Below are 122,602 nucleotides of genomic sequence, written 5' to 3'. Positions count from 1 at the left end.
GATCAGAAGGTCGGCGGTTTGAATCAGCACGATGGGGTGAGCTCCCGTTGCTTGGTCCCTGCTCCTGCCAACCTAGCAGTTTGAAAGCAAGTCAAAGTGCAAGTAGATAAATAGGTACCGCTCCGGCGGGAAGGTAAACGGCATTTCCATGCGCTGCTCTGGTTCGTCAGAAGCGGCTTAGTCATGCTGGCCACATGACCCAGAAGCGTACGCCAGCTCCCTCGGCCAATAAAGCGAGATGAGCACCACAACCCCAGAGTCAGTCACGACTAGACCTAATGATCAGGGGTCCCTTTACCTTTACTAAAAGCAGCTGGTAGAAGCAAGTGGCAGGACACATATAGGTCACAGAGATGTGACAGTTTGGGGGTGGGCTGGACAAATAGGGAACCCCCCCATGCCTCCTTCCCAACCTAGTATAGAAACTGGGGCTTAGGGGGGTCAGATGTTCTCTTATGTCTGCGTTATTAAATACTTAAGGCTTTATAAACTACTTCTTTTTTCAGAACAGTGAATGCATCACTTTTTAAAGCAGTGTTTTAAAGTAGTATTTTGAAAGCCAAATCATACTGCTGTTTGAGATGTAGTACAGTCGTACTTCTGAATTCCGAAGTCCGTTTGACCTCCGAAACATTCGGAAAAAGCTTAGGGCTTCATGTTGAGAAAGTGCTGTCTAATGTTGTAGAATGCAGACTACAATTTCCCAGGTACGTTGAACCCTGATGCCAGAGCCTCTGTACAATATAACTTCTGGTACCTCTTCTCACTTGCCTCTACCTCCTCCACCTTCTGAATCTGCTGAAAGAAACCGAGTGCTTGAAAACAGGCAAATACATTCAGAATATAGGAAAAGAGGTGGAAAGTTTGTTTTGAGGCATGCAAGCTTTCCAATTTTTGAAGTCTATTAAGCTCACAGAGAAGCTCTGGAATTTTCAGACACTGATTCTGATGGGGAGCTGGGTTTGCTATGCTTTCTACTTTCAAAGATGTATTATTTACTTGGATGGGCCAGGTTATAAAGAGAATAATATGGGTTTGAAATAGCTTTGCCATACAGTCACTATGAAAATTGTTGTGTATAACGAAGATACATTATTGAAGAGTTTATCCAATTATAGTGCTTGCAATGATGATTATTTTCTGAAATAAAAAAGAGTGTTTCTGGATAAGGTGCTGAGCATTTATGGCCGGAGCCCCACTATGGTGGTGTGATGCCAGATGTACCACTGCCACAACGTGAACCAGTACAACTGCTCAGATGTGCTGGTGGAAAGCTACACATCTGCTACCCCAGAGCAGATACCCAAACTGGGCAGAGTTAGAGGTATCTCAGGAGAGTAGAACCATCTCCTATGCAACAACCACCCAATGTAGAGGGGGAAACAATAAATTGCCACCTCCAACCTGCCCACAATCCCATGATGGCAGTCCAACAGGAAGTGGCATTTTAACAGAGCAGCACACTTTCATTCTTTAAATTGAAGCTGTATTATCACATATTAAGAGATGGTTTTTGCTTTTGAATGTTAAGGCAAATTAGTATTTTTAAATGGAATCGGTGTCTCCACAAGGATTCTGTTAAGGCAGCTGCCGCATGGCAGTTATGGGATGGAGAACCAACAGCCAGCTACAGAGCTGCAGGCAGCCATGTCCAGCTCTTTAAAATCAACGAGTGTGTTCTTTTCTGCCATTTGTGGAGTTGGGTTGGTGGAATCCAGATTGGAAGGGTTTGGAATAGGGCAGGTCAGTTTTGGAAGGGTGATCATTTTGATCATGGCTATTTCATCCAAGAGAGTGAAGTTAGTATTCTTCCATCTCCTCCAGCCGTTGTTAATTTGTCACCACAGGGGGTTGTAGTTGTGGAGGTATAGTTTGTTGAGGTTTCTGGTTATTTATGCCCCAAAGTATCTGAATTTGGCATGGCTGAGTTTTATCTTTCTGATGCTGGAAAATTCTTTTTGTATATGAGGTGGGGTGTTGAAACACATAGCCTTGGACTTTACATTTTACTGGTAAGCCGACACCATTCTGAATGTGTTGAGTGATTGCTGTGTTTGTGAGGTCTGGTGTTGTGACCATCAGGTCATCTGCAAAGAGCCCTGATTTATAGGTTTTGCCTTTTATTATCACTCTCTTGATGTCAGGGGCTGGCCGGATTCGGATTGCTAGGATGAATAGGAAGCGAGACAGTGGGCACCCTTGTTTTGTGCCTCTTTGTACTGCTATGGTATTAGAGTCCATATCATTGATCCTACATTTTGCTGAAGCTTGGGAACCAAGCCACAGTTCAGCAAGGGTGTCTGTCACCAGGGCGTCTTACCCATAGAGGCTAGTGGAGCGGGGTGCCAGGGCGCCAAGCTCTGGAGGGCGCCAGGGAAGAGGCGGAGGCTGAACGTGGCACCTCCTGGCATCAGGTCACCGCCCTCGCCCGCCTCCACCATGCTGCACCGAAGCAGCGCCGCGCCTGGAGCCTCCATCTGCCGTGGCCACCGTGGCACGAAGCGGCCACCTGAGCCGGGAGGCGCCGCATCTAACCACTGCCCTCCTCCTCCAGCCCCACTGGCAGTGCTGTCTTCCCTAAAAAACTCTGGGAAACTGGGGTGGGGGTGGGGGTGGAGGGAGCTTTGCACCACGGCTCCAGATATGCTTAAGACAGCCCTGTCTGTCACACAGTTCATAAGAAAAGTAGTAAAGTTTATTTTTAGAAGTTTGACTGGAGGAACATTACTGTTTGACACAGAAAAATCAGGACTTAAGTGCATCCATCATAAAAATAATTCCTAACTTATTAAAAAGCGTAACAATCATTTGAAGACACAAGTAGACAAACGAGATGCTAAACACATTATTTTAAATTGTATCAATGTCCATTTAAAAATTAATAGTAGGTCTGGGGGCAATTTTAATTGGGACTGCTGCAGGCAAGCAGGTAGGGGAGGTTTTATCCTACTGCCCTGCTGTGATCTGAAGAACCCATTCCACACCCTGCAGTTGCTGTTACCCTTGAAAGGGAAGTTAATTGTGCCTAACAGTGATTTTCAGAGGTTACCTTCATGAGAACATTAGAAGAGCTGTGCTGGATCAGGCCAAAGGCCGATCCAGTCCGGCATCCTGTTCTCACAGTGGCCAACCAGATGGGACTCAGGCAAGCAGAACATGAGAGCAACAGGGCACTCCCCACTGGTGATTCCTAGCAACTGCAATTAAGAGGCATACTGCCTCTGACAGAGGAGGTAGAACAAGGACATCTTGCCTAGTAGCCAACGAAAGCCTTGTCCTCCACAAATTTGAGCTTGACATCAATACCAGAAAATGTCCTAGAAAAGATAATTCAGCAGTCGGTCTGTGAGCGCTTAGAAAAGGATGCTGTGATTACTAAGACCCAGCATGGGTTTCTCAAAAACAAGTCATGCCAGATGACTCTCATATCTTTTTTCTTTTCTTACAGAGTTACAAGCATGGTAGATCAGGGGAATGCTGTGGACATAGTGTATCTTGATTTCAGTAAGGCTTTTGACAACATCCCTCATGATATTCTTGCGAGGCAGTTTGTAAAACGTGAGTTGAACAAGGTAACTGTTAGGTGGATTTGTAGCTGGTTGACTGGCCGAACCCAAAGACTGCTCATTAATGCTTCCTTGTCATCCTGGAAAAAAGCGACAAGTGGGGTTCTGTCTTGGGCCCGTCGTTGGTCAATGTCTTTATAAATGTGTTTGTTATCGCGTCTAGTTTGCCCATGAAATAAACAGATATTTAAGGCTTGGCAAAAGAATCATCAGAACTTTCTGCTGTTAAGGAGATCACAGATCCTCTGATGACAGAAGGTAATGGTCCACAGCACCTGAGATAACTCAGAAAGGCCTGTGAAGAGAGATGAAGTTGGAGAGTTTAGGGTGGAGCAGGATTCTTCTATGACAGCTGTTGCAGAGAGAAAAGGAGCAAGGTTCATAGGATACTAGTGGGCAGAAGTTAGAGGCAAAAGGATTGGGGCGGCTCTATCAAAAGCTCGGGCAACCCAGACACCCAGGGAGTCTTTTTCCTCCTCCTCCTAAAAGTAGCTACAGGCATTTTGGGAATAACAGTATGGAAGGGTTGGCAAGTTCACTCAAGGAAATTTCACACGTTTTGGACTCATCTCTTTCAAAGTAGAACTTACCTGAGGATGGAGTCCAGTTCTTGGGAATAAAACTCTATTGAAGACAAGAAATCCCACAGTGACGAAATGTATTCTTCATTCCTTTGGTGAGCCACAAATGTCATCCAACAATATAAATAATCTGAGGGAATAAATAGGTTGTCAGTCTAAGGGCTTGTCCGCCCTTCTGCTTGTCCTGTGTCTAGAAAGCATGGGTCCAAGTGGTTTCCGAGCACAGTTCAAAGTGGTGGTTCTGACCTTTAAAGTCCTAAACGGCCTCGGTCCAGTGCCGAGGGCCTTCTGGCGGTTCCCTCACTGTGAGAAGCCAAATTACAGGTAACCAGGCAGAGGGCCTTCTTGGTAGTGGCTCCCGCCCTCCCACCCAATGTCAAAGAGAAAAGTAACTACCAAACTTTTAGAAGACATCTGAAGGCAGCCCTGATTAAGGAAGCTTTTAATGTTTAATAGGTTATTGTATTTTAGTGTTTTGTTGGAAGCCGCCCAGAGTGGCTGGGGAAACCACAGAGTTGCAGGGTATAAATAAATTATTATTATTATTATTATTATTATTATTGTTGTTGTTGTTTTGCCTTTGTCCCACAACCCTCCCCCCGAAAACCACACTATATATTGCCAGTGGTGTAGCACTTGGGGGGAGGGCAAGCGAAGTCGTGGTCCTGCGCACACAATTTTGAGGGGGCACAAACCAGGCCCCTCCATGCAGGGATGCCTGTCGGGCCTGCCTGCTGCTGGAGGTCCCTGGGCTCCAGAGTCCAGCCTGGCCTCACCACCATGTCCCTGGCTCCCTTACTGAATGGCTCCCTGGCTAGCACTCACTCATTCCTCCCTTGGATGGTGAGTGGCCATGGGTGCAGGTGTAGGGAAGCAGGCAAGTGGTGATGTCAGCATGGCCCGGCCCAGTGTTCCTCTCCATGGGCATCGGTGGATTCGCTCGCCAAAGGCCACGTCAGCTGGCCGGGTCCCCCCCACTGCACAGGTGGGCAGGAGGCACAGCACAGCCCTGTTTGGTTCCGGTGGTGAGGACTGGGCCGGCGTGGCAGGCTCCATTCAACCTCTGTGCCCCACCCTATGCCTGAATGCCCCGGGCACCAGCAAATGATGCTACGCTGCTGTTTACTGTTGATGTCAACCCATGGAAAACCCGATCGCCCATAATTTTCCTTCTTGCAAAATGTCAGGCATGGAAAATACCCTTCTCCCCTGGTAGCATCAAAGGCAAGAAGAACAAGCAAGTTTGTATTTATGGTTTTTATTCAGTCGTCTGGGTGCAAGACAAAGAATCCATGTCTCCACACAAAGGAGACATTGCCTACTCTGAGTCCCTCCTCTTCCGTCCCCAACAACATCCTGAGTACCTATGGAAATTCCCAAGAGTTACACTCCTTTGCATTCTCTGTTCTTCTCCTTGGAGAAGGAGGTTCCCCCAGACTCTCCAGGAGGTCTCTGCTGGCTGCTCTCTCCCTCCCTCCACCTCCTCCTCTACCATCTCGTAACTGAGCAACTCTTCATTCAGCTGTAATTCAACCCTATCTCCTCCTCCACTTGAAACTGCTGGAGACAAGGAAGGCGAAACTTTCCACTCCCCCTCTTTTCCTGAGAGGAGCCAAGCAGACTGAGAGGACACTTCCCAGCCTTCCTGTTCAGTCCAGTCCCTGACACAAAAGTTATGGGGAAATGGGTTTGCCATACAAGACGTATTGTTTATCAACCCCCTGCCTAGTCTTATGTCCACCATCCATTTGCTAATTATAAATTAAGCTTTCAACCTACCAGCCAGCTGCATGATGTATATCCGGACTCCAAAATTAGCCAAGTCCCTGAGGCCTTTCTGATTGATCCTGTAATTATGATTGAATAATTTTGCAGCACGTATCTCCAGGGTCACATTTGGGTGTTCCTGCAAGAACTGCTTTATACGGCCACTACATTTACCACAAGGACTCCATGTTAGAAACCAAGTGACAGTGCATGGGGTGGTTGTCCGACGGTCTATCTCCTCGCAGGCATTTTCCAAAAAGTTGATTTCAGCATGTTGGGTGGGGTTGCTTGTACACCAGTTTCTCCAGTACCTGCGACTTTGTCCCCAGCGGATTTCATACAGGAGATAAGTACGCTCTGGTCGTCCTATAGGGGTGTAATTCCGCCAAAACACATCTGGTTCGAGTTGCCACCTTTAGGGCAAATGAGACAACAGACAGTCAACGTTTCATCACTCATCAATGTCCGAATCACATGAGGGCATGCATTTTCCGAACTAGTGTCTGGATGCACTAATGGACAATTAGCTGAAACTGGATCCTGGGAAGTCTGGTTCCTATGGCTGGGTGGTTCCCAGGTCTAGGAGTAGAGTAATGTGCCCGAACTGACTGGATTTGAATCCCCCCTAAATGGATTAGTATGCAGCCTGGGAGTGCTCCTTGATTCATTTCTGCCCTTGGAAGCCCAAGCAACTGTTAGTGACCAGAAGTGTCTTCTTCCACCTTTGGCTGCTATTCCAGCTACAACTGTTCCTGGACCAGGCTGGCCTGGCCACTGTGACTCATGCACTGGTAATCTCTAAATTGTCTTACTGTAATGTACTTAATCTACATAGGGCTTCCCTTAGGACTGATCCAGAAGCTGTCACTGGTGCAGGATGTTGCAGTGAGGTTACTCAGTGGAGTGACCTATTGCACAGATGATTACAATGACGATAATTTTATTATTTATACCTGCTATGTAACTCCTGACTAAAGAAACCCAATACCAGTCAGACACGACTCAGACTCTTGGAATAATGGCGTTCCCCTGAGGGAATCTCCACCCCCTCTGTCTCTCCCACCTCCTCATCTATCACTTGTACGGGTGCTGCTATGTGCCCTCTGCCTCTAAGCTCTTTGCTCTCCTACTTTCAAGGCTCACTGGATTCTGGGAGATGGAGGGTCTGGAATGCTTTCTAAAGACACTGTGTCCGTCAGTTGTTGCCCTCTTGGTGCTTCCTCCCCCCCCCCCATTATTTCCCAGCTTCCCACCTCATCTGCCTCTGAGCTGTGGCATCCCTCAAACCCCTGTTGTAATTCTGAACTGTCTTCTTCTCTGGAGGGGTCAGGCAGGGGAGGTCTCCACCATTCCTCCTCTGTCCACTCCCTGACACTGAAACAACTCAGAAGCAGAAAGGTAAAGAAATGCAATGAAAAGGCAAAAGTAAAAACTGACACAAAAAGGAACAGAACTACTGTACTGTACAGAAGTGGACATTTGCAAAGAGAAATATCTGATACTTCTAGTTACTGCATAATTTGTTTGAAGCTGGTTCTTAGTGCTTCTGTCTCCTCAATGTAGATTATTATTATTATTATTTGTTGCCCCAATGTAGATTATTATTATTATTATTATTATTGGTTGCCCCAGCCACTCTGGGCAGTTTCCAGCATATACAGAAACATAATACAGTGGTACCTCGGGTTACATACGCTTCAGGTTACATATGCTACAGGTTACAGACTCCACTAACCCAGAAATAGTACCTCGGGTTAAGAACTTTGCTTCAGGATGAGAACAGAAATTGTGCTCCGGCGGCGTGGCAGCAGCAGCAGGAGGAGGAGGCCCCATTAGCTAAAGTGGTGCTTCAGGTTAAGAATAGTTTCAGGTTAAGAATGGACCTCCAGAGTTAATTAAGTGCTTAACCTGAGGTACCACTATAAAACAATAAACATTAAAAACTTCCCTATGTCTTCTAAAGGTTGCATAGTTATTTATCTCCTTGACATCTGATGGGAGGGTTTCCCATAGGGTGAGCACCACTACCCAGAAGGCCCTCTGCCTGGTTCCCTGTAACCTCACTTCTCGCAGTGAGGGAACCACCAGAAGGCCCTCAGAGCTGGACCTCAGTGTCCGAGCTGAATGACTGAGTTGCTTTCTATGTTTCGAGTGCAATATACAAAATTGCCTTTCTTACCTATGGTTGTTGCCTCTGACCAATGGGCCTGTTGGAAGTAAATTACACAATTAAGCAACACAGCTTTTCAAACCTTCTAAAAAATTGTCACTTTAAAAATAATGGCTACAAGGCAATGCACAGTTATGCACACATATTGAAATCGATGACATTTAAGTATGTACAACCCCATTATGACAAGTTTTCTGTTTGACTTCCCTTTTCCTGTATGATTTGTACTGAATGTCGGAAGCCAAAGACCACACAGAGGGAATTTTGAAATGGCTATAAATCAGAATGTAGGGCAATACAGCTGCAAAACAGAAGACCCACAAAGCATTTCAAGGACTACAGAATGGTGCTGATGCTGTCATAGGTGACAACCAGCAAAAATACTTCTTATTGCACTAGGATCTGCTCATGGATTATATATACATGTAGACATACAGACAAACAATATATATTGACGAAGATGCATATATATGGGCTTGTCAACACTTCTCCTTGTCCCGTGTCTAGGAAGAATGGGTCCAAGTGGTTTGCTGTTTGCCCTGCGATTCAGCAGTAAAGACTGGGTTTCCCGAGGCGAAAGTGGCAAGATAAGTGGAAGTCTGATTGAGCCTTAAGCCAAACAGCTTTATCTGCAAGATCATACACATATATGCATACACAATGCAATTTACAGTATTCTGGTTAACGTAGGCAATATCTTCCTATTACAAATCTGACCAAACTACAGCGCCTCAGTCTCATGTGTGAAAATACCCTATGGACTGCCAGGATGTTAACATATAGCAGGCATGTCCAACCGGTAGATCACCTGTTGATCCTTGTCGATCACGGGATCCTTAGCGATCGCTGGACTACAAAACTCCTCCCCCCTCCCCACCCAAAGCTCAACAACTCTGGCCACTCCCCTCTAAAAAAAGCTAAAGAATTCCAATGACAATGGGTAGACCACTGTCAGTTTTTTATACTGGGAGTAGATCGCAATCTCGTGCTGCCATACAGTAAAGGTAAAGGACCCCTGGATGGTTAAGTCCTGTCAAAGGTGACTATGGGGTTGTGGTGCTCATCTCGTTTTTAGGCCGAGGGAGCCGGTGTTTGTCCACAGACAGCTTTCCGGGTCACGTGGCCAGCATGATTAAACCGCTTCTGGTGTAACGGAACACCGTAATGGAAGCCAGAATGCACGGAAAAGACATTTACCTTCCCGCCACAGAGGTACAAATTTATCTACTTGGACTGGTGTGCTTTCGAACTGCTAGGTTGGCAGGAGCTGGGACAGAGCAACAGGAGCTCACCCCATTGTAGTAGTAGTAGCAGCAGTAGCAGTAGCAGTAATAATAATAAATTTTTATTTATACCCTGCCCTTCCGAGTTCAAAAACCGGGCTCAGGGCGGCTAACAACAAATTTAAAACACTTATTGTAAAAGCAGCATAAAATACAGTATAAAAACATAAATAACAATAAAATTCAAAGTTCAGAAATCAATTTGGGGAAAATCCATCTAATAAGCATTAGATAACCACCAGGGCTATCTGGCTGAATTTGTCCTACTTGGGCCAACGAGGATTGTAGGGATTCGAACCACTGACCTTCCGATCTACAAGGCTAAGAGCATGTGCCATCCACAAGTAGTATGTTCATCACATGCTGTATTTCAGCTACTGAGGGACTGCAAAAATGATAACTGTGCAATGGGGGGGGGGTGGTAGGTGAGAATTCATTGAGAATTCATGACAATTCATGAGAAAAAAGCATGCCCTCATTGAATCCACCCACAGAACTGGAATTTTACCTCTTCTTGTCAGCAGCTGCTGATTCATCTTGCTGAGCTTCCTGCATCTGGACTTGTTGCTTCTTATATATGAAGCATTCTTTGTTTCACTTTCTATTCCCTAGAAAGGGCTCATGGTAACAAACGAAACTCCAGCATATATTTATTTATTTATTGGCTCATTTATTTAATAGCACATCCTTCAGCAGAAAGTCCCAGGGCAGGTTACAAAAGCACCGCAATTAAGGAGAAATACAAATTACATTCACACCATAAACAATGGCAAACAACAGCAATTCCTAATAATTCTCACATTTTTGCAATGCATTTCCCCCCAATAAATATTGCATCTGTGTACGATGTTCTCGCAGATATCTGCATTTTTTTTGCAGACTTTTGTGAAATATTTGCATTCCCCAAATATACCCATTGTGGGGTTGCTGCGCTTCAAAAACCATATGTTTCAAAGGACAAGCTGTGTTTTGGTCACCCAAGGGAGAACTAGATACATTCGCATTAAGACAGGAACTGAATTCTCCCTGCCATACAATAATCCCTTTCCAACTCCTCAACCCTTTACTGTCTCACAGTTTTTCCTTGTTGAACACTCTCCCCTCCACCCCACAAAGAGCACCCACTGATTCCACCCTCTCCCAGCTGACACTCAACTGTTAACCCTTTCAAAATCTCTTCACAGACCTGGGGCTGGGTCCACGTCCCCTTTCCCTCTAGGGTGGCCACCTGAAAAAGAGGACCCAGCTCTTTAGAAAAGATCTTGTAAATTTGGGCATTTGGTCCTTTGTTCCTTTCTTCCTGCCTAACCAAGTGATCCTTCTGTTCTTTGACCAACTCACAAACCAGCTTCAGGGATAAAGGCCTTGGGGCATTGCCACTCCCATGTGTGCAAGGCCTGAAGAGGTAATATCCGCCCTCCCTTCCCCACAGGTGGATGGGGTTCGTGGCACCGAGCGGGGCTCACCTGGGCGGGTGTCGCCCACCTGCTTGGGCTGGCCTTTGACCCACCCTCGGCCAGGGAGGACAATGGACAGCCGGCCGGGGGTGGACCTAAGGCCAAAAGAAAAGAGGCCGACTCCATTGTCCAAGCCTCTTTTGCTGTTCTTCCTTCCAGGATCACCCACCCTCCCTCCCTCAAATTAATAATTTATTGCCTCCATTAATTTCATCCTAGGTCAGCGGTCTTCAAGTTAATAAGTCTTTCCTTACAGGCTAATATTTTGCGTTCCAGGTCAGCGTGTTGTAAACAAAAATTGCCCTTTTCCCTTATGGGGTATCCAAGAGCCCATATAGAGTCCTTACATAGGTTCCCTATTGGTAGGAAGGAATAACAGAGGCCAACCAGAGAATATTGAGAAGCATAGCAGCTAATAAGCTTGATCTTTATTGATCTGTTGCAACAAGGTGCTCCCCTCACCCACAGGAGAGAGGAGGAACCCAGAAAAATGGTGCGCAAGGCCTTATAAAGACTTTTGAAATTGCCACACTGTAGACCAAGACCATCCCCAGAAACATCATACATTACTAGCTGCTTTGCTTCTCAATATTCTCTGGTTGGCCTCTGTTATTTTCTCCTACCAATAGGGAACCTATGTAAGGACTCTATATGGGCTCTTGGATACCCCATAAGGGAAAAGGGCATATTTTTATTTACAACACATACATCACAGAAGGGGAGTAACCCAAGACCACCCCTCAGATACATCATACCTACATCACAAAAAAGGCGGTCTAAACATAAATTTGAATGTTGTTTTTCTCCTGTCATTGTTTATCTCCTGTCTAGCAGGTTACTTGATTGGATTTCCTGGGGAGCCTGGCCAGTCTTTTGTAATGATAAATACTTAGTTCCTGGGCCATGTCACAGGCTCACACCCTATTCAAACACTGACATACCCATAAGACAGGATTTGTGAAGGAAAAGACAATGGGGAGGCTTTTCCATTTTCCTTTTGAAGGGGAATAGTTAGGGTTACCCCAAAAAGCCCTAAAACTGTTTGGGAATCCCCCCCCCCCAGCCAGGCCTGGCCTCAAGCATTAAAACTGCATTTCCTCTAAGACAAAAAGCATTAGCTAAGCACATTCCGCTCTGCTGTAACAAAGGTAGCTGAATAGAACGAGGTCGGTGGAAGGGCATGCTGTGTAAGTTTGCACTTTGCAGTCTTGTCTCACTGGACCTCATCCGCCTGCATATCCTCAGCCAGGCGGGCTGAGAGGGTTACCTGCCAAGGCCTGTGCCAAGTTTCCCACTTCCGAAGCGCAATAAAGTTGTGGCCAATTTGAACCCATACTCTGGTCTCTTGTCTCATCATTTGGTGTAAAGGTGTAGGCACCACAGACAGGGTTTAGCGCGTGTGCCCGCAATTTCCTCTTGCCCTGTGGAACACCCTCCCATCAGATGTCAAAGAAATAAACAACTATCTGATGTTTAGAAGGCATCTGAAGGCAGCCCTGTTTAGGGAAGTTTTTAATATCTGACGTTTTAATGTCTTTTTAATCTTTCGTTGGGAGCCACCTGCAGCTTGAAGAACAAGTCATTGTATGCTGAACATATCTGAGTTTTCAGGGGATGATGCCCCTGCCCTGTCTCCAGTAATGATTCCTCTCAAGACAATCCTGTTCTCTCTGTGTGGCGCTCCCTCCTTCTGCCACTTGGCAAAACCTTGGCAAGGGATTATAAAGCCAGGGGTTATTGCAGGGCGGAGTCATCCCTTTAGCTTCCCAGTTCTGACTGAGTGTGAGAGACCCTTTGCCAAACCATACAAGCTCTGCTCTTGATCCTGGGACTGGCCCTGGTCAGCACATTTGCCTTTCACGGGCCCTTGATTCACGATAATAGACTGATCTATGATGAAAAGGTAAGAGATTTTCAAAGGTATGTGTGAAAATACCCTATAGACTGCCAGGATGTTATCGTATACAGTGGTACCCCAGGTTAAGTACTTAATTCGTTCCGGAGGTCTGTTCTTAACCTGAAACTGTTCTTAACCTGAAGCACCACTTTAGCTAATGGGGCCTCCTGCTGCCGCCGCACCGCCGGAGCCCAATTTCTGTTCTTATCCTGAAGCAAAGTTCTTAACCTGAAGCACTATTTCTGGGTTAGCGGAGTCTGTAACCTGAAGCGTATGTAACCTGAAGCGTATGTAATCCGAAGCGTATGTAACCTGAGGTACCACTGTATGTTCATCACGTGCTGTATTTCAACTACTGAGGGACTGCAAAAGTGATAATTGTGCAATTTGTGTGTGTGTCTGTGTGTGTAGGCGAGAATTCATTGCATGATGAGAAAAAGGCGTGCCCTCACTGAATCCACCCACAGAACTGGAAGTTTACCTCAGAGCAACCTCTCACCACACCCAGATTTGACACAGAACTTCAGCGATGCATGACAGTTTGAGGACAGTTTGCGTGAGGGGATTTCCGTCCATCCTGCTCTCACAGTTGCCAAACGGGTGCCTGTGGTTAACCAGGGAGCAGGAGTCTAGCACAAGAGCCCTTTCCCCTCCTGTGATTTCCAGCAACTGGTATTCGGAAGCAATTTAGTGGCTCCAACTGTGGAGGGCAGAGCATAGCCATCGTGGTTATTGATTGATAGGCCTCCCTTCCCAGTCATTGCATGATGGATTCCCAGATTTCTTGATGGATCTCTGTGTGTGCATGTGCAAACCTGTTCCACTATGTGAGAGGGAGCATGAGGTGGGCACACCAGATTGGGCCATGGCACCTCCTTGGAGTCTTGGCCAATGGTGCCTGCAGCCCTGGAGTCAAGGATTAGGGTAGAATTCAATAAGAGAAGACCCAGTGAAATTAATGTACCTAAGTTAGTCATGTCCATAAGTTTGACTGGGTTTGCTCTGAGGAGGGCTAGCCTTGGAGTAATAGCAATTGCAAAGTGAGGGGGGTGGGTTGGAGGGGCAGAGCAGAGAATTTACCCTTCCTATAAGCAACACAGCCCCTAACTTCCTTCCAGGGGAGTACAAACCCACACAGAGCTATCTTCTTCCCCACCTCCTGAATGTGAGAACATGGGACACATAAAAACTGTCATTTCAGGACTCAGCTTCATCATCTTCCCTCAGTCTATACAGGTGTCTAGTAAGTCCCCCCCCCCGCCCCGATTTTGAGTTCACCAGTGACCCAGAGGGTGAAAACTTTGAGAGGGCCTTCTTGGTGGTGGCGCCCACCCTGTGGAACGCCCTCCCATCAGATGTCAAGGAAATAAACAACTATCTGACTTTTAGAAGACATTTGAAGGCAGCCGTGTTTAGGGAAGTTTTTAATGTTTGAAGTTTTATTCTATTTTTAGTGTTCTGTTGGGAGCCGCCCTGAGTGGATGGGAAACAGCGACAGATGGGCGGGGTATAAAAAATAAAATTATTATTATTATCTCATGGCAGATCTTCCAAATCCTCAGTTTGGTGTGTGCTGAGTGATGGTGGCTGCAAGCTCTTCACTCCAGCCATTTCTGGACACTAAGGATGAACAAAAGACCTACCCCACGTTACCAGAAATGTTGTGAGGCAGAAGGTCCAATGCTGTGGTAGCAAGCCCAATAAACCACACCAGGGTGGGGAAAAAATAAGAGGATTTACTCAGTTTGCAATAAGAGGCTACAGGGGAATCAAGTTCCAAATCCTGCACAGGTTTTGATGGTGTGTTTACACTCTTTATGCAGCTTAGTCACATTCTATGATTCTGCTGGCTATGAGCATTTAGTGTAAGAGATCCCTTTTTCTGAAGTGGCTGTCTTTCACTTCTTCCGTTTTGGCAGAGAATCCAGGCACTTCTGTTGGTAACTCATTCCATGCCACTTTCCTCCAGAATGGTGAGGTGATGCACTGTTGAGTTTGTCCTGCTATTGTCTGTTCCATAAACTGTTTAAACTAGCACTTTCCTGTTTTTCAGATATCAGCATTCAAATGACAAGTGTTCCTCCAATTCCCATGGCAGTGCACAGGGTGGATCGTTCCACCCACCCAACACCAATTTGGTGTGTGTGTCCCTTTGTATTATTGCAATACCTTATCCAGTGTCCAGCGCTTCCTGTCCTCTGCTTGTACCCACTGTTCGAGGAAAGCAAACCTGTGTTGAAGCTTTCTGCAGTGACAGAGTCTAGTCTATTTCATTAGCATAGCCAGGCCATCCAGAATCCAAAACAGGATTCTGAAGGAAAGGTAAAAATACGAATGGAATAACTTCCAGCACCAAGCTTCTTCTGAAACGAAAAAGATGTGCCATCCTGTCTGCCTTGAGGCAAGTCTCTGTCTCCTGTGATTTGTGGCAGTGCCTCTTCACTTGAGATTTCTGGGTTTCATTTTCTAAACGTAATTCCCACTAAATACCCAGGTGGATCTTATCACTAAAACAATCCTCAGATATTTCTGTCAGTTTGCATTTCTTAGTACAGAAAGTATTGATCTGATGTGTAGAGATCTTTCCTATTCTAATTAATTCAAGAGGTTTCTGGAAGCTTCTCTGTGTGAAAGAAACAAGCAGAAGGTTAATGATGTTTGGGTTATTCCTTCAGAGAGAAGCAGAGCACAGCTGGCTTAAACTGGTTCTCTGATCTCTTCTGTCAATGTCATGCTAACTATAAAAATAGGCTAGAGGAGCCTGGGTTTCACTTCCTCTTTCTATCTCTTTTCTTTCTGGTGTGGTGTTCTGTACATAGTATGCTTAGTGTTAAGGTTTAGACTTATTACAAGTTATTGTAAGTGTTATGTACTGAGTTGAATAGGATCCAAAATGCAGCAGTCGGATTGGTCCTAGAACAATGCAGCAGTATGATTGGTCGGCAGAAGCCACCCAATCCAGCTCCAGATAGAAGTGAATCCACAACCTGATTGGCCTACAGGAGAATTCCGGAATTAGCCAATCACGTGCAGCCCATTGTGTAAATAATGTATATAAAGCAGATACTTTGAGGGGACTTTCATTCCCTCCTCACCACTATGAGCTGAATAAAGAGCATGAAATCCACTCTCGACTCTGAGTATATTTCAGTAAATTTAAGTTAAGTGTTTAAGTTTTTACTCTGCTAACTATACGCTGGAATCTGCCCTGGATCAATATTGAGTGGAATTCCATGACAATTTCCAGCTCTACTGTTTAGTGCTTTTGTGATAAAAATAAGCAGTTCCGCCCCGCCTCCCAGCACCCCAAAAAAATGATACACAACGAGAACAGTCTTTTGTAACAATTTCTTTGTTCACACTGGGGTGTTTCAGCTACAATGGTTGATTGCCTCAGTGGTTATCTTCCTTTGTGGTTTCTGTGGAAAGAAACACAAGTTTATTTTTAAAGCATGCATACGTACATCAGTCTATGGTACAATACCTCAACTTTATATCAAGCATTTTAGTGGACTGGTGGTGCTTCTAGCAGGAAGCCTTTAACACTACCACTGAAAGCTGTAAGAAAAATTGCAATTGACTTTCTACACTACCAAGGCTTTAGAGCAGGGCTGAGGAACCTGTGTCCTGGACAGGAGACAGATCCATTTCTGGACTACAACTCCCATCATCCCTGACCTTCCGTCACGCTGTCTGGACTGATGGAAGTTGGAGTCCAACAACATCTGGACGGTCACAAGTTCCCCACCTCTGCATAGGCTGCAGTGCTCTGTCCATTCTAGGGGACAGAACATGGTGTTACACAAGGGGGTGTCCCCCTAAACACTGGAATTAATAAATGCTAGGATTTGGGGTTATTTGTGATCTGAGGGGAGAATATAAGCTGCAAAGGAATTCCTGGGTAGCATGGCCAAACTAGGGCAGTTACGAGAGCCATTGTGGGTCATTAACAAGACAATGGTACTTCCTGCTCTCAGGTGAGACACCAGAGACTGGAGATTTGGAAGGCTGCCAGGATAACTGCTCTGGGGGAGGGCAAGGGGCTTCTGGGAAGAAGAAAGGGTGGGCTCCATCTTGGCGAGAGAGAAGGAAGGACTGCCCGCAATGCTTTGGGCAATGCAGTAAGATCTGGACCCGCTCCATGCAGACCGAGGGTGTAAACAGGTGTGTGTGTTTGTGGGAAATCTATTACTTAAAGCACAACAGCCACCACTGTGTCTTCTACAGTGGTGCCCCACAAGACGAATGCCTCGCAAGACGGAAAACCCGCTAGACGAAAGGGTTTTCCGTTTTGGAGGTGCTTCGCAGGACAAATTTCTCTATGGGCTTGCTTCGCAAGACAAAAATGTCTTGCGATTCCTGGGGTTTTTTTTCCCGCTCCCCACCCCCTTTTTCTAAGGCACTAAGCTGCTAATAGCCTTTTAGCAGCTAATCTGCTAATCCCTTAAGCCTTTAATAGCCGCTAATAGCCGCTAAACCGCTAATAGCGCTAATCCGCTAATCCGCTAATGGGCTTGCTTCGCAAGACGAAAAAACTGCTAGACGAAGAGACTCACGGAATGGATTCTTTTCGTCTTGCGAGGCACCACTGTATTCTCAAAAGGGACACAGACCCTATGTAGGCACCTGAGATCCTATTATGCGCTCTTGCCACGGCTTGGCAGAGAGAGGGACAGGTGCCAGACTTTTGTAACAATAGTTATATGAGCGAGAAGGAGACATTCTTCCTCATCTTGCTTTCCTTTCCTAAAGCACTTGCAGGTTCTTGACAAGAGTGGCTCTGTTGTTGTTGTTTTCTTTGTAAAGGAGGCAAATGTATTTCCTGCCCTTTCCTTGTGCTTTTAAAAGTTATGATTCCATTATGTATTCGTGCTGTTGTTCTTAAAGATACAATGGAATTACAGTCATATCTCAGAAGTTGAATGGAATCCGTTCCGGAAGTCCGTTTGACTTCCGAAACCAAAGCGCAGCTTCTGATCGGCTGCAGGAAGCTCCTGCAGCTAATCGGAAGCTGTGGAAGCCCCGTCGGACGTTCGGGTTTCAAAAATAGGAGCCAAAACATTCGAGAACTAATCTGTTCAAAAACCAAGGTACGACTGTAATTAAAAGTTAAGTGCTCTTGAAAGGAGGAATGATGTAGTTCAAAGCAGCTGAGCACGCTAAGGTAAGGGGAACTAAGGGTGGGGGACAAGATGCAAAAATAACCCTCACCTCCCCTTTACAGATCACAGGACACTTTAAAGCAGCCTTCCCATACCTGATACTCTTCAGGTATTTTGGACTATAAGTTCCATTGAAATGAAATTTGAAGATAGCAATTTGGGGGGCTGGAGGGGAGGACTCCCATGTTATGGAGAGTTAAGTGCTAATGGAAGAATAAAAAATAAATAAACAGGGTGCTTGAATAGATCTGGTTCAACTTCACATCCCAGGTCCAAACCTCAGCATCTTCAGGTAGGGCTGGGAGAGAATCCTTGTCTGAAACCCTGGAAAGCGGCTACCAGTCCAGTGTAGACAATACAGAGCAAGATGGATCAATGGTCTGATTTGGTGATTTCCTGAGAAGCGACTCAAGCCATACAAACCAGCAAGTCACAAGAGCTGCTTTGTTCCATACCTGCGCTGCAGGGGGCATTATATTCGACAGCTGCATGGTCATCTGAGCGAGAGAGAAGAATTGCCTGTGAGATGTTACGTTCTCCTTTATTTCTATGCCACCTTGCAGCCCCAAATCCCAGTGCAATGAAATAAAACGTGCAGCAACGTTTCAGAGAGCAAAATATCAGTAACATATTGAAAGCAATAAAAAACAATCCCCCAAAATTAGAACACAAATAGGTCAAGGACCCCTGGACAGTTAAGTCCAGTCAAAGGCGACTACGGGGTTGTGGCGCTCATCTTGCTTTCAGGCCAAGGGAGCCGGCGTTTGTCCACAGACAGCTTTCTGGGTCATGTGGCCAGCAGGACCAAACCATTTATGCCGCAACGGAACACCGTGACGGAAACCAAAGCGCACGGAAACGTCATTTACCTTCCCGCCACAGTGGTACCTATTTATCTACTTGCACTTTGACGTGCTTTCGAACTGCTAGGTTGGCAGGAGCTGGGACCGAGCGACGGGAGCTCACCCCATCGTGGGGATTCGAACCGCCAACCTTCTGATCGGCAAGTCTTAGGCTCTGTGGTTTAACCCACAGTGCCTACTAATTACATTTCTTGCAATGTCCTGGAATGACACAACATTGGGAGCATGGTGGGAATTTAAAATGGAAGCTTAGAACCCAGCGATCTTGGGCTACTCAGAGCCCAGGGTAAATGTCAGCCGCAGTGGACCCTGTCAAGCTGTGGAGAGCCCTGGCAGCTGCCCATGGATGCCAAGTACTAGGCAAGAACAACTTTTTTTAAAAGAACACCCCAGAATCAGAGCAGCTGAGAGACTGAAGTGTCCTGGCAAAGTTCTGTGGGAGCAAAAAGACAGGGCTTGCGGAGTCATAATGCAGTTCCATATTAATGGGGAGTAACCAGTCAGATGCTTACCTGGGTGGTAATAATCATAGACTTTCACTATCGCTGGCTTAAGATCCAGCACGTCAATTTCCTGCTCCACAGAGAAAACATAGGTTTGAACAGTGCTGTCCAACTAAAGAGAAACAGAGTAGGGCAAAATATCAGATCTAGCTCTTGTAACCACTCCTACAGTCCACAACCCTATAATACATACCCGCTTTTACACATTCCTAGACTTCTGGAATGAAGTCTCTTCAGCCACCCCCTCCCAAGTACTCCTGATCCAAGTTTCATACCATAGTTCTCACCTGATCCAGGTAGATGCTGATCTTGTCGGGGTCAAATTCCACCTTCTTTACATTGGCTTTCCCTTCCAGCTGTCAGAATATAGAATAGCAGGACACAGTTAAGGAACATCTTGATTGTGATTTTTGTTTATACCAGCCTTGTGCTGCAGCCACTCATGAGAACTGTGCGTTCATGCAAAAGATGAGGTGTGGGCTGCTCGACCTATAGATTTGCATCTTTGCTTTAATACTAGGATGGCCAAATTGTGGCCTGTAGGTTGTTTCCACCCCATTACTTCCCTGGCTGGATCTTTTTGCTAGGCAGACCTGAGCCTCCATACATTCCACCTGGCAGAAACCCTTCTCTGTTCAAAGGAGGAGAATGCCCCAAGACCTTTGCGCCTGAGAGGGCTGCTTGCCATCAGAAATTGCACACTGTTTTTGGCCTAGACAGGACATAACAGAGCAATTTTGAGCAAGTGCCTCTCTATCTCATCTTGCACTGGAAAGGACGCCTAATGGGTTGTATAAGCAACACTTCAGACATGCATTCTCCTTTTTCTTTTGCCAGGGGAACATTTCAGATTCTTCAGTGGGTAGATGCTTCCAGCAAGCCAGATATGGTGCCAATCTGAGAGGATTTGAGGTAAATGGCTGTAATGGTTCTAGGGGTTGCTCGTGCGTAAGCAGGTGCCTATCTCCCCGGCTGGGTGCAAACACCTGGCTGGGTTGCCAAAGTGAACCTTTTCTGTCCGGACAGCCACTCACTCGTGGCTGACTCAATCGCTGGCAGAATCCGTGAGTGGGCGTTTCTTAAACTTCTTCCAGCAAAGAAGTTCTTTGACGCCTAGTCTCTGCGTACCCTCTAAGTGCGGAAGCCTTCTGCACAGGGAGGTCGTGGGCAACGGAGGACCTCTAGTCTCTCCGCTGGTCCCAGGCAAGGAGTCATGGGATCGCCTCGCCACTTCCCCCAGCTGCCCCCCTTCTCCCCTGGTGCTACGCTGATTCTCTTCCCCAGAAGATGGGCTGCTCCTCCCGATCCCTGGATGCTCTCTGGAATCCCTCTGGCTTTCGATCTCCCCCTCCAGTACTGATGGCTTTCGCTCTCCCCCTCCAGTTCCCTGACAATGGCCATAACTGGTTTTTCACAACAAGCCTAAAGCAGCATCTCCTAACAGATCATTAATGGTAAAGGGACCCCTGACCATTAGGTCCAGTCGTGGCCGACTTTGGGGTTGTGATGCTCAGCTCGCTTTATTGGCTAAGGGAGCCAGTGTACAGCTTCCAGGTCATGTGGCCAGCATGACTAAGCCGCTTCTGGCAAACCAGAGCAGCACATGGAAACACCGTTTACCTTCCCGCCAGAGCGGTACCTATTTATTTACTTGCGCTTTGAAGTGATTTTGAACTGCTAGGTTGGCAGGAGCAGGGACCGAGCAACGGGAGCTTTCCCCGTCAAGGGGAATCGAACCGCCAACCTTCTGATCAGCAAGTCCTAGGCTCTGTGGTTTAACCCACAGCGCCACCCGTGTCCCCTAACAGATCATTACAAGTGTACAATTTATATGGCCACTAACAAATGTTAGAAATTCATCTTGCATACACTGAGGAAGGGCAGAAGATGGAGGTTCAGAAGACTTTCTCACCTTCTTCACAGACTTCTTCAGCGGTATGAATCCTGATACCATGTTCACTTCTATCAGGGCCATGTTGCTTGTCTTCCGTTGACCTGTGTAGCTATCGGAGGAAACGAGTCAAGTTTCAGTAAAGAAAGCAACCCAGGGAGAGATGAGGCTCAATGGCTAGCATTTCTTAACAGCTTCCTAGGGGAGCTGGGTGCAATTCTTCATGCCACTTAAGCCTTACAGGCTGCTTCTCCCTGTGTTTATCTGAGCTCAGTAACCAACCGGGGTAAAATTCCATACCTCACTTGTAGTTGGATATCGAAAAATTTCCTGGAAACCTGGTTGCATTCCTTTGGCGACGTCTCCACACTCAAAGCAAAAACATTGGTCTGTTCAGGTGATTGGTTAAATCGAAGGGTAGTCTAGGGGAGAAAAAAAGAATGTTTTTATTCCCAGCTCCTGTTACCTTGTAGCAACAATATCAAGCAAGTACTGTACTACATTGTGCAGAAAAAGCTTTTCATCCTTGCAATCTTAAAAAGCACAGTGGACAGATCTAGGGGTGGTATATTTGCATAGAGCTGTGGTGCTTGCATGCACATGAAACATTCATATCATTCTTGCCAGTTTGCATTTCTTAGAACAGAAAGTATTGATCTGATGTGTAGAGATCTTTCCTATTCTAATTAATTCAAGAGGGTTCTGGAAGCTTCTCTGTGTGAAAGAAACAAGCAGAAGGCTCGTGATGTTTGGGTTATTCCTTCAGAGAAGCGGAGTACAGCTGCTTAAACTGGTTCTCTTATCTCTTTCTGAAAGGTAACATTGACTATAAAAGGAAGGCCAGAAGGAGCCTGGGTTTCACTTTCTTTTTTGATCTCTCTTCCTTCTGGTGTGGTGTTCTGTATATAGTGTTGAGTTTTGGTCTTATTATAAGTTATTGTAAGTTTACGTGAAGTCTGCTGCAACTGGATTTCTTATGGACAGTGCCAATCCTGGATGTATTGGATTTGTGACCATTGTGCTCATTCGCCTTCAGTGGCAGTAAAGCTCTGCTGGATGAAATACAATTGCCTCTGGTCTATTTTTGGGGGGTGGGAATCCCGCAACATGTTTAATTGTTTACGCTGCTAACTATACGTTGGAGTTCTGCTTTGGATCAATACCGAGTAGAATTTCAATGAAACACCTTTATTTTCATAGCTACTCATCCCCTGTGATTTCCATGAGATTACCTGCACATAAGCACAGCCGTCCCCCGACACCTCCACTTTGTATTGACCAGGAACCTCTGCAAGAGGCGCTTGTTGCAACACCAGCCGGTTCTGCTTGTCCACATGGAATTCGTGCTGGAAACCCCCACTGGATTTCACCAGGACCTTCACATCGCCTGTTTCACGATAGGTCAAGGCTGCGTACTTGGGCAAAGCCTGCAGGGCAACCACTGTGTCCTGGGGAAAGCAAACTGTCATCTTGGGTGTGGTAGGTGCAAGATTCTTCTTTAAAACCATCAGATAAATCACCCATTACTGGGAATTTTGGCAACATGTAGCAGTCATTCTCATGCATATGCAAGCGTAGCTGTTTGCAATGAATGAATGTGCAGGGAGATTATAAACAGGCACGGTTATTGATTATTTAGATAATCACGTTCACGTGCATATCTGCATGGAACAGTCCTGTGCTGAATTATGCAACATGCCTCACTTAAATATTTTATCCCCCTTTTCCACAGTGTTCCAAATGCTATCCTTCTTCATCATATTTTTATGGGTCTTCATTCCGCGCCATGATTTTGTGGCCCAGTTTGACACAAGGCATATAATAGTGTCATTTGCTGAAAGATTAAAATTTAACCAGTTCCCTTATTCATTTATTGCATCCCATGGCACTTTACTTTATGTGGTTCACTTAGTATCATGTTCAATAATTCCAACAAATAAACAAACATTTTAAAACAAAAATTGTCACCAATACCGATTGCATTAGCCGAGGCAAATTCAAGTCCTTCAATTTAATGTGACAAGCCTCCGCTGCCAGAATATATTTGTGTTATTCTCATGGAAACACCAAAATGTACTCGGCAAAGAAGAGTTCTCCTTGTCTGAGATGCCTCCCCTTTCTACAGAGGAAAGATCTTGCCTGTTACCTGTGTGGAAGAAAAGCCTCCGTATGGATTCTGTGCTTTGGTGAGGGAACGCACAATCTGGGAGGCATATTTGATTTCATCGGTGGACACCTCTGGTTTGGAGAGGTAACTCAAGAGAAAGTAGGCTGTTGTCTCTACATCTGAGAGGGATATGGCCCCATCTACAAAGGAGGAGGAAAGAATGAAGGAAAACATCGTTCAGTAACAGAACATAAAAGTAAGCCAGCTCTACGGCTCCATAATAACCCGAATCCTTCTCCATTATTCCTGAGAATCCAAAGACCCTGATAATTCTGGAGGGTTTATTTTCTTATTTCGCAGAGATTGAAAAAAGACATGAATTGACATATGTATAAGTTTAGACGGGAAAGGCAGCAAGTGAAGTGCTCAGAATATAGGAACTCAAGAGTGGCTTGTGAGAGCCATGCAGTTTAACTCAATCAGCTCAAACCTCTTTACAAGCTGAGCTTCTCAGATAGACTAGAGTGAAAAGGCTTGATTACCTATTTCCTCCCAAGGTAAGGGGAAGTAGCCTCACTAAGCCTGGCAGGACAGCTTGCTCTATGGTATTAACCCCTTCATGCATTAACTAGACTTGTTTATATGAGGCTGGTTATCCCATAGCACCTTCAGAGGATACGGCTAATATTCTGAATGGGGCATCGGAAAAGGAAGCCTCGAAACCAGGCTTGCAAAACAGCAACCTCCAGAACAAAGATTGTACTGAATGAAATAATTCCTCCTACCTGTTTTTTCAGCCTGTTCATCTAAGGTTGTTAGGAGCTGATGCCGTATCTCTGTGTCTCCAGCCAAAGTGAAGACATAAGCTAGCAAAGCCTTGGAATAGCTGTTCTCTGCAGAACTTAAGTTCTTCTTAAGGCAGGCTAAGGCGTTCTCTACCATGGTATCCTTTAAAACAATTTTTTTTTAAAAAAATAAAATGACTCAATTAGCTTGCAGCTTGGATATGATTTCATAATATCCTATATGAGGGGGCAGGCTTTATATTATATATATAGGTAAAAATAACTGTATATCCTAAAGACAGTCCCCGCTGATCTTCATTCCAAGGAATCTGACCTCTGGGCAAGTGCTTGAACCCCAGAAATCTCTTGCTGCATGGAGATTGGGGTGGCATGTATAAATATCTTTAAAGCACACTCAAAGCACATTCTTTTCCTTGAAGAAATCTGGGCAATTCTAACTCTATCCCTCAAAGGGTTAGAATTCCCAGCAACCCTTAACAAACTACGGGGCCCAGAATTCTTTGAGGTGGGAAATGTCCTTTGAATGTGCACACAGCCCATGTGTCTATTCCAGTAAACACGTCTATTCCTTGTTTATAAAGTTCATCCTTTGGATCCTGGGTTAACAAAGGACTAATGAGGAAGGCCCAGAGGGACTTACATTCTTGCCCAGTTCCAGCAGTGAGGCAGCAATGTAAGCTGTTAGTGAGAAGTCATCATCCACGCCGCCCTAAGAATGGAAGAGAGAAGTCAAGCCAGAGGACTATGAGAGCCATTTCCTCACAGTTTGGAAAACAATGATCAGGCCTTGAGTATATGACTATTTTAAGCATCACTTATAAGCACCAACATGATTCACTCTTGTCTGTGTGAAACTCCCACCTTAAATGTCAGGGAAGGTAATCGCAAGGTATCGCTCACGCCCCAAGGACGTTTATACAAGGGGTGGCCAAAACATTCCTTAGTCAGGAGGAATCGGTCATGCAGCACAGGAAGCAGGAGAGAGATCTTGTAAAACTACATTCATTATAATTTGTTTTCTTTCTGTTAATCAAGATTTTCTGACAAAGGCACCAAAACAAATTGGGCCTCGGTTGTTCATCAGCTACTGCTGTTTGCGTGGCGAGTTCCCGCCCCCCTCGGGAAATAAAGACACAAGACACCAGAGTTTAAGGTTAATGGGTCAAATTAGGCCACAACTTTATTGATTACAGGAATTGAGGGGTATTGGCTTAGGCATTAGTCCTATCAGCTAACCGGCTTCAGCCCGCTTGCATGAAGACCGGCAAGGGTTAACCACCAGTAGGGGGAGTCCTGCTGAGGCATGCCAACTAGGAGCTCCCCCTGGGGTCACCGCTCGGGGGGGTGCCGTTGGCCCACACCTCCATAGGCTTAGGACAAGGCCACGTTCCCCTGAATCCTTTACCGGACTACCCTTTGATCTGGGTAGTCCTTCCCCCCCTTATAATCTGCATAACAATACCCCTACCAATGCCTAAGAGCCAATGCTCAGGAAGTTGTGACGATTGCTACGAGGTAGGCGAAAACCAGTTGGCTGGTGCCAATTTGCCAAATGGAAAAATTCCTACCAGGCGCCTTGACGGCGACCAACCGCAGTCCATAGCAAGGTCGGAAAACCTAGCCTAACGGGTGGGTGGGGTGGGAAAACCCGGTCAGCTGTAGCACGGCAATCCAAAGAGGGCGGTCCTCGGCCGCGCTGGCCCTAAATAGGGCGGGCCACGCCCCCCAGTCTAGCCGATTGGCTGGCTGGGGGGAATGACGCGGCCGAGGATTCCCCTAGTATCGCGGGGAGGGGCTTGAAGCCTGCAACCCCACCTCCTCTCTAGTTCGGAAGTGGCTTTCACAGGAAGGAAATAGCAAGCTGCCTTCTTCTGCATCAGAGATTCTGCCTGACAGAGGGTGGGAGTGACCCTCAGCCTCCACTGCTGACCTTGTAAGGATGCTGAGAGAGGACAGGTAGCTCCCGTCTTGCACTTCTCAAGACAAAAGGCAACAGGAGCATTGCTAATGATTGCTCCTCTGGACCCCTTTATTAAGAGAGCACCAGCATGGTCTAACCTGGGGACAGATTTATGGGCTTATATCAGCTTCCTGTTTCAGGTGTACAGAGATTTTTACTCCAAGTAAAAAAGACACAGGTGGCTCTGTGGGTTAAACCACAGAGCCTAGGACTTGCCGATCAGAAAGTCGGCGGTTTGAATCCCCGCGACGGGGTGAGCTCCCATTGCTCGGTCCCAGCTCCTGCCAACCTAGCAGTTTGAAAGCACGAAGTGCAAGCAGATAAATAGGTACCGCTCCGGCGGGAAGGTAAACGGTGTTTCTGTGCGCTGCTCTGGTTCACCAGAAGCGGCTTAGTCATGCTGGCCACATGACCTGGAAGCTGTACGTCGGCTCCCTCGGCCAGTAAAGCGAGATGAGCACTGCAACCCCAGAGTCGTCCAAGACTGGACCTAATGGTCACGGGTCCCTTTACCTTTACCTAACAGCTTCCTGTTTCAGGTGTACAAAGATTTTTGCTCTAAGTTTCTGTGAATGGCTGGCGGTTCAAATCCCTGCGACTGGCTGAGCTCCCATTTCTCTGGCCCAGCTCCTGCCAACCTAGCAGTTCGAAAGCACACCAGTGCAAATAGATAAATAGGTACCACTGCGGCGGGAAGGTAAATGGCATTTCTGTGTGCTCTTGTTTCCATCACAGTGTTCCGTTGCGCCAGAAGTGGTTTAGTCATGCTGGCCACATGGCCCTGAAAGCTGTGGACAAACACCGGCTCCCTCGGCCTGAAAGTGAGATGAGTGCTACAACCCTATAGTCGCCTTTGACTGGACTTAACCGTCCTGGGGTCCTTGACCTTGACCTTTTACCTTTTTACCACAAATATCTGTCATGGCTTTAGCAGCATGTTCAAGATGCTTCATACACAGGGCATCAGAGGAATCCCTGAGCTAGCTTGTGCAATATGACCAGACCAAGCCAGGGCCATTAAGAAACAAATCAGGACCATTGAGAGCCATTGGCAATGCAAAAGAACTGACCCTCTCTTGCCCTGAGGTGTGAACAGAGACTGGGGGTTTGGAAGGTTGCTAGGGTAACTGGGTGTGAGGTGACAGGAAAAGAGTGTTCTGGGAAGAAGAAAGAGTGGGATCCATTTTGGGGAGGCTGGCTTGGGGAGATATCTTGGACTCCATGGCTGCACTGCTGTGGAGAACAAGCCCCTCTTGAAGTGACCATACTGTAAGATCTGGTCTCCTTCCATGCAGATGAAAAGTGGAAGTACGTGGATAAACCATATTTCTTAAAGCTACGGGACTCTTTGACACGTCTCAATTCTCCAAAGGATCACAGGCCCTGGAACCCCCTGTAAGTTTGCTACTGCTCAGCAGAGAGGAGGAACCAAACTTTTGTAACAGTATGATGCTGTTATCGTAATTCACAGTGCTCTTACCTTCAGGGCATTGTTGAAGAGCCTCCCCACACTTTCAAAGCAGCCGCTGGGAAGTTGGTGCTTCCCCAGCCAGCCTACAGCCTCCTGAATGTGCTTCTCATCAACAGAGATATAGGCATTTGCATGGCCCAAGGCCTTAACCACAAAAGCTGTCAGCCTGCAGACCCGGGAAGGGAGCGGAGCGGGAGAGAAAGTGGAGGAGGAGAATCAGCTCCAGTCTCAGACCCACTCAAAGCATCAGCCACAGCTTTGTCCAACTGGCACCAGCTCAGCTTACTCACCAGGTATTGCCTTCAGCATCGCTCTTCCCAAAGGCACTGTAGGAGCCATCGTCATGTTTGTAGAGGAGCTCACGTTGGTACCCTACAGAAAACAGGGAAGAATCAGTACTATCAGTTTGGGAATATGCAATTTAAGGAGGCTGGTTTGCTGGATGCAGTGAGTAGTAGTAGTAGTAGTAATAATAATAATAATATTTCTACCGCGCCCATTTTGCTGGGTTTCCCCAGCCACTCTGGGCAGCTCCCAACAGAATATTAAAAACACAACAAAACATCAAATATTAAAAACTTCCCTAAACAGGACTGCCTACAGACGCCTTCTAAAAGTCAGATAAAGTGGTACCTTGGTATTCAAGTGGCTTGGCTCCTGAATGAATTGGCTCCTGAACGTCGCAAACCTGGAAGTGAGTGTTCTGGTTTGCAAACTTTTTTCGAAAGCTGAATGTCCGACGCGGCTTCCGATTGAGTGAAAGAAGCTCCTTCAGCCAATCGGAAGCCATGCCTTGGCTTTTGAACCATTTTGGGAGACTCCTGGAACAGATTAAGTTTGAGAATCAAGGTACCACTGTAGTTGTTTATTTCCTTGACATCTGATGGGAGGGCGTTCCACAGGGCGGGTGCCACTACTGAGAAGGCCCTCTGCCTGGTTCCCTGTAACCTCACTTCTCACAGTGAGAAAACTGCCAGAAGGCACAGTAAACAAGGACAGGCACATAGGCCAGCATTCTAAACGCTACACCACAGTGGCTCTCATTTGTATCCTATCCTTGCAATTAACAGCTGGTGTACATGGGGCCTTTTCTAGAAAAATAGCACCGCTATTCCATCCCTTTGCTATCTGCACAGTCCATGCCAGCCCTCTCCTCATTTTTGTGACAGAGAAATGCTCTACTCACCACTCTTCATGTATTCTATTGCCTTCTCTTTGATCTCAGGAGTCACTTGGTTCGTTTTCTCCAGGTATTGGAGGACAAAGATGTTGGGAACAAATTTCACCATGTTCTGCTCACCACAGCCAAAGGGCATTTGAAGTAGCTGGTCTATGTTTTCTAGCGCAGCACCCATAATGTCTCCTGGATGTTGACAAAACGATGGAAGAAAACCTTGTGAGCACTTTCCCCAAACTCCTGAAGAGAATCTAGGAAAAATCTCCTCTCTGCTAGCAACCTGCCACCTAAAATTCAGAGAACTATGTCCAATAAAATCTGCTTAGATAAGCCCAGCATCTGCATGGCCAGACTTGTCAAGAAGTTCCCATGCACCCAAGGCCTTGTCAGCATCAACATGGGCATCTGATCTGGAATATCCTGTAAAGCATGTTTTTGCCTTGGAAGTTGTGTGGGGGACATTACTTTTGTTTAACGTGCATGTGGAGACAACAGGCTCTCCTCCAACACTATGCACTTTTATTTAAACATGTGGAGATTATGATCAAGACCCCGGGATTCCTGATTGTGCTGGCTCTCCTCTGACACTTAAAGGAATGTGCACAGGACAGAGCCTGCCCCCAGGCTGCTTCTCTCTCTTATCCATCTTTGTTCTGCGTGGTTTGAATATTGGTAATGGACTCTCATCTCTCATGTGGCCAGAGATGGGGCAGGAATGTGGGGGCAAATTTCCTCACCAATGCAGGAGACGGTAGCTCGGCCAGAGCCCTCCACAACAGCTTCAGGCAGCTTTAGAGAAACCTCATCGTGAACTGGGTCCCCTGAAAGGAGATGAAGAACAGGAATTAATGCAGTTGAAAACACTAACCAAGTGGTCATAATCTGCAGTTGGACTTGCACACAGTGAAGATGGGACTAGGAGCTTGTTAGCTCAGTGAGTCTGTTTTTAGCCGCTGTGTTCTCTCAACTGTTTTTCCTCCCCCTCTCCATCTCATCCCTACTCCCCTTGGCAAGCAGAGAGACAGAGTGTGAGTCTTGGGTCTCTTTTGCATCCCGCTACTGCCCTAGGGAAGAGACACGCCTCTGGGGCCCCATCACAAGCCAAGCTGCCCTGAGCAAGGGATGCAGCCTAAGCACACCTGAAGAGCAGAGGAAGGCATTGTGGGTCTCTTCTTCAAGGACGCCTTCTGGCTGTGGGAGGAAAAGAGAATGGGATGGTGAGTGGGGCTGCTCTCTCAGGGGAATAATCTCCTTCTACCTTCTCTGCCTTTCCCCTGCTCTGTGTAAGAGCTCTCGCAATTGCCAGGCCTTCCAACTGATCACAGCCCCTGGCTGACATCGCCTTAGACCTGGAAACAGGGAAGCGCTCAGAGTGAGCCAATGTTGGACATCAGGGGCTGAAGGCCACATAGACACTGACCTTGACCAGCAGGGATTTGACCACTGTGTCTGACCGGCCTCGCACAGGTGTGGTGGAGATCTTATTGCCACACAGCTCATGCGTCTCCTCTGCCTCGGCAGTGATTGAGAGATTGACGTGCCCTAGAGGAAGGCAAAATTGGCACAGACCCATGATGAGTGCCAGGAGCTCAGGGAGGGGAAGAGGCTGCTTGGGGGCCACAGCCCCAGTTCAGCCCCACATCTGCCAACATGTCCATTGTGCCTTCAGTCTGGAGAAGGATGTAAGGGACAGAGGTCGGAGCATAGGGGGTTCTTGAATGGAGATGGACCCCCAACCTCTCCTTTGTAGCCCAGTCCCCAAATCTGCCCTGATGCACAGCTGCCATTAGCAGAAATTGGGGAGGGATACCATGTGGGATGGGGAGGAAACAAACCCATAGCACATGCAGCAGGGGGCATTGTTATTATTTTCCATATTCCACTTAATGCCCAGTTGGCAGAAGAATCCGTTGGTTGATATTCCACTTAATGCCCAGTTGACAGAAGAATCCGTTGGTTCTGCCAAGTGTCCTCAGATGACAAGGTCTTTGGGGAAGAAAGAGAGGGACCCTTGGCAGCCTCAACACCGCAAGTCTCCTCCCACCCACTCAGGCGCCTCAACCTCACCCAGCTGGGTCGCCGTCACGTTCCAGGAGAAGGTGTGGGCCTCCTCAGCACAGAGGCAGGTGCTGAACTGGCAGGCCAGGCATGGCTTCACGTCCACCTCCTGCGACTCCAGCAGCTTCACTCTCACCTGGGAGATGCAGCAAAATGACCCTCGTGAAGCAGGCAGAGCAGCGAGTCCAAGGCAAGGGGCAAACATTCAGAGAAGAGGCACAGGAGGTGGGCCTATGCCAGAAGCAAGAGCCAGACCACATGCCTAGGGTGCACATTCCCACATTGGGAAGCTGAGTAGGGCGTAGACTGTGCCCAGTAAGACCTCGGTGAGTGGGGTCTCCTCATGCTTTTGGGGCACCATATTAGCATCTGTGAGGAATGCCACCCCAGATCAGACTGGCGAGATTTATTCACTCAACAAAGTTTACAGGAAGACCTCTAATCAAAAACCTTTGGGATTCGAGTGGGTGGCTTGGCTTTCTCACACAAACCCCTCATGGCTGTTGTTCTGTGAGCCCCTCATGAAGCTCTTCAGCTGGTGGCCTGGATTGCGGCTGTGGGGAAGAGGAAGGGGGCAGCAGATGGGCATCCCTAGGCCTTGGCAGCAGATCAGGCTGGGTGGCTTTCTGGCCTCTTCTGGCCTCTTGCAGCAATAAGGCTGTGTTGCATATGGGGCTGTGCACACACCACACATTTAAAGCACACTCAGGGGTTGCTGTGGGAGGAAAACTGCAGGTTCCCAGGACAGGGGGGCGAGGAGGGAATGTGCTCTATGGCCCTCTTCTGCCATGAAGGGGATGGGGCTGCCTTGCGCTTCCTGTTGTCCACACTTCTGTGGCACATCCAAAGTGGAGCTTCTGTTTCCTCACGCACAGCAAGGAATACAAGCTGTCCCCTCAACACTGAATGCAGAGTGGTGGGGGGAGGAGGGAAAAATTCTGACCTGTCCCTTGGGAGGGACAGGTGAGTGCAGGTGTAGGAAGGGCAAGGCCCTGGTGAAGTCCAGCCCCCCAGCCTCTATCTCTCTCTTGTGGGGTTCCTTCCACACCTTTCTTTCTGGATACACATATAAGGGAAACTTGTTTGCTTGTTCTCAATGGACACTAACCTGGATACATTCCTTCATGTAATTGAAGACAGTGGACTTTAGCAGCAAGGTCTCCCCACGGACCACAGAATACGGCAGGCTCATATCCACAAAAAACGGCTGGAAGACCCGGAACTTGGCTTGCTGGGCGAGTCCGAAGCCAATGTCAGCCACACAGAAGGCATCAGCGTTCCACTCCGTGATCGTGTCCGGAGCAGTGACGGGGTAAGTTGCTTTCCCCTCCTCGCTGAAGAACAGGAAGAGAGGTCACTCCCTCAGTGACAAGAAAATTGAGTCGTTCACTGCTAAGGCAAAACCAATATCACCAGAATATAAGTTTCTTTGGTCAGAGGAGCACACCTCCAAGTATGGGTTTAACCAAGCCTCTAGTTCTGTGCTAGGTCTCAATCAGAATAGAGGAATTTGGAGATGGCAGTATAGGAGTTTATACTCTCTGCCCCTGGTGTTTGTGAAAATGTTGTGGGCCTCAAGAAAAGAGAAACCTTCTTCAGGATATATTACAGAGAGGTCTGCACTCCTGCTGTTGGCCAACTCTGGGGTTGCGGAGCTCATCTCGCTTTATTGGCCGAGGGAGCCGGCGTAGAGCTTCCGGGTCATGTGGCCAGCATGACTAAGCCGCTTCTGGCGAACCAGAGCAGCGCATGGAAACGCCGTTTATCTTCCTGCTGGAGCGGTGCCTATTCATCTACTTGCACTTTGACAGGCTTCCGAACTGCTAGGTTGGCAGGAGCAGGGACTGAGCAATGGGAGCTCACCCCGTCACGGGGATTCAAACCGCCGACCTTCTGATCGGCAAGTCCTAGGCTCTGTGGTTTAACCCACAGCGCCACCCACGTCCCCCCCGCTGTTGGTACAAACTTGCAATCAGTGGGAAGAACAGAACAGTTGCCTATTTATGTGGAATTTTCCACTTTACTAGAGTCCCCCCCCCCGCCCCCTGTGCTCCCATAGAGCAAGTATATACTGCATGATAATGAGCAGTATAATGACACCATTCGAGCCCCACAAAATTACAAATGCTCATCTCTGGTTCGTAAGTGATATAACCATAAACTTCTGGCACTGGGCAGGCTTTCAGAGAAACATTAGAAAGATGCATTTTTGAAATTATTATATAAAACGCCAATGTACAATACAAAATACAGCCTTAAGATAATGCCAGCTGAGTGGAAGAAGAAGAAGAGCAAAATGTCAAATCGGAGCAAACATCAAGCCTCAGAAAACCCAAATAGATGTTTGTTGCACTTCAACTTTAAAGACCGAGTTTTTGGTGGGAAAAGCTCCAGAGCAACAAAACCAAACAAAGGCAAAGGCTTGTACAAGGAGCTTTAGATTGTGGGTCTGTGCCTGGGAAGCATGGAGCAAAAGGTGAGCGCTAAATGAGTGATGGCCAAGCAAGATACTTTCTGTTCCTACATGGCATTTGGTTCCCTCCCCAGCAGAGTTTTACTTACTTGACAGGGACCAGAGCCCAAACCCAAGTCTCTGGAAAGTACGTCCTGGGTTTGGCTTCCTCTGCTTTGCCGGGGACCGAAGAAAAAGCCTCAGGCACCGCTTCACTCCTGGAAGCAACATTAGGCGCACCCGGTGCCATGCCACCTACTCCTACTCCTTTGCAGAAATCAAAGAAGCAGAAATCAAAGACGGTCAAGCAGGAGAGAACGGGGAATGGAAACCCACCCCATCTTGGAATCTGAAGGTAATATAATAGGGCAATCATTTCCCATGATAAATATTTGCAAATTCCTCCCATAATTATTTCTGTTCACAGATTTTGCATGCTTGCGCTTCTGCAATGCTTCAAAAACCTATAAAAGGTAAAGGTACCCCTGCCCGTACGGGCCAGTCTTGACAGACTCTAGGGTTGTGCGCCCATCTCACTCAAAGAGGCCGGGGGCCAGCGCTGTCCGGAGACACTTCCGGGTCACGTGGCCAGCGTGACATCGCTGCTCTGGCGAGCCAGTGCCGCACACGAAAATGCCGTTTACCTTCCCACTGGTAAGCAGTCCCTATTTATCTACTTGCACCTGGGGGTGCTTTCGAACTGCTAGGTTGGCAGGCGCTGGGACCGAACAATGGGAGCGCACCCCGCCGCGGGGATTCGAACCGGCGACCTTTCAATCGGCAAGCCCTAGGCGCTGAGGCTTTTACCCACAGCGCCACCCGCGTCCCTCAAAAACCTATACAGCTCTTTAAAAGCATGATCTGTCTCCAGCCAAGGGTTCAATAAAAGGAAAGGTAGGTAAAAAGGATGAGTCTTGTTATATCCCACCCTGCCAAAGGGAGGCTCCAGTTGAGAAACTGTCAAATTATGATTGTGATTCTCACCTAAGCCATAGCGAACGGGTGTCATTCCTGGCAATCCACAGGACACTGGCTTCTTAATTTTGGTGTTGGTTATAACTTTCATATTTAATTGCTGTAAAAATCAAAGAGAAAAGTGAGGGATGGCATATGAGAGCAACATGAAATGAAAGAAAAATTCTATGAGGCAAGGTCATTTGAATCTCTGGCAGGGAAATCATTGCAAAATGCTCTGCGTTCCAATAATGGATGTGTACAAGGTTTGACCCACAATTCCACAGAAATGATTTGAGACTCACACGCTGCATATTACATTGTGTTACAACATTGATCTCTGCTCAGGTGTCAATCAAGGGAAATAGAGGAGGAGATGAGGTTTATGTGAAAGCTCATTTGGCTCTCATCAAGATCAGCTAGGCAATATTTTTGGCCCTGTTGGCTTCATATATTTGCCTGAAGGAAAACGATTTCTCTGAAGACTCTGAAATTGACATTTTTAGGTCACTACTTTATATTCCCATGTTACAAGAATGCACATATAGACCACAAAACAGAAGCCTATTTTAAGATTACAAAATGTAGCTCCAAATTTATAGGCACACACAGGCACACATTTCACAGAAACACACTGGTGTGTTATGCTTCCCACTTCATGTGCATTGTATCATGTCCCCCCCCCCCCTTGTTCTTTGTGGAACACAATTTTTTTATTTTTTTATTTGAATGGCCTATAGACCACTTTTCAGGCAAGCTGCCTCTCAAATCCATAAAGTCCAATAGGAAAGGCAGTTTAAAAATTAAAACATCCAATTCTATCCTGCGAACATACAAACCAACAAAATAGCTCATCTAGCTCTAAAACAGCCATCACCACAACAGCCACCACTGATAATCCAGATTAGCTTCCCAAATTCATGATAAAAAGGGTCATTAAGGCCCACTAAAAATGAGCAATGGGCCTTAATGCTTGCCTGATCTCACTTAGAAACATATTCCATAATTGTGGAGCCACTTCTGAAAAGGCCCTGTTGTGTGTGTCCATCAGCCTAATTATTTGCACAGATTGGCAACTCAAGAAATCTCCAAATAGGATCTTAAAGTATGGGCAGATTGTAACAGGTGCAGGCAGTCCTTAAGAGAACCTGGTCCTCAACCATTAATGGGTTTTAAGGTTATAACCAGGACTTTGAACTTGGCCTGGAAATGCCTTAGTGCAGGGGTCAGCAACCTTTTTCAGCTGTGGGCCGGTCCACCGTCCCTCAGACCATGTGGTGGGCCAGACTATATTTTGGGGGGGGAATGAACGAATTCCTATGCCCCACAAATAACCCAGAGATGCATTTTAAATAAAAGGACACATTCTGCTCATGTAAAAACACCAGGCAGGCCTCACAAATAACCCAGAGATACATTTTAAATAAAAGGACACATTCTACTCATGTAAAAACTCATGTAAAAACACGCTGATCCGTGGGCCGGATTGAGAAGACGATTGGGCCGCATCCGGCTCACGGGCCTTAGGTTGCCTACCCCTGCCTTAGTGGCACAATATTCAGCCACTCAGCCTTAACTAGTAGTCAGGCGGTTGCATTCTGCCATAGTTGAGATTTCTAAACCATCTTCAAAATAAGAGTGCACTGCACTTGTCTAGCCTGGAAGTCACTAGTGCTCTCCAAATAGGGTTACAGCTAGCATAACAGATGACGCTGCTAATAAGGCATCCCTGACCAACACCATCATATAAACCTTCCCAAGTAGCACCAACAGCACCTTAGTCTCGTCAAGATTAAGTTCCAGTTGTTTACTGAAATATACTCAGAGTCGCAAAGTGATTTCATGCTCTTTATTCAGCTCATAGTGGTGAGGAGGAATGAATGAATGTCCCCTCAAAGTATCTGCTTTATATACATTATTTAGAAAATGGGCTGCACATGATTGGCTAATTCCGGAATTCTACTGTAAGCCAATCAGGTTGTGGATTCACTTCTATCTGGAGCATGATTGGGTGGTTCCTGCCAACCAATCATACTGCTGCATTGTTCTAGGACCAATCAGACTGCTGCATCTTGGATCCTATTGTTCTAGGACCAATCAGACTGCTGCAGTTTGGATCCTATTCAACTCAGTACATAACATTTACGCTTTTCCAACCTTGTACAGTATCCAAACACTGATTCATAATTTCAACAGCCCTCCTGGGACAAGCAGGTGGAAACTGGGTTCCATCTACATATTAATGACACTTCAGCCCAAACCTCCAAATGACTTCTCATGTGGATACTGATAAGCTTGGGCAATAGAACAGAACCCCATGAAATCCCATTGGAATGGAAATCCCCCTACGCCATTTTCTGAGACCAATTCTCCAAGAAGAACTGGAGCTGCTGTAGACTGGACAAGTGGTCCAGAAGGATACCATGGTTGATAGTACTGAAAGCTGCTGAAAGATCCAAGAGAAGCAGGAAAAGTCCTTTTCAGTTCCAAAACTGAGTCTGAAGCCAGACTGGAAATAAGTCTTCAGGAGGACTTCTGAAGTCCACATCCCTGCCCAGGTCTGGCAGATTTCACTAGCCAAGAAGGGCAAGGATCAGCTGGTAGGCTTCATCCCTTCAAGGAAACTATCTACATTCTCAGCATGCACAAGCAGAAAGCATGAGAAACAACATGCTTTCAAGCAACATGACAAGATGATGCACTAGCCTCAACCATCTCCATCTCTGTTACAATTATATGGCATCCAGATTATATGACATACCTGCAAAATGCAAGCTTTAGAGAGTTCCTGACTCACTGAGTTCTTTTTGCTCCTCAGTTGTTGCTGCGCTGAGCTTATCTATAGATTGGTTTAGTGTGTCATCTGAATCTGGGCTCGTAGTTTAACAGTCCCAGAAAAACCATGAGCTGTAAATCACAGGACAAACCTTGGAAGCTCCTCCTTATTTAATGATCCTGGGAACCATCAGAATGTATGCCATTGACAACCCAAAACAAAGGAGGTTTCAGAGAAGACTGGGTTAGGAACAGATGGTACTCACTTTGAACAGGCTGTAGGCATCAGCCTGGGTTTGGAACCAGGGGGCCACAATGGACCGTTTTGTCTTTGAACGCTCCGAAGGTAGACAAGGATATGGCTCAAAGTCTTCCAGGTCAAAGTAAAACCCTCTGGAGCCAATCAGACTAGACTCAATATGTTGATACACCTGAAAGCAGAGATTTCTGGATTGAGTTTGAGCTGACCAGTTAACAAGTCCCACAGTTTATATGAACATTTTTTATCCCAAAATGCATAACCTTGAATTTCATTCCATCTTACTCCAGGTCACGCCCATTTAATTTCATTCTTGGGATTAAGATGTGGTATCTGCTGTGTTTATATTCATTCTGGTACCCCTATTAACTACAGAGGTACTTATCTCCACAAAATTGTATTTGAGTTGACAAGTGTTCTTCCTGTTCTATAATGTAGCCTGCCTCTTTTTTTAGGTCAATGGTAGAGGAGGAATAATACTGGAATTAGAATTATTATTATTTTTTTAAAAATGTAATTTTTATTAAATTTCTGTCTTACAATTTAAAAAACTCATTTAAACAATCTTAAAATATTAATGACTTCCCTTCTTCTCTTTCTATTGATCATTTTGCATATCATAAATCCCTGCATACTTTACAAAAACGAAACCATTTAGTATTCCATTATTGCATCCATCAAAACTTATCAGGCCTTATCAGAGGCAATAATAGTGGAATTGATTGAGCCTAAGTGGGAAGGTTGAGCTCCCTTACTTCCTCTGGGGTCAGTGTTGCATTTCCCTTCAGCGCGACGCTTTTGTCCACAGCACGGAGAGAGCACAGTGCACCAGGGGCAGCTTCGATTTGCAGGTTGACCTTTGCCCCTGGAAGTTCCTCTGTCTCAGAGAAGCCCAGAGTCACCTGTAGATGGAGACAGATTTTCAGATGGAAAACCTGAGCTGAAAAGCATTAATTTAGAACACCAAGGAAAGAAAAGATGCAGAGGGAAGACTACTATTTTTCTCCTCTCATTCACTCAGTTTTTATATAGAATCTAGATCAGCCTGGTGCTCTCCTTCCAGATGTTTTTGACTTCAGCTCACATCAGCCCCAGGCATTTGGAGGGCAGCAGGTTGCACTGACTGATCTAGATGATGTTTACTGTGAACACTGCATTCCTTTGCATTCCTGTTTCCCCACCATTGTCACGTCATCTAGGTTTTTTTTACTTTTACTTTAAAAAATTTTTCACCATAATTACAGTGCTATTTATTCAGCTGTGAAACACACTATTATTTCAGAGGGGTGATCTGTAACGTTGCTGGTGATTATGTGTTACCCTACGTCTTCAACTCCAGTGAAACCCAGCCTAACCACGGTCAACAGCATTACAGTCGCATCTTGGAAGTCAAATGGAATCCATTCCGGAAGTCTGTTCGACTTCCAAAACGTTCAAAAACCAAAGTGTGGCTTCTGATTGGCTGCAGGAAGCTCCTGCAGCCAATCGGAAGCCACAGAAGCCCCATTGGATGTTCGGCTTCCAAAAATAGTTCGCCAACCGGAACAGTCACTTTTGGGTTTGCGACGTTCGGGTGCCAAAACATTCAAGAACTAAGCTGTTGTAAACCAAGGTATGGCTGCACTTAATTTAGGAAGTGTGTGTGTGTGTGAAGTTAATATTTACAGAAATCCAGAGATTGTAAGTTTTACCATGTCTGGGAACCGAAGTGCGGAACAATCCTTGTTCATTTTGTCAGTGCTTAAAATACAGTGGTAACTCGGGTTACATATGCTTCAGGTTACAGACTCCGCTAACCCAGAAATAGTGCTTCAGGTTAAGAACTTTGCTTCAGGATGTGAACAGAAATTGTGCTCTGGCGGCGTGGCAGCAGTGGGAGGCCCCATTAGCTAAAGTGGTGCTTCAGGTTAAGAACAGTTTCAGGTTAAGTACGGACCTCTGGAACGAATTAAGTACTTAACCTGAGGTACCACTGTACATAAAGCAATGCTCCAGTGTACTGCAGGATTGTTCCACATACATTGCTTGCTTTATTTTTAAACACTGTATCTCACAGAACTCTGTGCATTTCCTACTTGGAATCCACCTTGCAAACACCACCCCAATGTATTCCTTTCCTTCTTTCTTACAGTGGCAAAGCAGTAGCTGGATGCTCAGAAAATGAGCTAACAATAGAGGCAACAGAAGCGGCCAATTGTTGGCCAGAATGGAGCAGGTCAAGGATAGGAGTGGAAGAGAAGAAGAAGAGAAGAGTTTGGATTTGATATCCCGCTTTATCACTACCCGAAGGCGTCTCAAAGCAGCTAACATTCTCCTTTCCCTTCCTCCCCCACAACAAACACTCTGTGAGGTGAGTGGGGCTGAGAGACTTCAGAGAAGTGTGACTGGCCCAAGGTCACCCAGCAGCTGCATGTGGAGGAGCGGAGACGCGAACCCCGTTCACCAGATTACGAGTTTACCGCTCTTAACCACTACACCACACTGGAGTAGACTGGAGAGAAGGTGGCGAAAGCTGAGTTTGTGGCTCCTGGGACTCTCCTGCTCTTTCCCCCATCTTACGCTGCTCTCTCCAGCCACAGGGATGGACAATGCTCAGGTCACGCTGAGCAGGACTAGCAAAGCACTACAGTATAGCCATGCCCCCCATGCTACACCACTGTACGTCACACACTATTTTAATGCTTGCCAGTGTGTGTGGGTGTGTGATTTAAACCATCCTAGTGAGAAAGCAAAATGGGTGCAAATATGGAGAGTGATGGCTCTATCATAGAACTTTCAGCCCATCTGCCTTGAGCCACACATATGCATAATATATATATATAAATTAAAAATTGTCCAGTGGCACCTTAGAGACCAATTAAGTTTGTCCTTGGTATCTGAAGAAGTGTGCATGCACATGAAAGCTTATACCAAGAACAAACTTAGTTTTTTTTAAAAAAAATTAAATATATTTCGACTGTGTCAGACCAACACGGCTACCTACCTAACAGATTGAGATTGAATCCTGACAAGACAGAAGTACTGTTTCTGGGGGACAGGAGGCGGGCAGGTGTGAAGAATTCCCTGGTCCTGAATGGGGTAACTGTGCCCCTGAAGGACCAGGTGCGCAGCCTGGGAGTCATTTTGGACTCACAGCTGTCCATGGAGGCACAGATTAAATCCGTGTCCAGGGCAGCTGTGTACCAGCTCCATCTGGTACGTAGGCTGAGACCCTATCTGCCCGCGGACTGCCTTGCCAGAGTGGTGCATGCTCTGGTTATCTCCCGCTTGGACTACTGCAAGGCGCTCTACGTGGGACTACCTTTGAAGGTGACCCGGAAACTACAACTAATCCAGAATGCAGCAGCCAGACTGGTGACTGGGAGCGGCCGCCAAGACCATATAACACCGGTCTTGAAAGACCTACATTGGCTCCCAGTACGTTTCCGAGCACAATTCAAAGTGTTGGTGCTGACCTTTAAAGCCCTAAACGGCCTCGGTCCAGTATACCTGAAGGAGCGTCTCCACCCCCATTGTTCTACCCGGACACTGAGGTCCAGCACTGAGGGCCTTCTGGCAGTTCCCTCACTGCGAGAAGCCAAGTTACAGGGAAGCAGGCAGAGGGCCTTCTCGGTAGTGGGGCCCTCCCTATGGAACGCCCTCCCACCAGATGTCAAAGAGAACAACAACTACCAGACTTTTAGAAGACATCTGAAGGCAGCCCTGTTTAGGGAAGCTTTTAATGTTTGATGTATCACAGTATTTTAATATTCTTTTGGAAGCCGCCCAGAGTGGCTGGGGAAACCCAGCCAGATGGGCGGGGTATAAATAATAAATTATTATTATTATTATTACCTGAATCTATATGCATAATATGTGCTCCCTTCTTGCCCTGTGCGCCACTTTTCTGTCCCAGGAACTCTATGTACTAACCTTGTGTTTGAAGCACTTCTCTATTCTGAAATTATCCACGTCAGCCGCCACTTCGCCATCCAGAAACACAGCGTACAGCAGAAGCCTGACTGTGGGTGCCAGGTCAGAGCTCGTAGACAAGGTGAGGGAGAAGGTTCCTTTCAGAGCTGGGTCAGGGGAAGGGGAGAATGGGGGGAAAGGAAAGAGAAGGAGAGCAACCATATCTTACAGCATGAGAAAAAACATCCCTGTGAATCTCACTTCTGCCAGATGGTGGTAAAGCTAAGAAAATCAAGGAGACCCACCCCAAACGCAGCCAGCCCACCTGCGCATTGCAGGAGTATTCCAACCCTCATGTCTTCAACCTAATAACTGGTTTATTGCCAAGAAGAAATTCCGTTCTGCACCATGTGGTGAGTTCTAAAATAAACCCGTTTCCATCTGTTTAGGTCCGCCTAGCAGTCCACTTTGGTAATTCACCTTACCTGAAGACACTGACTGTGGATCTGATAGTAAAGGTAAAGGGACCCCTGACCATTAGGTCCAGTCGCAAAACCAATATCACCAGAATATAAGTTTGTTTGGTCAGAGGAGGACACCTCCAAGTATGAGTTTAACCAAGCCTCTAGTTCTGTGCTAGGTCTCAATCAGAATAGGGGAATTTGGAGATGGCAGTATAGGAGTTTATACTCTCTGCCACTGGTGTTTGTGAAAATGTTGTGGGCCTCAAGAAAAGAGAAACCTTCTTCAGGATATATTACAGAGGGGTCTGCACTCCTGCTGTTGGTAAAGGTAAAGGTAAAGGTAAAGGGACCCCTGACCATTAGGTCCAGTCATGGCCAACTCTGGGGTTGCGGAGCTCATCTCGCTTTATTGGCACAGCTTCCGGGTCATGTGGCCAGCATGACTAAGCTGCTTCTGGCGAACCAGAGCAGCGCACAGAAACACCGTTTACCTTCCCGCCGGAGCGGTACCTATTTATCTACTTGCACTTTGACGTGCTTTTGAACTGCTAGGTTGGCAGGAGCAGGGATTCGAACCGCTGACCTTCTGATCGTCAAGTACTAGGCTCTGTGGTTTAACCCACAACTGTTTAAAAACAAAACCTTTAGAATGAGATCTTTGCCAAGTAAAAAACCTCAGGAATCGCTCCTAAGGTTTCATTCTGCTCAGCGTCAGGAAGTTATGTCTAGCACTGTACATGCTCTCCAAGCTGAGGTTGCACCCCTGCTTGTGTCGCTTCATTCACCAACTCTGCACCAAACCCCAACCCTCTCACCAAACCTACTGCCTCTTACACCTTGCCACACACACTTCCTCTCCTCACACAACCCCAAAACTACCCACCCCTCCTCTATACCTTGCAAAATCCACCCACCCCCTCTCCTGAGAACTTGCCAAACCACCCCTTCCTATTACCTTTAGAGCTGTTCCAGCGCCCCTGGAATGCCCACTTCTGTCTCCCGCCTCTGTTTCTCTTCTCATACTCCAAAGCTGCTAAGATCGCTCAGCAGCTTTCAGAAGGCTGTGATCACACTGCAGTTTGCAATGCCACCTATTGGAAGCCAAGCAAACTGCTGCGTGATGACAATCTTTCCTTTTTATGATATGTAAACACACACATACGGAGGGACAATTAAAATAGGGAGATTATTTGGGATTTTTCATGTCAGTTCAGATCTTCTGCTGTATAATTGTAATGGGCTAAAGAAGAAAGCAGAACATTAGGACTCAGTTCAGACATAAACTCTTAGGCACCATGTTTTGTGCTATTGTTTTATTAGATCTCATGCTGCTGGCAATGTTTGTTTCTGATATGATACCTTAATTTGAAATTTTATAGTATTTTTAGCATGGTGTTATTATTTTATTCTGCTGTTATCACAGGTTGCCTTGCAGATCTGAAATGGCCTGTTTGAAAGGTGGGTTTGAAATTGAATAATAACTGAAAGAAACACCAGACCAGGCAGATCAGGCGCACCAAGCATGTTCATCTTGATAACGCCTGGTGCTTCCCATGAGGCTTATTTGATGGAACAGTATAGTTCTCCCACTTACTCTCATCCTGGCCAACAGGAACGGTCTTCTGTCCACTGGAGACAATCTTCCCTTTGGACACAATCTGCAGGGAGACAATATGTTAGGCCAGGGACAAAAGCAAGAGCCCACCCCCACCTCTTTGGCACTAGAGATACAGAAAAAAGGGAGAGGGGAGTGAGACAGGGAAAGACTAGAGTCATGGATTTTGCTGTAGGAAGATCATAGGCTAGCAGTGAGATTTTGAGATATCTTGAGTTCTGAGGGAGAGAAAGACGTGGTCACAGTACAGATACCATGGGAGCTGCACGTCTGACATAGGCGTGAAAACACATTTATCTTATTCACACAATGCATTTTTAGAGAGAACACCTGAGGGCCAAATTGCTTGTAGCCCAGGAGATATGGGATCAGGATCTCCCAATTTTTTAAGAAGAGGAGGAGGAGGAGGAGAAGAGCACCAGATCTGAGAGGCAGGGAAAACTGATAAATATATATTTTCACCAATATGGCAAATGCAGCTGTGGAAGAAGAAAAATGCTAATTGGAAGAACGGTGCACTGATTGGGGAAACCTCTGTCCCGGGGCCTTAGTCCTGACACCCACCCTTTCCACACCATGAATGGCATTCATTCTATTTTATTGCTTTCAGAGCACACACAATGTTATTTCTGAAGCGCCTCTGCAGAGCTTAGATGGAAGTGAGGTGGTCCAGGAAGAAGTAAGAGAGTCGTAGCAAGACCCAGAGGACAGAAGACGAATGCTGACAGGAATCAACTGGGTCTGGAGGAGAGAACAGAGCTGACCTGGGATGCTCAAATGAGCTTTTTCCTCAGCAGCACCTCTGTGTCTGGCAAGCTCCCTGTTTCTTGTTATTGTGATTTTGAAACCCCTATATACTAGGTGTGCGTGCTAAGAGCAAAATGCCTTTGCTTCTGAAAAGCAATGGGCCTGTTCATATTATACTGATAACACTAATATCAGCCTTACAAGGTTTAAAAAAGTAACCACAACAAATACTCTTAGACAGGGGTCAGAAAGGTTTACCTCACCTGGGCCGGTTCACTCCTGCAGAGATCACTCTGGGGGCTGGATCACATCTGCGCAGATGTGATTTCCAGCACTGCGGAAGTTAGTCCCCGCTCTGCACTGCAGTGGTTTAGCACAGCACGCAGGGACTCGTCAAGGGGGTGGCTCGGTTCAAGGGCAGCTCGTGGGCTGTTTAAATGACCCCTGTGGGCTGCTTGTGACCCATGGGCAGCAGGTTGCCGACCCCTGCTCTTAGATCTCTCTTTTACCATTTAATTTAACCTCAGGTTAGTGGCATCAAACCTTGCCCACTTCCCCTAAATCGTACCGGTCTGCCCCTCCCCAACACACACACACACATGACACTTATGGCACTTGACACTTTCATATTTGGATGTTCTGGAGAATATATGCAGGTTTGAACTTCACATATGATATTAAAGGTAAAGGTAAAGGGACCCCTGACCGTTAGGTCCAGTCGTGGCCGACTTTGGGGTTGCCGTGCTCATCTCGCTTTATTAGCCGAGGGAGCCAGCGTACAGCTTCCAGGTCATGTGGCCAGCATGACTAAGCTGCTTCTGGCAAACCAGAGCAGCGCACGGAAACGCTGTTTACCTTCCCGCCGGAGCAGTACCTATTTATCTACTTGCACTTTGACGTGCTTTCGAACTGCTAGGTTGGCAGGAACAGGGACCAAGCAACAGGAGCTCACCACGTCGCGGGGATTCAAACCACCGACCTTCTGATCGGCAAGCCCTAGGCTCTGTGGTTGAACCCACAGCGCCACCCACATCCCTTACACATGATATTCAATCTGCTGCAAATCAAGGGCCACTCCAGCCCAGTAGTATTTTATTGGGGGTGTATTCCTCAGTGTGTTCTTGACACAGTAATGGTGTGTTAAGGATGGTGGATTTATTCTGTTTTAATTTGTTCTGCAATGCTTCCACATTATTGCTGTCTGGAGGGGCTATAGCACAGCAAAAGAACAAACATAAACCCGAACACTGGTGATATATAAAGTTACAGGGTTTCAGCAGGAAGTTAGAGGATGTGCACTGATTGGAAGTGAAGCGGTGTGACTACCCCAAAATGTTCGCAAGTTCAAACAGTATTGGAAATAGGATTGCTTGTAGCCACCCAAATAGGATCATGAGCATAAATGGCCATGAATGTGCAACAAAGAGGATGTCTTGTTTCTGCCCCTCCCCAAGTTTTCTACTTCTTTCAGGTCAATATTAGTCAGCGGCAAAGTGCCCCATCAACATAAGTCTGAGAAAAATCTCTGCTTGAGGAAAAGCTCTTTTTAGCAGTTTTTGTGGGATGTGAAACACAAGAGCAGTCAAGTACAACATCCCTAGAGTGGACATAAAAAGGGGATGTCTGGACCAGCCAGTTGGAACTTCCTGTTTCCTCCTAGGCTGGGACAGACTTCCTCTACGTGTGACCAGAGGTGGGCGTGGCCTATGCAGGTAACAAAATACCTCAGCGGAGGCCGCCATCTCTCTGACTACATTCATCAAAGAAGCAACATCTGCTTAGCCTAAGGTGCTCTCTTGGCTTCCAGCCAAGAGAGGACAAAGGAACTGTCTCTTTATGGGATAGATTCCAGGTATATTACTTTTGTAACTTAAGTCTGCCTTCTGGGATCCATCTGTGAATAGAATGAGTGAGTGAGTAAACTCTTTTTATACTTTTATAGAAGATTGTGTCGTGTCTATCTTTTTATGAGGGACTAAAGGGGAAATTACCAAGGATAGTTATTTCAGAGGCTTTAGCGAGTCTGAGCAAACACATCTGCTGTGCAAGTTTAAAAAGGGGAATGTTACTCTGCTAAATTGCAGAAATTGTTAACACAAGTTGGAAAGGATATAATCAAACAATATATCCTCTCCTGCATCCCTGAACATTCCCACAGTTAGTCTTCTGTTTTCTCTCTCTCTGCTGAGATTCTTTCCCACCTTCTTTAATATTGTCTCTCCTTCAAGCTTGCATTTTTCTTCTTCTTCCTTTTTCTCTCTCTCTCCCCCCCCCCCCCCCGTACAGGATTTGCTTCTCTTTCTCATATTGCTCCAGGCGTTTCCACCAATTGCTAGACACTCACCAAGTAATAGAAATCTACATGGTCGGCTTCCGGGCCCAGCTCTTTCCGATCAAGGATGTAATCCACCAGCACTTCCTGGTCTTTTCCACAGGGCAGCTCTTCCTCCACATGCTGGATCTCGAGGAAACTGTTGCTTTCTGAGTAGAAGGGCATCAGCCATACGAAAGCTTCATTCCGTATTGTCTCCAGGAATTCAAAGGAAATGGTCTCAGTCTGCTTTAAAATAGTGTACCTGCCCTAGAAAGCAAAAAGGGACAGGAGGCGTCAGAAACAAACAATAGGTCAAAGGTTTTTGGTTGGTGACTGAAAGAACCAGATGCATGTCAGAGGTTAAAATACAAAAGAAATTGGAAAGTTAATTGTACTGATGAGTTGTCAACGATGACATAGGTTAATGATAAAAGGAAAGTGTATTAAGGCTCGTTTGCAAAAGTTCCAGCAGGCACTTGCATAGGATAAATAAGCAAAAGTGAAAAGGAACAAAATAAACCCTTTATTTGTTATTTCAAATTATACGCTGCTAGCAACAACAACAAAATAATTTTTCACACACACACACACACACACACACACACAAAATAAGGTAACAGAGCTTGGATACAAACCAACCATGATAACACCCCAGTCCATGCTAAACATCTTAAGAAAACCACAAACTTACAAATTTAGAAGGGGCACAGCTGAGAAAGGGTGTGGCTCTGCACTTCTGAATTTGCCACTACAATGCTGCTCCTTTGCCAATATGCTCATGACTCACCCGTAGAGAAACCGCATCTTTCCATTCTGTTGTGTCCAAGGAGAAAGCAACTTCGCCATTCTCATCTGTGCGGTAAGGAAGGTTTGTCTCCACGTCATTGACATCGACAGTAAGATAGACCGTCTCATTCTTGAAGGGTACGTCGTTGACGGTGCATTTCATCTGCAAGAACAAACTGGGAATTAATGCCATGTTAGTCTCCTCTGATGGCAGTTAGGTGGGCTATAAGAAGTAACTGGATTTACTGAAACAACTTTCCTCTTTCTTAAATTGCACGAAATATAAAAATAATTTGTTGAAAGAGGCTCTTTCAAGTAAAGTTGAATTTAATATATGATTAAGTCTGCAGTCCTGTATGCTGTTTCTGGGATGTCAGTCCCATTTAACTCAGTGAGGGTGACCTCCAAGCAGACAGATACAGTTTTGCACACTAAGAGGGTCTATGAACTAGGTATGCATTCACACCAAAGTCACAAATCTCTTCACAGAAACAAAAGAGTGGTCTTGGTTCAGAACATTTTCTATAATTTACATCTGACAAATGCTCCTAAAATTCATGGCTTTTGGTCATGTAAGCTTGAATATAGAAATTAGCATTTAAACCTCACTGGACACCCTCCCAGGTGAAATATTTGTTTATTTCCTTATCTCTTTGCTGCCCCCACTCTTCAAACCTTGAACATCACCTTTAAAAACATCCTCTCCCCAACCTTCCAATCAGATATTGAGCTATTTTACGCGACTGAGCTGTCTCATCAGCTGTCTGGCTGAGAGAGAGATTGGGCAAAGCTGTATTTAGGACCTCACCTTTCCAGTGTATGGAAATCCATGCTTATAGAATGGATTGAGATTTAGGAACTGCACGTTTGCTACTCTGGCGACAACAGAGAAGCCACCGGTTCCTGCGACTTTCACTCCTGAAAAAGAGAGGTGACATCTGGACTCAGCGCAGCTGTGGGAAGTGTGTGACATACACACACACACACACACACACACACCAGGGAGGAGTAGCAGCATTGTATATAAAGGATGTGTACACTTGTGAAGAAATCTATGGCCTGGAGCATGAAAAGCAGTTTGACAGTATACGGGTAAAAATTGTAGGAGAGAGAAACAACAGTGGCCTTACTGTCACTGTTCTTGCAGGAGGAGACTGAGAGGAGATATGATGGCCATCTTCAAATACAGTGGTACCTTGGGTTAAGAACTTAATTCGTTCTGGAGGTCTGTTCTTAACCTGAAACTGTTCTTAACCTGAGGTACCGCTTTAGCTAATGGGGCTTCCCGCCGCCTCTGCATCGCTGCTGCGCAATTTCTGTTCTCATCCTGAAGCAAAGTTCTTAACCCAAGGTACTATTTCTGGGTTAGCGGAGTCTGTAACCTGAAGTGTCTACTGGCAGTAAAGGTCAAGGGTAAAGGGACCCCTGACCATTAGGTCCAGTTGTGGCTGACTCTGGGGTTGTGACGCTCATCTCGCTTTATTGGCCGAGGGAGCCGGCGTACAGCTTCCAGGTCATGTGGCCAGCATGACGAAGCTGCTTCTGGCAAACCAGAGCAGAGCATGGAAACGCCCTTTACCTCCCCTCCGGAGTGGTACCTATTTATCTACTTGCACTTTGACGTGCTTTTGAACTGCTAGGTTGGCAGGAGCTGGGACCGAGCAACAGGAGCTCACCCCGTCGCAGGGATTCGAACCGCCAACCTTCTGATCGCCAAGTCCTAGGCTCTGTGGTTTAACCCACAGCACCACCCGCGTCCCAAAGGAAGGTTACTAAACATCAAAACCTCTATTTCTCCATTTCTGTACCTGTTCCTTCTTCTTCAAATTCCGCAGAAAGCTGAACAAAATCCATATAGCCTCTCTCAGGCAGCTTTAATTCGGTTGCATTAATTGTGAAAGAAACATAACCATTCTTGTCTGTCTGAGGAAACAGAGATGAAAAATTATATTTGGAGGCAAAGGCAGCTGGTTAAGGATTCTCATTTTAGAGCCAAGGGCAGCAGAATGGCATTTCAGGCCAGGAGTACAGCCACTTGTTTCAGCCCTTCAGTTAGCTTACCTGGCCTGTGTAGTGCATTTGAATTGCATCGAGTTGTCTCACTGGCGTATCATAAAAAAAGTAAAATGATGTGTCTCGAGTTACATGTAGATCTACTTTCCCATGAACAAGCTTCCCATATGTGTACCTGCAGCAGAAGGTGGGGGAACAGTATCATGAAGTAAACCCCCTAAAGTAAACAGTCAGCTTTAATTTGTTGGGGTGGTGGTGGTGGAAATGGAGCTGGTAGCACCAAAAAAAAACCAGAGAGACTTCTTGATTGAACAGTTTATGGTAGGAAAATCACTTTAGGGTGTGTTGTTCACATTACTGCCTTTGAGCACAGCAATGTTGCAGTTCTCCAGCACTTTCCTCCCAGCTGTTCACATAAACACGCCTCAAACAGTGTGAGATTTGTTTCTGCTTGTGTACCACACTATGGACATTGACAGGGCAGGGATGTCTTTATCCCATGGGTAGGCAAACCAAGGGCCGCGGGCCAGATCAGGCCCAATTGCCTTTTGGATCCGGCCTGTGGACGGTCCAGGAATCGCCATGTGGATTGCCAGCACGGGCGTTCTCTCCCTCTCCCTCACACGGCGGCAGCCCTCCTCCTGGTTTCTCCCTGCCCTGCCTAGAGGAGGAAGGGGCAGAAAACAAATGAAATACCGTGAAAATCCCTGAAACGAGAAGTAATTGACTAGAACTATTGTCTTATGGAAATGAACTAAATAATAAAAATCAAAAAGTTTAAGGGAAAAAATAGAAAAACCTAAAATTGAACAAAGCCTTAACGGGATCGATTTCTAGTCAATTACTTCTCATTTCAGGGATTTTCATGGTATTTCATTTGTTTTGTGCAATTTCTCGGTTCCATGACTGTCTTTTTTTCTACTAGAGGAGGAAGGGGGCTGGGCTTTGTTGGTGCCAGCAGCAGCAGCGCTCGAGCGGCCGCCATTTTAAGCAGCCCCTCTCCGAAGCCCTGTCGCACGCTGCTCATCGTCCCTCCGCCATCGCCACCACCAGCCCCTGCTGCTCACAAGACACAGGTAAGCAGCCACCGGGATTCGTGGTGCTCTTCCATCACTTTTTGTCCAAAATATAGTCTGGCCCCCCACAAGGTCTGAGGGACAGTGGACTGGCCCCCTGCTGAAAAAGTTTGCTGATCCCTGCTTTATCCCTATAAAAAGGTGTTTTCACGTCTTGGCTACAGATGAGCTAGGAAAGGCTTCAGGGTTTCCAAGCTGAGTTGAGAAACAACACACCAGCCATTTTATCACAGCAAAGCTCATGCATTTTGGATACGGTAAATGAAAGAGTGGACCAGCCTTAGGGAGAGATTTCCCCCGGGAATTCACACTGAAGGAAAGATCACCTGATCCATAGGTGCCGATTCCCTGGGGCCTTGGGTGTCTGAGCACCCACAAAATTCCCCATGAAGGGCCGGGCACCCACAAATTTGGGTGCCAGGGCCATGCACGCTGCATGGCACCCACAGCCGTAGGCACCCACAGTCGTGGGGCCACGCTGGAACTCCTGACCCGATCCCACGCTGTCTGAGAAAAGACTGGAGGCAGGCATGCCGGAACAATCCTTTTATACCACCCAGAGACTTTCTGAAGGGAATGAAAATTTCACTAGTCGTTATAGCTTTTCATCTCCACAGTTGCCGCAGAATCATTCCCAATAATGTTTCACATGCAGATGCAAAGATTACCGTATTTTTCGCCCTATAGGACACACTTTCCCCCCTCCAATAATGAAGGGGAAATCTGGGTGCGTCCAATGGGGCGAATGCAGGCTTTCGCTGAAGCTTGGAGAGCGAGAGGAGTCGATGCGCACCGACCCCTCTCGCTCTCCAGGCTTCAGGAAGACATCCGCAGCCTAGGCAACCCTGCGGGAGTTCCTGCAGGGCTGTCTAGGCTGCGGATAGCAGCCTGCCGCCCGGCGCAAGGGGCGCCCTGAAGCAGAGCGCCCCTCGCGCCGGGCAGACATCCGCAGCGTGGGGAGCCCTGCAGGAGTTCCCCGCAGGGCTCCCCATGCTGTGGATAGCAGCCTGCCACCCGGCGAGCGGGGCACCCTGAAGCAGAGCACCCCTCGCGCCGGGCAGACATCGGCCAGCCCCACAAGCTCGGGGGACAGCAGGGAGGCGCAGCGCCGCCATCCCGCTGTTCCTCGACCTGGTTCGGTTTCCCTGACCTGGTTTGGGGGGGGGGGGAAATAAAGGGGGGGAATTCCTTTATTTCCCCCCCAAAAAAACTAGGTGCGTCCTATGGGACGGAGTGTCCTATGGGACAAAAAATACGGTACTTGATTGCCTGTTGTGGAGAAATGCAGGAAATGTGGAAAGTATGTGTATGAGGGAGCAGGGAGGGAAGAAGTGGTGCTTGACTTTTTCTGCAAAGGGACAGGAAAGGAAAAGAAGCTTTCTGGACAGACAGACAAACAAAAAACTAGACCATAATTGATAGGTCACTGGAAGGGAAAGAGAGAAAAAGGTGAAAGGAAAGAAGCCGGACTGGAACAAACAGATTTGCTTTACCAAATACCTCAGGTGCTTGGAATATCCCTTTTTTCGTCTGCAATTTAGTCCTCCAGAAATAGAGCAGGGGAAAAGGACACAGTACTGATGTCTGCCTATTCTGTCCTCATTATTGGGGATGAAATATTCTCCTCCATCAACCGTTGGCATGGTCTTTGAGGACACACAAGATTTTGCTCACCTGCCAAGCACTTTGACTTGAACTTCTTCATCCGCTCTGGTGACAAGTTGCGGAAGTTCAAACAGCACTTCAAATTTAGGCAGCACTGCAATGGAAAGAAAGAAAGAAGAAGAAGAAGAAGAAGAAGAAGAAGAAGAAGAAGAAGAAGAAGAAGAAGAAGAAGAAGAAGAAGAAGAAGAAGGGCAATGGTAAGGGATGCTTTAAAAAGAAGAAGAATTGGAATAGCAGATTGCTAAAAAACACCAAGACCAATAGTTCTGGGGTAATTGCAATTGGATTAAAAGATACGAGAGGAGAACATTAACTCCAGCAAGTGCTGCTGTCTGGTCAGATTTTGCTTCTACAGCATATTTTGATTTTAAAAGCAAATTAAGAAAACTCCAAACCAGAAGAGATCCTCTGTATGGATCTTGCATATCATATCTTGCTTGACCCTAAACTGAACCTAAAATGCACACACCTATAGATGTAGGTGCTTTAATTTAGCGAGTGGGTGGAAGGAAAAGGAGGCATTGTTTTGCCTTCCTTCAGGGTCATTTTTAGCATTATATTATCATAGCCAGCTGGCGATGCAATAAGGTTTTGACCTAACTTTGATCTCCTCGTTTTTCCTCTGTTGCATGTGGGATGGTTGCAAAGTGACAGGTGTCAAATTACGGTAGTATGCATTTCTTCACCAACTGTGTTCACTGGGACATTGCATGAGATGCATTTGTGAGCCAGTACAGTGCTTAGAGTGTTTGATAAGGACCAAGGATACCAGACTTGAACCCACCCCCAAACTCCGCCATGGGTGGATGACTTTGGACCAATTGTCGCCTCTCAGCTAACCTACCTCACAGGACTATACAGTCATACCTCGGGTTGAACATGCTTCATGTTGAGCGTGTTTGAGTTACGCTCCACGGCAACCCAGAAGTAACGGAGTGCGTTACTTCCGGGTTTCGCTGCTCGTGCATGCGCAGATGCTCAAAATGACGTCACGCGCATACGCAGAAGCGGCGAAAAGCAACGTGCGCGTGCGCAGACATGTCGTCGCTAGTTACATTTGCTTCTGGATGCGAACAGGGCTCTGGAACGGATCCCGTTCGTATCCAGAGATACCACTGTATATGCTACCTTGAGCTCATTGAACGAAAGGTAGGATATAAATATAGCGCTCTCTCTCTCTCTCTCTCTCTCTCTCTCTCTCTCTCTCTCTCTCTCTAAAATCAGCACCTCACATTTCTATCTCCTCCCAGATCTTTTCTCTAGAACATCACTGCTGCATTTTGTTCCAGGAAAGACAGCAACATATTGAAGAGCTAGTAACTTTGCCATTCACAACGTCTAGACAGAATTAGCATGGGGAATGAGTGTGTGCACAAGGCAACACAAGCAGGAGCCCCCCTGACCCCCCCTCCACAGTTGTATAGTAAGCCCGCAACTTATGGCGGGGGTTATGTTCCAGTGATCAGCCCCAAACCAAAACGCATCTAGTCAAAATACATTGGGTTCAATGGTGGGTGGGATTGCCAAAGTCTTCCCCCCCCCCCGGACACCTGCCCCCTTTCTGCTCCCCCCCCCATTTTATTTTTTTGCCAAGCACATAAAGCTGGATGTGCAAAAGCTAAATGTGTGTAAGTTGCAGGCTTACTGTACAGGCATGAGTCTTTTCTGCAGATGACGTAACGACCAATGTGTAGAGATCCCTGCTGTTGTGTTTGCTTTCTGCATTTTGAACAGCTGAAAACGGCAGCATTGAAAGGGACTTCAGGGCAGGCAAATCTCTCTTCCTTTCAGAATCGCCATGTTCACGCACATTGGAAGGAAGCCATGAGGCCTGATGTGGCCCTCCACCAGCATGGGGGCCCGCTACCACAGCAGATGGCCCCATGTATATGAGCAATCTATCCGGAAGGTATTTGTATTCCGAGGAGCTGCTGATAATACGGATGACGTTATGGGCGCCCTACCAGCCAGCTGTTGACCTGTCTTCCAAGTAGCTTCTAATTCCTGCCACACGTCTTGGAGAGCAGTCAGCAAAAACCATCCAAGCCCTGCCCCGCTTTCTCTCCCATTCCTGCTGCCTCCAAGCATTTAAGCATGGCATTAGGAGTTGGCACTCCAAACTCAGCTATCTCGGCTTCCCAAGACACTGGCGGGGTTAGTTGGTTCAAGACTTGAGCCACTGGCCCCCAAGCATCTGTCCTAGGCCAACCACAGATGTGGCTCTGACTACCCTTTCCTTGCTTAGAGTAATTTCTCCTCCCCCAAAAGGGCATTACTTCTGAATCCTGCCGACATGGGGCCTTCCGCCACAGCAGGGAGAGACGATGTGGCCCTCTGCTGCTGTGGGGAGGCCCGACGGAGCTCAGCCACTCAAGATTGGAAGGACTTAGGCCCATCCCCACATACTTTGGGGTAGGGCTGAGCTGTCCTCAGCCCCATAAACTTGGAACCTAACAATGACAATTTATTATTTATATGCTACCCATCTGACTGGGTTGCCCCAGCCACTCTGGGCGTCTCCCCACAAAGTATTAAAAGCACAACAAAACATCAACCATTAAAAACTTCCCTGAACATATGCTTCCTTTTATTCTTAGAACGATTCTCACAAGCCATGTGGTCTTCCCCAGAAACTTACCATATTCCTCCACAGTGAATACTTTCCTATTTCTGTAGCTCTCTCCCATTTTGAAGGTGTACGATCCCAGGGCCGCTTCCGAGGCCAGAGGGAAAGACAGATCCACAATGCCATGGTGAGGCTTCACGTCCACCCATTGGCCTATTCGGTTCCCATTAGGATCCTGGGATAAGACCAAAAGGACTGTGAGGTTCGTCCCCTTGGCTGCAGCAATAGCAATGTTCACATAACCAGATGAACCACATCCTGAAGAAGGCTGGGCTATCCCAAGAAATGCTCTTGCCTGAGCTCCCGTCCCTGCAAACCATGAGCTGGAGCTGACTAGACTGGCAGTACAGTCATACCTTAGTTCTCGTACGGAATCTGTTCCGGAAGTCCGTTTGACTTCTGGAAATGTTCGAAAACCAAAGTGCGTCTTCCGATTGGCTGCAGGAGCTTCCTGCACTCAACTGGAAGCTGCAGAAGCTGTGGCGGACTTTTGGGTTCCAAAGAATGTTCGCAAACTGGAACACTCACTTCTGGGTTTGCAGCATTCGAGAGCCAAAACGTTTGAGTTGCAAAGCGTTCGACTGTAGAGTCAACAAAGATGACAGGACAGTCCTCTATGGCAGCAGTCTTCAACTTTTTCCAACCTGAGAGCCACCTTAGTCCTAAGCTGCATTTGGGGTAGGGATAAAGGAATCCTCTCACTTTCTAACTTTCCCCGATCTTTAGTTCTTAACATTTTCACATTAGATGATGGGGATGATTTTAAAGCCCTTGTGGAAATTTATCAGCATCCTGGTGCAAGTTTCTCCACACATGCACACTTTGGCAAAGCAATTTCTCCTAACGGAATGGATTTGTCTCCATTTGCCCCCTTTGGCGTAGCCCAGGGCTGCCAGAGAGAGGCAGCTGCCCCCCATCAATAAAAATAAATAAAAATGCATAGCTCAGTTTCTTCCCTTCCCTAACACAAATCCTGGCTACACCCATGTCTGCACCATATACTTGTTATACAAAATTGGAGGGTGGCCTTTACAGCCCAACTCCCCAAGGGGCTCAGAGTCCCCTAAGTCCAGAGAAGAAGGCATGGAGGCTATAACCATTAGAAGAAAAGCAAGGCAGATATTTATTTTTTCTGTTGCAATGGAGTCCCCCTACCCCTGTATAACACATTCAAAACAGTATCATGCCACTATGGCTTCTCCCAAGGAACCCTGGGAACCGTCATTTGTTAAGGGTGCTGAGAGTCCTTATGAGATCCCCTTATTCCCCTCACAGAGCTACCATTCCCAGAGTCATTTAGCAGGCAATCTCTCTTCCCAGGAGACACTCTCTTCCATCCTCGTCTTGCAGCCAAAAGAGACAGATTTCTTTCTCTTCCCTTCTGCCTTGGTCCCTCCCCTTCCTCCTGCTGCCAAAGCTGAATTCACGCTAATAATATGCACGTATGATGCAGGTGCGCTGCATTTGCATTTCAAATGACGCTTCCACGCTTACCAATGGAATCTTCCCTTGAAAACCAAAAAGCGCCTTTGGGAAGGTGTTTTCTTTTATTGGAACTTGGCAGGGTGACAAAGTTAAATCCCCCGCTCCCTGCCTCCATCCTCACCGTCCATTTATATAGTAAAAATGTACATTTTGATTGCATTCAGGCAATTAACATCACATTTAGGTTGCATTAGTTTGGGGGCCAGTTCAGAAAGGCAATTGGCATCTTCTTGTGGCGCTTCTCATATTGCTTTAGCAGTTGCTGGCAGGTGTTGGGGTGAATGCAGGCAACCGTTGACCAAATAGTTATTAACATTTACCACAGTGGGGGCATATAACCTTCTGTTGAGTCTTACGACAGGTTGAGGATAATTCCACTATTGTATTGCATCCCACGAATAGGAAAATGCAGAAGTACAGGTGTATGGCTCAGTTCTCATAATTTGGCAGGGAAATATAGACAACTGGCTTATCATCTGAATATCTATGCACGGTGATGTCAGGGACTGGACTGAGGAGGAATGGTGGGGATCGCCTCCCCTTCCTGAACTGTTATGTACTGAAGTTCTCACCCTGGGCCAGCAGGGGTATACTGTAGATAGTTATGCAAATGAAGGATCAAAAGTGACGTTCAGTGATTGGATAGTTTTAGAAAGTTGCTACAGTAACGTTGTACTAGAGTTCTATATAAGCAGGCTGACTGAGCCCTTCAGCTCAGTTCTGTTCTGGCCTCTGAATAAACAAGAGCTGTTTGAAGAATCGCTGTGTCGTCTGATATGTTCACCCACAACGTAACATGAACGTTCCCAAGAAAAGAAGGACAGTATAGATTTGCAACAGTGGTTTGTGGAAGGGCATAGTTCAGAGGCTGCAGAGGGGAGAAGCTGGGAAATATTGGGAGAGGAACAGCAGGAAGAAGAAGAAGCACCAGGGGAGAGACAGCTGACAGACTCAGTGTCTTTGGAAAGCATTCCTGACCCCCCCTTCTCCCAGGAGCTGGCGTGCATTGAGAGTAGTAGAACAGAAAGCTCAGAGGCAGAAAGCACAGATCAGCCGGAACAGGGATGACATAGGATAAGGGAGACTGAGGGGGTGGGACTTGGAGCAACACCATTATCTAAGAAAGACCGTATTCCTGCATCTCTCTCTGTGTGAATATTGACTAAACTACTTGGTAAGAACTCTTCTTGTTTATCTGCTTCTTGCCTGCCACCGTGGGAGGGATAGGATTCCCTGTAGCCTAACAGGTGGTAAGTACTTAATAAATGACCATATTCATAGAAAGGGGCAGCTTAGACCTACATTTCACACCCACTGCTCTTTGATGGTATGCCTACTTAAGTTCAAGCCCAAAGCAAATCTATTTTAACAAGAGCAACTCACAGAAGGGACCATTGGGGTTGTTTTCCCTGTCCAGCAGCCTCTTCAAGCCAAAACTATAGTTCCTAGGTTTACAGTTGCAACCATATTACTTTAAATGTGTAGTGTAGACATGCCCTGATGTTCAAGTGGTCTCAAAGGACAGGATGGGAACAAAAGGAAAACATCACGACCAACCCTAGTTACTTACTCTCAGCTCTAGCAAAGGGATCTGCAAATGACAAGAGAGAGGGACAACGTCAGTGTCAATGAGAAACAGAGCAGCTTCCAAGTCCCCCAGCATTCTGTAAAACCAGCCAAGGAAATGACAGTTCTGTCCTGCCTGCACTCTCGAACTGACATTACTAGCAGCATGATAAGATAGCAATTGCAACCCATCTGTGGGCTATAGGAAATGAGGCTGGGTCAGCTGTTTGCCTTGCTTGCCAATCTTCTGCCATAGAATCAGAATTCTAGAATTGGAAGGGACCCTAAGGGTCATCTAGGGTCACCTGCAATGGAAGAATCTCAGCTAAAGCACCCATGACAGATGGTCATCAAAAATCTGCTTAAAAACCTACAAGGAAGGAGAGTCCACCACTGCCCGAGGGAGACCGTACCTGCCCCTACAGACCTACGTATGTGGAAACATCTGTTCTAGCACCAGTCCCCATCATGCTGATATTGATCATGTGATCACTTAGAGGGCATGTAAAGAAAGGGTTCTGGTTGGTATGTGCACCACACAAGTCCCACTATCCGAACTCAGGAAATCGTTTTTTTATATAACAAGTTGACGATTTGATTCCTATGAGGAAATTTCTAATGCGTGAAATATTGACCCCAGAATGAAAGGGGAAAATAGGAAAACCCCTGGAAACCTTGCAAAAGATAAAGAAGGAAGGGGGGGACACATTTCCCCTTCGTTCCACCATGGTTTATGGTGAAACGGCTGTCGTGAACCAGCAAAACACAAAAAAGTAAGGCTTGTTTAAGGCTGCTTATTTGTTTACAGCACTACACGCAGGTCTGGCTGTTCAGATATCTCAGGGGTGGCCAACTCTCAAGAGACTGCGATCTACTCACAGAGTTAAAAACTGGCAGTGATCAGGATGAGGAGGTTCAGGTCAAAGTTGTTTAACTTTTTTTAGGGAAGAGGAAAGCCTCATTTTTGGCGGGGTGCAAAAATGTTGACCTTGTTTTAGCTTTTTTGGGGGGTGCCAGTGGTCTGCCACAGACATCCAGTGATCTACCACAGACATCCAGTGATCTACCGGTGGATCACAATCTACCTGTTGGACGTGCCTGAGATATCTGAATCTGCAGTTTGTATAGTGAAGTTTGTGTACTAATTCCTCATGTTTCAGCACCACTGCAATGCTCCTCAGTGCATTTTAATACAGAGTTAATGTCCCGCAGAAACTCTGGACCCAATTCACAAGTGAATGGAAGCATGAGAAACTCCTAAAGATGTTCCACCACTTGAGAAATAACAAAGTATTTGTCTCTGGGTCCAGTAAGGAGACCTTCCTGGGCTTATGACATTTTGAGGAATTGATAGTCTGTGATGATAATAAGAGACCAATACTTACAGATTTATCGCGGGCCTTAAACTGATCATCAAGCTGCACAATTCGAAGTTTTACTGAAGGGGGGAAACAAACAAACAGAGAGATTATTCGTTTCTGGTTTTTGTTGTTGCTCCCACATACTTCCTTCATGTTGTTGCATTTTAAAACCAAGGACTAGATTTCCACCCCCTGCTGAATTAGCAAGGCAAATTGTTGATGTCAACTTATTATTGAATGCAAATCTGTAGAGCATCTGGGCTCTTGAAAGGCACTCGGCTTTGGTTTAATAGCTAAGTTCTTGGAACACTGAGTTTGCTTATTTGATTCCTATTTGCCGGGAACACCGTTCCATCCCCAAAGATGGGACGGAAGCTGCAGTCTTCCTCCCGGTTCGAGGGCCACTCCGATACCCACCTTTCTCTCCAGGCTTGTAAAAGGGCTTGTCTAGATCCATCAGGTTAATTGTGGGAGAGCTCTTGACCTGCACCTTCTTGGAACCCTTAAAGCTTACGCTGTCACCCTGTAGGACTAGGATGTGAACACGGGCCATTTCTCCTTCCTTCACAGTGCCAAAGAGAAAAGCAAAACATGTTCTAGCAGGAGGACCGAGAACAGAAAAGTATTTTGCAGTAGAGAGGGTATGTCTCAAAAACTGCCCCTTGCTCTTCTACCAACTTCGCTCTCCCCTAGGGATCAGGGAGTCAACACCACACACACACTTCCATTTATTACTCCCCCTCCCAATAGATTCACATCCCCTTCTCTCTCTTTGCATGTCCATCTTGGTTTTCTCTTTCATCCATGTTCTCTCAGTACAGTTCCACCTCCACCCGCTTCTCTATCCCCTTCTCTTCTCTTCCTCTTAAGTCATCCCCCCCTTCCTCTCTAATTTAAATTCTCCTAGTGCCAAGGGTGCATGAAAGAAAGGGAATGATTGGGAAATGCAAGACTTACCAATGGAATGTAGTAGCTCTCTGTTTTCCGGGCAACAAAGGCTGGTACCTGAAGAGGGCAAGATGGAGGTGTGGGAATGTTAAGGATAGTAGGAAATGATATACTGAATAAATATTATCCTTCCTTCACTCACGCTACTGAGTGATGTAGCAGAGCAGATTCCCCTCAATATTGTTGTTGTTGTTGTTTAGTCGTTTAGTCGTGACCGACTCTTCGTGACCCCATGGACCAGACCAAGCCAGGCACTCCTGCCTTCCACTGCCTCCCGCAGTTTAGTCAAGCTCATGCTGGTAGCTTCGAGAACACTGTCCAACCATCTCATCCTCTGTCGTCCCCTTCTCCTTGTGCCCTCAGTCTTTCCCAACATCAGGGTCTTTTCCAGGGAGTCTTCTCTTCTCATGAGGTGGCCAAAGTATTGGAGTCTCAGCTTCAGGATCTGTCCTTCCAGTGAGCACTCAGGGCTGATTTCCTTCAGAATGGATAGGTTTGATCTTCTTGCAGTCCATGGGACTCTCAAGAGTCTCCTATAGCACCAGAATTCAAAAGCATCAATTCTTCGGCGATCAGCCTTCTTTATGGTCCAGCTCTCACTTCCATACTTCACTACTGGGAAAACCATAGCTTTAACTATACGGACCCCTCAATATAGCTGGAAGCTAATTTGCAGATTCGTTTGAATCTCTTTAGTTAAGTCCAATATGGCTTGCCCAGATGGATTATTCCTGGTGTCCCCTTTTATCCCTCTTAAAAGAATAAAGAGACGAGTCTTTCCTTTAAAAGTAACAAGAAGTTTACTCACATTTCAGTTCATGATTTGATCCCTGAAAGGCAGGCTTTACTTAGTAGCTACATAACAAAGTCTGAGTTTGTCTCATATGGAGATTGAGCTCATGTGCTGCTGGCTGGGAGCCAGCAGACAGCAAAATTACATTAAGAGAACAAAATGGCTGCAGGAGAGCAGCATGGCAGCAAGAGATCAGCAAGCAAGAGATCAGCATCAAGAGAGAGAAAACGGCTGCATGACTCGGCTCTTTTATGGAATCAGCCAGGGCCACACCCATCTCCCAGATCACATGCAGGGGGAGGATGCTCCAGACCAGTGGAACAGGAAGTTACACTAACATCCCCTTGCCTGTGTCCACTCTAGGGAAATAAGGAGTGTTGCACTTGACTTCCAATGGATTATATCCCATAGGAGGGATGGAAGAAAAGGGGTTAAGTACAACAAAGGTAGGAGATTAAAGCAGAAAACATATGAGAAGCATCTGTGAAAACTGGGTAGATTTAACCTATAAAGATGATTTAGTAGAGGAACCATTGCTTTTTACCATGGGCATGGAATGCATTTTAGCTATAGAGGAGTTTGGCCATCTAGTCCTGGGCTCAGTTGAGGCCATTGGCTTCATCCATAAATCTATCCCTGCTCCCCACCCCACCATCATTCCTAGACCCATTCCCACACCCACCTCTTCACTAGCTCTGTCTGGGAATTTTGCTCCAGCTGTACATAATGCTCTCTGTAAAGGATGTGGTCTTTAATGTTCTGGACCGCCTGTGTATAAAATGGGAATGCGTATTTTTGCCTGTCTGCTGGTGCCCTGAAGTTCATAAAACCAAGGCATAGGTGTCCACCATTGCTGATGCGCCTAAGTGCACATTTCTCTCTTTCCAAAGACAGGAAATCTGAAAACTTCTCTGAGCAGGTGTTCCAAGGGGAGGAGCACATGATTGACAAGGAAGGTCTAGGGGGGAAAGATAGATACCTAGGAGGTGAGTAGATCAAAGTGGCCTCAGGTAACATGCAGAACTTTTTGTTGAGCTTGGGAGGAAGGTTTCAAGGGACAAAGGCCTACCTATGAACAAGGAATCCTACTAAGAGCGTAGTGAATTTAGGGACTCTTTTCAACTAGGGCAAGTGGGTTGCATATAACCAATTTTAGTTTGTTTTTGCTCCAAAGGGAATATTCTGTAATTTCTCTGTAACATCTGCATGTTTTATACTTAATCGCTTCCTGCTGCTCCCATTCATCCTATACATATTTTCCTGTTCCTGTGTGGTCTTTGACTATTCCAAACACTCTCAACACTATCACCCTACCTAAGGAGGTTTCAGAAAGACCCCTGGGAAATTTTGTAGGCTGTTTGGTAAGGGGCAGCCTGGCAAATAATTGATCTCTTAATCTCTTATTGGCAGTGAGTACAAGAGGGTACAAAAAAAGGGGCATGCACTATTGTGGATAGGTATCCCTTCTGCAGGTAGTCCAGGATGTAGGGTTGATTTGACATGGCTGTCCCATTCTCTGACTTTATTTATATTGATATTGTGTTTATATATTGATATTATTTATGCATTTTTTATTTTAATGCAAATCATTTGACATAGTTTTTTATTGCACTTATTATGCTTGTATATATTTATGCATTTTTACTTATTGTATTTTATCTATTGTAAACCACTTTGAGATCTTTGGCTAGTAAGCGGTCTACAAATGGAAATAATAATAATAATAATAAGGCTATTCCCAGCAGCCTTCACATGGTAGCTCATGATTATTATGCACAAGAAAGATAATGTGAAACAGACTACACGCATGAGATGGATTTTATATTTATAAGATGTAACAGAGGCACTGTTTGTAAAGAGGAAAAAGCAGTCGACTGGAAGAATGGTTTAATGGCAAGTGAAGGATGAAAACTGGACATTAAATAAGAAATGATGCAGCTACGGGAGGAAATGATCAACATATGTTTGCTACAGGAGCAGGAAACTTGATTTTAAGAAATTGTATTAAATTTAAGTCATTAGGTTTGATTTGTGATAATTTGGAGAATAATTTGAAAAACAAAGATAATGTGAAAGAGAGCTCCCCTTGTTGCAGGGGTGTGGCCATGCAGATAACACTGGCACACAACTTCCATCATCCCTGATCATTATCCATACTAATTGGGGCAGACGGGAGCTGGAAGCCATTGAGTTGCTTGCAATGGATGAAACTTGCCTGGAACCTGGTGCATTCATAGGTGCCTGGTTTCTCCACATCCTTCTCCAGCAGGGTGTGGTTCTGCAACGTCATCTCTAATGTTATTTTCAGGTGGACTGTCTCCGGGAGGTTGCTCAGAAGCACACAGAACTCTTCAGTATCCGGATGGTGAATGACTGCCGGGAAGGTCAATAGATAGTGGCTGCAAGAGAAGAAGAAAGGACCATTGAAGAAGTTGCTCTTGGCCTTTAGAGAAGCAGCTAAAAGGACACTCACCTGTTGCTTTCTGGGGCAGGGATGGTCAGCTGGCAGCCTGCAAGTCACATTCATATACCCGTCAGATTTTAATTGGCTTACCCCTCTCTTTGCCATACAAAGAAGAAGCTTGTTATTTGGAATACACTCATCTGTTTGGAAAATGAGAAGCTACTGTTGGGGGACCCCAAGGGCCCCAAAATGTGATAATGTGGACCCCCGAGTGTGACTGTCAAAAGGGAACTTATAGTATTTAGATCCCATCCTTCCTCTCAAAGGAGCCCAGAACAGCAAACTCATCCATAAAATAATATAGTTTTAAAAACCAGTTTTTAAAAAATCTTCTAAAAGCACTTAACATTTTCTTTAACTGTTAAGAACTTAAAGGAAAAAAACTACACATATACAACCACTGACTCTCACAGCTAATAATATCACAGTGGGCAAATCTTTCAGCCACCATATGCCTAGGGAATGTTTTTAGATTCTTCCTGAAGGTTAAGAATGAGCAAGACTAGAGAGGGCATTCCACAAAGTGAGAACCACCACCAAGAGGGAACTTATAGTAGCCTATCGCTTTGAGACTCACTGGAAGGACAGATCCTGAAGCTGAGACTCCAATACTTTGGCCACCTCATGAGAAGAGAAGACTCCCTGGAAAAGACCCTGATGCTGGGAAAGACTGAGGGCACAAGGAGAAGGGGACGACAGAGGACGAGATGGTTGGACAGTGTTCTTGAAGCTACCAGCATGAGTTTGACCAAACTGCAGGAGGCAGTGGAAGACAGGAGTGCCTGGCGTGCTCTGGTCCATAGGGTCACAAAGAGTCGGACACGACTAAACAACTAAACAACAACAACAACATCGCTTTCAGGAACTGCTGAGAATCCCTTTCACTTTGCAAGCGCCCAATGGGGCAGAGAACAATTAAAATCCTTATCACGCTAGCACACAAATACATGGTACAGAGCATAAAGCACAATAAGTGTTTGCAACAGATCATCCAAGGACATGCAGACACTGCAAATGTTGAATGTATCTAGAAATGAATAAAGCTATATGTCAGGATGCTAAGCTGAGCACAAGTGTGCCAAGGTGAAATGGATCTAAATGCATTTTGACCAGCAACAGCTTGCTTGCTTCTTTGAATGATGTAAGGAGAAATGTTTCTATACTCCGAGTAGACTCAAGGGGACTGCTATTCTCACTTGTACCATTAATTACTCGTGTTTCTATACAGTGGTACGTCAGGTTACAGACGCTTCAGGTTACAGATGCTTCAATTTACAGACTCCACTAACCCAGAAATAGTACCTTGGGTTAAGAACTTTGCTTCAGGATAAGAACAGAAATTGTGCTCCCACAGCGTGGCGGCAGAGGGAGGCCCCATTAGCTAAAGTGGTGCTTCAGGTTAAGAACAGTTTCTGGTTAAGAACGGAGCTCCAGAAAGAATTAAGTTCTTAACCCAAGGTACCACTGTACTCGGACTGCAGACCTAGAACATATATAGATCAATTTATACTGAGGCTGTAGATCTATAAAATCTGTACATTTATCTATGGATCTGTCATCCCAGCAGGAGGAATGGATGGTGCACAGCAGCAGCCATCTCAATTTTCCTGTCATGGGTGTTGGGAGGTGGGGTGGCCCGGGAGTGGGGGGCTTGCTGCCTTTGCATGTGGTAGCGGGCAAGGGCTCTGCCTTGTCTGTGAGGGTGAGGCACCCATAAGCGGCACCTCCGAGGTCTAGCTCCAGCCTTGCTCCGAAAAGTAATGGAAAAAGCCCAGGGAAACAATTTGATGATGGCATTCCCCAGAAGAAAAGTGAAAACAAAGAGTAGCAATTTCATAATAACCACCCAAGACCACAATAATTCTGTTTTTATATCTTCTGGAAGTTGCCTGGAGCGGCTGGGGAAACCCAGCCACATGGGCGGGGTATAAATAATAAAATTATTATTATTATTATTATTAAGAAGAGCCCTACTGTGGCCCCTCTGGACCAGCATCCTGTTCTCACAGGAGCCAACTAGATGCCTGGAAGAAGCACCTGAGCACCACAGCATTCTCTACAATTGTGATCCCCAGCAAGTGGTATTTAGAGGAAAACTCACATCCCACTTAAAAATCTGCCCAGGAAATAGAAATGAAAAATAAACATCTTACGGGTCTGAAATGACTGGAGCTGTGAGTGAGAGCAGAGCCAGGGCCCAGAGGAACATAGCTGCCCCCATAGTTGGAGCTGCCATGGGCAGCAGAGACCAGATCTCCGTTGGTGCTCAGAACAGCCAGCGCTGGTGCAGAGACCTAAATAGTCACCCAGTGATTCCTCTGTTCACCCACGAGGCGCATGAACGTAATTTCATCTGAGTCAATATTGACTCTCCTCCTCCTCAGAGTAAACACCGTATGTCCCTGAGGCTCCTCCCTTCAACTCCATGCAGGGAGATGGCTGTGACTCTTCAGATGAAAGAGAGACCACTCACTCCTTGCCAGCCTTCAAGGCAAACTGAGAAGGGATTAGAAATGGTGTGAACCAGAATCTGTTGTCTTCGTCCATGGAGACAAGACAGCAGATTGTCTTGTCTTTTCCCAGTAGTGATGTATGGAAGTGAGAGCTGGACCATAAAGAAGGCTGATCACCGAAGAAGTGATGCTTTTGAATTATGGTGCTAGAGGAGACTCTTGAGAGTCCCATGGACTGCAAGAAGATCAAACCTGTCCATTCTTAAGGAAATCAGCCCTGAGTGCTCACTGGAAGGACAGATCCTGAAGCTGAGGCTCCAGTACTTTGGCCACCTCATGAGAAGAGAAGACTCCCTGGAAAAGACCCTGATGTTGGGAAACATTGAGGGCACAAGGAAAAGGGGACGACAGAGGACAAGATGGTTGGACAGTGTTCTTGAAGGTACCAGCATAAGTTTGACCAAACTGCGGGAGGCAGTGCCTGGCGTGGTCTGGTCCATGGGGTCACGAAGAGTCGGACACGACTAAACGACTAAACAACAACATCGAACCAGAATCTAAGGAAGGCCAACCAAATGGCAACACATATATACCCGTTTCCACAGGCCTACAGTGTTTCTGTGATTTCATCACCTGGAGAGGGAAAAGATATTCAGAAACCAAGAATCATCCTATTGAGATATATGATGTGTTCAATCGCTAGATAGTGCTTGGATAACTGTGGGAAATCCTTGGAGGCCTGGGAATCAAAAGGGTAGGGCAATATGTTCATAGAATCATAGAATTGTAGAGGTGGAAGGGACCCCATCTAGTCCAACCGCCGGCAATGCAGGAATTTCAGCTAAAGCATCCGTGACAGATGGCCAAATGTCCTTCAGACTCCAAAAAAGCTATCCATATTTCCTTTTGGGAGCTTTTTTCTTTTTAAAACAACAACAACTAAAAGATACCCTGGCTTGCAGGAGTGCTACCCAGAACTGATAGAACTTACTTGGCTAAGCAGATAACAACACCTGCACAAGCTCTGCTATCTCCTTTTATTTAGAACTCTTGCAAAATGTGTGCTCAAGATACGGTCTGTGTAATTTGGATGCAAACCCCCCACTATTTCTCCATCCCCTCTGGGTGGAGAAACCAATAAAGAATGAGCTCAGGCTATGTGGTTTGCATACTGCAAGGACTGGACGTGCTGAATAATAGTTTCAGGCCCCCTCAGCTGGTTTGTTTGTACTCTGCCTCCTGTCGGGAAGGAGGCTGCCAGATGGACTGATTGATTATGACACTGCATGTACGTGTGCCTTGAATGATACGGAATAGATTCAAAGTGAACTTTATACATGCTAAGAAGGACAGGTAAACATGGAGGGAGAGCGATCTGTGGGTCATTGACTGGCCAGACTACCTATAGTACATTGAGATTGGCATTAGCTATTGAACAGTCAGGGTTCAATAGCTGGCAAGGCTACTAGAACTTAAGTGATGAGGCAATTGCAGTCTATAAGGTTTTATATAAAGCTGTGGAGGGAATAGTCAACCAAAGGTATCTGATAGAAGAAAGCACCACAGAAGCAATTCAAGTTTCTGTTTATTTTCTGAACTAGAGTTCCATTGCATGGTTCATGTTGTAAAAGACAGGGCCACTTTTTCCCCAAACAGTTCCCAGCTCCTTAAGTTTGGCTCATCTGAATTCCTTTTCTTTCCCATCCTGTGCCTGTTTCACCATAGGAATTTCTCCATCTAAACCAAGAAGAAGAAAAAGAAATGTAAGTTCTCTTCAATATGGAATCCAGAGTGGGAGATGCAGGAATGGATCCTTTTAGGGCACATAGAAGTCACATTTCTTCTCCTGGAATAGGGAGGGGAACATAATAAATCCGGATAGGTTTTCCCTTCTGCCTACTAGTCTGAAGGAAAAGGCCTTATATATCTGTGAAATCTGCATCCACTATATGAAATGCAAATTAGCCTAGGATAAATAAAGAAGTTCATCACAGAGCATTTTAGACATAGGACTTGTCCATACCTCCATTTGCCCCACCAATTACCCTTTGGGAAACCTGATCTTTAGAGCCAAGTAAGAACACACAACAATGGGGGTTTCTGTGGATTGCTCTTTGTTCCGATTTAGCACTAAAGAGTGGGTTTTCCAGGGGGAAATGCTGTGGGGAAGGCAAAACCGCTATATGCACAGAGGCCTAAAGCATAGATGTCTGACTTCAGGCCTATGCATGACTCACCTCAGTAGCAGGGGTCTTCATATTCCACTGTGGACTGTTCATCTGAAAGAAATTAAGACGGATCATTAAACTCAGCACTGGCCACAATCATGATATCCTCACTTCCTGATGCCTCTCTTCATTCTTCCATAGAACCACAGAATTGTAGAGTTGGAAGAGATCCTGGGGGTCATCTAGTCCAACCCTCTGCAATGCAGAAAGGCAACATGAAGCAACTAGTTGGAGAGACCCATGATAATTCTTGGTGGGACAGCATCCTTAGCATTTGCCATTTTACAGCCCATTCACTTAGGTCCTTTTGGAGCTCTTCACAATCCGTTTTTGTTTTAATGACCCTCAACAATTTAGTACCACCAGCAAACTTGGCCATCTCACTGCTCACTTCTAACTCTAGATCGTTCGTGAACAAGTTAAGAACCACAGGTCCCAATACCGAACCTTGGAGGACTACATTTCCCACATACTTCCAGCAGGAGAACTGTCTATTTTTTCTTACACTCTGCTTCCTGCTACTTTAGCCACTTCCTGACGCATATTTTTGTTTGAAGATCAGCAGTTTCACATTTGAGTTCTTTGAGAACTCTTGGATGGAGACCACCCAGACCAAAGAATTTGCCGGTTGCTATTCCATCTATTAGGCCTAGAACTTTGTTGGTTTCCCATCAACCATATGATTCCAAACTGGAACTTAGACTTCATAAGGTGTGGTCTCCCCTAAGCTGAAGGCACCTATGATGGCCCACAAATGTTTGCTGATTGAGACTGTAAATACAGGGTGATTACAGAACACCTGAAGGCCACAGTACATAGATGGTGGGCTGTATTTGGCTGGACAGGTCACAAGCTGCACAGACTTGTGAGAAACACAATGAATTAAAAATGCTACTATTTTTCAACATGAGGAATAACCTACCTGGCTGATAATAGTCATAGACTTTGACAGCTGCTGGCTTCAGGTCCTTCACTGGAATGTCTTGGCTCATGGCCAAGGTATATGTTTGCCTCTCCTTTCCTAGCTGAGAGAAAGACTTTGGATGTAAAGAGAAGTTGAGGACAAGGTGGAGTTGAGGTCAACACTAAATGGTTAGGCCATCCTGCAATCACCTCTATCGGAGGTGAAACTGCAGAAACAAATATGCTGGCTACGTAGATAGGATACTTTCTGCATGAGAACAGAAAATCCATGGCTCTAGTTTCAGAGGACATCTGTTTGAATTGTTGTTGTTGTTGTATATTTATTTATTTATAACCTGCCTTTTTCCTCGACAGAGACTCAAGGTGGCTTACAAATAAAAACAAGATTCACTAAAAACATCATAAAAAACAATTAAACATTAATAGAATAAAAACAGATTTTATGTATAATAGACTGTCCGCGACAGAGCATGGGGCCAAAAGCCACACTTTTTTTTTTTTTGTCCCGAGCAGTGCTGTGGGTCAGCTGGCTCACACCAGAGACTGGGAGCAAAAAACAGATGGAAAAGTTACCTTGACCTGCATTTTGTTGCTCTTCTTCCTCCTTCCGTTGTGACAATTTAATGAATTATTAATTAGATCAATAATTAAACTGACAATTTAAACAACTCTCCCTATTAACAGGCCTGGATTGTTCTCATAAGAATGCTGCAAGCAGAAGAGGAAATTCGAAAAAATGCTGTTTACTTGGCAAGCTGGACCTGTTGAAATGCCCTTTTCTGTTACCGTTGGTCTTCTTTTTTGCCTGGCGAGGCGACTTGTGAAGGGGGCCACTACAATGCAGAGGTGCCATTGGCCCAGTTGTGGAATGATGTGTGTGCTTGCCTGTTACAAAGCTGTGTTTCTTTTCCCTGTACTGACCTGGTCCAGGTAGATTGTGAGATGCTCCTCCCCAATCTCGACTCTTTTCACAAGGGGCTGTTGCTTAAGCTGAGGATACAGAATGAAAGAATTAAGGCTTCCTTCCCAACATGCCACCAGTTTTGTCACCAAAGGGAGGTTTCGTAGGTCTTTCGCTGCTTGCATTGTTTGAGGAATAAGTGGCAAATCTTTGAAAGAAGGGGATCAGGAATTATGTCCCTTGCAAAATCGTGTATTTTGATATCCCTCTGCAAGCAATCTGTGCAGACCATGGGTAAGAGGGATCTCTCTCTCAGCAGCCCACTAAGTAGAGGAACATGTGAGTATGTGTGCGTGAGAGAGGGAGGGAGAGGATGGCAGGTAGCGGAAAGAAAGTGAGAGAAGAGGAGTCAGAAAAAGAGAGAAAATGGAAAGCCCCACCCATTTTTGACCCTGTACCAGGCCCAGCTTATTGTTGGCTTCAGTCCTATCTGCAATAAATTGTCCCTGTTGTCCACCCCTCCTCCTCCTGTTCAATACATTATTTGGAACCTGCTATGAAGGTCGGCAGTTCGAATCCCAGCTACAGAGTGAGCTCCTGTTGCTCGGTCCCTGCTCCTGCCAACCTAGCAGTTCGAAAGCACGCCAGTGCAAGTAGATAAATAGGTACTGCTCCGGCGGGAAGGTAAACGGTGTTTCCGTGTGCTGCTCTGCTTCTCCAGAAATGGCTTAGTCCTGCTGGCCACATGACCCGGAAGCTGTACACCAGCTCCCTCGGCCAATAAAGCGGGATGAGCGCCGCAACCCCAGAGTCGGTCACGACTGGACCTGATGGTCAGGGGTCCCTTTAACTTTACCTATGTTCATCGAGAGGGACTTTGTCTTTCTAAACTGATTTCTGTCACATAGGGGAGGAAAGAGACAGAGGGATGGAAGGATCTCTCAGTTTTGGTTCTCTCTGTTTCTCATTTTCCCAATCTTAAATTCAGTTCTCACATTTTGCAGCAGTTTGCAGATTTTTAAAAAAATAATTAAAAAATCCTCACGAAAATTCACCAGCATTTTGGTACAAATTTCTCCTAACAAATACATTTTACACGCAGTTTTGACTCATGTACACATTTTTGCAAGCCGCTTTCCCTGAAACAATGCATTTTTTGTATGTTATTTTCAGTAGCGTCTTCATTTTTAGGCACACTTTCCTGTACAATGTGCAGTTTGTAAACTTTGGTTGGAGGGAGAACTGCATTGCAAAATTCAGATGTGCAAATTTTGAAGAACATCTGATAAAGGAGTTCCTAAGAAGGGTAGAGTTTGCAGCTGCAATGGTGTCAATAGAAGACATAACTCATGTACTCATTGAATGACCTTTTTATAATGACCTTAGAAACAATTACATCCACCCATTGTTAAGATCGCAGAAGGGAAGGATGTCTCATGCAAAGACCTGTTTTTTGTTGCCTGATTTAGAAAAGAATATATATTTTACAACACCCGGTTTTCTTGCCAAGGCTTTACAAATTCATATACTAAAATTTAAAGGGGAAATGGGAAATCATTTATCCTGTAAAGGTCACAGAGTAGAAATGTAAACCACTATTATTAGTAGCATTCTTGTTATTATTATTATTATTATTATTATTATTATTATTATTATTACTATTATATCTGTAATGGCTGCTCGCTAAACACAATAAATTGAACTGAACTGAAGAATAGCTGCCTCCTGGTCCACATATTTTTTGGGGAAAGTGGATATTTAATAGGATTTGATTTTGAATGTGTACTTAATCAAATTTCTCCTCCATCCCCAGACAAGAGGTACTTAAAAAGGTAAAGGGACCCCTGACCATTAGGTCCAGTCGTCACCGACTCTGGGGTTGCAGCGCTCATCTCGCTTTATTGGCCAAGGGAGCTGGCGTACAGCTTCCGGGTCATGTGGCCAGCATGACTAAGCCACTTCTGGTGAACCAGAGCAGCACATGGAAACGCCGTTTACCTTCCCGCTGGAGCGGTACCTATTTATCTACTTGCACTTTGACGTGCTTTCAAACTGCTAGGTTGGCAGGAGCAGGGACCGAGTAACAGGAGCTCACCCCATTGCGAGGATTCGAACAGCCAACCTTCTGATCGGCGAGTCCTAGGCTCTGTGGTTTAACCCACAGCGCCACCGGCAAAATTGACTTACATCGTGGTTAGTTCCCTGGACAGGATGGAATCCAGACAACATCTTCACCTCTATCATGGCCATGTTGGAAGTGCCACGGCTGCCCACATAACTGTCAAGAGAAGAGGAAGAGTTGCACATAAGCCATTTCAAGTCCCAGCCACCAACTTCCTCACTGCACTGTTGACTCCTAGGGCACTTCCAGGCTGTCACTATTTTCAGGTGGGATTCAGTCCCTGCAACATGAGGGAGAACAGTGTTGATGTGTGTGCAGCATCCACTCTTGGGTTTTCTTCTTTGAATAGACTTGCAGTAGAGTTTCCTTTTTTAATTGAGTATCTTTATTATTTACAAAAATCAACACTGGTCAAATACAAGTAAAATAACACAATCCTTTCCTCTTCCTTTTTTTTATAAATAATTTTTTATTGATTTACAACAAAACAAAACAAAACATACATTATTTTCACATTCAAATTTTTTCCAGGTCTTTCTTTTTAGACTTCCTTCAGCTTTTCCGTAAATCTTTCGTAGTCATTATTAATTTACGCATTTCCTTTTCTTTATATTGTCATGATTTAAGTCTTTTTTCCCTCCATTTCCTTTTAACAATATCGCTCGCGTTTTCACAGTGCTCTTTTAAAACCTTCTAGCGTCATTTGGCCTTCACTTATACTTTCCAGATGATCAACAAATTTTCCCCAGTCTTCTGTAAACTTTTGGTCTCTTAAATATCTAATCTTTCCAGTCATCTTATCCAATCCATTGGATAATCCTTTCCTCTTCCAGCCTTCCGGCCAGAGACCTAATGCTGACTCACACTCATTTACACACTGACACTTTTACACTGACCCTTATTGATCACATGCCCTTAATAAAGGCACCTGTTGCTGGATAGATTTTTCGGTTGCGTAGCAACCTGTTCAAGACCAATTCTTCGAGTCTTTTTAGAATAGTCCAACAAACGCTTCCCTTGACGCAGTGTCATCTATCCTTCCCACAAGCAAATTAGAACGGGTGCTCATTAAACAGCCTAATCTATCAACAAACAAATCAGGCTGAGTGTTCAATAAACAGGTCCTTCTAGAAGTGCCCTTACTCAAGATTTCCACCGCCCCCCCTCTCTCTAGCAATCTGCAGAAAAACCAACTGGCATTTCTTACAATTCGGTGGTATTATTATTATTTTAAAGATTATACCGCTCTTCACCCATAGATCTCAGGGTGGTTCACAACATAAAATTGCAAGAAGATAAGAATGAAAGATAATGAAAACAACAAAACAAACCAATAATCCCCCTCCCACAACACATTTAAAAGGCCACAGAATGTTAATCAGCCCAAGGCTTGGTTTGATTACAACCCAACCAAGATTTCTAGCTAAACAATACTCAATTTGAAGTGGAACCAATCATTACCAGCTGAACAAGTCTACATTCAGGGATAGGCATGCATGAATTTTGGCAGGCTCGCTGCCTCTCACCTTGCACTGATGTGAAGGGTCAGGATGCGAGGGGCTGCCTCTTGTTCACATCCTTTCCCTACTGCTTTCACATCCAGGGTGAAGGTGTCTTCATTCTTCGAGGGAGGGATATTGTATCGCAAGACTGCCTGATATGGGACAGGCACCAAAAACACAACAGTTGCAGAGTTCCATAACGATAACATGCAGTCTGGCTGGAGCTCTCAAAAGCTCACGCCTTTTAGGAATGTTTTAGTGTCCTTGCATCTACCAGTTAGTCATTACCACTCCTCAGTCCATTGGATAAATGCTTTTTGGATACCGTGAAATCCTTTATGATCTCAGGCAAGGGTATCTCTCAGTTCCCTTAAATAAGAAACCAGCATCTTTGCAAAGCTTTCTAATCAATGTGTGCCCATGTTTGAAAAGTTATTCTGTTTTTACCTACCTCTATTTTTACCATGTTTGTAGTTTTGAGTATACTGCATTAGGCACACATAGAAATAAGAAAATTCCTTCCAGTAGCACCTTAGAGACCAACTAAGTTTGTTATTGGTATGAGCTTCCGTGTGCATGCACACTTCTTCAGATACACTGAAACCGAAGTCACCAGACCCTTATATATAGTGAGACGGTGGGGAGGGGTATTGCTCAAAAGGGTGGTGGGAATGGGTGATTGGCTGATAGGTATGGTAAACCTGTTGACGACTGTTAACGACTGCAATTGGTCGTACAGGAAAAAGCAAAGGGTGAGATGGCTAAAAATAGCTTTATCGTGTATAATGAGATAAGAATCCAATGCCTCTACAGTGGTACCCCGCAAGACGAATGCCTCGGAAGACGAAAAACTCGCTAGACGAAAGGGTTTTTCGTTTTCTGAGGTGCTTCGCAAGATGGATTTTCCTAAGGGCTTGCTTCGCTAGACGAAACGGCCCTGCCTCTCGTGTCATGGCTACGGTCACTGCACGCTCACTTCCCCGCTCCTCCGGCTCCCTCCCACCTTCCGGCTCCTCCGGCTCCCTCCGACCTTCCGGCTGACAGTTAGTGTCTCGCGCCGCTGCCCACCCCCCTCGCGCACTCCCCTCAGAGAGCCGTTGCCGCCAGCAGCCAGCGTTGCAGCCAGAGTCGCGCTCCTGAGCCCCGCTGCCCTCCAGCAGCCGCGTCGCACGGTGGCCACAAGGCGCGGGTGAGTCCAAGGACCGGCTGCGGCAGCTGCCCTGCTTCTCCCCGCCCCTCCCCGCCGTTGTCAGTGTTTAACTGCAGTGGTGCTTCGCAAGACAAAAAAACTCGCACAACGAAAAAACTCGCGGAACAAATTAATTTCGTCTTGCGAGGCACCACTGTATTCAGATCAGGTCTCTCCATGGTTTTAAGTTTGGTAATAAGTTGCAATTCAGCAACTTCTCTTTCCAGTCTATTTCTGGAGGACCAATTGCTGCCGTGCCTTCCTTGAAGAACCATCACTCACCTGGACATACCCACAGCCTTTGCCAGAGGCTTGCATGGTGTACTCCCCAGGTATGTCTGGGAGGGTAGCCTGCTGCAGAACCAACCGATTGGTGTCGTCCACGTGGAATGACTGCTGGAAGGTCTTGTCAGATTTCACCGTTATCAATAGGTCTTCAGATCTAGTGTATGTTACTGCTCCATATTTGGCGAGGGCTTGGAGTGCAACCACTGTGTCCTGGGAAAGGAGAACAGTTGCAGTATAGTAATAATAATAATTTATTTATACCCTGCCCAGCTGGCTGGGTTTCCAACAAAATATTAAAAATATATTAAAACACCAGTTATTAAAAACATCAATCATTAAAAACTTCCCTAAACAGGGCTGCCTTCAGATGTCTTCTAAAAGTCAGGTAGTTGTTTATTTCCTTGACATCTGATAAGAGGGTGTTCCACAGGGCAGGCGCCACTACCGAGAAGGCCCTCTGTCTGGTTCCCTGTAACCTCACTTCTCGCAGTGAGGGAACCACCAGAAGGCCCTCAGTGCTAGACCTCAGTGTCCTGGTTGAACTATGAGGGTGGAGATGCTCCTTCAGGTATACTGGGCCAAGGCTGTTTAGGGCTTCAAAGGTTAACACCAACACTCTGAATTGTGCTCAGAAACGTAGTGGGAGCCAATGTAGGTATTTCAGGACTGCTGTTATGTGGTCTTGGCAGCCACTCCCAGTCACCAGTCTATCTGCCACATTCTGGATTAATTGTAGTTTCCAGGTCACCTTCAAAGGTAGCCTCATGTAGAGCATATTGCAGTAGTTCAAGTGGGAGATAACCAGAGCATGCACCACTCTGGTGAGACAGTCCGCGGGCAGGTAGGGTCTCAGTGGACTACACAGGGTCCAGTGCATTGCCTTGCGAGAGCAAGACACACGGTCTACCCACCCAGCTTTATCACCTTGCAGTAGGGCCAGCCTCTCAGGAACACTGGTGTTTTCTTAAAATGTATCCTGCAGAGGGATAATTTCTGTAGTGTATCGCGGGGAAAAGGGCTCAGGGGGAAAGAGTTTTGCACCTAGTCCTAATGCCACTGCTTTAATCTGTTGCTCTATTGTGAACTGCCCTGGGATCTTCAGGCTAAGGACGGTGTACAAATTTTATAAATAACAACAATAATAATTATCTTTCAGTCTACCCTACCTACCTAGCAGGGTTGTTGGAAATGGGTTGAACTGCCACCTCCTTGGAGGATAGATGGACTTAAACTGTCATAAGAAAATCCTGAGTCTTTTGGAAGAGGGAATTTTGGCAGGTGCGGCTTGTTGTTAAGATGAGAAAAATGTTTTCATTTCTGTCCAATTTTCCTCTTTTACATCGGGTCACCTACACTGCCTGGATAGCTCAGTTGGTTAGAACATGGTGCTGATCACACCAAGGTTGCAGGTTCGATCCCTGCACGGGGCAGCTTCATAAGGGGTTGGACTGGATGATCCTCAGGGTCAATTTCATGATTTTATGATCCACTGTGACTCCCCACTTCAATCCAAATGGGGTGGGTGGGAAGCAGCAATGTAACTTTAAAAAACCCAGCTGATGTGGGTCTAGAATTTAGTTTACGGGCTTACAGATTCTGAGACAGCCAGATGTGGTGGGGAAAGTGAACTTTCAGAATATACAGGCTCCAGCCGTGAGAGAGGAAACATTACCTGAGTTGAGGCAAAGCCTCCGTAGGCATTCTGCTGCTTCGCTAGCCAGGCCACAATGTCTGTGGCCTTCTTGATATCCTCTTTGCTCACATTTTGGGGCGAAAGCCTAGCCAGAAGCACATATGCTGTCAGCTCCACACTCACAGACTCAGGCTGGGGCCAAGGATTCTCGGTGGATGCTGGGGCAGTCCTTGGGCTCCAATAGATCTGCCCTCCTACCAAAGAAATGAAACTTGTAAGCTTGGAAGAGCCAATCTGAGGTTGGTGAAATGCCACTCGTCATGCTAGGATTGAGCCAGGGAAAACAATATTTTATTTTACTGAAATTTATTTTGCTGAAACGTATTGAATATGTTAGTTGCTTTATTTTGCCCAGGGCAATCCAAAGCAGCTTAAAACCAGCCAGCCAGCCAGCCAGCCAAACCAACAAATTCTGTATTGGATTTCAATCTGAAGACAAACTATTAGAACATGATTGTTGACATCATATTCTCCTCAGTACCTGACTTGATGGCTTGCTGGTCTAGCTTGGTAAGCAACATTTGTCTCATGGCTACATCTCCAGCTAATGTGAAGACATATGCCAGCAATCCCTGCACATAAATATCTGTCGTGTCTGAGACAGTCGTTTTGAGATAGTCCAAGCCATTCTTCACCACTGGATCCTGGAAGAGAAAGAAACAAGTAGCAGGGCAAAGTGTTAAGAAGACCTGTCCTTGTAGCAGTGATTGAATATGATTGTGGGCCACTGGAAAGGTAAAACACACTAGGCATGTTCACACCAGCTATTTCCTTAGGACAAAGTAGAATCCGCTGCCCTGCACCAAACCCCAAGGGCAGTCACTAGTTAGAACTCCACTTCCTGGTCTCATCCATACTTCCACTTCTCCTGGAACAAAAGTCAGTGGGCTGAATTACCAACTGACGCTTGTCCAGCAGTAAGCAGCATGTTTCCCCAGGGGAAGCAGGAGGACAAACAAAGCGTCACTTGGAACCATGCTTTCTAAGCACAGAACAAGAAGAAGTGTGGACAAGCCCTCAGTTGTGATTGCAGACAGCAAAGTGAGTTCTTCATTTAAAGGGAAGGCTTTTTGACGCGCTCCTTTCCTTTGTGCTTTCCAGTCATGGTCCATTCTTTTGCAGCACTCTCTCCCCCTCCCCCCACTTCAGAGCTTTCCTTGTAAAAATCCACTCTTTACTGCTGAATCGGAGCAAATGGCAATCTGCCGAAAACCCAAATTGATGTTTGTTACGCTTCAGCTTTAAAGAGCGGACCTGTGCCCTGGAAAGGTAAGTGTGGACAAGCGTGGGGTGGCACTTCCCTGGGGCGATATCTGATCATTGCCTTAGCTTTTTATGAGAAAGAGCACGTCCAAATGTCAAGTCTGGAAACTCAATATTCCTGTTTTGTTACGTGTATCCAGTCAGAGGAGACTTCAGGGAAATGATTGCGTCCAATGATCTTGAAAGCAGTGTTTTGTTTTGCTTTGTTTTTGTCTTGGCTGTCAATTTATCATGCATTTGAATAGACAGTTTACTCTATGGCAGGCACGTCCAACTGCCAAGAGACTGTGATCTACTCCCAGTTTAAAAACCCTAAAGTGATCTAGCCATTGTAACTGGAGGGAGGAGGAGCATGCATGGGGTGAGTTGCCCCAAGTTGTTGAGCTTTTTTGGGGGGAGGGTTGCTCAAAGTACTTAAGCTTCTTTTTGGGGGGCAGGGTTCCTTAGCTTTTAATTTTTTATTTTTCAAATTATATTTATTATTTTCAGTATATAAACATAGTAAAGAAAGAAAAGATTAACAATAATAAAGACAAACAAAAAAGAAAAGAAAAAGAGAAAAAAGAAAAAAGATACATACAACATATCACCACTTAATTAATTAAAATTAAGTACCATCCATCTTCATAAACATAGTATTTGACTTCCTCGAATCTCTTCCATCCAAATTTCTTAGTAATTATATGTAGCAGTTTCCAATATCAGTGTTTCAAAAGACCATATCACAGTCCTGATCATATTACATAGCTTTCCTTATCGTACATTTTCTTATTTATAAATTTAAAAGGTAAAGGGACCCCTGACCATTAGGTCTAGTTGTGACCGACTCTGGGGTTGCGGCTCTCATCTCGCTTTATTGGCTGAGGGAGCCGGCGGTCGACCAGTTGAACATGTCTGCTCTATGGCATCCAAGGAAGCGAAACATTCAGCTCTTAGCCACTGCAAGCAAACTAACACCCTGCTGGTCAGGATTAAAACACAGCAAGGTCGCTCTCCCGCCCCCTCCAGACCCACTGTATTTCAAGTTGCATGGGGGTGTCTTTTCCTAATGCACACTACCCACGCTCGTCAACTCCAAAAGAAATGGGGGCTGGGGGCTGGTGTCATGTACAACATCACAACGTCATGTTGAGGCATCACACAGAACATCACAATGTCATCTGTGGCACCCGGACGTTGGACATGGTCCATGATACATGGACTCAATCTGATCCTTATGTTTCCCTCCCCTTCTGGTTTTGATCTACTTTTAAAATGAGGCTGTATTTTAAGTTGGTTTTTCCCCCTATTATGTTTTTTCTGTAATTTTACTGGTGTTAGCCTCCCTGAGCCCGGCTCTGGCCGGGGAGGGCAGGGTATAAATAAAAAATAAAATATAAAAAATAAAAATTATTATTATTATTATTATTATTATTAGAGACATCTGGGTGTCGTGCGGCAGCTCAGCTTCCATGGCTGGCATCTCCTCCTCCTCCTCCTCACGCCGCGGCTATGGGCTGGGGGCTGATTCCCCTCCATGGCAGGAGGAAGAGGAAGAGGAGGAGGAGAAAGAGCTGACACATTCCTGGCTCGCACAAGCATGCAAAGTCCAGGCATCCTGTGTGACAGTGTCACATCGGGGTGTCCCACTCAGACAAACATTGAGGCGGCCCAGTCCCTGCTAACAAATATGGGAGCGGGGAGGAGCAAGCTCAAAGGAGCTCAGCTCCTAAGAGTCGGTGCCCCTGACACTGCCCCATTTGTTTCCCTGCCCTTACAAGCCATGGAACTCACATTCAAGGATGCCGTCAGCTGTGCATGCACAATGGCTGCCTCAAATGCGCATGTCTCAGCTAAGCCACAACTCGTGTTTTCAAATTGGACGGGAGCTGGTTTGAGGGGGAAAGCATCAGACAGGAGTAGTTCTCAAGAATCTACAGGATACATATGGACTGCAGCTATTGTCATGTGCACTTGGCTTCAATCACCAGTGGTGGGAGTACACGGGAGACTGAGCAAATGGTCATGCGCACATGGCCCGAGACTGAACAACACTCACCTCAAGTGGCTTTTTGGCCTCCAAGAGCGCACCAATGATATAAGCAGTAAGAGAGATCACATTGTTTACACCTCCCTGTGAAGCGCATGGCAAAAGAGAGAAAGACAGAACGAGACCGTGAGATGATTTTTGTAAGAAGGGCAAAAATGAAACAGCAATTAATATGGATGCTAAGATCTTTCAGGAGTCAGTAGGGACAGCAGTATTTATAGTGCTCAACCTAGTCTAGTACAATATGCTGTCCTTAGGCAAAGGACTGGAGAGAGAGAGAGGCCTGTGGCAAGGAGGAGTGACAACCACACTGCAAGGTTAAATGTTTGCTACAGTGGAAGGGCACCTTGGTAAGTGAAGTCCTGCCCCTCACAGAGACCCTTGGGGTAACTGGGTCCTTGCTGGAGTGGGAGACAAATTGTTGTACTATACGGTTATTGACTCACACTTGTATGCATTAATGAATTAACCTGAACCCAGAGCTCAGGTTGCAAGTGGGTGTGGCTTAGAAGGCACTCAGTCGGCTTTGCTCCCAACCCCTCTTCTCAATCCCTTTTTCTTCCTGCTTCTTAGAACAAGCAAGAAGCAATGTGGCCTTGGCTCCCTGCATGTGATCTGAATCTCTCTAAAATGAGATTTCATAGCCTGCATCTTGCTACCTCAGAGATTACATGATCCTTGGAACCTTTTCCATCTTCATTTTACTGCCAATGGATGGAGACTTGTTTGCTGTAACATCTGGAAACTCTGTGAGTAAACTATTCACTTATCTGCAAAGCTAAGTGTCTGTGATTTATTCTAGCCTAAGTTTTTTTTTTTTTTTTTTGTGGGGAACATTAGTTTAAAGGTGGCCGAGGGCAGGTACAAATCTAACCAAGTTTCAGTGTGCTGGGAGCAATTGTCATTGTGCTTAATTCTGCGAGGGGAGAGGAATCTCTCTTCTAAACACCTCTCTCTAACAGAGATTGCTCCCTATCTAGCCATTTCTGTGGATCCAGTTTCTTCTTTCCCCCTGTGCAAATTAACAGAGGTATTGCTTCATTAGCTTGCATTAACTGCCTGCAGGGGTGCACATACATGGGATTTTTTTTTTTAAAAAATGATATGATACACATGACCTACTGCACTTTTTATTGCATTTTGCAACAGCATGTACCACAATACAAGGGTGATCTGGCATTGTATTCCACACAGTGTTTGCTGTGAGCAGCAGAAACTGTGATTGTGAAAAACAATTGTACAGTGGTACCTCGGGTTACATACGCTTCAGGTTACATACATTTCAGGTTACAGACTCTGCTAACCCAGAAATAGTGCTTCAGGTTAAGAACTTTGCTGCAGGATAAGAACAGAAATTGTGCTCCGGTGGCGCAGCAGCAGGAGGCCCCATTAGCTAAAGTGGTGCTTCAGGTTAAGAACAGTTTCAGGTTAAGAACGGACCTCCGGAACAAATTAAGTACTTAACCTGTTAAATTGTGGGCGAACATATCAGACGACACAGCGATTCTTCAAACAGCTCTTCTTTATTCTGAGGCCAGAACTGAACTGAACTGAAGGGCTCAGTCAGCCTACTTATATAGAGCTCCAGTACCTTGTTACTGTAACAACTTTCTAAAACTATCCAATCACTGAACGTCACTTTCGATCCTTCATTTGCATAACTATCTACAGTATCCCCTTGCTGGCCCAGGGTGAGAACTTCAGTACATAACATAACCCGAGGTACCACTGTACATTGATATCTGGCAAATGAAAGCACTTTCATTAAAGACTGCACCCCTCTGAACTTTTACCTTCATTGTTCTGTGGAAGAGTTTCCCCACATTGGCAAAGGAGCCATCGGGCTGCTGGTAACTTGCCAACCACCGCAAAGCAACCTGGATCTCCTCATCATCTATGAAAGTATATTCCCCAGCTTTGCTGAAAACCTTGATCACAAAAGCTGTCAGCCTTGAGAAGAGATGGAGAAAGCAAATAATAGCTGGGTTGTTTTCAAAGGCTACTGATTCAGGGTTGTTTATCCCTATTCACAAATGTGACCGCCTTCAGCTGCCTCAAGTTTTCCTGCCATCTTATACAAGTTTAATTCACAACTTCCATTGTATCTGACCACTGGACATGCTGGTTAGGGCTGATGGGAGTTGTATGGGGTCCCTTCCAGCTCCACAATTCTATGACTCACCAGGTATTGCCTTGCCCATCACTCTCTCCAAATGCACTATAAGAACCATCCCTGTGTTTGTACTGAAGTTGTCTTTGGTACCCTTTTGGGGGGGAAAGAAAAAGCAAACTGAGGATCGGAGGGTGAAAGACTTTGGACATCTGCGCAACACACAACACACGCCCAGCCCCACAATTGTTATATAGGCCCATTGATGCAAAACTCTGAGCTTGCACCATGAGCTTCCTGTGCAGTGTAACTCTTTCCATGGTTCATTTTAGACATCATAAATCAATGCATATTTTACAAAAACTATACCATTCAGTATTCCATTATTGCATCTATCAAAGCTTATTTACACAGGTGAATTTATTTTAATGCTGCTGCCAGAGTTTCCAGCTGTATAGAACAACAACAACAATAATAATAATTTATTATTTATACCCCACCCATCTGGCTGGGTTTCCCCAGACACTCTGGACAGCTTCCAAGAGAACACCAAAATACAATAACCTATTATACATTAAAAGCTTCCCTAAACAGGGCTGCCTTCAGAGGTATTATAAAAGCTTCCCATATATTCAATAAATGTTTTCCAGTCTTCTTTAATCGTATGTTATTTTTGTTCTCTTATGTTATATGTTAAATCTGCAAGTTGTGCATATTTTGTCAGGTTGCCACTCTTCTTTGTTTGGGACCTCTCTCATTTTCCATTTTGGGGCTAACAAAAAAACATGGGCTGCAGTAGTGGCAGACACAAATAACCTTTTTTTGACACCTGGGAATTTCAGTCTGAATTATCCCCAACAGAAGGACTCTAGAGAAGCAAATGACAGACCTGACTGCAGGTAGCCCAGCGCTTTCGTCTTCAGCTCCTCATCTATCTGTCCTGTGTTTTCCAAGTACTGCAGCACGTAGATGATGGGGGCAAACAGCACCATGTTTTGCTCCCCGCAGCCACTGGGCATCTGCACCAGTTTGTCCAAGTTCTGCAGTGCCGTCCCCATGATATCACCTGGCCAGATGTGAATACAAAGTTACCCTGTTTCCGACTGGTTGGACGTTGCGTTGCTCTGCCCCCCCTTGGTCACATGACACAAAAGACGAACCCTATCCCAGAATTTGTTCCAAATGCCCCCTCCCCATCACCAACGGCATGCACCCAACTCAGGGGCCTTTGCTTCCATTACCACACTATTCATTCACACACCCTCTACTGTAAGTAAAGGTAAAGGGACCCCTGACCATTAGGTCCAGTCGTGGCCGACTCTGGGGTTGCAGTGCTCATCTTGCTTTATTGGCCGAGGGAGCCGGAGTACAGCTTCCGGGTCATGTGGCCAGCATGACTAAGACACTTCTGGCGAACCAGAGCAGTGCACGGAACCGCCGTTTACCTTCCTGTCGGAGCGGTACCTATTCATCTACTTGCACTTTGACGTGCTTTCGAACTGCTAGGTTGGCAGGAGCTGGGACCGAGCAACCAGAGTTCACCCTGTCCCAGGGATTCGAACCGCCGACCTTCTGATCGGCAAGCCCTAGGCTCTGTGGTTTAACCCACAGCGCCACCCGCATCGCTTACCCTGTACTGTATCCCTGTATAAAAAGAAGGGCATAGGCATTTTCACTGAAGCTTGCACAAACGAAAAGAATCCCCTTGCAAAAGGAAGTGGAAATGCTCATGATGTTCAAGAGCAGGATAGGTGGAACTCTGATCCTGTTGCCCAGGCAACGAGACCAAAGTTTCATGAAACCAAAAGCAAAGGGCCATAGCTCAGTAGTAGAGTATTTGCTCTGCAGGCAGAGGGTTCCAGGTTCCAGGTTCGATCCCTGCCATTCCCAGGTTGTATTGAGAGAGAACCTGGCCTGGAACCCCTGAAAGCAGTGTACACAACGCTGAGCTAGATGGACCATTGGTCTACTTTTCGCTCCATAAGACACACCTGACCATAAGACACACCTAGTTTTTAGAGGGGGGATGCAAGAAAAAATATATTCTTTAAAGGGAGTGCTGAGCAGAGCCTGTATGCATCCCAGGCTCTGCTCAGCGCTCCCTTTCAAGAGCCGCATGGATTGTGTGTGCGGCACTTGCAGGCTTTTCCCCGAGGAGGGAGAAGGGTTGCCTTCTCCCTCCTCGGGGAAAAGCCCCCAAGAGCCACACACACGCTCTGCACAGCTCTTTAAAGGGAGTGCAGCTCTTGCAGGCTTTTCTGGGAGGTGGGGGAAGCGACAGAGCGCAGCTAAGCCAGAAGCTAGAACAGCAAGAGGGGGCGCAGCAATCCCTCTCGCTGTTCTGGCTTCTGGGATAGCTGCGCAGTCTGCATTCACTCCATAAGACGCACACACATTTCCCCTTACTTTTTAGGAGGGAAAAAGTGAGTCTTATAGAGTGAAAAATATGGTAAGTCAGTGTAAGTCAGCATCCTATGTGCCTATTCGGCACATTGTGGCAAAAGAGGGAGCAACAGCCCAATAGCCGTCAGCAGTAAGGATAAATTCCCTCCCTCACATCCAGAGCGAGGGCAAAACAATTGTATACCCTCCAACATTTCTGCAATGAAAACTGGGACTTCCCAAGGAAAAGGGGCACATTATGGCATCAAATCAGAAACTGGGATGGCTTCTGTAAATCTGGGATTGTCCCTCGAAAATAGGGTCTGCAATTGATTGTGTTTATCTGCAGTGATGGCCCTCACATAACCAGCTCGGTTTGATTGCATTGCAATGTGAGATTTTCTGTTTACAATGTAATCCCTCATTAACTGCGATCACATAGCTGGGGAGAAGCTCTGTCAAATCTTCTTTCTTTGAACTTTAAAATACTTCAAGCTGCTTAGAGCAGCTCTGTGGTCACACAGAGGGGATTCCCTTTTAAAATGCTCCCAGGAGGTGATTGAATGGCATAACGCCATGGCTACTAGGCCTGAAAAATGCACAAAAATGCATTCCCAGAGAGCTTTGCAAAGCACATTAGGTGCAGTTCAGATAAACGCTCTCTAGCTAAATAGGCTTTTTCTCTCCTGGGGCTGGCTAACATGCAGCTCACAGCATCCTTGTATGAAATGAAGATGGCTGCCATATGTGCCTGGGGGCAGCCATCTTTTTGCCCTACAAGTCTGCAGGAAGGGATAACAACAACAACAACAACAACAACAACAACAACAACAACATGCTCCACCATTCACCACCACATTCCTGGGAATGACGCGGCTGGCCCCGCCCCTGGGCGCAGGACACACGCGCTGCCCCAGGCACCTGATTGGCTTGCTTTGCCGCTGCATGGAAGGCAGCACCTTGTACAGGCAAGAGCAGGGCCCTGCCACCAAGGTTGAGTCTTCGTTCTTCAGCAGCCAATTTCCTAACTGAATGAAGCCTGTGAACAAGTTTTTCTTGGGCTTACCATACAACTACACGCAACACTTGGCTGTTGAAGAAAGAAGTTCTGACGCCAGAGCCGGGGCTGACAGTGTGTGGCCCTGATCCAGTCTCTACTCAATTATGCCTTGCACATGAGGAATGCGTGCACAGGGACTACAGACTCATTATGCCTCTTCTCATTATCTCCTTATGTCTACCACATTTGTTCATGGTATGTGTACACCTGCTGAAAACTTAGCGCGCAGAACCAGCTTGATTTCTTACCAAGAACAGACACCTGGGCCCTGGCAGAATCTGGCACGACATCCTCAGGAAGCTCCAAGGAGAATGAATCTGAAGCAGAACCTCCTAACAATGAGATGAATAAGTAGTTAATTTGAGGGTAACAGAAGTGCACACAGAAAGCTCTGCAAGTGAAGCCAAATTCAACCGCAATGGAATTCCTCACCGCCCCCAGTCCTCATTCCTGCTCTTCCATTGGCAACAGTGGGGCCTTTCCTCTCATTCTGCTTAGCAGGGATAAAAGGTAAAGGTAAAGGGACCCCTGACCATTAGGTCCAGTTGTGGCCGACTCTGGGGTTGTGGCGCTCATCTCGCTTTATTGGCCGAGGGAGCCGGTGTACAGCTTCCGGGTCATGTGGCCAGCATGACTAAGCTGCTTCTGGCAGACCAGAGCAGCGCACAGAAACACCGTTTACCTTCCCGCCGGAGCGGTACCTATTTATCTACTTGCACTTTGACGTGCTTTCGAACTGCTAGGTTGGCAGGAGCAGGGACCGAGCAACAGGAGCTCACCCCATAGCGGGGATTTGAACAGCTGACCTTCTGATCAGCAACTCCTAGGCTCTGTGGTTTAACGCCACCTGCGTCCCTTTAGCAGGGATAGGCAGGAACAATTCAGAGGTGGGGGTAAGGCTGCAGCAGGGCAAAGCTTCTCCCTCAACCCCACCCAGGCCATTGCCCTGTTCCGGCTAAGTCCTTGCCCCTGCACCAGCGATTTGGTGTTTTGTTTTGTTTCCTAATCAGAGAAAACCCACTATTTAGTGACAGATCAGAAAAAGTGGTGATTCAGGGGAAACCTGAATTGTGCTTAGGTTAAAAGGTGTTAGGTGCTACTGACCTTCAGGGCACAACAGAGAGCTATGAGCTTTCTCAGCCAGGACGCCCTCAGGCTGCCAGGGATGGGGAGAGAGAGAAAAATCAGTTTTCAAACCATCAACATATTCACATAGCCTTCAGATTTAAACACCAGGTGTGTTTCATGCCGGGGGGGGGGGTATCAAAAGGTCCCTCCCTTCACCCTTGTCATTCAGAAGCAGCAGAGTAATATGTGCTCCTCTGAAGTGTTAGTCCCAGACACCTTGTGGAAGAAGGTGGAAGAATGTCAGCCAGTGGAAAGCAGCAATAAAAAGATGGTATTCTTTTTGCTAGCAGTTGAGAAGGAAATGGACACAAGCTTCTCTGATGCTTCTGCTGCCAAGTTCTGCTTGTGAGCTGACAATAAAGATATTCACTTCTGGGTGTGTACAGTCCTTCTCCAAGGAACCCCAGGAAAAGGCTCTTTCCTGAAATTAGGGGCCATTCCATAAATAATAATCGCTTTCCCCCTTTTACATCTCTTGATGAACATTCAGAACGTGTCCTCCTTCTCACAAGAGCAGGTGAGGCACAGGTAGTCATGAATACTAGTCTAATATATTATACACACACACACACATATATATACATACACATAGTGTATTATATACACTGAATACTAGTCTTTCTACAGGGCCTGAAAGACAAAGCTGTTCGCCTGGCCTTCGGTTCCGACTCAGTCTGACCCTTATGTTTCCCTCCCCTTATGGTTTTGATGAGGCTGCATTTTAAATTGCATTTTAACCTGTATTTTAAATTGGTTTTTTCTTTTTCTTTTCCCTATTATGTTTTTACTGTACAGTGGTGCCCCGCAAGACGAATGCCTCGCAAGACGGAAAACCCGCAAGACGAAAGGGTTTTCCGTTTTCAGAGGTGCTTCGCAGGACGAATTTCTCTATGGGCTTGCTTCGCAAGACGAAAATGTCTTGCGATTCTTGAGGGTTTTTTTCGCTCCCCAACCCCTTTTTCTAAAGCGCTAAGCTGCTAATAGCCTTTTAGCAGCTAATCCGCTAATCCCTTAAGCCTTTAATAGCCGTTAATAGTCCTTAAACTGCTAATAGCGCTAATCCGCTAATCCGCTAATGGGCTTGCTTCGCAAGACGAAAAAACCGCAAGACGAAGAGACTCGCGGAACAGATTCTTTTCGTCTTGCGAGGCACCACTGTAATTTTACTGTGGTTAGCCACCCTGAGCCTGGCTCTGGCTGGGGAGGGTGGGGTATAAATAAAAGTTATTATTATTATTATTAGGTCACGTCCCACTTCTCATACTTCAAGTAGCCTCATGCCATAGGAATCACAGAATCGTAGAATTGAAAGGGACCCTGAGGAACATCTAGTCCAACCCCCTACAATGCAGGAATATGCAGCTCTCCCATATGGGAATTGAACCTGCAACCTTGGCGTCATCAGCACCATGGTGAGCTATCCATATAGTCATGGGGAGTGGGATTTGCAGAGGCAGGAAGAAATGCTGTATTATAGACTCACCCGGACAAGGAGAGACTTGATCAAGGTGTCACTTCGGCCCTTTTCAGGAACGGTGGTCTGCTCACCACCACAGAGTTTCTCACTTTTGAGTGCCATTGTGGTGACAGTGAAGTTCATCACACCTGACGGCAAATGACAGAAAATGCGTTCATCCCTGCAAAAACACGCTGTTTCAGAAATCAGAAATGAAACAATTTCTATAAGGTCCCCTCTTCCCTGCCTAATCTCCTTGATAATTCCTAATGAGCCCAGCTCATAATTGCTGATAGGTGATAGACTGCTTCAAGAGGCTTCCCTCTGTGGAATAATTAAATTCAATAAATAACAATAAATAAATAATAACACAATCCACATTGTAGTCCAAGAAGATGGGGTAATTTCAGATTTCAGTAGACAGAGAGGCAAACAGCTCCACTTCTGCTCCACTTTAAAATTAAATGGCAAAAAGAAATATGGGGCATTAAAAAAAAATCTATATGTTATGACTTTTTAAAAATTTGTAGTAATTGTATCAATGTTACCAACACACATGAAATAGGCACACGTTTCTGAAAAAAGGGGATTTGTTCCCTGTGAAGTGCCTGCCTATTGCATAAGCGGCCCAATGGTTATAACATTAGTCATAGAGGGCCAATCCATCTAGAGTCAGTCATGATTCAGTCTTACTGAAGTCAACGAAACTACAAGCTAAAATTCCTTTGGTTTCAGGGAGACAAAAGTCGTGATGACCAACTTCATCTGGAAAAGGGTCTGAGAGAAAGTGAGTGTAAGAGACTTTCCCTCAACCTGTTCTTGGTTATACCATGCCAGGAAAACCCTCTATCAAAATAAGACTGACAGAACCAGACCCCTAGGTGGAATCTACACACATATAAAAAAAACTATGAAACTTTTTTTAAAAAAAGGTTTTGAAAAATACATTGAATGTAGCATAGCTCACTATTGCCATTTAGTGTCACCTTTGTATATTGCACTTTACAATACATTTAAAACGTTTTACTTGCAGCTGTATAGCTGAGTCCCAGCTGCTCTACACAACAGGAATCTGGGACTCAGCTACATTGGTCAAGATAAAGCATTTTACACGTGTTATAACACTATGACACCAGATGGAGCTATGAAGTCCCGTTTTCTGCCGAGAGGATTTCCCTGTATGAAGTTTGAATACTTAACTGAATCGCCTCTTTGATGCGTCTAGATCCAGCCCTGGTTGGGCTTGGCCATTACAACCCAGTTGCAAAGTGGTTGTCACCTCACACTGGTTGTTGAGGGATTTGTCCTGTTTCCCCATTCAGTACTTTTGTTGTGCCACTGGGCGAGAGGCACAGAACATCAACAAATACAGTTGTACCCTAGATCCCAAATGCCTTGGTACCCAGACATTTTGGCTCCTGAATGCAGCAAACCCAGAAGTGAGCATTCCAATGGAACCCAGAAGTGAGCATTCCAATGGGGCTTCCGATCGGCTTCCGATTGGCTGCAGAAGCTTCCTGCAGATAATCAGAAGCCGCACTTTGGTTTCCGAAAGTTTTGGAAGTGGGATGGACTTCCGGACCGGATTCCATTCGACTTCCAAGTTACGACTGTATCACTGTTAGAATCAAGGAGGAAGTCCCCAATTGCATCAAAATATTAACACCCAGAAACCCAGGTGCTATTGCAGCTGAGCTGATTCTTCATTCCCCTCCTCCAGCACCAGATTTTGCAAAGGAGTTCTAGATAAGGGATGCAAGAATTCTGAGTTCCAGAATGCAGCCTAGTGACAGATGCACAGATGGAATGGCTCAGACTGTGGGAGGGATAATGGTTGCCATACAGAAAGGAGATGGGGATATTGCTTAAGGTGGAACACTGTTATGACCAGGTGCATTCATCTTCTCTCTGCCCATCTCTCCTTAGGCCACCTCACCCAGTTTAGAGGCCTTCACATTCCAGGAGTAAGTCTTCGCTTCACCAGCACATAAGCAACTTGTGTATTCACAGTCCTTGCATGGCTGCACCTCATAATCTTCAGACTTGGACAGGATAACCTGGACCTATGCAACAGTGGGGAAAGGAAAGAGGGAAGGAAGTTTTACTCCGGATTCTGCTCACGGCCGGATTATAATGGTGCAATTGGAGCAAGTTTACCAGGGCGCATGCCTGCAAGAGCCAAGACCCTAAGCAGAATGACTTCAGCTTGCACAATGGGATTTAGCACCCTCTTCCCCTCCCCACCCCCGCCCTCCACAAATCAGATCCAGAGGATCAGGAGAACCCCCCAGAACAGGTTTAGGGTGCCCTAAAATGATGTTTGTTATCTCAGTGATTTTGATATTGGGACAGAACACAGGATAGTGAGAGCAGGTTTTATTTTCGTTTTCAAACTCAACAATTAGGAGAAATATTGATCCTGTGCTTTTCTTTACTATTTAACCCGTGAAAGCAAAGGAATAAAAAAATGATGCCAATAACGCAAGCACTAACTCCCTCTTTGCAGCAGTCTTATACCTCATATTTCCAGAGTCATGTGAGCTACGGTAGGTTATGTTGAGAGTTCTGGTGGCTGGCTCAAGGAAGCAAGCAAAATCAATGATAAGTTAAGTGAGTTTAAAATGTGGAATTCCAAATACTCAGAATATTTTTTGAAGTCCACAACAGCTTATGCCATAATATATTTGTGTGTGTGTATACACACACACACACATATACACACATATATTTACACTGTATCTATTAGCATTTTTATAATTTGTTCGTTCATCGTTAGCCTTTTGGTTTAGATGAAAACGAAACAGTATCTAGTTTTGCTTGGTTAATTTTTTTTAATAAATCCCCCCAAAGCTATAAAAATTGGAAAACTGTATTTCTGGGCTACTGTAAACTCTTGCACATCTCTTGCCCTCCCTCCTTTCACTGAGGCACCTGGTCAACCCTCTGACTTAAAAGAGGCAATACACCTGCTCTACTTAACAAGGAATTGAATTCTCAGAGCATGGGGAGTTAGTGAAGATCTTCCTTACCCACATGCAGTGTTTCAAATAATTGAAGACGGTGGCGATCATTGGAAACGACTCCCCACGAACCACGGAATAGGGCAGGGTGACGTCCACAAAGAAAGGCTTAAAGACCGTCAGCCTCGCCGGCGGGGAAATACCCAACCCACTGCTTTGGGAGGTGCAGAACATACTGACTTTCCATTCAGTGATGGTGTCTGGAACTGTGAGTGCCACCAACTTCTCACCTGAAGGACTACAAAGAATGTGGGAAGTGAGGGCAGGAGATGGCAGTTTGCCTTGCAAAAGGGAGATTTCTCCCCGCCCCCCTCCCGCCCCAACAGAGGTTGTGCATTTCAAACGTGCATGCCCACGTTTGGTTAATACCGTATTGGCCCAAATATAAGCCGCACCTTCAAAATTGGAGGAGGGGGGAGGAAAAAAAGACCCAAATATAAGCCACTCCATTCCTTGCTGCTCCTGGCTGCATACTTGGGGGGGGGGAGCCATTCTGCGTTGCCAGCGGCCTTTCCCCTTCCTCGCACTCTCTCTCCCCCTTCCCGGCCTTGGGGGAGAGGATGGGGGACTATGCGTGGGGCGCCGCCATTTTGCTGCGCTCCTGGCACTGTTTGCCCTGCGCACCTGGCGGCATACCGTAAGGTCACAAATATAAGCCGTACTTTAACTTTTCAAGGTTGGAATTTGGGGGGAAGGTGAGACTTATATTCCGGCCAATACGGTATGTATGTATGTATTTATCTATCTGTTTGTTTGCTTGCTTTTTACTGTTGATATGTTTGGGGAATAGTGTAAGATGCGTCAACTTATTTGCATTATTGTTTGCATAATTGAAACAAACAAAAACATGATTGTCCATAGGAAAAACTAAATTGCTTCTTCCATGCTGACCCCTGACCATCAGGTCCAGTTCTGACCAACTCTGGGGTTGCGGCGCTCATCTCGCTTTATTGGTCGAGGGAGCCGGCGTACCGCTTCTGGGTCATGTGGCCAGCATGACTAAGTCACTTCTGGTGAACCAGAGTGGCGCATGGAAACGCCCATTTACCTTCCCGCTGGAGGGGTACCTATTTATCTACTTGCACTCGGACTTGTTTTCAAACTGCTAGGTTGGCAGGAGCAGGGATTTGAACCGCCAACCTTCTGATCGGCAAGTCTTAGGCTGAAGCCTCCTCATTTCACCACTCTGGGGGGTTGAAGAAAAGCAGCTGGGCACATGGTCAAAGTCCATGTAATTTGGCCCTTAGATGAACACGACCAGAGATCGCATAAGACCTTTTGATGCTTGAGGCAAATAATGGCACCTGTCATTCAGGAAGGTCAAATATAATGATAAATTGAATCAGTGACAATGCACTTCCTTTTTGGGGTATCCCAAAACCTGCCACCTTGTAATGTACCACCTCCCTTTACCTGGTAGGGCTGGCCTTGACAAATTATGGATAACCTCACAGGTGGGAGGTGGACACTGATATGGTGGCAACCCCTGTCCACCCCAGGTATACCTATTTGGAAGTACCAGCTGTATTGACTTTTTGGTTCCAGGCAAATACATTTTTCTTTGCACTGAATGTTAAGTTGCCCTTTTATCAGGTTCCGTCTTACTGAAGGGCAGTCTAAAATCGTTGCCAAACTTGATGTGTTTGCATGAATGGCTTTTGTAGCAAGGTCAGGAACCTGGCGTGGGAGGACAGGGTGGGTGGGAGTGGATGATTTAACCCTTTACCCCTCCCTCTCCAGCTATCTGAATGAAGTGTTCCCATTCACAACAACTGAATGGAAATAGCAGGGGCAGAGAGGCTGGTCTGGATGCTGGGCTGCAGCAGAACCCCAATCTGGATCAAGCCCCTTGCAAAAGTTCCCTTAGAAGAAGAAGAAGAGTTTGGATTTGATATCCCGCTTTATCACTACCCGAAGGAGTCTCAAAGCGGCTAACATTCTCCTTTCCCTTCCTCCCCCACAACAAACACTCTGTGAGGTGAGTGGGGCTGAGAGACTTCAAAGAAGTGTGACTAGCTCATGGTCACCCAGCAGCTGCATGTGGAGGAGCAGAGACACGAACCCAGTTCCCTAGATTACGAGTCTATCGCTCTAAACCACTACACCACACTGGCTCTCTTAGCTGCATTTGGTAATAGGGGAAGGGAAGGGTAAAACCTCCCCATGCATTGCAGTCCCAATAAAAACCGAGTCCCTCCATGCTTTCTATTAAATAAACAAGCAAACCAAAAACCTCAAATGTGGTTGGCCGCTGCACATTTAGCGTCATGTAAGGCCTTAGTATTTTCTGGAGTTAGGACAAGCTGCAAGAAGAATGAGTGTCACCTTCGTATTTTCTTCTTCCTTCCTGATATGTACCACAAGCAGTGCTTTTTTTTCTGGGGAGACGCAGGGGTATGCATACCCCTAAACATTTTGTGTATCTTTGTACTTTTGTCCATTTACTGTATTTATTTCCCCTGATTTGAACTAGAAAATGGTGATTTTCTTGAGTCAAAATGAAAGTACCCCTAAACATTTTTTTAGAAAAAAAAGCACTGACCATGAGCATGTACCATGGAATAGAAATGCGAGTAGAAATCCCAGTACTGTGTGATATATTTGGCTGCCGTTAATGTTACTGTATTTATTTCACTTAAAACAGGGAGAAATGTACCGTATTTTCTGCTCTATAAGACACACTTTTTCCCTCCTAAAAAGTAAGGGGAAATGTGTGTGCATCTTATGGAGTGAATGCCGGCTGCGCAGCTATCCCAGAAGCCAGAACAGCAAGAGGGATCGGTGCGCAGTGCCCCTCCATGCCCCCCAGGCTATGCCCATGCTCAGGAATTAATCAAAACTTACTCAACATTGTACAGCTTCCAGATCCAGGTCTCAGGGAAGTTCTGACGGACTTGAGCATCGATGTCTGCGTCTGACGACCAAGGACGGGATTCAGATGCGAGGGCCGGTCTACTCCCTGACTGCAAACCTCCTCCAAGCAACCCTGCTCCAACAAAACAGAAATGCTTAGACTTCTGCCTTGAAAGAGTGGGCCAAAAGAGAAATGTGGCTAAGCCCTAGTGTTAAACCACCTTCAACATGGTAAGCACAGATACATACACCAATAATCTGGAATTGGAAACCTCCTTACTTGAAGCGACCATGCCATAGGGAGAGTAGTGGTGCCTGCATGTTGCTGGCTTCTTAATTTTGTTGTTTGACAAGACTTTCAGCCCCATAACCTGTCAGTGGTGAGAGAGACCAAGGAAAGGAATCGCATTAGTTGCGCAGGTCAATGGTGCCAGCTTTTTAAATACCTTCTTCCATCTATCCACACAGCACTCATGTCTTCCTTTCCTCCCCCCTTCTCCCCTTCTCTAGGGTTAGAGACACACATGATTTCTTAAAGGGATATGAAATGAAAAATGGGTTGTTTCCAAAAGGGAGTGCTGGGCAACCTCAACAGCTGGCACGTGCCATTTTCGCACAGGTTCATCATAAGAATGCCAGCCTGGTTTTTCTTAAATTTAATCTGGATCTGGGAATCCCTGAATGCTGTTCAGTTCCTCTCCTACATTAACTCCCCTATTCCAGTTGAAAACTGCATAATAAAGGGCACTTACTTTGAGGAAACTGAAGAAGTCTACCCCACCATCATCAAACCAGGGTCTCCAGCTGTAGCGCTTGCTTCGTGCCAGTGGCATAGGGTCGCCGATTGGTCCTGGTCCATCGCAGTGATCGTACTCGGTGACTTGATAAGGATACCCTCCTAGGAAGTAGAACCTGTCATACACCTGCAAAGGAACACATGGCGTGTCAAGCAAAAGGATGTGAATTAAGTTGCTGAGGGTAGATATGAAAGGATCTATATCTGACGATTCTAAACCATCAGAGAATAAATCGCAAGTTCTCATATATTTCCCAAAACTTACAACTGAATAACCAAATTCAATTTCCAAAGTTACACCACGTAGATCTGGAGATGAGAAAGGAGAAGGAGTAGATCTCCAAACTCCTAGCAACAGTAATGATGAAGGGGTCGAAGGACAGCGGGATGGGGAAATGCCAAACTCTGAATGTGATGAGGATACTGATGTAATTTCAAATCTGGATACCAGGCGCTGTCGGGGACTGGGCAGAGGAGGAATGGTGGAGACCACCTCCCCATCTTGACCCTTCCAGGGAGGAGGAAGAGGAAGATAGTATAGATTTACAATAGTGGTTTGCAGGAGGTCACAACTCAGAGGCAGATGAGGGGGAAAGTTGGAAAATAATGGGAGAGGAGGAGGCAGAATCAGAGGGGCTGCTGGCTGACACGTGTCACTAGAAAGCATTCTAGACCCTCCATCTCCCAGAACCCGGCAAGCCTTAAAAGTAGGAGAGCAAAGAGCTCAAAGACAGAGGGCATGTAGCAGCACCCGTAGAAGTGACGAATGAGGAAGTGGGAGAGAAGGGGGTGGAGATTCACTCGGGACAAGGCCATTATCCAAGAGGCTGGGTTCTATAGCCTCTCTCTGTAAAGATCGAAATAAAAAAGGATGGTAAGAAACTTTTCCTTGTCTTTATACTTTGCTGGGCCAGCCAGCCGGGAGCCACTGACAGCATCCCGACAAGCGCTAGTAATGGCATTCCACTAGTAAGATTGTCCTACACTGCAAGGACAATGCAGCCTCATGAATCCTCTGATAGCAAAGAAATTCAGCAAATGCTCATTTATGGAGAACGGCTGCCCAAGAAGAAATCAATGCACTACATCAAAATAATACACAGACACTTATTTTCCAGACATCTACAGGGGGAAAAGCAAGTGGGTGCAAGTTGAGGTTTTTTCAAATTAAGCAAGAGAATGCACTAGCAAGTGATATGTTATTGCCCAGAAAAGGACTTTGGGGAGAAAGACCGCCATGGCTAGGAAAATGCTCTTGGAAAACTTGAGAAAATTTCTCAAGAACGCCTTTCTCTGTGCTCCTCTCAAACGAACCTGATGCACAAATGGCCAGGAACTGGGGTGGAAAATTCAGCAGCTGTTATCTTAAGGAGTTTATTCTCTCCTCCTGTGAACAGTTCACCCTTTTATTGTGAATGACAATTATGTTAGTGTGTGTGTAATGGGAGTACATGTACAGTGCATAAGTGACCAACCCTGCCCATCGCATCTCAGTTTCATTCATTCTCTCTCTGCCTTACGGTTGTGTTGGTGAAGTCTCTGTCATTCCTGAGGAGCAAGACACTTTGGTCCACAGCCCGAATGGCACACAGTGACCCAGGTGTTGCCTTCAGGTCAAGGTCGATGCTTGTTCCGGGAAGCTCCTGCTGCTGCGATAACCCCAGGCTGACCTGCAGATGTGAATGCTGAGAATCAGAAGTGCCAAAACAAAGCAGGGGGCATAAAACCGTAGACAAGTATTTACCAAGCAGACAATCCTATTTTAGAATGGGCAACCCAGAAAACATCTGTCTGACTCAGTTGTGGAACTGGTGCATGAAACTTTCTCTAACCTTTAAACGTTGTGTTAAATATATGTATTTAATCTGTACATTATTTTCATTGTATGAGGGTTTAATTTCTTTTTCACAATTATCCTGTATATCTTTTCAGCTCTGTGTGTTTTATCTGTGTTGTTTTAATTTGTGTAAGCCACCGAGAGTTCCAGTCTGGAAAAAAGGCATATATAAATAAAGGAGAAGAAGATATAACATTTACTAACAGATTAAGACTGGATAGACTATTTTTACTGTTTACTCACATGAGAAAATGCACCTCAGGGAGAGTGCACCTCACATGAGATCTCCCTGCCCCCATAAGCTCCCTTTAATAACTCTTAATTTTCTACAGTGCTACTATAGGTTTGCCATATTCCCAAAAGTGAAAATCCGGACAAAATTTTTAAGCTTTTTGGGGGGAACATTTCTCCCGCCCCCCATTAAGTTTTTAGGCTTTTTTAATTTTTAAAGCTTTTTTATTTTTAATCACCCTACTTGCCATTCGTCCAAGATATCCCAGACATTTTGCCAATTTGGCAAAAATCCACCCGGACGCCATTTTCAGAACCCGATTCCCAGATGTGTCTGGGAAAATCCAGACGTATGGAAGCCCCAGCTACCTCCTTCCTCGTGTGTGTGTGTGTGTGTGTATTAGTCCCAAATCATATTTCTTCCAATCATGATGGTAGCTCCTAACACCATTCATTGCTCTTCCACTGTATGAGACATGGGGAATTGCAACTGACTTTCCACACAGCTGGGGGTACCATACTTTGTGAGTCTGCACATCCTGCTATGTTCTGTCCACACCAGTAGATGTGACACACGTGTGGGTGGGAGAGGGGAGGATATAAATCATCTGACCTGAGCACCACTTTTTAAAAACCTTACCCTTCCCTGCCTTAAAAAAAAATTAAAATCAAGTTTCCATGTGCTTCAAGGCAGCGATGTACTTGCAAAGGGGTACCTTGGATCTCTCCCCCCCCCCCCCATTTTCTGGGTACGTGATTGGCGCATGAGAGCCACTTTCCTGTGGCGATCACACAGGGTCCCCGGACGTTTCACTGTCTATTGATCCCTGTGCCACCACTTGATTTCTCGTTACCACCACCCAGGCCCTACCTGGTACAATACTGAGTCCAGTCAGGGTTAAATTAGAACATAAACTTCTGTTTATTTATTGCAATTTAACAAGCATGTGGTTTCATAAACGGTATCAGTCAATTACTTTCATAGGGTGCCTATCCAGACCTATAACTTCCGCTACCTGCTCTCACTCACTAAACCACCTCTCAGATATTTACTTGTCTTCCTAGCCCCTAGATGTTCCTGACTCAGCTTATTTCGCTACACTAACTCAACCTCCCCACAGACTCTATCCCAATTCACTCCCACTCCAACCAACCACCCAACTCCCAACAAACTCCCTCCTTCGCCCCTTCCAGAGCTGGTTTTATAATCCCTCTGACTCCACCCCCCTGGGTTCTGATTGGGGAACCTGTTTAACTATTTCACATCCAGCACTCTCATATGCTAACGTCACACCCACGTATTCCGGTTATTTCCCCCCAGTCATGTCTGATGACATTCAGTTCTGCTGCTTGCCATCCACACCAGTAAGTAGGTCTTGATGGAATGTACCTGGGCTGTGGCTTTTGTCCCTTCCCAGAAAGGAAAGCAGGAAACTGTAATGTCATACGACACTCAGATCAGCTCTGCTATCAAAGAAGGGATTAAAAAACAGAGCTACCCTTTGTTTTTCATTTAAAAAAATAATCCAGAGGTCTTGCACAAGAGTGCAAAAGTGATAAAGAGGACTTGTGCAAGACCTCAATATCAAGGGGGGGGGGTGTGTGTGCCAGATGTATGGGCTGGGATTACAGCCTCTCAGATAATCTCTCGTGTTTACGGTTTGCAGATCTTGAGAGAAAATCTCCTCTGAATCAGGTACATGAATACAGGAAGCTGTCTTATAGTAAGTTACACCATTGGGTCTATCTGGTTCAGCACTGACTGGCAGTGGGCCTCCTGAGTTTTAAGGTAGTAGTCTCTCCTGACCTTAACTGGAGATTCCGGGAACTGAACCTTGGACATATTTAGTCCTTTGAGGCAACCAATGGGAATAGTTCCCCCCTCCTTTTGTACTGGAGGCCACTGGAAGCAAAATGGCTCCTTTGTGCTCAGGTGAGGAGCAACTGGAAGTAGGGGTGTGGTTTTAGAGGCTAACCACCAAAATGTCACCACACGTGTGACAAACTCTCCACCCAAAATAAACACTAGCAAGCTTCCCCATCAGTAGGGACTAACAGATGCATAGGCTGTGGTGGAATCTAGACACACATAAAAAACGTTGTGAAAATGCTTTTAAAAAAAAAAAGTTTTGAAAAATATATTGAATTCGCCATAGCTCACCATCGCCATCTAGTGTCACATTTGTATAATGCACTTTTCAACACACTTAAAACGTTTCATTTGCAGCTGTATAGCCGATTCCTATGTTTACGTATTGGGTTTTCCTAGGCCTGGTTCAAGCCATTTTACTGCCCGAGGAAGCAAATTGTGTCCCAAGTCAAGAAGATACATAGTACTTCCCACAAGCACCTCTTCCCCTTCCCTGGCAGTAAAAAGACAGTAACAATATCTTAAATAACTAACAGCTTGCTGCCCTTTGTGCCAAGAGCCTCAACTCTGTTTCTGACTTTCCATACATCAGAGATATTGGACTTGGGGAAAAGGGGGCGGGGATATTTTCTATGGTCTAAAATACACAAGCAGTCAGGGGAAACTCTCAAGGTCAACAATCTGATGATGACATTGTGTGGCTGTCCCATAAAAAGTGAGTGATAATTCCAGAGTAAACGCCTCATCTGCCAAACATCTGCTAGGCTAGACGGAACGATTTTTGCTGTCTCTCTGATTCTGAATGCACTCAGGCATTTAACACTAACGCTCTCCTTCTTCCAGTACTCTGTTGCTAGGAACCATGGCCTTGCAGCTCACCTGGTTTTTGAAGCACATGGACACTTCAAAGCTCACTTTGTCTGCAATGGCGCCTCCATCGTGGAAGAGAGAATAAACGACCAAGGATGGTTGTGGTGCAAAGTCGGAGGTGAAGGTCAAAAAAATGGAGAAGGTTCCTTGCAGACCTGAAAGAGGGGAGGAAGGTTTCTGAGTGGAGAATTCAGTCATCAGTATGACTCCTTAATCCACATCAAACCCCAGACTTCTCCTCCTTCACTCTTTTTTCTCTCCACTTACATTCCCAGGTATTGTCCCTATAATACTGTAGTCTAGCGGGGATACCATCTAAAAAGCCAAACTCTGCCAAAAAGTCACAGAAATCCACCAAACTCCATCACAAACGCTTCCTTCAAACCTCCCCCCCCTCTTTAAAATGTTATTTAGTTAATAAAATAAAATAAAATAAATTTATTTAACATAAAAAGAGAATTCTGAAAAGTCTCCTGAACTTCCCTCCGCCCCTTTGTGGGTCCTTATATTAACATTTTCCTCCTGCATCTTGTCTATTTATCCAAATTTTAAAAATCTCCATTATACCTGAAATTCAACATTAAACTACAAGTATTATTGCAATCCTACAAATAATAATTTTAATTGTTTACAATGGTTTTTAAAGTAAATTATATCTTTTCGTATTAAAATTTTGGTCTTCCAAACCTCCTTTCTGAAACTCCAACTCTCCACAGGCTTCAAAGGTTGGTGCAAAGACTAGTGGAATTGCAGTTGCAAAGGTTCCTGGGATTGCTAGCCATTTCCCCCACTCTTTTCACACAATTTTTGAAGTTTTCCCATTATTTTCAGGCCATTTCCCCCCCCCCTTAGCTCCTTTTTAAATTGATTTATTTAACTATTTCCCAGTGGCACGTGTATACCCAGTTGTGAGCGAGCCAAACATGCAGAAGTGGGGAGGGATTTGACAGATAGACTTACTTCCACCATCGCCACCCACATTCTTTTGTCCATGCATAAGGATTTTCCCCTTTCCTGTCACCTGGGGAAGGAAGAGGCATATACAGGATGAAAACATCCAGAAAGGGACACTCTTAAGAGACATCTTTCTCAGGCGGCAGATGTTTTGATGCCAAAGACATTAGGGCACTAGTGTGGAAGCAATAGAGGAAAGGACCTAAACGGCCTCGGCCCAGTATACCTGAAGGAGCGTCTTCACCCCCATTGTTCAGCCCGGACACTGAGGTCCAGCTCCGAGGCCTTCTGGCGGTTCCCTCGCTGCAAGAAGCCAAGTTACAGGGAACCAGGCAGAGGGCCTTCATGGTGGTGGCGCCCGCCCTGTGGAACGCCCTCCCATCAGATGTCAAGGAAATAAACAACTATCTGACTTTTAGAAAACATCTGTAGGCAGCCCTGTTTAGGGGAGCTTTTAATGTTTGATGCTTTATCGGTTTTTTTAATATTCTGTTGGGAGCCGCCCAGAGTGGCTGGGGAAACCCATCAGATGGGCAGGGAATGAATGAATGAATGAATACAACAACAACAACAGCAACAACAAGTATTATATAACATTTAGGAAACTTCTGAAGGCAGCCCTGTATAGGGAAACTTTTTAAGGTTTAATGTTTTACTATGTTTTTATATTTTCTGGAAGCCCCCCAGAGTGGCTGGGGCAACCCAGTCAGATGGGTAGGCTTCAAATAAGTTATTATTGCTGTTGTTGTTGTTGTTGTTGTTGTTGTTGTTGTTGTTGTTGTTGTTGTTGTTGTTATACTCCTGGAAAACACTCCAAGAACTGAACCAGGAAGGGTGAAAACTGAAGTCCTGTCCTCTCTCTTTGGCCAGCTAGTTTTGGGTTGTTGCTTTTTTTGTCTTGCCAACCCTGGCACCTTCTGTCCTCAGCCAGGATGCTCACATAGTAAGAGAAGGTGATTCCTTTCGCTTTGCCTTCTTCGCCTAGATCACTGTCCTTAATGCTGTAATCCACTTGAACCTCCTGCTCCTGATTGCAAGGCAGCACTCCTGGCACCCGCCGGACTTTAACAGAGCTCTTTGCCGTGGTGTAGTAAGGCTGTAGATAGAGGAAAGCGTTCTGGTGGTACTGATTGATTTTCCCTGGTTCATACACTGGATCCTCCAGATGGAGTCTTCCCTGGGAAAGAGATAAAGTTGCAGCCTTTAGTCAAACAACCAGTTAAAGTGACTGATCAAAAAAACTTTGACTACCGACAAAAAGACTCCCTAAGAAATCAGGAGACATGTGGAATCTTTAATTTTCATCTTAAAAATATTAAAAGTGTTAAAAGAGGCATTACCCTTCACTCTCATAATGAGGGAATGCTTCTTCTCAAACTAAACATAACATTGATGGCATTATTTATTATTATTATTATTATTATTATTATTATTATTATTATTATTATTATTAATTTTTATTTATACCCCGCCCTCCCCAGCCAAGACGGGCGGCTAACACCAGGTATAAAAACAATTGATTAAAATACAACTTAAAAACAACATTAAAGTACAACATTAAAATGCAACCTCATTTCAGTAGAAACTCAAATCAAAAACAATCACGTTGTGTGTGAAAAAATAAATAAATTCTAGGTTTCCCTCCCCTATTATTATCAGGAGCACAGCACATGGGGAGGGGAGATTTAAGTGCTTCCCTCCCCATCCATGATCTCTGAATCCCCACCCCACACATTGGTGCCAATGGAAGATCCCCAAATGATAATTGTGCTGGGGGGGGGTGAGTGGGGAGGGAAGGTTTAAACCTCCCCTCTCCATATGCTGCGATTGTGACAACAATCTGAGGTAAGGGGGATGTTGCTGGTCTTTAATTTACAAAAATCAAAATAAAAATCAAAAATCAAATCACAACTTTATTGCTAACCATTTGGCATGTGAAGTTAAGACCTAAGATTAGAAATGTGTGTTGCAGCAAGCGGCACCTAAAGCCAAATTCAGTATGCATTTCTTTCTTCAAAATTATTTTTTCTATTCATATGTAAATGTATACAGGGTTATTTAATTGATTGATTGACTCAGGAGACAGCCTTAATTAGTTGCTTGAGTCCACTATTTTTCTAGCAGCGGAACTCACTATGAGCACCTCCCTCATTCTCTTCAAATGGGGAGCCCATCTGAGAGGTGCTGGAAAGGAGTTCTGATGCGTTCGGGCTGCAAAAAGCCCTGCTTGTGTCTATTAAATTAGCAATTGACTCAAGATATGTTTGATGCAACACTACCATCTGGTGGGAAGTGGGGAGAAGCAGAACTGATCCAATATGAAAGAGGATACAGCCACTATCACACTTCAGGCCTAGAACATCTCTGTTCCAAAATGGCTTTGTATTGTATTGACAATGCAAGACCCATGTTGCACAGAGTGCTCCTTCACAGTATGTCTCCCATCTGCTTCCTCTTCCATAAAGCACCAAAAGAGCGGCTTACAGGCAATTTAAGCCTAATATATAAAGACGATCAGCTCCTGTTCCTAGCTTCTCCTCCTTTCCCACCCAGTTCTTAGTGATTACTTCCTGCATCTGATCCCCTGCTAATATATCCAGAGTGGACTCTGCTCCACCTGCCATGCTTGTCTCGTGTTTGGCTGCTGAGGACTTGTGTCTTATTCTGCTTCCTTAAAGGTAAAGGGAAAGGGACCACTGACCATTAGGTCCAGTCGTGGACGACTCTGGGGTTGCGGCGCTCATCTCGCTTTATTGGTCGAGGGAGCCAGCGTACAGCTTCCAGGTCATGTGGCCAGCATGACTAAGCCGCTTCTGGCGAACCAGAGCAGCACACGGAAACACCGTTTACCTTCCTGCCGGAGCGGTACCTATTTATCTACGTGTACTTCGTGCTTTTGAACTGCTAGGTTGGCAGGAGCTGGGACCAAGCAACGGGAGCTCACCCCGTTGTGGGGATTCGAACTGCCGACCTTCTGATCGGCAAGCCCTAGGCTCTGTGGTTTAACCCACAGCGCCACCTTACTGCTAGGCAAACTGGTCAGAGTTTTATGGTTTATATGGCCAACAGGCAGATCACGATCTACTGGTAGATTGTGGGGTGCCTGTAGTAGATCATGGTAGATCTTGGGATCTCCCCAAAAAGGCTCAACAACTTTGGTCAATCCAGTGGGTAGATCACAGCCTGGTTTATAGAATGTTAATGAAAGTTTGATATCATTGCTTATTCTGTATTTTAAACCATACACATTCTGATTTGGAGGGGAGTCTATAGCAGAAAAGTGGCATAAAAATAATTTTTGCCACCCTAAACTGCATTACATTAATTATCCTCCAGATGTACTTTGTTCTCTCCTGATTAATAGGCAGTTGGAAGAAGAAGCTAGAAAAAAATCCATTTGTCCATCAAACTTTACTATGTGTTATAGTCTAAGAGCTGGAGCGAATTCCAAGCATGGCTTTTCCATTCAAGGTTTCTCATGGAAACAAGGGAGTCTGGAGAGAATGTTTTTGAAGTCTTCTTCTGAAGCCATGCCTTTGCTTCTTGCTATGTGGTGTACAGAGAATGCAGAGCACTTTCCTCACCTCCAGAGAGACCCTTTTTCCATTCCACACTTCTGTGTCTAAAGAAAACTCAGCTATGCCATTGCTGTCAGTAGTAAGCAGCATGTTGGTCTGATTGTTATTTAAATTAATTACTAAGAACACATCATGGTTCTTCATGATGGAGCCGTCTCTTTGCAGGGCTTTGAGCTGTGAGGAGAAAGAGGAAGAGAGTTGAGATTTACTTACATCACTGAAATTATCCACGGTTGCTTCTCAGCTGCCTCATGAAATCCGTCATAGTCTTCAAGAAACATTTAGAAAACAAGTCCTCTGTTAGAGGGTTCAGGTAATAGATCAGATGCAAAAGAAAGAGGACTTTCAGAGCAAAGAGAATCTTCCCAAAATGGGGGAGAAGATGGGTTTTCTCTCCAATATATAAAATTGTAATGATGTTGTCACACTGCAGTTCGCTTGGCTACAGACAGGTGGTTTTGCAAAGTCTAGTGTGGTGAGCTGCTGAGCTGCTAGGAGGGCGGGTGGCACAGGTGTGGCAAGAAGAGATGAAGAGGGATTTGGAGAATGGAGATGCAGACCCAGGTGAGATGAAGAGGAGGGAACTGGAGGATGGATACACAGGCAGGGAAGTGACCCAGGACCACAGTCCAGGCAAGCTGAAGAAGTATGGCAAGTTCTGAGGCAGGTGAGATGTAAAGGAAGATGTCTGAGGGGTTGGCAAGGTATAAAAGGATGGCTGATTTCACCAGGTGTAAAGGGAGAGCAAGGAAGTTGGCAGGAGAGTGTTTGTTTGAAATCATGTGGTCAGTTGAGCTCATTTGTAATATAGCACCATGAGTACTAAGAAATTCTTGAAAATTATAGGAATTACCTTTCCCCTGAAGGGATAACCTTGATGGTAGTAATCATCTGTCTCCACAAAGTTCATAGATCCAGCTTGATCAGACATATAGAATTGACGAGCAACATTTGCTTGTACTCCTGTAAAAAACAAACACAGAAAACCCTGCCTAGCAGTGTCGGATATTTTTGCAATGTATAACACAGCATGCACACATCATCCTGGGGGGAGAAAAAATGAGCTCCAATATTAACCAGAATACTCTGCAATCCTAACTGATACAGACCAGAGCTAGTCAATGATGGTGGATTATTCAACCATAGGTAGTAGAGACCTTAGAGTAGAGTACTGGCACTCAGTAGATGCCAACGTATGGTTATTTTTTTCCTCTTTTTAAAAAGGTTGGTTCCAAGCATTCTGTTGTGCAGCCAAGAAACAGAAACTAAGACATGGCTTTGCAGATGACGGGGAGAAAGAACACTACTTGTCTCCCATCCAAGTACTAACCAGGCCTGACCCTGCTTAGCTTCCGAGATCAGACGAGATTGGGTGTGTTCAGGGTAGTATGGCCGTAGAGATGGCTTTGCAGATGACGGGGAGAAAGAACACTACTTGTCAATAGCCCTATTCAGTTCTCTGTGTTGAATCAACAGGAGGGTGGGGGAAGGGAGAGAGCAGGGGCAAGCTTGATAACTCCACCCCCAGTTGCCATTTCCTGCTCCATGGATTGGAGGGCAACCATTTGCCCGGCGAGGAGCCTGTTCTACACAAGGAGACTCACTGTGCAACATAGCAGGACCTTTTCAATGCATAAGACAAATGCCCAAGTTGGGCCAGCAACTCATTGTTGGCACCCTATTGTCTCAATCGTCAGGGGTGAAGTAAACCGCGGCATTAGCAGTACCAGAGTGACATCTCTGGGGCAGTGTGTATGGAGGTCCTGGGCTGCCCAGACAACAAGACTGCCCTCTCAGCCTTGCTGTTGCGGTGCAAAAGTGTAATAATAAAGTTTAAGGTCTTATATATATAATAAATGTTCATAAATGTACCAACCAAGCACATACATAGATCAGCACAGGAAGACCGACCTGAAACCATTTTGACTCCCAAACTGACCAAATGTTTTCTCTGCAAGGAGGGGGGGGGTGAGGGAACCTTCCCAATTGTCTCAGGAATTGGGAAATCACCATCTCAAAGGAATGGCCAGACTACCAGGAAAGGCAATCAGATAAGGCATTCTCAGATAACCTGGCAGGCAGGAGAAACAACAACATTCAAATTTCTGTTGTAGACCACCTTTTCTGTGATGTAGGTATGATGTTTGTGGGGGGTGGTCTTGGGCTACACCCCTTCTGTGATGTATGTATGATGTATGGAGGGGTGGTCTTGAGCTCCAGGGCAGGGAATTTAAAATGTCTATATATGGGCAGGCACACCTTGATTCTGGGTCCTCCTCTTTTCCTGCATGTGAGGGGAGCACCCTGTTGCAACAGATCAATAAACAGAGCACTAGCTGCTTTACTTCTCAATATTCTCTGGTTGGCCTGTTATTTTCTCCTACCAATAGGGAACCCACGTAAGGACTCTATACGGGCTCCTGGATACCCCATAAGGGAAAAAGGGCAGATTTTGTTTACAACAAAAGGAAATCAGAGCAATACGTTTGGCACCAGCTTGGCTGCAGGAGTTGCCAGAAGGTGGTGTACAAGATACCATCTGACCGCCTTAGGGACTCCACTCCAGATTTGTGTGGGGTACTCCTTAGCCTTTTCTTCTCCTGAAGTTGAGTGGTGTACATGGCCCTGTGGCCTCTCCTCCACAGATAATCATGCCTTCCTTTAATTGCGTTATCTCTGTCTTTGGGGTGAGGGCGTTCCCCAAATTGCAAGCAGATTTGAAAGGAGACATTTCCTTTGCTCAGTCTCTCACCTGCAACACACACACCCCTCGCTCCTCATATCCCTGCAAACACCAGAGCTTACCTGTTCCAGCTTCTTCCAAGGAGGCCTCCACATCTATGCTGTGACTGTATTCATAGCTCGAAGGTCTGAACTGTGACAATTCCACGGTAGCAGAGAAGCAGCCAGTCCTGTCAGTCTGAAATAAACAGTCAGTGAAGGTAGCTAAGATGCCAATCATTGGCTTCGGGGAAAAACACAAATTCATAGAGCCTTCCTCCTACTCCTCAGAAGGTTGTTACAGATTTGGGGTACTAGAGTCTATTAGTGAATAGTAGAAATTAATGAACGTCAGAATCTAGCTAATAATTGGAGTACTGAAGAGAAAATTTCAGGCCAGTGGAAAAATACAGGCTAAGCTTCCTTTCCAAGCCAGGGCCTCACCTAGGATGGCATATTTAAGATTTTTAGAAGCATCAGGTTATTCCTGAGCCCCCTCATTTCCACTGTCCTCCAGCCCTAGAGCTTTTTCTCTCCCAGTCATACCACCAACCATAGCTGTCAACTTACAGATTTGAAAATAAGGGATCAGCAGCCAAAATAAGGGATTTTAGACAACCAGCAGCCAAATGAAGCCTCAAGCAGTGGTTCCCATAGTGCAGCAACCCAACAAAGGGGATGCAGCAAGGAAAACCACTGTCACCTCTCTGCTGGGAAGCGCTGAGCAAAGGCGAGTCCCCAGGCAACGCGGCCGATTTAATCGGCACAAAGCATGCAAGCTCCACCCCCCAGTCGTTCTTAGACTCCTTATTGGGTGAGCAACGCAGCTAAGCAACACAGTTGGAGCCTCCCTCCTCCCTGGCCGGCAGGGAGGGAAGGAGAGGAGCTGCTTCCTTTGAAACCTGGGAAATTTAAGGGATATCATCAATAAGGGACAGCAGCGGGACACGGCGCTGAGATAAGGGACTTTCCCGCCAAATAAGGGACAGTTGACAGCTATGCCGCCAACCCCTCTTGAGCACCATTACCTGCCCTTTGAAATCCTGGCAGATGTCAGTAGGCGCTGGAGCTGTTGTATCTGGCGACCTCCAGAAATAACGGTAAGCTTTCTGGCACAAGGATATTTGCATTAAACCCCGGACAGGCTTGCCGTATGTGTACCTAGAAAGGGGGAGGCAGAGAGTAGAGATAAATCCAGCCATTACTCTTTATTTTCCTTTTTCTATGTGCTGCACACAAGCTTAGAGCTGCCAGCTTTTCTTTGGCAGGTCTCCTATGTCTTTGATAGCATCAAGATGGAAAATTAAGATGAGAAACTTTCCCTATTGCTTTATATTAATGCAAGGGAAACCTTCCCTGGTTAAATTTTGTACTTGTCATGCAAATGCTAAAGGTACACGAGTAACTTTTCGGAGGAGGTGTGTGCTGATAATCTGATTCCTGCCCCGCTATGCCACTCACACAGACTTCAACTATGCCGTGACACTCCTTGAATTTCCACAGACAGTGTTTTAATTGATACTTCTCCATGTAGCCTGAAAACCACCCACTATTTTGCTTTCAGCTAAAAATAACATTCTTAGTTATTTATAAACCTTATTCCAAAGGAATCAAACTTTTGATTTTTGTAGTTAATTGTATTCACCGCTTAGATCCATCTTAGCTCCTTTGTCTACATCCATGGTATTAATGCATTAATGCATAGGCTCAGATTGTAGATATGTGTAAATAAAACCATATATCCTAAAAACACCACAGTCTCCGCTGAGCTTCATTCCAGGGAAACTGGACCCTGGAAAGCACTGGAACCCCCTGGAGTTGCTCCTTGCAACTGGGGAGCATGTGCAACTATCAGATTTGCACAAAACTGGGAAACTGCAAGAGTGTGTGCTGGGAATTTACAATTGCATGACTGTGTGGTTTTGTGCACTTCCTGGGAATTTAAAAAACAAAACAAGGTGCATGTGCAGCTTGCATGCCCTATTGGCAGTTAGACAACATAACAAAATCAACAAACCAAAAGACAGGGGCAAACACAAAAGGGAATGAACGGGAAAGACCAAAATTGCTCCTCATGTATAAGTTCAAATACTTGCAGGTGTGGACTACTCCAGTCTAATTCCAACAGAGAAAAAGTAGATAAACAGCTAATAATGCTCAAATGAGGTCATGAGCTCTGCCCTGCCCTCCCAAATAAAGTGATGAGTAATCTGATATGTATACCTGCCACAGACTTTTAGAGGAAAGTTGCTGTCTGCTGAATAGATGATAGCAGGCTGTACCACCACCACTTCAAATTTGCGAATCACTGGAGAAGAAGAAAGAGAAGAGACTGTTACACGGTACACCATGAATCAGCTTGAAGAGAAGGTGTGTTGGCATTTGGCATGTTTTAAAGTGGGTTGATTCAAACTGTTGCCTTTCCTTTTTACTTACGAGAAGAAGAAGAAGAAGAAGAAGAAGAAGAAGAAGAAGAAGAAGAAGAAGAAGAAGAAGAAGAGGAGGAGGAGGAGGAGGAGGAGGAGGAGTTTGGATTTGATACCCTGCTTTATCACTACCCTAAGGAGTCTAAAAGTGGCTAACAATCTCCTTTCCCTTCCTCCCCCACAATAAACACTCTGTGAGGTGAGTGAGGCTGAGAGACTTCAGAGAAGTGTGAGCAGCCCAAGGTCACCCACCAGCTGCATGTGGAGGAGCGGAGACGCGAACCTGGTTCACCAGATTATGAGTCCACCGCTCTTAACCACTACACCACACTGGCTCTACTAAGCACTACGAACTTTGATATAGAGGCAGTTAACAGGTTTACATGCATTCTTTTCCAAACTGACACTTTCTAATAAGAAGAGTCTGGATTACTTCACCTGGGAGGTTTTTATGATGCTGTTATGGAGGCTGCGTTGCAGCGGTAGAAAGGACTCTGCAAAACAGAACTTCTTCATTCTGCACGATGCACCATCTGGCATCAACAGAGTCTGAACTAGAACCATGGCTTAACATGTACCAGGTGTGCCCAATGGAACATTACTACCTTTAAACAAGCTTTGTTCACCAGGTATCAGGCAGGTAGGCTCCCAAATCAGTGGGTAGCGTTTTGAGGCAGATGTTGTCCCCAATATCCGCTGATAGAAACTGAATTCTAACTAGTGATGCATGGAAGAGACAATGCTTCTCCAAAACTCATTTCATACCATATTCAAGCACTTCAAAGCTTAAGAAAGCCTTCCCATGATCCACAATGATTCTGTAGACCCCCAGCATTGGTTCAGCAGCCAACTGGTAGGACAGTTGCACAACCCCGTTGTCTGGTTGCACATTATTCCATTGTGCAATTCGGTTGCCTGCAGGATCCTGCAATCACATTTTTATAAAAAATAAAACACATGAATCATTGCAGCACATACCTGCAGAAGGGCTAGGAAGCATCTCTGAAAGGGTGGAAGTTCTGCAACCTCCTCAGTCTTCTCCCCTGCCCTCCACCCCACATTGGTGTGTGTGTTTCAAATTACATCTGAAGAAGATCCCTGGGAAACGTGAGGGTACTCACCTGCAACTCCACCAGCTGGTGCTAAAGAAGAAAACAAAAGGCAATCCCTTTAGTCCCCAGCAGGAGTAATGCATCCAACTACAATTCCCATCCTGCAACTCATCAAGTTAGGGGAGGGGGTGGAAAATCTGTGGCCCTACAGATGTTGGTGGAATGCATTTCCTACCATTCCTGACCACTGGTTGTGCTGGCAGGAGCTGACAGGAATTGGAGTCCAAGAACATTGGGAGAGCTGCAGCTTACCCACTGCAGCAAAGGATGAGCAAGTACCTTTAACTGCAGATAATGGATTTATTTATTTTTTGCAAACACATTTTGCTAGGCAGGCAGAGAGGAGGAAAGGCATATTCTTGCTCCCCCACTTCTAATATCTGCAGTGAAAGGGCACCCCAGCCTCTACACTCTGGGATTTTATGCCCTCTGGGTCAATAAATCCTAGCCATTCAGAAACTTCCTGAACATCCCATACTGTTGCCATAGCTACAATGTCATGTCAAGCAACTGAAGATTCCCTATTTAGCTTCCCCAAAGCTGCCAGGTGTTCAGAAAACTGAGTGCAGAAGATCTGTTGAACTTTGTTGGGGCTTTTTATTTTTTATTTTTACCTGTTCTGAGTGAAGACAAACCATTTCTCCACGGATTCTACATCTGGTGCGTGGGAAATAAAATAAAATAAAAGCTATTTGGGAGGTTGGTTCAGCCTTCCACTCATTCGTATCACATATGAGCACATTGTCAGCTCGTGTTTCTAGCGATTACCAAAAAAACCTACAATCTTGCTGTTTTTGGAACCAGGCCAGAAAGAAAGTTTGCAAGAAAGAGCTGGGCTCTCTCTTTCACCAAAATAAAAGCTCTGAAAAATCCCCCCAATCTTGTGGATTGGGAACTTCTAAAGGCACCATCGATCACTACATGCAAGCGCAAGCTGCTCTCAGAGCAGACTTCCTTTAACAAAAGCGTCTGTCAAGAGTTTTGTTACGCACAGATTTGTTGAACTCATCACTAAATACTTTTGTACTCAGGTGAGGAGAAATATAAATGGTGGAGGAGAAGTGCCCAGCCCAGGTCATGCCCATCTTGTCTTGCTTATTCCTCCCTGCGCCACCACCCCTCCGCACCCTGTTCACATTTCTCACCTCAGTAGCCAACGGCATAAATCCTTCATCCAGGGTGATGATTCGAAATTGCACTGCAACAGAACAAATGCACAAAATGACCCTCTTAAAGTGCAGGTCTTACGAGAGGGTCTTGTTCCCCACAACAGTGCAGTGCTGGAGCACAATGTGTCTCTCCCAGCCTGCCATCTGCCAGCCGAGATTGTTCTCATCTTTGTTCGGCTCCCCCAAGTCTCCTGTTAAGGCCCCAAACTCTTCCAAGGACATCACGCCCAATTAACCCGACAACCTGCCAAATCACCTGTCTCTGTTCATAACTCAGGACAAGGGCAAGCACAGTTCTCTTGCATTGCCAGTGGCCCTCAATGGTACTGTGTTGGCCATTCTTGGCCTTCTTAGTAGTGGCGCCTGCCCTGTGGAATGCCCTCCCATCAGATGTCAAGGAAATAAACAACTATCTGACTTTTAGAAGACATCTGAAGGCAGCCCTGTTTAGGGAAGGTTTTAATGTTTGATGTCTTACTATGCTTTAATGTATTAAATGGGCTGGGGTAACCCAGGAATTCCTCTGCAGCTTGTATTTTCCCTCCATATGCCCAAATAATCAAAATCCTACCATTTATTGATTTCTACAATTCCCTAATAGAGTCTGTTGCCTCATATCTGTAACATGCTCTAATGGAGAGATATATAAACTGTTATGTACTAAGCTTGGATCCTAAAACAATAGGCAAGTAGGATCCTAGAATGCAACAACTGATTGCCTTGCAGGAAAAGACCAATCAGGCTCCAGGAGGAAGCTAATCAGCCTATTAGGCTGGTAGGATCGTAGAATGCAACAACTGATTGGCCTGTAGGAAAAGACCAATCAGGCTCCAGGAGGGAAGCAGAATCAGGCAGGCAGATGGGACTCATTGTGTAAATAATGTATATAAAAGCCTGAGGTTTGGGGGGGGGGGGGCAAGTCAATCACTGTTTTACAAGCTGCAGTAAAGAGCATGAAATCACTACAGGACTCCGAGTATATTTCACACATACATTAGGATTACGCACAGCTCTGCAGTAACCAGTGGTGTCATGGCCCCAAAATGAAGGAGGGCTGGTATGCCCTCTTTTACTATCACATTACTATCAAAAGTGTCTGCCACTAGCCCTGCTTACGTATTAAGAGCCAGCCCACCAGCCCTAGGGACTCTTTTCTCCTTACCCAGTTGTCCTGGAGAATAGATGGGCTTGTCCATCTGCAGAAAAGTGCCACTTTCCGCTTTCTGAATAAGAACCTGCTTCTGCTCATCTATCTTCCCCTGGGCATCAGAAAGTCGGATGGCAGCAACTTCCTCCGAGCCATCTGCAGGGGGTGGTACCTGGTTTACACAAGTCACTTAGCGTTAACAGGATTCACCAATCCAGGAAGGATTAAATGCATGCATTTGAAAGGAAAGGGTGAATGAAAGAGCAGGGAAATGGAGAGAATGGGGCGGTGGCGGAGGGCTGTGACGCACACAGGTCAAACCCCCTACAGATGTTTCCTATTGTCCTGGACTTCTAACAAAGGACAGCATGACGGAGAGACCACATTGGGAAGAGAATAGGCAGGATCTAGTAATCTGAACACTGGACCTCCATGTGGGAGCATGATTTAACTATTGTATGTTCCATCCCTGAATGGAACTCAAAGCAGCATCTATGGGGTTGTTGCAGTTTAGCCTTGCCAAGTAGGCTGAAAGGGAGATTGACCCACAACCACCCAATATATTTCATGGATGAGAAGAGCTGTGAACCGGACACATCTACAGCCAAAAGCAACACCCTTAACACCAAACCACAATGACTTCCCCAATGGACAGGGCTTTGGCCATCACAAAAGGCATTTCCGTGTGTGATTTTTAAAGTACAATTGCAGTGCAGTGTTTTGTGTGGTAGACAAAGCACTCCGTGCTTTAAAGGGCTACTGTGCCTTTAATTTAAAACTTGTTTCATTGATTCTCAGTGTGTGCTGATGTGCACCTTCTGCGCCAACTTTCACATTCCTGCTGAAAACTTTTCTATTCCACCAGACTTATGCAGGCAATTAAGAATACATTCTTCCACAATGGCTAATTGATGTCTGTTTTTAACCTCTCAATGGTTTTATGCTTTCATTCCTGTAAACCACTTGGATATATATTTTTACGACACAGAGGAATAAAGATATTTGTAAAATAAATAAATAAGATTTATATACCACCCAATAACAAAAGTTGTCTGGCTGATCTGCTGATCCCGCCTCCTTTGTTGGTTTGTGTTGAGCCTTGTGTCACTGGGTGTGGAAAAGAAAGAGTGAACCCTTTTGAAGGGACACTCTTTGAGCAGCAAGAACTCATTCACTCTGTGGCAGGAACACCCCACAATAAAATAAAATAAAATAAAATAAAATAAAATAAAATAAAATAAAATAAAATAAAATAAAATAAAATAAAATAAAATAAAATAAAATAAAATAAAATAAAATAAAATAAAATAAAATAAAATAAAATAAAATAAAATAAAATAAAATAAAATAAAATAAAATAAAATAAAATAAAATAAAATAAAATAAAATAAAATAAAATAAAATAAAATAAAATAAAATAAAATAAAATAAAATAAAATAAAATAAAATAAAATAAAATAAAATAAAATAAAATAAAATAAAATAAAATAAAATAAAATAAAATAAAATAAAATAAAATAAAATAAAATAAAATAAAATAAAATAAAATAAAATAAAATAAAATAAAATAAAATAAAATAAAATAAAATAAAATAAAATAAAATAAAATAAAATAAAATAAAATAAAATAAAATAAAATAAAATAAAATAAAATAAAATAAAATAAAATAAAATAAAATAAAATAAAATAAAATAAAATAAAATAAAATAAAATAAAATAAAATAAAATAAAATAAAATAAAATAAAATAAAATAAAATAAAATAAAATAAAATAAAATAAAATAAAATAAAATATAAAATAAAATAAAAAATAAAATAAAATAAAAAATAAAATAAAAAATAAAATAAAATAAAATAAAATAAAATAAAATAAAATAAAATAAAATAAAATAAAATAAAATAAAATAAAATAAAATAAAATAAAATAAAATAAAATAAAATAAAATAAAATAAAATAAAATAAAATAAAATAAAATAAAATAAAATAAAATAAAATAAAATAAAATAACAAAGCCCTACTCCTAGCACCTGTTCAGGCAAGCACAGACTGGAGTGACAGGAGACTACAGTCTATAAAATGGGGTACAATTCAAATAATTACAGGAGGAAGCATGTAAGTGGCAGAGGACTGCCACCTCTTCCTTTCCTCAGGTTAGTGTTTCCACTACTCTGGGTCAAACTGACAACTTTTTTCTGCCCTCTTAGAAGTTGGACTACAAAAATTCTAAAAACGATCCTGAGCAGGTGGAATGTTCTTGTGCATTCCATGACATCACACCAGCTCGGCTAATCAGTGTCAGAGGTGAAGCAGCATGGTATAGATCAAAGGACACCATTCTGCACAAGCACAGTTGATGCTTCTGATTTATACTCTGTACTTTATTATTATTTTTCATGTATCCAGACCAGATTTACTGCTGGTATACATCACTCACTGTGAAAGTCAGGCACTTCAGCTGTTTCTCACGCCATCTGAATCCATCCAGCAGAACGTGGGTCTTGTTCTTAGTCTCCAAGGTGATGCTGAGCACTACAGATGTTTCCACATCACCCAGGTCCATGCACAACTTATCACTGGATGGGTAGTTCAGACGGGCTGGAAGGACCAGCATGTATTTCCTGAATGCAGAAGATGAGAGGAAGAGAGACGAGAACAAGAACACACCTTTCTTTAGAGAGAGAGATTATTGGCAGGCAATTGGTCCAGTTATTTGCACTCTAAATGGCATTCCTGCCTGAAATCCAACACTCTGCCTTGGTGTACGGCAGCTTCCTATTTTCCTATGATGATTTTGCACATGCTGATTATTGTTTATTGTATTTTAATTTTTAATTTTATTTTAATTTAACTCAACTCAACCTTTACAGGCATACAGAGAAAACAGGTATGTGTGGGTCAAAACATAACATTGGCATCTGTTCACAGATAAAACTATACAGGCATAGCAAGGTTAAAAAGTAGTGGGTCCAAATGTTTGATCCCCATGCTGAAAGAGAGGTTAAATTCTTCTGACTCCTACAGGGTTTATTGAATTTCTGTGGGCATGATAGAATGGAGAAAGTAGCAGAATATATGAGCAACGCTGTGAAACTACAGCATCACAAGACTTGAGTGGTACTCAGTATAATTTATGAGTCACCTTCGAAGGATTTATATTCTGAAAGGCAGGATAATTAATAATTGTAAGTGTAACCACAACAACAAACAGAACAGCAACAGCATCTGTACTTTCCTAGTTGCAAGACTCTCCAGATGAACAGATTTTGTGCAGCAGAGTTGCGGAAGAACCAGTGCCTGTCCAAGGCTCTAGAGGACAGCTGCTATGAAAGTAGCCAATGCTTGTCTTGGACCAACAGTCTGATGCTATAAAGCAGCTCCATGTGTTCAAATGAAGTGGAAAATGAACAAAGCTGTCCCTTCATTAGAATTCTGCTTAGGAAACTACATTTACTGCTTTTGTCTCAGGGGTCCATCTGATTGGGCTCATCCACACTCCTGCTTGTGCTGTGCCTAGTAAGCACAGGTCCAAGTGGTTTTCCCCTTACCCAATTCGTTTCCCAGGGAAAACCAGCTCTTTAGTGATCAATCAGAACAAATGGCAATCCAGGAAAATGTGAATTGCTGTTTGCTCTGATTGAGCGCTAAAGAGCAGTTTCCCCCGCGGGACAAGAGGAAGTGTGGAAAAGCCCGATGAGTCTCCGGCATTGTGCCTACTTGCTACATCACTGTTCTCCAGCCTTGGGAGTATTCTTCAATGTTGGGTCTCCGCATGTTGTTGAGCTACAACTCCCTTCATCCCTGACCACTGGCTAAGCTGATTGGGGATAATGGGAGTTGTAGTCCAACAACATCTAGGGACCCAAGGTTGAAAAACATGGTGCAGTTACATGATTGGACAACGCATAACGGACAACCCACCTCTTTTGATAATCTCCATTACAACTTTTGACTTCCCTCAGAAAGTCTTCTGATGTTTCACTCAAATGGGAACCTCCAAATTTGCCTCCAAATGTTTCAACAGCTGAAAATTGGTAGCAACGCTACTTTTCTTCGTCATAAAAGTCCACTTTGAGCTTCCTCTCAGAAGACTGCAAGTTGCTCCAGGAAAGGCAGCAACTATTACCCAGCATTCCCTCTTGGTTAACCTCACTCCTTCACTCTCCCTTGCAGGCAGGTGCCTCCTTCAGCCCTTCTGCTTTCCCTTTCTTAACTACCGATGCAAATTTCCATCTGTTCTTTTCCCTACCGATACATTCACCCTAATAGCCCCCTTCCCCCACTCAATATACTCCTTCATGGCCGTCACAACTCTGAATTCATAAGGACCAGCTTCTCCCTCCCAGTCATGTCCTCTATAATTCTGTTTCCCTGAGATCACAGGTCTTCCAACCACATAACAACTTACGGGATGGAGTCATCTGCACCAGCTAACTCGAGGAAGGGAGCAAGGCCACTGAGAATGAGGAAGAGCCACATTTCTGTGGAGACCTGCCTGCAGAGGACACCGCAAATGTCCAAGCAGGAACTTGGAAGAGGGAAGACTCGACGTCTCCCTTAACTTGCTTCTCAGCTTATCTGATCCTCATTTTATATCCTCATTCTGCCTGGCGTGTGACTCTTAAGTGGCCTCTATGCCCAGTGTTTAAGAAATATGATCCGCCACCTGAGGCTCACACAGAGAACAGGGAAGGAAAGTCAAATACAGCAGGTGTGAAAGAAGCTGGCTTTGGGACAGAGGCAGGTGTGTCTTGAGAAGCTGGCCAGACCACTTACTAAGATGCCCCTTAGTAACATGCTAACACCTATGCACTGCAGTGGTCTAAATGTTTGTGCAATATACATGGAAGAACAAAACCCCTAGATGTTCAATGGTGGGCTTGCTCTTACAGCTCCAGCATGGACCCCCTTTTCACCCTAAGGTCTCAAGGCCCACCTGACACTATGCCTTGCTTCAGGACAGGTATGCCCTTCTCTCTCCCTTTCTTGCTTTCCTTTTCATGTGAGGGCTACGACAAATGTCACGTTCTCTCTCTCTCCTTAGGCGTTTGATAGAGGTGCTTCTTCTACTCTTTGAATCAAGTATGAGTTGCTACCTGTTTTATTGTCACTTTGTTGTCCAAAGCAACTTCCATATACAGTCATACTTTGGAAGTCGAACGGAATCTGTTCTGGAAGTCCGTTTGACTTCCAAAACATTTGGAAACCAAAGCACAGCTTCCAATTGGTTGCAGGAAGCTCCTGCAGCCAATCAGAAGCTGCGTCAGACGTTCGGGTACCAAAGAACATTTGCAAACCGGAACACTCACTTCTGGGTTTGCAGCGTTCAGGAGCCAAAACGTGCTAGTACCAAGGTGTTCAGGATCCAAGGTACGGCTGTATTCTGTCACACTCATTTCATGTAATAAGCCAACCTTTCTTTATTCCACTTGTGAGTGAACTTCTTGTGGGCATAAGGTTAAGGGCAAGCACATATCCAAAACAAACGTATTTTATAACCCTTAGCAAAAGGTCCTAAATATCTTAGTTGTGCATGCAGGAATGCACATGAGTGCAGGACACATGTGTGGGTTCAGACTCACACCTGTTAACACCCTATTTCTACTGGGTCAAATACATGCTGGAAATGCAAGGAAAATGAGGGCACCTTTTACCACAAGTGTTGGACCTGTAAAGTAGTAAAAGAATTTTGGGAGATGATATATAAAGAACTAGGGGACGCGGGTGGCGCTGTGGGTTAAACCACAGAGCGTAGGACTTGCCGATCAGAAGGTCGGCAGTTCAAATCCCTGCGACGGGGTGAGCTCCCGTTGCTTAGTCCGAGCTCCTACCAACCTAGCAGTTCGAAAGCACATCAAAGTGCAAGTAGATAAATAGGTACCGCCCTGGCGGGAAGGTAAACGGCGCTTCCATGCGCTGCTCTGGTTCGCCAGAAGCGGCTTAGTCATGCTGGCCACATAACCCGGAAGCTGCACACTGGCTCCCTAGGCCAATAAAGCGAGATGAGCGCCGCAGCCCCAGAGTCGGTCACAACTGGACCTAATGGTCAGGGGTCCCTTTACCTTATATAAATAACTGAAAAAAAATGTTTAAAATAACCTTTTCTAAAAAAACCCCCAAAGCATTTCTTCTAGGAAATACTAAGGGACCAGAAGAGACTTCTTATGTATGCGGCCACTGCTGCCTGGATGTTACTGGCCCAGAGATGGAAAGAAGACAGAGTCCCTATCAGAGATGAATGGCAGATTAAACTGATGGACTATGCAGAAATGGCAAAAATGACCAGAAGAATTAGGAATCAGGGAGATCAAAATTTTAATAAGGAACGGGGAAAGATATAATTTATCTTAAAACTCACTGTAAACAATTAAAATTATTAGTAGGATTGGAATGACCTTTGTGGTTGGATGTTGGACTATGGTTATAAGGGAGACTTAAGAGAATTGGATCAACAGAGAAGATGTAGGAGCAAAAAGTTAACATAAGGACCCACAAAGGGGAAGAAGAGAGTCCATGGGAATTTATGGAATTCTCTTTTTGTTTTGGTTGCTTGATGATGGTTTGTACATTCGAAAATTCGAAAATTAAATAAATTTATGTATAAAAAAACCACACACCTTATTTCTACTGAATAAAATGACTTGTACTGTCCAACAGCCTGTGGCTAAGATGGAAGGGCACTAGGTCTTTTAATGTGCCTGCCAAGTGTCCTACTTAACAGAGGGCGGTTCTCTATTTGAAGGTGTTCTCTATTTGTTCAGTCCAGGTCTGGTCAACAGACTAAGCAGGCACAGAAATCTCCTGGTGCCTTCCCCACTATTCAAATTATAGTATTTATTTCTAAATTGGTGCCTATATACTGTATTATGATATGCAGATCGTGGTTCTTTAGTTTGGCAAAGCATAACTCGTTCCCCCTAGCCTTCCTGTTTGGGTCCTGGGCTGGTTTCTCTCCTAAATAGATGTAGTGAGCAGCGCATGTTATGCATGAGGGAATTCAATGAATGAATGACCTTTCTGATTTCACCAATGACACCATAGAAAACAGAAGCCAGTGTTTTCCCTCTCCCTCAAAGAGAAAATGATAGGTTACATTAATAGGTGGGATGTGAAAGAATTTGCATAGGGTTCTTGACCTACAGCATTTTTAGTTATCACTGAGGACTTGTTTCTGCAGGCTATTATTTCAGGGGGTTAGCGACTGAGGTTTCTGAGACATTGTTTGTTTACTTTTAGATAAGGATCAGGTGTTTGTGTGGTCTGTGCTTTGACATTTAGGTCCAATCATTTCTGCTGCATTAAAATTAGCCAAAGTCACCCAGCGGCTGAAGGCTTCCAATTCATATTTCAGTGTGCAACTTAAGCTGCTTGCATTTTCAATAGGTCAGGCACAATTCCTTCTTTGTAGATGCTTTTGGTTGCTTCAATGGGCATCATTTGCAGAAATGCCAACCCGATAACGTCTTATGCAATCTGCTGAAACCTTTATGTTCTGTTAACAAATACTTTAGCATTCCGTGGTTGTTTTTGAATGGAAACCCTTCACAGACAATACTCAAGTGCCAATTAATTCTCTCAGCCCAATTACATGTTCCTCTCAGCCCAACTACATGTTCCTGTCGAAGCCAGGTGAGGGGAGCCAATGGGTCTCAAACCCTTGGTGACTTAGGGACTTTCCCTACATGTGAAGACAGGCTTTGGCAGATTGAGTGGGTGAGACCAATAGGAAATAAACAGCTACAGTGGTACCTCTGGTTAAGAACTTAATTCGTTCCGGAGGTCCATTCTTAACCTGAAACTGTTCTTAACCTGAGGTACCACTTTAGCTTATGGGGCCTCCCGCTGCAACCGCACTGCCACCGCTGCACGATTTCTGTTCTCATCCTGAGGTAAAATTCTTAACCCGAGGTACTACTTCTGGGTTAGCGGAGTCTGTAACCTGAAACGTCGGTAACCCAAAGTGTTTGTAACCCGAAGTACCACCGTATATGACTTTTAGAAGACATCTGAAGACAGCCCTGTATCAGGATGTTTTTAATATTTGATGTTTTATTATGTCTTGATATATGCTGTGAGTCACCCAGAAAGCTGCCCAGAGTGGCTGGGAAACCCAGCCAGATGGGCAGGGTATCATCATCATCATCGAGGCAATTTCTGCTGGTGCTGTAGAGGGAAGTGAGGGGCAGATGGGGCTTGTCAACCTAGGAAGGTAGTGCCTCTAGGAGAAGGAAAACTCTGATTCTAAACCTCCATTGCCTGTGTGGTGTAGTGGTTAAGAGCGGTAGTCACGTAATCTGGGGAACCGAGTTCGCGTCTCCGCTCCTCCACATGCAGCTGCTGGGTGACCTTGGGCTAGTCACACTTCTTTGAAGTCTCTCAGCCCCACTCACCTCACCGAGTGTTTGTTGTGGGGGAGGAAGGGAAAGGAGATTGTTAGCCGCTTTGAGACTCCTGAAGGGGAGTGAAAGGCGGGATATCAAATCCAAACTCTTCTTCTTCTTCTTCTCTTACAGCAGGTATAGCCAAACGTGGCCCTCCAGATGTTTTGGGACTACAATTCCCATCATCCCTGACCACTGGTCCTGTTAGCTAGGGATGATGGTGTTGGTTATTTTGCAGATTAGTTGCGCTGCAGAAAGCATGCTGGGGAGACCACACATTCAAGAAACGCAAAATAACTTTTGGGGGTTTTAATAACAAAAACAAATACCTCCTTTTACACTAAATTACAACATATCAATAAGTATAACCAACCTAGTCAGCAGGGTACTGAGAGAGCTTTATGCTGCTCTTTATGTACCATACCCAACAGCTTAATTACCACAACGTAACAGCACCTGCTATACTGCTTCACAGCTGTAAAACTAGGTCACATTATTTGCTCTGGCCCTTAAAGACATACACATCTTGTGAAACAATAATGAAACCTAAAATTTAAAGAAACCATTCAACAGATGGGAGTTGTAGTCCCAAAACATCTGTAGAGCCGGGTTTGGCCATGCCTGCCTTACAGAATATCTTTGGAAGAAGAAAAAGCTATGGAGTAAACCCTAATAATAATAACAATAATTTTAATAATAATAATTTTATTATTTATACCCTGCCCATCTGGCTGGGTTGCCCCAGCTACTCTGGGTGACTTTCAACACATATAAAAACATAATATAACATCAAACATTAAAAACCTCTCTATACAGGGCTGCCTTCAGACGTCTTCTAAAAGTTGTGTAGTTATTTTTCTCAACTGAGTCAGCTCACACATTCTGCTGCCCATCTTCAAGGGTACAATGATCAAGGATCAAGAAATCAAGTGACGCATGTAACACAAGTCAACCTGTTTTATATGATTAATAGACAAATAGGTAAACTGACTCCACTGAAAATCCTTATGCTTGGGCTTACACAAAAGCCAGATCTCTGTCAATAATTATTATTATTATTATTATTATTATTATTATTATTATTATTATTATTATTTTTAAATTTATATCCTGCCCATCTGGCTGTGTTTCCCCAGTCACTGTGGGAGACTTCCAACATATATAAAAACACAACAAAACATCAAATATTAAAAAACAAAATATCCTATACAAGCAACAAACAAACCAATAAATCAACAGAAACCAACAACAACAACAACAATGTTGTATTAGATCTGTGGTGGTGCATTCGCCCATGCTCATTTGATTCTTCATTCATCAAGCGATGAACCTATTAGCCAACCGCTAAAAACAGAGGGGAAAATAAACAGCTTTGGCATAGTAAGTACATTTGTAAATCCCTTCTTCTTGTAGAACTATGAAATCGGTACTCTTAGGCCCTTTCCCCTTGCTTGGCTGTCAAGGCGCTGACAAGACGATCAGGCCCTTCACAGGTAAGAGAGGGAGATGCGAGGCTAACAGAAAAAATACAAGGAGGCTCATAAACGCAACCCTCCCAGTGAAGAAGTTGCTCAAACTGGCGTCCAGCCCCTCCTTTGCTCCTTAGCCAGAGCTCCTCCTCTGTAATAGTCTTCTACAGTGAACCCCAGGAGTCTCTCTATGTACCTGCCTGGCCTGTTGCTCAGCAGCACGTAATATCCTTCATGCTCTGGGAGTCAATGGGGCCAGAGAGGCTGTCCTGTGGGAGCTGTGGGAGAGATGAAGGATCTGTTGTCTCTGTCAGAGTCTGAATCCAAACGGGAAACCTCATCACCCTTCCCTGGGTGCTACTTCTGCCTCTCTGTGACCCCTCATTCTTCCTGCTTCTACTACCTCCCGGCTTATCTCCTTCTCTGAGGTGTGGCCAATTTCCCACCACCAGGATCCAGGATTTAAGT

General features: G+C 45.2%; 3 protein-coding genes across 6 annotated transcripts; all 3 read right to left on the bottom strand.

Moving 5' to 3' along the window:
- Window positions 1-2,678: 2,678 nt before the first annotated feature.
- Window positions 2,679-9,933, bottom strand: APOBEC1 (apolipoprotein B mRNA editing enzyme catalytic subunit 1). The gene is made up of 5 exons (XM_083421223.1): window positions 9,876-9,933; window positions 8,094-8,121; window positions 5,927-6,327; window positions 4,157-4,277; window positions 2,679-3,861 (listed from the first exon to the last, which is right to left on the bottom strand). Exons 1-5 carry the CDS (start codon window positions 9,901-9,903, stop codon window positions 3,852-3,854), a joined length of 588 nt encoding a protein of 195 aa, XP_083277349.1. The 5' UTR covers window positions 9,904-9,933; the 3' UTR covers window positions 2,679-3,851.
- Window positions 9,934-16,057: 6,124 nt separating this feature from the next.
- Window positions 16,058-65,333, bottom strand: LOC310667336 (alpha-2-macroglobulin-like protein 1). 2 transcript variants are annotated; one of them, XM_083419424.1, is made up of 37 exons: window positions 65,127-65,333; window positions 62,725-62,908; window positions 59,726-59,773; window positions 59,186-59,330; window positions 58,793-58,845; window positions 57,412-57,432; window positions 54,369-54,531; window positions 51,740-51,824; window positions 49,038-49,164; window positions 48,785-48,899; window positions 47,785-47,894; window positions 46,978-47,139; window positions 46,221-46,457; window positions 43,109-43,172; window positions 41,072-41,217; window positions 37,915-38,061; window positions 37,167-37,331; window positions 34,156-34,246; window positions 33,282-33,438; window positions 31,828-32,053; window positions 30,729-30,855; window positions 30,082-30,203; window positions 29,801-29,852; window positions 29,399-29,482; window positions 28,671-28,847; window positions 27,775-27,856; window positions 27,494-27,650; window positions 24,694-24,762; window positions 24,033-24,195; window positions 23,287-23,447; window positions 22,373-22,588; window positions 21,441-21,562; window positions 21,162-21,252; window positions 19,537-19,605; window positions 19,259-19,361; window positions 18,339-18,380; window positions 16,058-16,140 (listed from the first exon to the last, which is right to left on the bottom strand). In XM_083419424.1, the coding sequence occupies exons 1-37, from the start codon at window positions 65,207-65,209 to the stop codon at window positions 16,115-16,117; spliced, it is 4,392 nt and encodes a 1,463-aa protein (XP_083275550.1). In that variant the 5' UTR covers window positions 65,210-65,333; the 3' UTR covers window positions 16,058-16,114. The 2 variants fall into 2 exon arrangements, with proteins under 2 accessions (XP_083275550.1, XP_083275549.1); XM_083419423.1 differs by having other exon boundaries at window positions 33,282-33,432; window positions 65,127-65,312.
- Window positions 65,334-66,993: 1,660 nt separating this feature from the next.
- Window positions 66,994-116,846, bottom strand: A2ML1 (alpha-2-macroglobulin like 1). 3 transcript variants are annotated; one of them, XM_083419436.1, is made up of 36 exons: window positions 116,693-116,846; window positions 114,722-114,905; window positions 112,301-112,457; window positions 111,115-111,167; window positions 109,979-109,999; window positions 109,623-109,782; window positions 108,655-108,739; window positions 107,460-107,592; window positions 106,516-106,630; window positions 104,564-104,673; window positions 103,717-103,884; window positions 101,073-101,309; window positions 100,139-100,199; window positions 99,188-99,333; window positions 95,891-96,040; window positions 94,327-94,497; window positions 93,855-93,945; window positions 93,566-93,707; window positions 90,731-90,959; window positions 89,638-89,764; window positions 87,729-87,850; window positions 86,222-86,273; window positions 85,366-85,449; window positions 82,565-82,741; window positions 81,748-81,829; window positions 81,359-81,515; window positions 79,575-79,649; window positions 76,755-76,917; window positions 76,253-76,467; window positions 74,575-74,790; window positions 73,128-73,255; window positions 71,667-71,757; window positions 69,500-69,568; window positions 68,577-68,679; window positions 67,664-67,705; window positions 66,994-67,163 (listed from the first exon to the last, which is right to left on the bottom strand). In XM_083419436.1, the coding sequence occupies exons 1-35, from the start codon at window positions 116,761-116,763 to the stop codon at window positions 67,665-67,667; spliced, it is 4,386 nt and encodes a 1,461-aa protein (XP_083275562.1). In that variant the 5' UTR covers window positions 116,764-116,846; the 3' UTR covers window positions 66,994-67,163; window position 67,664. The 3 variants fall into 3 exon arrangements, with proteins under 3 accessions (XP_083275562.1, XP_083275563.1, XP_083275564.1); XM_083419437.1 differs by lacking the exon at window positions 82,565-82,741; XM_083419438.1 differs by lacking the exons at window positions 112,301-112,457; window positions 114,722-114,905; window positions 116,693-116,846 and adding an exon at window positions 111,617-111,821.
- Between the last annotated feature and the right edge of the window lie 5,756 nt (window positions 116,847-122,602).

The sequence above is a fragment of the Podarcis tiliguerta genome (assembly GCF_965153285.1).
Source record: "Podarcis tiliguerta genome assembly, chromosome: 17".
Classification (NCBI taxonomy): Eukaryota; Metazoa; Chordata; class Lepidosauria; order Squamata; family Lacertidae; genus Podarcis; species Podarcis tiliguerta.
Note: the sequence above shows the minus strand (reverse complement) of the source record. Positions and strands in the feature narration are given on the sequence as shown.

Excerpts from the sequence above, each read along its gene's own strand:
- APOBEC1 (XM_083421223.1), bottom strand. The coding sequence starts at position 9,903 with ATGAATCAGCAGCTGCTGACAAGAAGAG. Across the intron at positions 6,328-8,093 it reads GTCAGAGGCAACAACCATAG|GTGGCAACTCGAACCAGATG; the intron begins GTAAGAAAGGCA and ends TTTGCCCTAAAG. Across the intron at positions 4,278-5,926 it reads ATACATCATGCAGCTGGCTG|ATTATTTATATTGTTGGATG; the intron begins GTAGGTTGAAAG and ends TTATTCCCTCAG.
- LOC310667336 (XM_083419424.1), bottom strand. The coding sequence starts at position 65,209 with ATGGCAGCTCCAACTATGGGGGCAGCTATGTTCCTCTGGGCCCTGGCT. Across the intron at positions 59,774-62,724 it reads ATGAATGCACCAGGTTCCAG|GTACCAGCCTTTGTTGCCCG; the intron begins GCAAGTTTCATC and ends TGCCCTCTTCAG. Across the intron at positions 43,173-46,220 it reads ATGTAGATTTCTATTACTTG|ATTGTGTCCAAAGGGAAGAT; the intron begins GTGAGTGTCTAG and ends GTCTCCCTGCAG.
- A2ML1 (XM_083419436.1), bottom strand. The coding sequence starts at position 116,763 with ATGTGGCTCTTCCTCATTCTCAGTGGCCTTGCTCCCTTCCTCGAGTTA. Across the intron at positions 108,740-109,622 it reads CTTTGAAGTGCTTGAATATG|TGATTCGCAAATTTGAAGTG; the intron begins GTATGAAATGAG and ends CTTCTTCTCCAG. Across the intron at positions 93,946-94,326 it reads ACTTCTTCAGTTTCCTCAAA|GTTATGGGGCTGAAAGTCTT; the intron begins GTAAGTGCCCTT and ends CACCACTGACAG.